At 36.8% G+C, this 144179-nt stretch overlaps 7 protein-coding genes and 1 long non-coding RNA gene across 32 annotated transcripts; 4 read left to right on the top strand and 4 right to left on the bottom strand.

The window, feature by feature from the left end:
- Window positions 1-24432: 24432 nt before the first annotated feature.
- LOC122577996 (rotatin) lies at window positions 24433-34421 on the top strand. Of its 4 annotated transcripts, none has more exons than XM_043749804.1 (29): window positions 24433-25333; window positions 25416-25600; window positions 25737-25910; window positions 25989-26140; window positions 26253-26511; window positions 26599-26757; window positions 26841-26945; window positions 27009-27530; window positions 27610-27830; window positions 27922-28159; window positions 28235-28444; window positions 28535-28741; window positions 28843-29016; window positions 29095-29230; window positions 29293-29517; window positions 29609-29870; window positions 29969-30144; window positions 30220-30462; window positions 30530-30753; window positions 30838-31131; window positions 31216-31456; window positions 31559-31727; window positions 31810-32006; window positions 32082-32815; window positions 32998-33202; window positions 33312-33520; window positions 33589-33729; window positions 33825-33954; window positions 34028-34421. In XM_043749804.1, the coding sequence occupies exons 1-29, from the start codon at window positions 25204-25206 to the stop codon at window positions 34294-34296; spliced, it is 6591 nt and encodes a 2196-aa protein (XP_043605739.1). In that variant the 5' UTR covers window positions 24433-25203; the 3' UTR covers window positions 34297-34421. The 4 variants fall into 4 exon arrangements, with proteins under 4 accessions (XP_043605739.1, XP_043605738.1, XP_043605741.1 ...); XM_043749803.1 differs by having other exon boundaries at window positions 24437-25333; window positions 33309-33520; XM_043749806.1 differs by lacking the exons at window positions 24433-25333; window positions 25416-25600; window positions 25737-25910 and having other exon boundaries at window positions 26005-26140; window positions 26279-26511; window positions 33309-33520.
- A 12350-nt stretch (window positions 34422-46771) lies between these two features.
- LOC122578001 (inositol-trisphosphate 3-kinase homolog) lies at window positions 46772-65942 on the top strand. 5 transcript variants are annotated; one of them, XM_043749827.1, is made up of 6 exons: window positions 46772-47640; window positions 54599-54702; window positions 62914-63198; window positions 64134-64342; window positions 64784-65255; window positions 65404-65942. In XM_043749827.1, exons 3-6 carry the CDS (start codon window positions 63037-63039, stop codon window positions 65608-65610), a joined length of 1050 nt encoding a protein of 349 aa, XP_043605762.1. In that variant the 5' UTR covers window positions 46772-47640; window positions 54599-54702; window positions 62914-63036; the 3' UTR covers window positions 65611-65942. The 5 variants fall into 5 exon arrangements, with proteins under 5 accessions (XP_043605762.1, XP_043605758.1, XP_043605760.1 ...); XM_043749823.1 differs by lacking the exon at window positions 54599-54702; XM_043749825.1 differs by lacking the exon at window positions 54599-54702 and having other exon boundaries at window positions 62898-63198.
- Window positions 65525-70375, bottom strand: LOC122578000 (cell cycle checkpoint protein RAD17). 8 transcript variants are annotated; one of them, XM_043749816.1, is made up of 10 exons: window positions 69465-69576; window positions 68640-68792; window positions 68151-68547; window positions 67914-68070; window positions 67718-67840; window positions 67461-67639; window positions 67314-67400; window positions 67063-67253; window positions 66798-66916; window positions 65525-66669 (listed from the first exon to the last, which is right to left on the bottom strand). In XM_043749816.1, the coding sequence occupies exons 2-10, from the start codon at window positions 68652-68654 to the stop codon at window positions 66555-66557; spliced, it is 1383 nt and encodes a 460-aa protein (XP_043605751.1). In that variant the 5' UTR covers window positions 68655-68792; window positions 69465-69576; the 3' UTR covers window positions 65525-66554. The 8 variants fall into 8 exon arrangements, with proteins under 8 accessions (XP_043605751.1, XP_043605752.1, XP_043605750.1 ...); XM_043749817.1 differs by having other exon boundaries at window positions 69488-69505; XM_043749815.1 differs by having other exon boundaries at window positions 69358-69498.
- On the top strand, window positions 69462-73192 carry LOC122578005 (ribonuclease H1). Of its 6 annotated transcripts, none has more exons than XM_043749836.1 (7): window positions 69462-69585; window positions 71761-71976; window positions 72065-72214; window positions 72279-72387; window positions 72482-72612; window positions 72691-72955; window positions 73043-73192. In XM_043749836.1, the coding sequence occupies exons 2-7, from the start codon at window positions 71870-71872 to the stop codon at window positions 73127-73129; spliced, it is 849 nt and encodes a 282-aa protein (XP_043605771.1). In that variant the 5' UTR covers window positions 69462-69585; window positions 71761-71869; the 3' UTR covers window positions 73130-73192. The 6 variants fall into 6 exon arrangements, with proteins under 6 accessions (XP_043605771.1, XP_043605770.1, XP_043605768.1 ...); XM_043749835.1 differs by lacking the exon at window positions 69462-69585 and adding an exon at window positions 69690-70181; XM_043749833.1 differs by lacking the exon at window positions 69462-69585 and adding an exon at window positions 70343-70476.
- Window positions 73193-73410: 218 nt separating this feature from the next.
- LOC122578010 (mitotic-spindle organizing protein 2-like) lies at window positions 73411-73989 on the bottom strand. Its single transcript, XM_043749842.1, has 2 exons — window positions 73815-73989; window positions 73411-73560 (listed from the first exon to the last, which is right to left on the bottom strand). The coding sequence occupies exons 1-2, from the start codon at window positions 73895-73897 to the stop codon at window positions 73425-73427; spliced, it is 219 nt and encodes a 72-aa protein (XP_043605777.1). The 5' UTR covers window positions 73898-73989; the 3' UTR covers window positions 73411-73424.
- Window positions 73990-74383: 394 nt separating this feature from the next.
- On the bottom strand, window positions 74384-107803 carry LOC122566243. 2 transcript variants are annotated; one of them, XM_043723219.1, is made up of 8 exons: window positions 106783-107803; window positions 78086-78566; window positions 77130-77611; window positions 76762-76955; window positions 76299-76612; window positions 76132-76188; window positions 75866-76045; window positions 74384-75759 (listed from the first exon to the last, which is right to left on the bottom strand). In XM_043723219.1, exons 1-8 carry the CDS (start codon window positions 107736-107738, stop codon window positions 75718-75720), a joined length of 2706 nt encoding a protein of 901 aa, XP_043579154.1. In that variant the 5' UTR covers window positions 107739-107803; the 3' UTR covers window positions 74384-75717. The 2 variants fall into 2 exon arrangements, with proteins under 2 accessions (XP_043579154.1, XP_043579155.1); XM_043723220.1 differs by lacking the exon at window positions 106783-107803 and adding an exon at window positions 90284-92993.
- Window positions 107804-108534: 731 nt separating this feature from the next.
- On the bottom strand, window positions 108535-143747 carry LOC122566242 (protein IFH1-like). 5 transcript variants are annotated; one of them, XR_006316442.1, is made up of 3 exons: window positions 138995-143747; window positions 109152-116397; window positions 108535-108776 (listed from the first exon to the last, which is right to left on the bottom strand). XR_006316442.1 is itself a non-coding variant. In XM_043723218.1 (2 exons), exons 1-2 carry the CDS (start codon window positions 142384-142386, stop codon window positions 116190-116192), a joined length of 3600 nt encoding a protein of 1199 aa, XP_043579153.1. In that variant the 5' UTR covers window positions 142387-143747; the 3' UTR covers window positions 108535-116189. The 5 variants fall into 5 exon arrangements, 1 of the variants encoding a protein (XP_043579153.1); XR_006316444.1 differs by having other exon boundaries at window positions 108535-108702; XR_006316443.1 differs by having other exon boundaries at window positions 109260-116397.
- LOC122566244 lies at window positions 116785-134919 on the top strand. Its single transcript, XR_006316446.1, has 3 exons — window positions 116785-117116; window positions 129824-130131; window positions 132201-134919. It is a non-coding gene; the product is annotated as an uncharacterized LOC122566244 (long non-coding RNA).
- Window positions 143748-144179: the final 432 nt, after the last annotated feature.

Below are 144179 nucleotides of genomic sequence, written 5' to 3'. Positions count from 1 at the left end.
GAAGGAAATTTAGAAAATTAATATCACGAAATTGCACTCTCTGCAATTCAGAAAAATAAAGATATATTTTGCAAGGTATCGTTCGAATACTCAGAAATTCCCCTGGAAGATGGCTTAATCGATCAGTGTGATCAATCAATACTGTTGATAATTGTACAAAACCGAGATAATAATTGAGATAATAACCGTACCAAATAATTGCCAAAGTACTAATCGAAATCGAAACCGAATTGCCTTTATAAAAATACGTATTTGCGTAAATATCCGTTGCCGAGTGATTAGCATTTACGTGAAAGAAGTTTCGCTGTCAGTAGGTGGAAACACGGAGAGCGACGAGGAGTAATCGAGACGAACAATGCGCGCTGGAACGTCGGGAAATACTTGATAGAGATCGTGTGCCAGAAAAGTAGAAAATTGAAACATCCAACTTCGCCTAAATGCTATCTATGTTCGCGAAAGTGTTGACATTTACTACCCGGCTCTCATTGTCAGCGATAACTGTTCTCACGTTTTTGGCAATTTTCCAGTACTCGTTCGCCGGCCAACTCGCTCTTCGCAAATCACTCCGTGGCTAACGTGTTAAATAGTTATGCGAGACAAATTGCTTGGCATAATACGGCTCGTTGTCATTGGAAATGATAACCGAGCGAAGCTGATCCCATTTATTTTCATTTTCCTTTTTCTCTCTGTCTTATTAATCTTTCCAATTTATTTATCCGTTCTTTTCCTACTTCGTTATTATCGTTATTACGATAGAAATCGGCAAAATCATTTGCCTCGTGTATCGATTGAATAAAACGGTAAATGTATCTTTCTTGGCGAAATTTACTGGACATATACACTGCTGGCCATAAATATTGGGATATCAGCTGACGCTTGGCAAAAATTGTGCGCTTCCCACTGACTCCTCTTTCCTAGGTATTTCATTATGAATCTGTCATTTCATTCGTACTACATGGAATCTCCTGGTGTAAAATAGTAAATGAAATAAAATTTGTTAGAATTATTCGATAGACGTGACAGGTAAGTGTGGTAATATATATGGTTGGCAGTGTGTATGCACCTTTCGCAGTCAAAGGGTTAATGCATTAAAGAAGAAAGAAAGTTCAGTGGTCACGAGCACATCGGACACAATTTTCAACGATTCAAAACTGAATAAAGTGGAGAACACTTACCTAAATGGCTTTTCTCATCTACGTTTCCCTCTCGTTCAATTTGCCTTGCATCGCGCAACGCAATGGAAAGAATTTCGTCCCGAGTCGATTACTGCTGCATTGGAATATTCGTAAAATTTGAAAAAATAAAAAAGAAATCGCTGTACAATTTTAATTTCTTTCGGATGGAAAGACCACCCGGCCTCTGGTAACCGAAACAACTCGTCCCGAGTCATCGTGTACCTGGACGATAAACAGAATACGTGAATGAGTTATGAAAAACAGTATTATGTATAGAAGGCGTCGTATAACGCGCCGTGGTGACAGAATTTACATTTACTACACGCGAAGCTGCATCCAACTTTGTACATGAATAATTGAAACGTGTCATGAATCAACTGATTTCAATTTCAAAAACATCCACATCCCGCACGCGGAACTCCAAGTGGACGTTTAAAATGCAACACGCGGAACTATGACGAAAGGGATTAAAGGAAAAACAAAAATAATAGCAACGACGTAGAAAGAAAAAGAGAAGAAACAAAGATGAGAAAGAGGAAGAGGAAGGACACTCAAAGAGAAAACGAAGAACTAAACGGAAATGTGATGTGAGAGTCATGAAATGGCTCTTCTCGCGGAGACTTCCTCAAGAAATTTAGCATTCCCGCCACTCGAAATCGTGCAACGGGAATCGCAATTTTTTTCACAGCCGGCTCCTTTGATTCGGTCGACATTTTCGCGAAACGAATTTCGTTCTGTCAAACGTTAATTACACCGGTCGTCGTACGGGAGTTTCTTTTTTCATTTCCTGTTCGAAATTAGTCGTAAACTGCTTGAAAGCAGCGATCTTACTAATCAAACGATCTCTTAAAGGATGCATCTGTTGATTCATACAAGGTGGACAATGTATAACTGACTGATTCTGATTGCCAGTAACTTTTAAATAAAATAAATAACAACAGCCTTTTCTCAACACAAGTCGTTCCTAATTACCTAATACTTTAGTTTAATGCTTGGAAATTATATAGAAGACATAGTCTAGAGCACGAAATTGCTCGACGAATATTCACTCGACAGAACGACGTTTCGTACAGATCTCAGAATTGTGGACTATGCTCTCGCGAATCTTTTCACGATATTTTCAGATACGCGGACAGCTCGATCACTACCAGATCTGGTTGTAAATTTTAAGGAATCTGTATCGCTGAAATTTCGTTATTAACGCACGAATCGTGCTAATATTTGGCACGTTCTCGACGTAATTTGCGTAAGATCACCGTCATCGACGAATTACCTTGATAAAACTTTTCAACGATATTTCCTCGCTGTTGAAACGTATAACGCCCCATGATTATCTTGCCGTGCACTCATAAAACAATTGCAAAAGCGAAACAAAAGATGATGAATCGTTCCAGATTAGCGAAGCTTCGAAATCAGTCAGTTGCGTATATATTATCCACCCTTTATTTGCGAACAGCGAACGAATTTTTCTCGGTTCAAATAGGAAATACTCTAAAACATGTTCCATGAAACGATACACGAGTTGAGGATATATTTTTGATCGTTTTATCCGATAGAATCGAACAACGATAAACAACGATATACAGAATTGGTACGAATGGACGTTAATTGCTTTAAAAAAAAAAACTCGCAAATCAGGTTGGTTCGAGATGTGAAAATTATACTAGAAAATGAATGTAGAACTAGTAGAAAGCAATTGTAAAGGTAGCAAATAAATGAATTCGTTTGTTTTTAAAACTCGTGACGGGCGATCATAAGATTTACACGGTTGAATATCACGGTTTTATGAACTTTTCCATTTATATTAGTTACACAAGACGGTCGTACTGATAGTTTAACCACATAAATTTCTATTATAAATGAGATATTCTTGTTACTGCAACGTGTACTTAATTAGAACGGAACGTTAATTAATTTTAAGTTACGAAGTAGAAAATCTGTTTATTCGCATGGGAAAATGTTTAATCTAACGTTTGCGTGGAACGAGAAAACGTATATATTTCATCAACAAAAGAGACCTTTTGTAATCGTGTTTCAAGTAATTTTACCAGAATTTCTAACCGCTGTTATATGTATAATCCGACTTTAATTCAAAATTGTGCAGGAGACTGTTGTTTATCGATATATTTCGATGTTTCGCCGCGGATGTAATATTGGCAAATAATTATTTACAATATAGCCCTATGATACGTACGATCACTGCAATCCATGCAGTAGATCCGTGATATATCCATAAAAGAAGTTACAAGACGCACGTGTTAAAAAGATGTATGGAAAATCATTTTCATTTCTTTCTTCCTTGCTGGCGCTTACGTATGCACGTAGGTCTTGATTTCGGTACGGATAACGGCTTTAACTTAGCTCGAAATTCTCTTCAGGCAACTCGTCGAATTTCCATTCGACAACGGAAGCCCGTCAGAACTATGCTTAAAACAGACATAACTCCTGCTTCGATTTCCACCCCGCGGCACGTTTCCCAGGTAGCAACTAGTTTCGCATGATTTGTCCCTTAATTGTCCTTGCGCTACGTTTATTCGTCATTTAAACTTTAAACTGAATGAAACATTTGCAACAATATTCCATGAAAGCAGTCGTTCAGTTGAGCGAATCGAACAAACATGGTTCGAGCGTTCTTGGAATATTCTCAGGGCATCCGGACGTTCGATCTTCGATTCGACCAGCGATCATTTCTGAATCTTACTACAGCGAATCTTACTAAACGTACTATCACTACGGGTTTTTATGTAAATTCTTATTTTTGAAATTGTAGGAATCGTCCTACTTATTACATATTACGACAACCATTATACTTTGAATATTTTATATACTTTTTTGTACCACGTACATACTGTGTAACTTTGCTCTGTCTAATCTCCTACAAATGTATGGAAATCTATAGTTCAGATCAAACGAGCAATCTTCTTTTTTCTTTTCTTTTTCATCGTTTTCTTCTTTCTTAATCAACCTTTGACATGGCACGCACTTTCCAGGGTTATAACATCGTTAGTAACCACTAATGTGAAAGGTGAAAGTAATCAATGGAACAAACGCTTATCTATAGCAGGTAGCAAAGGTCAATATCCTTCGAGAAGACTAGAACTTCCTGCGAAGGTTTCCTTTCTGTATAGTATGTTTAGCGAACTTGGTAAGTCGTGCGATGCTCTCTTCATACTGTAGCTAGAACAGCTGATCAGGTGGTTAGGATTATAGTAATTGATAGACGTTTTGTACGTGCAAATATCGTAGATCGATCAAGAACGTTGTTTCTTTAACGCGAATTTTCGCGATTCACTGGCGGAATCGGTTCCTCTCTCTCTCTCTGTCTCTCTCTGCTATCGTGCTATTGCGAATCTTTTCTCTCCCGGAGATTTTACGTCGGTCGAATTGTCATTTTGTTTGGAGAACACTCGTGCTATGCAAGCCTTGTGAAAGCGGAAAACGGCGCGGTGACGTGACGGTTATTTTTTCGCTAAACCGCAGAGAGGTCCTTTTTGAAACGAATCAAGGACAGCACTTTACGCGCCGGAGCATCCGTGGCGCGAGCACAGTCTCGAAGCACTGTTCCTCTTTGCGAAGATTTAAATGAGAGTGGAGGAGAAAAAAAACAGGAAGAAGGAGAGGATCGTTTGGTCTCCGATGCATTCGCGGTGCGAAATACATCCGTCGTCGACTATCGCTGCAGGCGGAAGCTGCACTTCCTTCCGCGGCGGATATTAAGCTCTAAATATTGCACTTGGAGCTTGTTTCCTCGAAACGCGACGAGTTTCCCTTCAAATATTTATTACGAAGATGTTGGATAGAATCTGTTCCATAAACGGTGTAATAAATTAATCATTTTCTGCACGATAATTTAATAATGAATAATGTCAGGCGATTTTAATCGCGACCGACCATTTACTTTCTCACGTTTCTCCCCAAATTTGTTGGCGTCACGCAAAAGAATTTATCGATTCTGGAAAATCGTAATTTGTAAAATTTCATCCGCACGATGTTGGATGAAAGAAAGTTTATAAAACAAGAAGGACGAAAGGACAATATAATTTTTTCTGTAATAGCGTTTTATTTAATAAGAACAGTAAATACGTGCAACATGTACGACAGAATATATATAGTTGTTATATAATGGAAAATCGTTTAGTACAAAAATTATTAAGATTCATAATGTATCGATTTTAAACTTTCTTTTACGCACCGCTGTATACGTAGAAGAGTATTATGGTATTGGCTTTGCTCTGCACCTCGTCCACGTCCATTCTTTATTACCATTGATCTTTGTTGCCGCTCGTTTATCGTATTTACGTGGATTTTGTAAGCTCAGGTTTTTCGCCAGACAGCGATTCAAAGAAAATTATACTGCAAACAAGCGGAAAACCGACAAGCTTGTTTCGTTTCCTGCGGTTAACCGGTAGATTTGTGTGGCTGACATTTGTAAACATTTTTTAGCGAGCACAATAACCAAATTTCTGCGAAGTCATTTCTACGTTGTATATTTTCGTGATATAGATTTACGGAAATTTAATGGTCAATTGATGGTGAAATTGTCAAAGGAACGCTACAAACTCGTTAATGACATCGATAAATTTTAGTACAAAACGGCGTTTCCGGTAACACTTCCGGCCAATCAGCAAATGACGCATTTAAATGCACCGTATCGCTTATTCGAATCGATTTTCGGGCTGGTAATTTTTCATTCGAACATAAGATATTTATTTAATCGCCTGTAATTATACGCCCCGTTGGCTATTAAACTTTTTACCGAATCGATATGTTTGTTTATCGACAAAATAATATTCCTGCGGGACAAGTGCGATCAAAGTGATAGTATTATTTTGGGGGGGAATTGTTTCTATTCGTTTGTGTAAAAAAAAAAATATAAAAAAGGGGATAATGTCAGTGCTGCATGAAATTCGTTAAAAAGCCGCTTCATGACACAGATCGAAGAAATGAGAAGAAAATGAACTTTCGTAATGCGAAGAAATCACGAAACAAGCAGTAATTGTTTCATGACAGGCGAACGTAAAACGGTGACAGAATCACCGCTGTTTTAATCGTGAAACGTTGTTCGAATTTCGTTTTTCGAAACAACTTTCTTGCCCCATTAAATAGTTTAATGAGAATTCACATCAACGTTTATCGAAGAAAATGCTATGTAGATCCTTTACAAGTGGGTCACTTTAGACGCGCAGTTAATTTTCCACGTCGAAAGGGCAGGAAGTTTTCTTATAAATGATTAAGTCAAAGTCGGATTTAAGCTTTTAATATTTCCATCTAACGTTCCTAACATTTCCTACTTTTGCTACAAAGGCGCTTGAAATTCAATAATTTCAACGTTCATTGACTTCATTGAAACGAACGTAAACTGAGAAAATAAAGCGGTTTATCGGCTGAACGATGTTAAAAACGCTATCAAATATACATACATGCGATTCGTTGGGCCAGTTACACCACGTTAAAAATTTTACGAAGAGCGTGAGAATGGAAATTCATAAACACGATGTTAACAAAGAAGATTAAATAAATAAAACTGGTAAATAGAAGAACTGCGAATAAAATGCTGCGTTTTAGAATCACAAAATTGGCCCTTTCGGAGAAAAATACATAGCCAATCACAAAAGTCTACGTGCGTCTATCGAATTTTGCAAAATTATTTATGCTTATGTATCCATACAATTATTATTAATACTTATGGACTAGGAACTACCTTTCGACGAAATTATATTTTTCTATTCTCAATAAATAATTTTAATTCGAGGAAAATATGAAAAAGTTCTTGTTGATACGTCTGATTTCTCATTTTTATTTTATACATAAACTTTCTTTTCTCAAATATTACAAATCTTATTATTAAGTTGTCCCAAACGTGTCTATTACAACAATGCATCTTTACATAAACATGAAACCTAGTCTCTCAAACGTTGCGGTTCTTATCTCAATAGAACAAAGTGCATCAAACGTAATTCAATAAGATAATATAAAACGAACGATCTTGTGCATCTGTTATTTCCTTATAAAACGAAAGAAACTTTTGGGACAACCTAACACATCGTAAAATGAAAGCGATATTAAAGTGATAAAAATTCAAAGACCACGACATATTTCGTACAATACGAAACCTACTATTTTCATGATTTCATACAGGCATAACAAGTGTACGTAATTTTTGTAACAAAAGTGAAAGCGCATGGATCATTTGAAAAATGTGTAATCGTAATGAATCAATAAAATTCGTAAAGCTAACAGTAAAATTCGTAAGTAAACGGTGTACGTAGACTTTTGTGACCGACTGTATATCTTCGTTAACCATGGCATGGAACAACTAAAACCGAGTACAACGTTGACATTTGCCAGGAGTCACCGTAGAGATCGGCGTCGCGCAATCGAACCAAATGGATATCGATGTGCATTAGTACAGTTCCAGACTAAAATGTCCCTCTGAAACTTTTAATAAGCAGCGTGACGACGACGACGTCGTCGTCGTCGTCGTCGTTGTCGCGTTCCACGGTATCTTCGATTTATTCTCGTCGATTCGATCGATTCTCTTTCGGTACTAATCGGTGAACGGAAAAGGCTGTTCAAACTTTTCTTTCGCGAAACTTTCGACCGGCACGTTTTACTTTGCCTTCAAGATCCTTGTTACATTCTAATCGAATCTGGTCGTTGACTTACGCGAATTGGATAAGAAAATTTCGAAGCGTCCTAACGAACATCTCGCTCGAACGAAGAATTGGAACACAATTGTTGGAGGAAAAATAGGACGAGAAGACGAGATCTCCGAATACTAATCGACGTGCCGCGAAAACGTTCGTTGCGAGTTTATTGTCTGTTTCTAATTAAGTAGGAGAAAGATTATCGATTCGCGACAACGAATTATCGTACTTGAAAACTAACGACACATAAGCTGCAACAAACTCGATTGAATAAAGCAAAGAATCTACGTACGATTAACACGATGCACGAGGTACTTGCATGCAGGTTTCTTATTAACATTTTGTTCGAGGAACAAACGTACTTAAAGTTAATTTCCAAATGAATAAAAGCTAAACGAACGAGGAAACGTATTTTCCACTACGAATTCAAATTCTATCGCTCGTTGATATCTCGAAATTCGTATTAACATCGGAGAAGTTGATCTTCTCGTAGGAGAGATGACTCTACAGATACGACACATTTAACTGGAGAGCAAAATAATGGTGAAATGAGAAATTTTAATTGGAAAGGGAAGCTCTCGTGGAAATAATTAGCCGGTTCGATTATATCCTCGTGGCTCGATCGAAAAACTATATGTCGTTCGGAACGAGGCCGAGTCGAAGTCGAGATCGAAGAAGCTAACGCTTTAAAGGGGACCTCGTAAGGCATTTCGAAAAGTTTTGATAACAACGTGGTAGCCCGATACCGCTGGGATAATCAAATCCATTCGTTCCTTTTCCTCGACAAACTCGCAGAATCGAATCGAACAGAGCGGGTCAAGAAGGGCCCGGTAAGAAGGAAATCGACGCGGGCTCGACTTCGGGGGCACGTACCGCAAATCAAGTCAGACGGAGCGAACGAAACCAAAGACGTTAACGAGCGAAACAGCGAAACCGAAATCCAGTAGCAGTCGAGAGTCGCCGGGTGGTCCGCGAACCTCGTCTCGTTTTTTACTCTCTCGTGGGCTCCCGTTAGTCGTTAAAACGGAATTAACATATCATACTCGCGTGTAGCTGAACTCGATGAACGGTTCAACGATTCTCGATCGCGATTCAGCCGTGATACTTACCACTTTACTCTAACGTCACGCACCGTTATACTCGTCGATCGATAAACGACGTTACCAATGATTTATCAACAATCCGTACTCTGGTGCTTCGTACTCTTCCAGATACACTTCTCACACGAAGAGATCTTCTTTTTTTTTTCTAAGCTTTACTTTACAGAATACAATGGCAAATTTTGCAGATCTTGCTCTTCTGAAACAACTTATCTCGATATTTTATCAGCAGTGAAATTCACGTTGCATACTGATATCAAGTATGCATTGGTATTATCGTACATCGCGCGAATGGTGTGTTCTGCAAGAAAATGCGAATACGCGCAACGCTATGGCAGAGCGTCAAATTAGCTTTGCAAAAAGTCGAAACTCTCAGTGAGAAGCTATGGTAAGTCGAATAGAGATAAATAAAGATAAACAGATTTTTTAGGTGTATTGGACGCGCTTCTTACGTTTCTCCCGAGTCAACGACTTACAGTGACTACAAAAGGTATTGGCATAATTATAGTATTTACCTACATACCGATTAATTCAATCCAAGCGCATTACACGCGTAGAACCTGGCAAGATAACGTTTCATCGGGTAATATAAGACTGTGTGGCAAATTTTCTAGTCACTGTAACTACTAACTGGGACGAATGGAGAGTTACGACGCGTAAGATATTTCATTCGAGTACTACGTATACTACTGCTCTGCTCGTCTCTAAATAATTTCAACGAGACGAGAAATCGATATTCGGTAGAGAAAACTACCCAGAAAATTTGGCGATATTCGCAAACGAGAATAAGCTGAAGCGCGCGAATTTTTTTTAACCGAGTTGCCGGTGAAGTAAACGAAATAAAACTAGTGCATTCTCGTTGAAACGCGATCCTTTCGCCCGTGAACATCGTTTAAAATTAATCGTACAAAGCCGCGAGTGGCTTTCTTCGATGAGATTTCTTTTCCTTTTTTCTCCACGCACGTTTAATCGGCAACGACGATCGACAACGTGGTTGAAACGCTTCGAAGCGTAACGAAGCTTGCCTCTCGAAACGAAGAAAGAGAAGGAACGAGGAAGAGAGAGAGAGAGAGAGCGCGCGAACGAACGAGAACAGTAGAGAATCGTCCGTATAAATGCGAGCGATGTCTCTCGGTGGGAAATTCCCTGGCGTGAAGCGATCGTAAGAAACGTTTCCGCGAGGTTCAAGTTTGCCACGTGCTGCACAACGTTGCTCGGTGAAAACAGGCTTGCGTCGAAGAAAGGGATTTACGGGGTTACGTGTATCGACCGTGACATTTGCATAAAACATACCGTACGATCGCGTCGGCTCTCCAAAAGGATTTCCAACAGATTAAAAGCAATTGGACCTACTCGTATCCAAGCCGTTGCTTCCAATTCATTTTCCTTTCTCTATCTGATTTTCTCTTGGCGGAAAAAAGGTCAAATGGTACGACGGTACAATGTAGCAGGTGATTCATAAACGCACGTCCATAGTTCGCGGCAAGAATCTACGCGTCGAAATAAATAAAATAACGTTATACAACTATACTATTATAAACTGTGTACTTTGCGTTTTCGAGTTGCGGATGATTAAAGGGACCGGTGAGAATGTCGCGTGTTTCAACGTGCGTATTACTGCGCGCTTTAAACGTCGATCGCTAGATTGCGGACTTTTATGAAAACTCGTATCTTTGAGAATATAATTAAAAAAAGTGCATACTCGGTAGAAAATTGTTTTACCTAACAAGCATCGTAGGAAGCATCGTAGTTTGGATATTTTATATAGTGTGCATTCTCCGCGATCCTGCACTTTTAAATTTCCTAGAGATACGTAAAAATTCGCAGTCTCTTGATTACATATACAGAAGCGTGTCTAGACATCGTCTAAAGCATAAACGAACAATATCGTTCGACACGAATTGGCTGGAATTTTATGCAATCGGTATATCGAAATTGTATCTATTATTGCATATCGTTTGTTATATATCAAAATGTGCGTTTTCTTATTTTAATGCGTAGATTCGTCTCCCAAAGTATAGTCATGCGTTTACGAATCGCTCCGTAAAATCCATCACACGTATGTTCGTTGTGCGTGCGTCCGAATTTGTTTGCGCAATATATGTACGCGGTATATTAAAAACGCAGGTTCGTCTATTCACGGCTTGTGATTGGACAAACGCACAATTTCGGTTATTATTTTAACGAGAGAAGATATACATATAGCGTCTGACGATTGTGCTAATACCGATTTTCCAGAGCCATTTTCATGCAAAATTTTCATCAAACGCAGATTGTGCGAAAGTAGTTCCCTTGGGAAGTTACATACTGCTTCCAAGAATCCTTTCATCCTTGGAAGCAGCGGTGAAAGCACGAGCATAACTTCTGCAACATCCTTCCGCGCATCAGCCTCTGTGCTTCAAATACCATTGATCATCTCGAGACAATATTCTTCTAACGCTTCTCGATCCTTCTTCCTTGACGCGTATAATCCTTCAAGTCATTCCAGTCCGGAAGTTTGCTTCAAAGGTTCCCGAATTAAACGCCGAGATGACGTCGTGTTTCAGATGCAAAGTTTCTAACCGAAAATATATTCAAGAGAACGTTTGTTCTGATTGAATGACGAGCTACGGTAACCATATCGCGAGTGTATCCTAACGTTGATCCTCGATAAATTATATACTGACTCGTAATAATTATATTTTTAAAAAAAGCAGCAGTTTAAACCTTCGAGTAAACCCTACGATCGCTTTAGGAAAGAAAATTGATCAAAATGGTAATGGAAAAACGCGACAGGTATACATAGACAGGAAGAGAATTAATTTTGTCGCGTGAAATTAACAAGATTATTCGGAATTGATCGACCATTATGATATTAAATACACGGGTCCTTTGTAGTTTAACGTTCCTAAAGAAATAATTATTCTTAGAGGTTTTAATAATTTTTCAAATAATTTTTCGCGTTAACTTATGTTTCTTTAAGCAAACGTATATGTACGGGAATGTACATATTGAAGTTGGTCCTATCGATAGTAATAATCTTATCCGGGTAACTCGTTTTTCCAAGGTTATCCTACGTCAACAAGAACTTCTCCGCTCTCTCGTTTTCTATGGAAGTGTTCGTGCATCGACGTAGTTACCAAGCGAATTAGAGACGGATACAGTCCCTTCTTTCGTTACAAATTCAAGCAGAGGTTTCTTTCTCGCAGTAACGCGGTTAGAGGCACTTACAGAATTAAATCAATCCTCCTCGATCAAGGCGTAAATCCTTCCTCGAGGTAGCTTCCAACGGAAGGTGTTTCAAGACGGATCTGGATGCTTTTTATCAAGTTGCACGATGCGCTTGAATCGCGGTAATGCCGCCAGCCAGAAGTTCTTCGAGACCCGATGAAAGTGTGTCTCCAACCTTCGCTTCGGGAGTTCTTTCGAGCCGGCAGCTATCTTTCCCTTCTTCCTCGTCTTCGTCCTTGTCATCGTCGTTCTCTTCTCTTCTCTTCTCTTCTCTCTCTTTTCTTCTCTTCTCTTCTCTTCTCTTCTCTTTGTCAGTGTTCAGCGAAAGCTCTGCTGATTTATTTAAAAGACGGTGCTACCGGCGAGATTCTCGCGAAGATGAAGAGAGGAAGAGGGTGAAAGCTTTCCTCGGCCAGAAATATGGTGATGAATTTAAACGGACGTTATTGGAAGTTGCATAATAGTTAGTGGTTGCGGTTGTCGAGCTGTCCACCTATTCTTTACGAAGCAAATTATCTTCGCGCGACTACTTCCAGTTACCTAGAAATAAAATGAAGAATGGGGTAAAAAGGCTGCCTTCGGATAATCGAGTATTCCTATGTAAGGATAAATTTCTGTGAGATTTTTTCTCTCTTTTTTTTTCAATTATGAGCTTATTGTCTCTCCCATCTCGTACCACTTTTATATTGCTCTTTGAAAAACTCTCTATTATTCTTGATAGCATGCACCGGCTTCCATCAATTTTTTAGTCCACTTGCTGCTTGCGTTATTTTAATAAAGGATCATATATGAGAATAAATCCAAATGTGTTTGTTTACCATCGTATATTAAAATTTCTGTCCTACTCATAATTCGCTGATAATTAAGCTTCGACGTGCATGAACATTTTCTTGCACTTGTTCGAATGTCGATAGAGATACAGATAGAATTTGACGAAGCAGTAGAACGATATTTCCGCTATGTTTTAACCGATGTTTCAAAGTAAGTTCAACTTTATGAGAATCTTAACGGTAAAAGTCGGACGCGCGCGAGTGGTTCCAGAGATGTCGAAGGTTGTAAAAAGACACGCGTTTATTATTCGAAATAAAAGTAGATCCATCTTAAAATGTAATAAATATTGCAAGACGAAGAAAACGAAACGCAGAAAACGGAAGAAGCAAGAGAATACGTTCAATTCGTTACAGGTTGATCGTTCCGTTTAATTTATATTGCCCCTAAATAGATTACAAGGAAGTTGAATAAGTTTTCCTGCCAATGAATTAATCTCCTTCCTGTTATCGGAATCGGAGAATTACCTAAATAAAAGGTATTATCGAGAAAATTGGCTCGACAAATTTGTCTAATTACTATGAATGAGAAAAGCATAAAACTTCGACGAAAAGTCAATTGGATATTATTTTCTTTTTTGAAGCAACAGCACGTAAACGTATTCGCGTGGAAGTGTATCTGGACAGCGGTGTAATCGACTCTCGAATAATGTTTCTGTGATCAAAAGATATGAATGACGTATGTACATACACCTTGTTTATCGTGTACACACAACTCCTCCGTTTTGTCTACAAACGGTGTGACGAGACCGAGTGTCGTTGACAGAGTAATGACGAGATATCAAATATTTTACTAAAACGCAAGTAAACTGCTACCAACGCGCAAACACTGGACTATTCATTTTTAAGGCGAATCGATCGAAAGGAAGCTACGAGGCTACGGTATCAGCTTTATGAATTTTCCAAGCCAAACAACTTTCCTCGAAGAAAAGTCAAAACGTTTCCGTTTATACGTCGCCTTTAGATCACTTCAACCTCCTTTGTTTTGCACAATGACAAAACGTTATTACAATGGCAATCTTTCGTTAAATCGCGATGAAACATCAAGTTCCACCGAGCAATCGATTTATTTATTAATAGTCTCTTCGAGGCAAAAGGATATCGCAAACAATTTATCGACAATCCCAAGATAATAGGCCGAAGAGAATCAATAATAAGCCTCGTTTATCGCGATTTAACGGAACCGTAAAAGGAGCGGCAAAAGGATGGGAAAGATCATTCGTTTATCGTAACGAGCGCTGGTTATCCAGCGAAATAATTAAACCGCGAAACGATATGAAAACGCGATATATAAGTTTCCGTGTTTGGTTTGGACGATCGTAAACGAAACGTGGCCATTTAATCGCGATAATTCGAAAGTTCGATGCGCATTGTGAAATTCTCACGAGCACGTTCTTTTCCATTTATTCGAGTGATTTTCAATGGAACATCGATCCATACTAATATTTACAGTTTCGTTGAATATTTTGAACTTTCATTGGAACTTTTATCGATAATTTTATCGATGATCTCTCCTCAAAATTGAAGTGTTCGCCGTCGTGTTATGATTAAACGCAACTGACAAATGTTCGCATCTCGCGACATTTCTATACAGGAAATCGCCGATTTTCCAACAACCGAGACATTATTTTTCCGGATATCGATCGTTATCGATACACCGAGGAGTTTTATGCGCTTATAGAAGATTTGCGGATGCAGAGATGCGCGGAATTCGCGTAACATCGCGAAGATAGATAAAATAACCAAAGCACCGTTTTTAATATCTACTAGATAAAACGATTCTCTATCCAAATTCCCCCCCCCTTTTTTTTTAATTATCCTCGTAAAAATATGAATTTGCGTAAATATATCGGCAGTTTTTTCACTTATCAACGTTTCGTTTCTTCAAGATCCTACGGACCATCTATACTCGCCTGGTAAAGTATTTGATATTGATCCGCAAGGGGCGAGTTAAACGTGTAAATAGAATTAAGACAACTAGATCTTAAATCCTAGTGGTACGTTAAGCAATAAGCCACGCTGGAAACGATACATATCAAGAATTGCCTGTCCGGTGTTCTCAGTGTCGATCCACGACATTACACACCGAACGAAGAATAAGATCGAAGCACAATTTCGAGGCTCGATACCTTTTTTCATTTACGTAGGAAAATAATAACACGAAACGCAGGGAAACGGAATTTTTCGGTTCTTTCGCCACTCGATTTCACTGAATTTTACATCGGAAGATTAGCCTGCGTCTAATCGCTGTCTAATGAATTCTCATTGGGAAATCGTAGTGGAAATATTTTCTTGCGAAATCTAATGCGTACTATAGCTTCGACCGAAGCATCGCTAAACGAAATATATAAATTCAGATATTTGCGATTGCTGATTACGTTTTTATCGCGGTTCGTTATTTAAGGGTTTACTTTTGGCAAACAGAGTATCGCCAAAGCTTGAAATTCCCGTTGTTCCGAATAATTTCTGCAAAATGGCAAACAGATACAAAGTGAATTTTTCACTAGTAACGGCAAATATCGCCCGTAAACGGTATTCTATGCGTAAAATCGGACGAGAGTAGTGGAAAAGTGAATTTTCCACGAAAATGTTCAACTTATATGCGATATATAGAAACAACAAATCAAACCTGTTTTAATCGATTGATTTCGACATGCAAATTCGCTAAAAGTAGTCTGTGTATATAAAAGAAATATCCAGTCGAGAATCATCATAGAGTACATACTGTGGCGAGCAGAAAAGCAAATTTGAAGGCTTATTTTATTGATAATCGTATTACAGTTTTAGAGAACGGAATTCTATTTTGCAAGAGTGAAATGAATAAACATACTATACATATCAAACTAGTTAATCGTTGATAACAATAGTGAAAAGTATCTAGTTCAAAGTTACTAATAGATCTTCGTACGTAAGGTATCATTTCTTAACTTTCTTTTTACCACAGTTGTATAGCTTGAAAGCGAGTCGAAAGTTAGAAGAGTGAATTATCAAAAGCGAAAGTGTAACCGTGGAAACACAGAGTTACACGAAAGCGGACACGTTAGATAATTAGAACTAGGCGAAGATATTTTGTTATTCCAGTAGACTGAAGATAATCCGCGAAATAAAAAGCAGTATTAAAGCGATATTTTCCCCTCCGTTGCACGCGAACCACCCTAATGTGTCGCGTGATTTACGAGCATAATAAGAAGGTTCGTTGACTGGATCAACGATATATGGCAACCGATCGACAAATGTAAAAAGCGTATAAACGATTACGTTAGAAATGCACGAGACGAGCGAAAGAACGGTAAACAGCGGGAAAGCCAAACGTGGAATTTTATTTCTGAAACGGATATACGCTAAATGAAGCTAAGCTCGCGGGAAATGATTGCATCGACGTCGCGAGGAGAGCGAGTTAAAAGCGAGAGGGATAAAGAGAAAGTGGAACGGGGAAGAAGAAAGATGGAAACACAACAATGGGCCATTTTATCGAAAAAGCCGGAGAAAAAGAGCGCCGTGAGGCAATGCCACTTTTGTCCGGCTCGCATTTTCGCTAGGCCCCCCGAGAGACTGGCCTTTGACAGAGCACAAAAGGCTATTGTGCGATGACCCGTTAAAAATCGTTGTCCGCCTAATCGGCCGAAGGTTGATTCGATAAAACGCTAAAGGGCAAGCCGGCGAAATTTGCATCTCGGTACACGCAGCCCGCGGTGCAGTAAATCCGGACCTCGATAAAATTCCCCGTCGACAGTCGACAGTCTCGGCTTCGCTTTTCCGCACTTTCCCCTCCGTTTTCCCACGACCTTTCCTATCGGCTCGATTAATTTCACCACCGCGACAGACCGCAGGGACGATCGCGGCTACAAACGATGTCCCGATTATTTTTATTCATTTGCTTATTTGTTTAGTTCTACGTCGACTTGCCGATTTTCGCGTACCACGAAACGAAGCTCGTTCGAAGTTTTCTTCTTCTTCTCGATATGTGGAATCTTACGCGCATTCTCGCCAATGTTTAAATCCGTTTCGGAGCGAACTTCTATGATTTTTTATTGATTTTGATTTGTTTCAAGGATCAGACAATTATTTAGGAATTATTACGCGGATATTGTCCTGCGCGTTTGAGCTATTTTTAAAGTTGAAATTTAATTCATAGTAACTTCGTTTACATAACAATAATAAGTTTGGTCGTATAATATAAAACAGGCAAGATTTTAAAAGTAGATTTTACATATTACGAATCAGGTAATCGCCTTATTTGACCTAAAGTTAAAGCAGAATAATCTACAGCCTGAGGTAATTTGTCACATCGCTAATACGATTGCTAAACTATGACATGATTGTTCTCAACGTGTAGTTCTTTCAGATAGAGTACATAGATTTTTTCTTTCTACATACATCTGTCAGATCGCGTGCTTGCACGAATAGGAAATTCTGTTCGATCATAATCGTTTGCTTTTAGTATAATTATAATTATATACAATAAATAGCTATAATTATCAGGTTTCGCGCGAAACCGACAGGTGTTCCAATGCTTACGAACGAGAGTGTAGTATCTGCTCTCGCCATCGATGCTGACACGATTAAAAAAGCTGAAACTTCGTAGGGCAATCGTTTCAAAAATGTCCATTCTCGGAGGCGAAGTAGACTTTCAGATCCATGTCGAAGCGAACTCGTGTAATTTGCATTTATTCTGAAGCGCAGAATCGCCGAATCGGTTACGGTACGTCCTTCGGTAAATGAAAGCGTTATAAATAAACGTAAACACACGTTACCGCGATTATTTGCAGTCGTAGCGCGAGTTACGATGAGTCAACGTTTAACGTTTGATCGTCGAAGTTGCGCAATTTTGAGAAACGCTTGAGAAGCTAGGCGATTACTTAGAGACATCGCGCGCTGTTGATATTGGTAGCTCAGCCAAAAGAGCAGATCCTGGTTAAATAACCATAGTAGTGGAAGTTGCTTGGTACCGAGAAAGAGGGTTAATATAATATTTGCCACTCTCATGATTTGTTCAGTAGGAGAGCGTGTAATCAAAGCGGCTAGCCCCGAAGGAAGCAGAAAACGCGCTTCTTTAGTAGAAAAGTTGCTAGGGCACGGTAGATTAAAGAAAATATTTTCCCCCGATCACCCGACTTTGTTATTCTTCGTCGTAGACGATCGAGAAATTGTAGGTAGCGCTTGCAAATTTCCCCAACACGAATACTTTTTCGTAGGATTACGCGCGATATATATTTTCCCTGCGTTTGATGTTTATTCGATCTATTTAGACGCGAGGTCTATGCGACAAGGAAATTCAGTGAAAGTCGAGTGGGCTTATTTCGCGATCGACGATTCCATTAAGCAAGACTGCCCGTACGTAGCTCAGGTATCGAATCTCGAATGAATCGAACCGATTGCCGAAATTCTGGTGGATCGCGTGCGATCGAACCGACTACCTTAGGGCCGTATCAAACTAAACGCTATAGTTCAAAACGAATACATATCATTAGTTCTTAACGAGGCGCGATGTAAGTATAACTGTAACAAAAGAGAACGAGAACAAAAGAGAAACGATAACATTAACAACTAATTTATTACACATTTACCGCATCTTATATACATAATATACATACAAATTGATATATATGTATATATATATTGTATATACAAGATATATGTATTATATATATAATATATATATATTATATTATATATACACGTGCATACAAATCGGTGAATAGGAGATAAGGTTTTGCTAAGACGGTAATCGTATCGACGATCGTATGGATGACGAAATAATAGGAGAGATCGAACGAAAGGCTACACGTAGATCGTGATCGTGACAAAGATCCAGACAGTATTTTAAAATGTCATAGATAGCTTAGTTCTCTACGTATTAATATATCTATTCCTACACATACTTACATCACTCTCACACGTGCACAGCGAGCACAGGAAAAATCGTGTTGCGAAAATCGACGAGAAGAAGGTGGTAGGTTTACCGCTGATCGATTTCTGTCGGCGAGGGAAACGATATTATCCGGAGGCAAAATGGAGACGCGTGCTCGCGCACAAATACACACAAACACTCACACAAGATACAGGCGTACACGCGTACACATAAGGAATATTATATCGTTGTCGATGTCCTAAGATTGTTAAACCGGGAACGCGATCATCGACACCTCGAGATCGCTCGGGTGTCGACGCGTCGTGTTTCCGATCGTGTAATTCACGTTTCAATGATATTTATTATTTTTTATAATAGCGTATACCGTGTATGTGTTTTCTGTCGTGATTACCCACGTTTCTCCTTACCTCGATAGATGTTTAATAACGCGGATAGGAGAAAAAGGAACAACGACGAACGAAGCGAGAAACACGGGGAAGAGAAACGAGGAGGAAAAATAGATCCGGCGCTTTCCATCGCGTCGAATCTCGTTCTTCCACTCTGTACCAAAACGCTCCGTTGAAACGTTGCTCCTTCTCCTATCCCTCCCTCCAGGAGTCTTATTAATTCCCTAATTATTGTGTTGTTACTTGAAAATCATTAGGCCGCGATAACGAACCGCGGGCCCGATTGTTTAACTGCATATATGATCGTCGACCCTGGTCGTTGTCTACGTAACCCTATCGCTGCACGGATGCTTCTTAACCCTTCTTAATCGCCTAAAGAGACAAGCTTTCGCGTCCGACAGAAGGATAAAGCTTCAAAAACAACAAAAAAAAAAAAAAGAAAAAAAAAAGAAGGAAAAGAGTGAAAAAGAAGAAAGCATGAAGCAGTCGACCTTACGATCTTTAGAATACGAAAAAATGAAAAGGAGCAAAAAAATTAAGCATTTTTTAGAGACTTTGAAAGTCGTCGTCCAGAGCGCGTAATTTCGTCGTCGTTTTAAACAAGGTAGAAAAAGTTTCGATGTTCACTAACGTAGTGTTAAGCGATCGTTTTTAAGTGTGTTCTTCCGATTCAATCGTTTAAACTAGCCAGCTCGCGAAGGGTTAAGAAGATCATCGAGCCCTTATCCATGCATTGCAGCGTCGACAAACGAAAACGTTGAGAGGGACGCGTTCGCGTTTCTGTCGGAACGCCAGATCCTTCGAAGCGAATCAAAATTCCGAACAACGTTCGAGGAAATCGAATTTGGAAGTCGTAAGCGGTCGAAACGTTAATACGATGACACGACTCACATCCACGATATCGTCGTTTATGAATATTCGAATAGAACCGTGTCGTTGTTCAAATCGTCTACGCTCATCCTGTGTAGCGCGCTTTATTGCGAATTATAGCGCACCTGTGACGGATGATCGTTAATTACGCGAGAAACGATCTCGTTCATTTTTCAATTATTCCTTTAAATTATTTGCTCTCAAGATCGGCTCCATTACGTTCGTCGTATTTTTATTCCGATCAAATCGGTGATTCAACGATCGTTAAATTTCATCTTTCGTCAAAGTTTCAACGCTGTTAAACGTACATTTCATTCTTTCGAATCAATCGATTTGATATTGTTACGAAGCTTTCCTCGATCGATTTATTATATTTGGTTAACGCAATCGGCGGACACGTTCCGTGCGAAAGGAGAAAACGTTACCGTGGAGGTGCAATCCGTCGAAGTAAAAACAGGCTCGAAATAATTAACGCGTGTCATTATTCGGTACACGATCGTGTGCATCGTCGGAACCACGATGTACATGCATCATCGATGTATTAAACTTCTGTGTACGTATAGTAACAATAAAGTCATTGTTGGCGAAAAACTCGTATAATTTCTACAAGTAGAGTAACCGCGTTGCAAGCGTGAATTTCAGAAATTGTACAGAGGTAAATTTTCACGCGTATCAACGTATCGAAACGTATTAACGATACGATTAGTAAATACGATGAAGGTGTCTAACTGGACGTTCATTTCGAAGAAATTTTATCCCTTCGTTTCGATTGTAATGTGCGTAATTATTCGATGCGTTTGTTACAAGTGACGTGTGTATTAGTTACGTAAAAAGAAGCGACATCGTGCAACAGAAAGCAATAAGTTGTCTTGCGCAGAACGAGCCTGAAGACGTAGTCGTTGACTGATAGTACGTATATAGTTTAAAATAACGAACAAACACGTAGCGCACCTACCGCATCTCCATTGCGTGATTTAATAAACGCGATTTAATAATATTTCGCGATGAATTAAAGATAATTTAAGGAGAAGATGATTAAAGAAATAAGATAGATAAAAGATATGCTACGTTACGTTATCTCGGTATCGATCATCGTTTGTTGCGCACATATAGGAGCACGGTATTGAAATCCTTGTAAACGTTGCCAAAGAGTGTGATTCTTATCATTAAACAATTCGGAAACGCTTGTCTATCGTTCTATTTCAGCTGTTTCAGACGAAACACAGAAACGCGAGTTTCTTTTATCGCTGTCTTTTGATTAATTCCGTGGTTTTGACGGAGGAAATTTGTTGCCAGTCGAATAATCTTTTCTTTTTCTCTCTTTGAACGCGTTTGATTAATGCGTCTTACGGGTGCAATTTATCACGCGAGGTACAACAAAATTTATCAGAAACGTTAGTCTACGATTCCGTGAAATTCATCGCACATCCACGTTCAATGATACGCGTATTATTCGTTCAACAGAATCAGCCCGATCAGCTACGTTTATTTAGATATACGCAACAAGTTCGATTTATTGCTCGCTGGTAATTTCTAACGATTTCTACGCGATTCCACGAACAGATAAATTTAGCGTGAAACTGAGTTCAATAAATATTCGACAGGCGTCTTACATTTTCATCGACTGAAATTAGCTTCGCTCTGCCGATTGTCCAGCCAGCGTTTCACCTCGTTGGCTAACAGTTAATTAATTACAATTATCCGAGGAATACGTTCAATTTATCGTCGATCACGCTTGCTTTACCATCAATCGAAACCAATCGAGCGAAACGCGGATTGCCTTGTGTCGGAACGTCAATCCCAGATCCAAAGAGGATGTATCGCAAGCTTTGAATCTCGGTCGGCCGAATAGGCTGAACGGTCAATTCAAAATAATTCGACGTCTTTTCTCTCGTACTATGAAAACGAGAGCGTAAAAAGCTCGCCGATCTTTACACGCTTTTTCAAATGCACGAAACTGCTTGCGTGTACCGATTAGGTATGTGTACTGTGTACATGTAAACGGTATCAACGAATTAGACCAAAAGTCATTTTTTTACAAAGATCGAATTTATACAACAACAACAACAACAAAAAAAAGAAGAAGAAGAAGAAAGTGACCAAAGTTCAATTACGGTTGCGTTTCTTCGAGCAAGAGCAATGGAGACGCGGTGGAGAGAAGATGCACGTTTCGTTCGACGCGTACCGCCGCAGGAATTTCGAGGAAAACCTTAATACGCAATCCTTAACGAGAAATTAGACATCGATACACGTGTATACTTCGCTGGCGCATCGTCGTGAAACGATGTAATCGATTCACTAGGATTTGATGCAGACGTGCACTCAAAAAAAATACAATCTCACGCCTCAGCTCGTTTCGATTCGATCAATCACCTGTTCCGACGTTTACGAGCTTTACCGTGTCGTCGTATCCTTTGTTATAAGTTTAGCTGGCTCTTAAGTTTCGTGCACTTCTATTGGCATCGAGAAGTTCTCTATATAAAATCGAATTTTCGCAGTTTAACTTCTTTCGTGCCGCCCAACAACGTCAACACGTCGATAGAAATGTTTCTAAACCGATAAAGTATATTTCGCGGTCTGGATGTATACGTATATTTAATCTTTCTTCGATGTACGTTTAAGTTTCTTAATTTAACAGTGATTTAACGTGGTTACTTACGATTTAATACGCCGTTAATGTATCCGGCAAATAATAGCACGATAGTACAGCTCGAGTAAAATCGAGTTAGATTTCGATTGCGTAAAATTTCCATGTCATTGGTACTGGTGATTGCGCGATTCTTTTCTCTGTTTCTTTTCTTGCTCTGCTTATTGCACGGCTGATATACCGACGTATTACTTAGAACAACGGAACTCTGAAAGCAATAAAATTTGTATTCGTTTTATCGATCGCTTGAACTTGTAATGTCCTATTGATTTATGAAATAGCGAACGACCCGGTAGATCATCGATCTCACACATACAGGTGTCCTTAACCGTACTAATATATGCGTACATTTTTGTAATTATTGTATGTATTGCAGCGTAAGAAATCAATTGTAACGATGCAAGCAACGTTAACCGAATCGACAATTTCGAACGAATATATTTTTCCCCTTCTTACTTTTATGCCGCTAATATGATCTTGTGAAAGGTTTGTACTACTCGTATCATAAAAGATATATAATTAAAATTTAATTATTGTGAACTAATATATGTATATATATATATTATGTGATTCTCTCTCTTTTACTTACATTCTGTATATTTAACGTATTATTTGCCAGAATCTTGTAAAGAATGCATCGTTTCTGTAAAAGGAAAAGAAATAAAAGTAAATAAAAGTTCATTTTTATTTTATAAGTTGTAAGTTATATATATATATGTCGCGTGAATTTCAAAGAACTAGATGCATTTTTACCTGTAGAAATTAATTTCGCATAAAACCTGGGAACGTGGTACACGTGTTTGTAGGGAGAAGATAATCCACGATTTTGCTTTAACGTCTTCTCCGTATCAGACACCTGCATAAACTTCTTATCAAAAATGTACAGCGTTTGTTTCACGCGAGAAAACAATTTATATAAGTTGGCGCTAAACCGAGCGACTCGTACGAGCGCCGGATTGAACAGGAGCGTAAAGAAAAACGGAACAAAAGGAAGTTTCGAGACCGAAAAGAGAGAGTGAGACGCTCCCGAGACGATTACCAACGATTCGATGGTTAGTTTTAATCCTTTTTGTACGTTTATATGCAGTTAAATGACGTGTACATAATTATCTAAATCAGTGTTGTGAGATTAATGCGATTGTAATACCTACACACCGACCCCATTAGTGGAAGGCATGTGCTTCGAATTATTATCCTTGAAATTTCGTGAGGTGATTAAAAGGTCCTTTCGAAACGTCGTTGTTGCCTTGATGTCGTCGACTTGAGACAAACCAATTTCCATTATTCCTACTAAGTAATTTCGCATTTAAAAGAAAATGATAAAGTAAGAAGAACTCTTATTCAGGATAAAGAAACTGCGTTTACTTTCGAATCGATGACATTAGGACTATCTTTTTATTAACTTTCTATTAATACCGAATTCCTCCAGTTAATTTTATTCTTATTGCTATCAAAAATGTCTGAAATCTTCCTTTTACCTCTTTCGCCAGTTTCCCGTCTGAAGAACAAAATGAATTACTTTCGATTCTGCTTTCTTTAGTACCATCTATATATTACGTATCCATAGTTTGTAATTGAAAGTCACGAATGGCAATAAACAGGAAATGATTGAACCTGACAGGCATTGTATCGTTACATGTTGAATAAAGGAAAGCAAATAAAGAAATTGGGAAATCTCTAAACAGAAATGAATCAACGATTCATTCTGTAATAAAAAGATACAACAGTGGCGACAATACCGTGAACGAGTTGCTACAGATGCAAAGAAAGAAATTAACAGCATGAGATAAAAAGTCTGTGCTCTGCGAGGTAACAAAAAGATGTTCCTATATTTAGAGTTGAAAAGCTATACGCACAAATTATGTCGCATAAATGTATTATTACGTACATTACTGTCTTTCATCTATATTTGCATGAAACTTTTATGTCAAAATATCACATGTGATTACAGTAACTGTATACATATATCATTTATAGGATATAGTTTGGAGGGGTCTCTTTTCAGGATGCCAAACTCAAAAAATCTCAATGAAGATTCTAAATAGAAACGCCCTTAAGGATATCATGGAACATGGGCTTGCTTCTTCTCTGGTGAAGTTGTATTATATCGTGTTGATACTGCATCAAATTCGATTGAACAAATATTTCGTTGATTTGCGCGTGCGCGGGAAATTTAAATAATAAGGTATATAGATGAGCATACGTTTAAGTTACACTTCAGTTTATCTTCACACTTTCACCTGTAGATGGCACATAATCATAAATGAACTAAAGTCGCATTTCCATTGATACGTTGAAAGCTATAATACAAAATAAACATGAAAGCTTTTAATCGAATATTTCGACAATTTCGTACGTAATAAAAATATAATTTTTATTGCGTTTATATATTACATGAAAATTATAAATTTATACATAGATTTAGATAGAATGTAGCCTTTCATAAAAATGTAGCCAGAGTTACCCATAATGCTCATGATATTTGGCGGTGAAATATTCAAAATAGTTGGAACAGTTAACCTAAAACGTGACAGTTCAATATGTGTTAAGCAGATGTCAAACATGAGCGGAATATCAGCGGCACATGTTAGAAAATTAAGTAAATATAAATACTTTACCAATTTTTTATTATATGGTATAGCAAAGCAAAAGACGGTCAAAAAATTTATCAATCTTTCCAGGTCATAATATCGAGGAAATTCGATTGAGAGCACTGGATAATATTATTTCAAAATACAATCTTGGTTTTGGTTGCGATTGCGATGCTGTAAGAAAAGAATTAATAACAAAGTTATTTAACTGGTTTTCATTTGAAGCCTTCTCAGAAACACAGAAGGTTTTAGATTTATTACTTCGTTTATTAAAGGTACTTAAAAATTTAGTTTCATTCATTCATTAAAACAAACGATAATTGTACTTCTAATAATTTAGAAATGATAATATCTTACAATAAAAATTATATTTAAAAACTTATAATTGCATATTATTATATATTTTGTAAGACAGATGATAGAAGTCACTTAAATACATTTGGTAAATTAAGACTTCAAAATGAACTTCAGGAATTAAGAAGGAAATTAGGTTCAGAATGGTATGAAAAATTAAATGAAATTGAAGAAGCTGTTCTTTGTTCAGATAAGTTACAAACAATATCATCAAACTCAAAAAGTATAAAGGTTCTTATATCTACTTTTAATTTTAACTATATTTGTAAGTATATTGAAAGAAATTTGCCATTCAAATTTGTTTTTAAGGATCCTAGCTGTCCAACATTAGGATTTATCGATTACGACAGGCATAGAACACGTATAAAAGATTATGGATATAATGGAAATAACAAAATACATAGAAAAGAAGATCATAATTTATCTCAAAGTGGGCTTACTACTACCTCTGCTTTGAACAGGTAAATATCCTAAATATGTTTTTCACAGTATGATAATTATATATATGTAATCTTTTTATTTTGTTTTATATGAAATTTCTTATATTTTTTGTCTAATACATATAATTTATAGTACAGTACCATTTGACTTAACATTAGAATGTGGAGATGGAACCCCAATATCTAAAGCTACTGAAGGTGGTATTAAATGGTTAATCATGCCATGGCAACCTTTAGTCACTTCAGATAGAGGTGTCTTAGCAGCAGTTGAAGAAGCCCTAAATAATAGCTCAGATGCAAATCTTATATTACATACATGTCAATTTATAACAAACGTGATGATGCAGGATTTTCCAGCAGAAGTTTTTCTTCAAAGACCAGCAATTGTTTTTGTAAATATTTAAGCTTTTCATTAAAGTGTTATGATATTGTATTGATATTTAATAATTAGTATTTAATAATACAATATTAAATTTCAGATATTACATAATCTTTTAGAATCTAGTGCAAATATCACAAATGCCAATTTTAGAAATATAATACCAATGGTATTGAAAACGCTTCACAAATTAACACGATCTTTAAGACTACGGATCTATTATTATTGTGAACCGTGTATTGCAAATAAAAAACAAAAGGTAAATAAATACAGTTTAAATTTAATACTTAATTATAATACTCGAGTATAGCATGATATATTGATAAAGAATATATTTTTCAGTTATTGGCAGAAAAATTAAGCAATAATGTTTATTCTCCCTCTGAAACAAGAGATAGCCCTGATGGAGGATTTCCAGAAGTTAATTATCAAGCATATCAATCTACTGTAAGTACTTAAATACTTTATAAACATATTTATGTACCTACTAATGTTTTGTATATTATTTAGGGAACAAGCGAAAGAAGTCAAAGTGTATCAGATAACATTGATGATTCTATTTTACAATTACAACAAATGCTTATACCAATCTTTTGCATTGAAACTTTAAAACATGTTATATCTCAATTGAGTATTTCTACTAATTCAACACTTATATTAAGAAGTACTAAATATGTAACAGATGTAATATATGAACTGGTACAAGTACTCATCATAAGCGTCATGCCAAATGTTTGGCTTTGCAATGATGATATTGCTTTAAAAGTAATTGAAGACATGAAAATATTATTTGGCATGCTAGGAGACGTCATAGAATATTTTGGAAATTATAGCACAATAGATGATTTTAGAATAACATATTTGCACCTTATAAGTATTACAATGAAACTTTTAAGCCACATAGTTCCTCTAGAAATAGCGGATGTTATCTTCCCTAAATCACTTAAAACATCAATATGTGTAGCTATAATGGATGCTGCTATTTATTTTTTATACCCAAAACTACACTCTATATTACAAGAATATGGCCGTGTATGTAATTTTTAACTTTTTTTTAACTAATTAAAGAAAATCTAATTAGTCTAATAATTTATTGTTGTACACTTAACAGCAATTTCAAGGTAGCGATGAAATTATATATATTAAAACATTCGACGAAACAAGACTGATAACAAAGTCGATACAAGCAACTATATACATAATAAAAAATACACCTAATTCGTCTCATTCGGAAGTTTTAAAAATGTTGTATGCTTCAAAATTAAGTTTACCTTATCACAAAAATTTTGGTATTATTAAGAAAACTATCGAATTTTTACAAAATATGAATAGGTATATTCTTTTTGTGAATTATATGAATTTGAAAATTTTATCGTTGTTAAAACAACTTAATTATTGCGATATAATTTATTTAACGTTTAAGGTTTTCTCCAAGTAATGAAGACCAAACATTAGCTACAAAATTAATATTAAGTTTATTAGCAAATGCAGACACTGATATACAATATGCCACATATTCTGAATGTCATACTTTAGTTAAAAGTATTTTAGGAGTAGAATATAACAAGGAAAAGTTATCATGGGAAAATCTGGCATTTTTATTTGAATTATCTGTGTTAATTGAAATCATATCCTATGGTGTGACACATGATGACAAAAGGGTAAGATGAAATCTTATGAGTAAATTTGGCTTAAATGATATGCAATCTGCAAACAATTATTTATGTTTTTGTTAGATCAAGGAAATGTCCGAAGAAATATTAGTTTACATATTAAAAGGAAGATTACAGATGGGAGAAAATGGATGGTTAAAATCTCTAGAAGCCATAGTACAAGTATTGCCGTTTTTACAATGTCATGCTCATCCTTCCTCAACCTTGGGTCAATGTGTAACAAAAATCTTTGATCCTGATGTTTCTACTAATATACAATTGCCATATATCGAGGTAATATGTTATAATTTATTATTGGAAAAGTACATTTCTTATATTTGTAAGTCTTAAAATAGTTTGAAAAAATACATGTTTATTTAAAAGGTTTTGAAAGGTAATTTAAGGTTCTTATTTTCGTCGGATGAGGATATTAGATACGAAGCCGTTTGTAGATTGATTTGGCTTCTTGGAAAAGAAAAGGATTCAGTTAAAAAATTACCACGATTATCATCCCTACACGATTTACCTCTTAGCTCACTTTGTATATTTGATCGTCAAAAGGTTTTTAAAAGATCTGAAGGCAGTTATCAGGTTACATATTTTATTACATTTCATACATTTAAAAATTATTCCACGCATTGTAAACTTTATATATGGTCAATACAGGAATAATACAATCAATGTTTTTACAGAGGAGTAATTTATTATCTGTACTTGAAATGCTAAATGAGCCGAATGTCGATCCTAAAATACGTAAATCAGCATTAGTACAAATTAGCGTTATGCTTACAGATTCTTCTTTACACAAGTTATTTATTACTGAAAATGGATTATCATTAATCTTGAACATATTTAACAGTGCTCTAGTAAGATTGTATAATATCTATGCTATATAATTCCTTAAATAGTCTTTCTCATTCTACCTAAATGACATCATTTTTTAGGTTGAAAAAGAATATGTTAATTATCCAGATTCTGTCGTTCCTATAATTACTATACTAAAACTGCTAGCATCCTCTGAATGTTCTATACGTCAAGATCTGTCCATTCGTATTAATGTCTTGTCAAATATAACCAGAAGTAAGTGCAACAAAAAATTCAAAATAAATTTTATTACTATATTACTAAAAAATATTTTTTAGGTCTTTTTCTATTTCCAAATAATGAATGTATTAAAACTGATGGTTCACAACTATTATGTTTATTACTTTATAATGAATACATTATGAGATTGAGTGAAAAATATACAGAAAATTATAATCAACTAAATATTTCTTTGCCTTATATTATTGTATCTAAAATGAAATTACCATTTCTTTGTAAAGCGCATTGGAAAATAAGTAGACATAGACGATCAGATATGTCTGGTAAATTATAGACTTGATTAAACATTTTAAATATATTGATCGTTTATATCTTAAAGATCAATATTATTAGTCTGTAATTCTTATTTTCCAGTTCTTCATGGCAATGACTCACTGGTATTAACATTTATAAGACAATATTGGATATGGGAATGGAATGGTGGTATAAATGTACTTTGGAAACATTTTAATGATCTTCATGATTCTGGTATATCAAAAAAACTAAAAATTCTGGAAAATGAATTTTTAGTCTTACGTTTTAGCTTTCCTCATTATTGCTGTCAACAACAACTGTACAATATACAAAATTCGACTACCCATGATTCAGTTTCATGTGCACTTGATTATCTTACAATGTAATCGCTATTTGCAACACTTTTATAATGACCATTTACGATTTGATTTTTTTGTAAAGAATTGTTTTTAACTCGCTAGTAATTTTTGTTTTCTTTAGGCATATAAAACTTTATAAAATGGAAAAATGTGAGGAAATAAAAGACATAAGCCTATTACCATGGGAACAAACGTTCGAACGGTTTTTACTTTCACAACCCGCAAGTAAAGAGGATTGTGATTTATTTGTTGAAGTTTTAAATTTTCTGCAGTTTTATATTAATATTACAAAAGATGGTAAAATTTAAATAATTAATAGAATTTATGCATCATTTGAAACACAGTGAAAATATTTATATTGTGTTACATTAGGAAAGTATAAATGGACTAATAAAATAATGACAAATATAACTAAATCTCTAACCGAATTATTAAAAAGCTCGGAATTAGATAATCAAAACGTACATCAATCTATATTGAAGTTAGCTGGCACATGTTCAGCCATAGGACAATCAGAAAAATCTACTTTAGAAGACCAAGACGTTTGGCTACACTTTATTGAATTAATTGTCTCCACTTTATGTTTAGGAGACCAACAACATTTTTATAATTTAGGTGAATTTCTTTTTTCCACGATATTATATTTTTATCATTTAAATGAAAATAAATCAATTCTTTACAGCTTACCTTGATTGGTTGTTAACATGTTTAACATATTTAATTGGAAAGTGTCATTGGACAAATTGCAAAAATTTATTAATATCATTAGGAAATACATTAATCGAACTCATTATATCTTTCCATGGTGCTGGAACAATTAGCTTTATGGGCTTATCTATAACCAGAAATTCTATTATATGTCTCAATCATTTGTTATATCAAATGCAAATAAACTTCAATAAAAATGTAAGTATGAATAAAAGTTTAACATAATTAAATATTTCTATTTATAATGATACTATTAACGGTATATGGTATAAATATTACTAGATTTTTGTACAATTTTGGTATGAAGAAGATCGTATGTTGAATTGGTTACCTATGTTGTGGCAAAATCGAGATCCTTTGGTTCGTGCTTCTGCTTTACAATTATTAGCAGGTCTAATGAGTAATCTACATACAGCTTCTCAATTATTGAATTCTATAGCACTGGCACCAAGCGAATTATGTCAGGCATTACTTCAATGCATTATCAGTAGAGAAGAGTCATGCATTGTTAGGGAACAAGCATGTTGTGCACTTAGCAGTTTAATAAAGAATTGCAATTCTATCATTTTTCAATATGTAAGTAAATATTATATCTTTCTATTGCGGTAAAAGTAAATTCTAAATATGATTCTTTATTTGCTATTATACCCACTTATGTAGATGGATTCTTTGAAAGCAAATGCTATTTTAATATATATAGAACAAAACAATACTTATTATGAAATAAGTGTACTATGTTCTAATATTTATATGTCTACTTCTTTGGACTGTGATCATATGAATAATCAAGAGCAAGAAACTGGGAAAGTCCCATCTATTCATAGCATGCAGTCAGGTTGTACATCATTAGTACCACGTGCAATCTCACATCTGTATAATTGTCACGATGAATTACAACCTCGTATGTGTACTTTTTTAATACTTTTTTAACTACTGTTTAAACAGTTGAAAATAATTTATGAATTAAATTGTATGACTGTAAATATTAATTAATATTTTTTAGTTTCTGCCAAGGAATCAACAACTACAGAGATGGACAATCATTTACAATTGGTAGCAACACCATCATTGATATCAGCTGTTTGTAGATTACTAAATAATTTAATACTTATAGGAAAACAAGAAGTTGTTCATCAAATTTATGAACATTCTATTGACAAATATTTAATTGGGTAATTAAATTAGTTATATATATCTATATCTGTATCTGGAAAGATTTTAAGATTTTTCTAATATATACTTCAAATTTTGTAGATGCATCAATGAAATACCTAAAGATGTTGAAAGTAAAAGGAATTTAACACATTATTGTGACATATTGGAAATGTATATCAGCATTTGTACAGTTTTAACAAACTGTATTACAAACAGTAATGAATATTCTCTTGTAGCTAGCTTTTCAGTTGACTCACTTTACATGTTATTTTGCTTTTTAAATGATGATTTATATTGTAAGTTAAAAAAGAACAGATTCATTTGTGTATGTATGCAGTAAGTTTTATATAAATTAAATAATGTTTACGCAGGTAATAACACATCGCAATTGATATCTGTGCGAAATAAACTCTGGACCGAAATTTTCAATTTTATAGCCATACTTTCGTTAACAGAAAATCAACATTTTGAAACAATACAGACCGCTTTAGAATTGCGTGGCCCAGAAGCTGTACTTTCATCTATCTGTGTTGCAATGAAGGATTCTAATCCAGAACTTCGCATCAGTGCTATAGGCTGTCTCGCGTTTCTACTGTCACAAGAAATTGAAAAAGATTCTTCAGGAAAAAGTAGCATCTCATTACAATCAATAATGGATACTCCTTTAACTCGATTGTCAAATGACAATAAAAACAATTTAAAAGAAATTACATCTGATGTTAATACATTTTCTCTACAAAGTACCAATATGCATTTAACAAAATCAAATGGAAATAAAGATCCTCCTTTAATTTCCGAAAAACCAGCAGATTATGAAGTTGAAGGAAACGAAATTGCTATGAGCAGAGAACTTTGTAATATTTTATTGCACTTATTTATAGCTCATAATTATAATCGATCGAAGAAGAATAAGAAATTGAACGAGGACAAGGATTTGATCATAAGCGCACTTACTAATTTGTTATGTGTATCAAACACAGCTAAACAGGTCGCATTGGAAGAAAATTTACCTGACACAACTTTAATGATATTGAAAGAATCGTATGTGAGATTAAATTTACAACCTTTCGAACTTTTCAAAAATCAGATTGACCGTGAAAAGAAGGTAATTAGATAAAGTAGATCTTGAAAAAAGTATTTTATGATTTATATTATTGCTACAGTGATCAGCTGAGAGATTTCTCAATTTCGAAAAAAAAAAAACAAATATTATTCATACGCGTGACGGAATTCCCAACATCGGTCTTAGAGATTGTAACAAAAAGTTTTCCTCGTGTTTTTCTACAGATTCATCCGTTACTACGCGACATGAATGCTATTTTAGTATTATTAATGAATTTCATGTACGGCAGTACAGAAGTTAAAGTAGCTCTAACGAAAGCAGGACTAGCAGATGTATTACACAAACTATGGGCTTGGATTGCATTAAATAAAACAGTTTCAACCACCGCTTTGAAGTTACTAGCAACCTACACTACAAAATGTACTACAGGTATCGTTAAAATTGAAATATACGCTTACTGCTAAATGCTAAATATCAAACGAGTAAAAATTATTTGTTGAATATCTTGTGCTACTTTAATAATTGAATTTTTCAGCAGCGCAATCTTTGACGTTAACGACCATTTTGCCAGGGACAGGACTTAGAAAAACTCCTAATACTCTCGCCCTTATACATGTTATTATACAATTAGTTTGTAAAGAAATAGACAAAGCTGGTCAACTCTTTGATAATCATAAATTACACTTTGCATTTCATGTTTTGCGAAATGCAATACACGTTCATGAATGTAGAGTATCAATTTCAAAGGTAATTTGATATTTTTTGACGGTGTGGATCTCCAAAGCAACGTTTATTTATTAATACAAATTTTGTAGAGTAATCTCCTACAATTTTTTACAAAAATACATCCAATTACCACGAAACGGACAAAACCATGGCCACTCGTTGAATTATATTGCTTAGAGTTCTTAATTGACTTTACTTATTACGAAGAGGGCCAGTTATGTGTACCAAAGGTAAAATGGACTTCTTAACTTATTTCTTTAACTTTTTATTCTTCAATATCTGAAAAATATTTCTTTTCATGCGTGTATACTAATCGTTTCTTCAGGCTGTCGACGGCTTGGATGTTTTGTTACAATTGTCAAAATACTCTTCATCATCTAATAGAATTCTTGCAATTTCCATATTGCGCAATCTCGCGTTTAACATGACCAACCGACCACGATTACTTAGTTCAGGTAAATTAAGATACACAAACTTTCATATCACTTTATATATTTAAACGATTTTAACATAATACGAATATTTTAGTGGATTTTATTAATGTTCTACATGACATATTTAAAAATGGTTCTCTGGTCGAAATTAGAATAGCAGGGTCTATGTTATGGTCTCTAATATCCAATAATCAGAAAGGAAAATTAATTGTACGAAGTGCTGGCTTTTCACAGAGTATACAAGAAGCATTAGGTAGGATTACGCTATTAAATGTAGATGATAAGAAAGAAGAAGAGGACTTATTTAAAATGCTACAATATATATTAAAAATTCTTAGTCCAGTGGATACTAAAGCTGATTAAGATCAGTGATGAGAGAAAATAATTAAATACAAGTAATTGTACATAGGAATTGAAATATTACTTTACATTATGTGAATAATATTTTATTAACGAAATTTGTAATATTTTTTATAGAAATAGCAAGACGGTATATGTAATATGAATTTATAAAATTTTTATACATATTACTATTATAGATATATTTTCATCGATGTATTTTTATGTCTAACAATACGATATTTTGTAACATATTGAATAATAAAAATTATTTAATAAATAAAAAATAATATTGTTCACGAGTTAAATTACTAGGATCACGTACAGCAGTATGCAATATAGATGTTAAATTACAATGGATCCCTCAATTTACGTGAGTCTTCTTTTTACGGGGTAAATTATAACATAATTTACGCGATAGATTTTATGCGCGATCTTAATTTACGCGGTCAGAAAATGCGTTTTCCTAGAAATGTTAAAAGTAACAAGTGTATAGAGTAACTTATTCGGCGATATTGAAACACGTCAATACTGCATGTGATAAAGATAAAAGTACATTACGTTATGCTAGTCATCATATATGTGTACATATCTTTCCTTTTGTACAGACGGACTTTATTTACGCGATTTTCATTCGCGTAAAACGAATCTACATGGAACAGATACTCCGCGTATATTGAGGGACGAGTGTATAAATTAATTGATATGACTTTGTGTAAATCAGGTTATTTCATCCTACAGACAATATCTATTTCTCGAGTTTCATTTGCGCGCTTCCAATGATTGAAGATAATGCGGCTTAATTCCTATGATGATCGCATCTCGTATTATGCGTTAATTAAATAAAATGTGACATTCAGAAGCTAAATAACAGATAAATTGTTAATATTTAGGGAATACTGGAAAATTGCCTACGTTAAAATGAATTTCGTTTGCAAGCATTTAGCCTGATGATCATCGCCAGTATTTCCGAAACGAAGTAACAACGTGAAATTTTGCTCGAAAAAAGAAAGATTTATAACGATAAATATACATTGTTTACTAGAATCCTATTGAGAATCTTAAACTCAAATATATTCCATCAATTACAAAACTTAGATTATTAAGTAATATCTCGGACAGATAGGTGTAACGATCCAATACTCACGCATAAATTATAGTTTTTGCACGTTTGTGCGTCATGGCAAGGAGAAGAAAAGAGAGGATAAGACAACAGGAATAAAAGATCATGTCGACCTTTTCACAAACATCTCCTGTATGATTTAGATTTCAATGCGGAACTGTTACATGCACATAATGTCTTACTTCCGTCTCACGCAGATTGTTCGAAATATAAATACAGGAAATCGCTTACGTAATGCTTAAAAAAAAATTTATCTTCAAAGATAAAAATATTTGAAGTAAAATAAGCTTAAGCAATTAATAAAACATCTGTTTCAAAATGGTACGCGCGTGTCTTAGTTCTTCCTTATGTAGACCGTTAAAAATAAAGATATGAGAAATCGTTTATGCAGTGCTTGAAAAAAGTTAGGTTGAACGCAGAAGTATTTTAAAAGAGATAAATTTAAAGAATTTATAAGACATCTGTTGCAAAAGCGCTTCATGAATGTTGTAACAGCTTAACGGCATCATAGAATAACGATCCTCACCTGTTATATCAGAGAGTAATGCGACGTGGAATAACATCTGAAAATTAATATTTTACGTTGAGAAGTTGACTGATTAATCCGTTCGAAGAAATATCTCGAAAATTCATCGGAAGAACTTACTAATCGATATAACCTCCTCGTGGATGTTACTATGTTACCTCGAAATGTAAGGCGAGGATTGGATAACCAATCGTTAATAATCGAAAAGGTTCAATTCCGCTACTGACTTTCTCTTTCCAAAGCAAATATTTACGGAGGCAAGTTTCTGATATCTTTAGTATCCTAAAAAATAATTAATCCCACGTACGACATTTTAAAAAGCATATTTATTTACATACAGAACGCCTTTCGTTTAGGGCATCAAAATAACAAGCTGAGATTCTCGCAAAATCGTTAGGACATTACATCATATCGTAAACGTTCAACGCGTTTACATCAGACTGTCGTGACTTCGATATACAACGTTTCAAGTACAGGATGGACCGCGATTCACTGTAGAAGCGAGACGATATGAGAAGACTCCGCGGTTTAAAATAAATCAAAATCGTAAAATAAGTTCTTATCGTACGAAGCTTTAATTATAAATATTATTACACAACAAGTATTATTAAAAATATATATTTCAGAAACATGATACTTGGTGCAACGAAGACTTGTAACCGATTACTCGAATTTGTTTCGAACCGTACAACTTCCCACTCCATGCTCTCTTATTACTTTTATTACTACCTTACCCTACTTAAGATTTTTAAACGTCCAGTACGTTAGCTAAACGCGTGTCATATTAACTTTCATATTAACGAAACTCCTATCGTTTAAATAAGAGATCGTAAGTAAAAGTCGTGCGAATTGTTCGACGAACAAACGAGTTCGGATAAATAGAGTTCCAGTATCCTGCACATTGATGAAACGGTCGGTCGGTGATAGAAAAAAAAAGGTAGGCCGTTCCTCCGAAGCTTCGATTGCCATTCGATCGACGGATCATCGATCGATGGATCGTTAATTGGCCATTATTTGGTTGCATGGATTGACCACTTTCTAGGACGTGGAGCTGCCCTCCCCGCGTTCGTTGCACGCACGGAGGAACGGATTTAATGAAAGGTGGTGCTGTGGCGTTCGTGCGCGTTCAGCATTGTGTTCCAGCACGGCCGGTCACGTGACCGTCAAATGGATTTGCGTCAATGGTGACCTCCGCGTTCGCGTATCTGCCGCTCCGCGCCCCGCTGTTCCGCATACCCCATGGGCCTCACCAAGAGACCCGTGGGACCAGCGTGCACGACCGCCAGAGATGAGGTAAGAAAGCGTCTCACAGGACGCTAAAACTGGATAGAAGCGATGGCTGGCAGGCAGCGGCGAGAAAAGAGGATTTTCAACCGGGTGGTATACGCTGAAAGCCGGGAAATAGGAGATTTCGTTGTGAGGGAAGATTAAACGGGATTGGATATTACGGGGAGACGGTGACGCGGAAAATAGGAAGATCGTTGGAATATAGAGAAATTTAGTAGTATGGCGGGAGGAATAAAAGGATCGCGAGAAGCCGGAAAAGCAAGAGGAAAAGAGTGGAATGAGGAAGGAAAAACTTAATAGCGGAAATACAAATTGTTAGAAGGACTTAGAAAGTTAGGTATTGAAGAGGAGCGGAGGGACATGATGGCAATTGAACGTGCGAAACAAAAATAAACGAGAGTAGAAGTAGTAAAGTAGAAGAAATAGAGAGTTGGAAGATTAGAAAAAGCGAAGAAGATTGAAGGGAAACGAATCAGGATAAAACAAGATAACGTTAATTGGAAAAAGTATACAAGTAGCTAGAGGAACCAATTGAGAGGGACCAAGCGAAAGACGTTTAATTTTTCACGAAAGTTGACTGATGGAAACTATCGCAAAACAGCGTTACGTAGACACGAACAGCTAAAATCCTGCTTACTCTATGATCTTACTAGCGTTTCTTTACTTTCTTTTTTTTTTTTTGCTTTTCTATTATTTCGGCCACACACGGAAACGATATATCGTATGGTAGAGTACACACGCGCGCAGCAATGACGCACGAAATTCGTTTGCCAGCAGGCGACAAGATCGCGAATACTCGTATCTGCAGCGATTTTATGGGATCTATCACGTTCTTTCCATTTCTACCACCTTCTTCCTTCGTGAAATTCAAGGTCACGGAATCGCCGCTCAATATCTTCAACACAGATCACCGACGTGATCGTCGTGTTCTATTTTACGTCGTATCGGCACCTACGACGAGAAAACCGGAGAACGTGTCGTTGATCCGCTTGAAACGACTTCCGTTCGATACGCTGCCAACGATTTACAGTATTTTTCCTTTGTTTGGTTAACAATTTTGATCAATGAGAACGCGGAAAGCGTGAATTATCGGAACAAACAGCTTCTATGCTCTGAAAAAGCAAATAACTTCGGTCGAGGACTTTCCTCTGTTTCGAGCGGAGATGAGTGCTCTCCCGTTCTGACGTGAAAAGGCTCGCGCGTGTCAGCTGGCGGAACGGAGTCCGGTTCTTTCGTACTGGCCTCGAGAAAAGCATTGGTCGAAATCGAGCTCTGAGTCGACTCGAGCTTCGTACGAGTATAAGGCGAAACGATCTGCGATTTAACGCTTCATCATCGGGCATTTCTTCTTCATTGGTAAAAAGAGCAATTCGTTATAGTTTAACAAACAGCTGGTACATAACGTTTTTGCTCTAATACAATTACGGTCAACGTTACGGATAATATCGTAACAGACGTAAAAACAATGAGAAATAGGCGATAACAGTTAAATAACACTTGCGTCGACATTTTTAATAAGGCTTCAATCTGATTTCCAGAGTACCAATAAGATTTCAGTCTGATTGAAGATATCTACGTATTTACTACGATAAATAATTGCAGTCGGTCGTCTTGCGAAGTTTAAAGTTATATATTTGCACCGGTTGTATTGTCATGGAATAATAATTTTCCATTACGTCAAACGGTGTCTCTCCTAAGACGATTAAATCTAAATATATTACGTCGAAAGAGGAAACCTAAGGAGTTCTGCACCGCGTGGCAACGAAACTTACCAGCCCGATTTTAAAACTCCAACGGATCAACGAGCCATCGAAATAATCGAGTCGCAAGCTCGCTGAAACATAGCAACGGCCGTATGGCGTATGGACTCGAGAGATTGCTCGATAAGCAGACTTGTCGAAGCACCGAACTACGCACAGGGTTAAATAAGCTTGAAAGTATCTCAAGGTTCCACGATCTATGAAATCTCTACGCGAATTACGCGAACACGGCTTTACATAATGGATCGCAATTGAACTTACAGCGTCGTGCAAAAATCTTCACGTATCCACGTCGCTTATAACGGCAACGAAAACACGCGTTTAGGAAACGTTCTCGCATACTGCCGCATAGAAACGAAGTTATCTTAATGCTACTCGTTTATGGTATTTCCTAATTCATGCATTTTTCAACAATGTCGCAATAGATAGAGTCCTGATGCAGAAGTTGTGACATTTTCTTAAACAAGTCGGTCGAGGAAAGGAAGTAACGAGAATATTAAGATTAAGCGTTCTTTTATTCGTTTCAAACAGCAATTTCCATTCGATCAGATGATTGCTATAAGACTTTTGCACGGTACTGTATCCATGGTATTTGTATCCTGTGCGAGGTACCACGTGAAATGCACGCCAAACTGGTTGCGCCTCTGCCTCTGTCTGATTTGTTCTTATTAAGCTCGATTGATCGATCAAATTGAATTTCAAATAGCTCTTCCTCTCGTGTTTGTGTTATTAATAGAACGTACGAATAAGAAAGCATCTTTCATTGAAGGCCAGCACAATGTCAACGAGTTTTCCTTTGACGCGTTTCACAGAAACTTGAGAAAATGAAATAGAAGGGAACTTGTTGAACGTTCCACGTTTTAATTGAAGCGAAAATGAATTATTTCGATTACTTGTATACTAAAACGTATTTATAGAAAATATACGCGTATACTACCGAACTATCTGATACTCCTACAAAATCTTACACTCGTGGAAAAGGATATCGTTAATATCTCGTGCTGTGCGCTACAAATGTAAGAAGAAAATATCATACGAAAAGACGTTGTAACGTTTGATTGGAACGTCGCAACTGACACGAAGCTTTCGTAATTAACGTGGTTGTTGTATAGATATAAAATACGAAGGATATAGAATACAAAAATTAATGTGAGAGAAAGAAGAGGGAATACCGTATAATCGACAGGATTGACAGGCTATAATCGGACCGCGATACGAAAGATCATATCTATTATGAATGAATGTATGACATTGAGTTTAATTTACGAATGGCAGAAGAAAAAAAGATATTCAGTGGATAAATTGTCTTCGTAACACGATGAGATAGGAGCATAGCGTGATACGATAGCAATGCTTATTTTCATACTCTTCATACATGAACTTTACATGAACGAAGGAGGAATTGAAGATTCATCACGAAACACTTGCGATATAGTAAGAACGATAATGATTAGGAAAAAAAAATTAATTATACGATAACTGGAAGATTAATCGGACAGGATAATTTGTTTCCTTTCTACGTGTTGCTGGCCGGCCGCATGACATTTTTAAATATTTTAATTTCCATGTAACATTCAAATTCACGACTGCGCGAGAAATTGACGAGACGAATAATTTTTTAAAGTCATTCGCGTTAATCGAGCAAGAGAATCGTTCCATTTCGTGGCTGAAATATGTTTTACTTTTTTGTTTTTGACGCTATTACCTGTCCTATGTAGTTCGCTTGGCGCACCTGCATATAATTAAGTTTTCTATCCTATTACAGTTTAGTGTGTTCAATACCGCATTCCTTACCTTGTTGATAAACGCGTAATGAAAGCCATTCAAAGCCACGTTCTCATCGGCTGTGTTTGGAGAATAAAAATTACTTGTCAAAGGAATTCAAACAAACGTAACTGCTACCTACGTGTCACGCTCACTGAATCGTTCGCTTCTCCGTCTATTTGCTAACTGTGAATGATAGATCATATGTGATTAGCAATATAAATAAATTATTGTATTATGTAATCGTTTGTAATTAATCGTGATATATGCGCATTACATTTAACAACGTACATATTACATTATAAGTGCGGATGCTGGAAAGCCAATAAAATACAAATTGTAAAATTATAAAAAATAGGCTCTCTATAGTCGTACTAGAGAAATCATAACAACTATTGATGCCTAATAGGTCCGCTGATATCTCTATTAATAGAAACAGAGGAAAAGGCTGTTTGGAAAAAAGTAAAGATACTTTCTACGCGAGTCGATCAGAAACGATCATGCGATATTAGCAATAGATGACACGTCGAATTAAGAAAAATTCAATCGTAAAAACATACGTACATCGTGTATCACGCGACATTTGTGACGAACAGTACGCACATTTTCAGATAAGACAGAAGGAAGGAATGACAGGAAAGATAATTTATGGTATAGTGATAGCGATTCCTTCTATCGACGATACGTAATTTGTATTCGGTTCAGTTTATTATAAAATTTGTATAATTATAGATTACAATGATATTATGTATCATAAAGTCGAGTTATTATTGAGATTAAAGCAAGCATCTTAAGCTCGATCTGACGCAGCGAATACAGCGAGCTTACGAATAGATATAATATAATGTAACGTAATAAATAGATGTAAATTTGATGTTTGTTTAATACGTCAATGTTGCATAAAGAATGATTTTATGTATCGTTTAGAATTTTAGAATACAACGTGTGATGTTTATTAATTAAACACGAGTGACGAGCTAATGTTAAGAGGATTGCGCGTGAAGTTAAATGAACAAATACGTATATACATGAACGAACAGAATAGAAATTTCGATTATCGATGAGAAAGCATCGATTTGCAATTTGAGAAAAATGTTAAAGATTATAATTTAAGATAAATGTTAAAGGTTGTAATTCGAAATTCGAACGTCTTTCGATTATTCTCAAACAAGCTTTCGTCAGTACTTGTGGAACTTGAATGATTAAATATTCGCCAGACATTTCGTTAGAGATGAGGATCGAAGAGACCTCGTCATCGAGAAACGGATGTAACATCTCGTCGATTTTTACATCCAAATACAAAGTGAGTCATTCTCACGCCACGAATATTTAAAAATTAACAGCATTTGTAAGTATCTACCTTTGACAATTGTAATCGAAGTACGTCAGACGGAATTAGAGCGGAAATATAAACCGATGACCCGGTCGTCGCCATGGGTCGCGAAACGTAAGCATTTACAGACAGTAAAATTATGAGTGAAACTTTTGTCGGATAGAAACTAGTAAAAAGCACCGAATAAAATAGAAATATTCGATAAAATTTTTCCTATGATATCTTATATAACGTACACGTACTTTCATTATTGCGTAAGATGTTTAACGGTGTATGAAATAATTCGGATTTGCTAGATCGATTTGTTAGATCGGAATAATGAAAAATTCCAAAGTCGATTGTACGCGCATCATGGTATGCTTCGATTCCCAGCCATTCTCCATACTTTGTTTGAACAACCCACGCGATAATACTCATCGAAGCGCAAACGATTATTGATTATCCACAGGTAATTTTCCACTAACCGCAGACATTAACGAAAAGGCACGTGGAGAGTGTAGATAACTGTCGAAAACATCTCTCAAGAATTCGTTTTCACAATGACAAGTAAAGAACCACGCTCACCATTTATTGAAACGAAACTCAATATCGAAGATCTGCAATGATCAAAATGATTTGCTGATGTAACAAAAACGATTTGGACGCGGTGGATGTAACATTAAACATATCGAAAAGAGCATGATTACGTTGCAAGTATCGACGTGCAATTTAACTGATACGCTATTAACGATGACTTACTGTAAATGAATAATCCTATTAATCGAATGCAAGCGTTCAGCGAAGTTAGCGTGATTCCTAAAATAAGTGTCTCAGAAGATGATGGAAGAGCGCGGGTGGCATTGTCTTTTTCCGCGAATCGTACGTGAACTACAATGCAGCGACAAATATGGCGTGACTGATCGCATCCATCGTGTCTACTCATCAGTGCACGTTGCGAAAGTCCTTTTCCTGCTTAACCATCGCGATCGTGCCATTGTTTCTAAACATTTGCGATATCCTGTTGCAAGTAAAAACTCTCGACGTCAGTAGAAAATAAATATCGATCGATAAAACTGGGCTTCTCATCGAATCGCAGATAATAATCTATTTCATTAAAAATGTTAATTGATAATCAATTCATAACATATATTCAAAAAATATTCACGAACGGGAAAATGTACGTCAGTTGGAGAGAAATGTGAAATTTCACTCACATATGCAGCGACGGGCAAAAGAAAGTTTATAAAATAAGAAGTATAAAAAGACGCTATAATTTTACAAGATAAATTTATATTTGGATGGAGCGTATTTAATGAATAAACGTAATATATGGCACAGAATAGATCGATATGGTAAAGAATTTGTGGTACAGAAATTACTAAAATTCATAGTGCATCGATTTTAAGCTTTTTCTCATCCGCCACTGTGTATATGCATATTCTTGAAAGATTATTTCTTTTGATTCAGTTTCGTAAGTGGAATGTCCACGTCATATGCCAACATCCGGAAATACGTTCCGAAATCTAAAATATACATTCTAGAAAATCGGTTTATGTGCCATTCGCATGAGTAATAGCGATAGAGAAGCATCGTTTCTATGAAAAAACCAACAGATAAAAACAAAAACCATCTGTGCAACCTAGTTGCTTGACGCGCAAGTATCAATTGACGAGTTCTTTTATACATGTAGAACCTTCCTCACGCGATTTTTTCTAGTCGAGAGCTGACTTGTATATTAATTGAAATATTAGCAAACAATACAGATGCGTAATAATAGCCAAATATACGTCTATACATCCTGAAATATTAATTTTATTCATAGCACGATCGCAATATGTATCAAAATTGAAACACTTTCCTAGCTCTCTCTCTACTATTTTTTAAATAATAGTTTTCGATCTATATTAAATCCAGGAATTTTATATCCACCTTTAGTTTCTAATAACGTCACGCAATCGTTGGTTTTACTATGTCGGCATGAAAAAATGAGTAACTTTCCTTGTGCAGTGAAATACGACAGTGATTCAATCAAGTGGCCAGTTTCCTTTTTCTATTTTTTTTTTTTTTTTAAGGATGTTAGGTAAACACATTAGGTTGTGTATGGAATAGAAATTGTAAAGCAAGCGAACGAGTCTACGTGTTACGGACTTCATTCGCTCCGGAGCAAGCGTTTTCTTTCGATTAAGTTTTGTTTTTTCTCTCATATCGGTATCACTTCAGTCCGATAACCAATTCAAATTTGGCAGGATATCGTAAGTGACGCGCGTCTACTGGATGTGACGTCAAATTCTTTTTTTTTTTTTTTTTTTTTTATCGCACACTGTTATTGCAACTATCTTTAACCGCTGAATTGACACGTCGAATAACACATTGTACCGCTTTCACGTGATTTTCACACGATTGTGGAATGGCTCAGAGATGGTCTTTATCGGCATCGTGTTTAAATGTTATTTTATAACAAAGAAATTATCGTTTGTGTCTTTGAATATAAGACAACGATAGAAATAGATGATACGACCATCGAATAATTTATTAATTATAGATAGTATTCGCAATTTTGAAAAGATCCTATCGACATAGACCTCGGTTCATAGGGTCGGCAGATCGCAAACAGCAACAAACCACTAACGCGAATAGCACAGCTGTACAAATGTGGAATATCTTGTTCCGTATTAATAAATATTGAAACGTTACCTTTGGAAACTATATCGAATACCTAGAGCTACAGTTGCATTCTATCGCACGCACATTAATATGTAATCTAGGTCAATTACGTTTCTAGTATCGCTTAAAGACAAGATTATATGGGTCAATGTGATATACGATTAACGATAAAACATGCCATGATTTCACCCGTCTTGCGTTGATCCTAGTTTTCGAAATTTCACAGTGAATCAGAATAACTCGGACGCCATCGACTTTCACCTCGATAAAATTTTTACGTCAGCAGATCGACTCTTCGGGTAACGCTTAAAGTTTAGAGAACGGCGGAAAATTAAGTTATCGTGGAACGCCTCAAATAACAGATTACGAATCGTATAAAACTTTGACCAAATAAAATGTCACGCGAATAAAGCTTTATCCGCAACGAGTAATCTTAACGCTCGATTTGCAACGAACTTTATCGGATAGCATTGACACAGAGAACATTTTACAATAATATTATGAATTTTGAATGTTTTATATATTCTTGGATATTATGTGTACGCTTGGATTTTTTCCACCTTTACATTTACCATAAAGGCATAAAAATCAGTAGTTTATCTATAACTAAATTAATTAATATGCGTATTTATTTAAGAAAGATAAGTTGATAATTGCGAGAAGATGGTTGTAGTAGACGGTATTATGTCTGGGTAAATTGGTTTGCAATAATATCAAAGATTCTATCTTGTGGTTTAAAATTAACAAAATTTGATTAATCGTATAATCTAAAAAAAAAAAAAAACGTTCGAGTGGGAACGAGTCTGCTAGGATTTTAATAATGATAATTCAAGTCATCGAAAGATACTCGTCACACGCCGTTGAATGATTCATAAATTCTGCTAGCCAATCCTAGACCTTGAATGAACGAAAGAAAAATGCATAGCTACGATATTATGCGATACCGAAGAATTTCAGTGAGAATCATTGTAGAATATCGCGTTTCTTACTTTCTGTAGATAGTTATTTTTAATCATATTACTACAAGCAATGAAGGTAATCATTAATTTTACGATAGTACGAATATACATAGTAACAGTCATCGTTTAATTGCATTATCTTTCTTTCTCCCTGTAACTATTTTAATTGTATTTAATTGTATTAGCGTCGTCGCTGGTAAATTGCATAAATTAGAAAAATATTAGGAAACATAAAAAGGAAAGTTTATTGAAAATATTGCAAAAAATTTACTAGTACTATGTGAAACTGGAGATTTAACAATTGTAGCGAAAAGATAAAATTAATGTAATGCAAATTATTGAAATTTCTAGTTAAAGTTTCTATTGAATGAACACTCTTAAGAAATTAACATAGATAAAGAGACGATTATTTACAACGCGATGATCAATGTCGTTATCTTTCGATTTATTTGCAACCTTGTCACTGTAAGTAGCATCATTGAACTTTTATACGAAGTAAAAACTTTAACCATGTTATCTAAAAAAGATTTAATTTTATCCACATTTTTCGCCATGTCGCCATGAAACTAATTTTAGTAACGAATTTAGTAATTCTTATAATTACTTTAATAATACTAAAACTTTAATAATTCGTTCTTTTAATTTATTAATTCAAAAATATACGTACGTAAGTGTATTGTGTACAACAATAAATTTATGCTTTATTCTCTTGAATTCTGAATTAAAGTATGAGTATTTAAGTATTTGATTGATAAGCGGTTCTTCTTCATTATCTGTTATTTTTCATTTATATAATAAAAATTTACGTTCAAATATAAATCAATTCGGCCGACTATTCGATTCAATAAATGGTGTTACACTATATCTGTCTATTATAAATTTATTGTTGCGATTAAAAAAATACGTTATATAATATTATAGTGATTTTGGAATGGACCCAATCTATGAGAAGGGGCTGTGACCCGAATAATGGCCCTATTCACTGTTCTGACTTTACGTTTATACTTACCTACGTGACATCTGCGCCAGCGAGAATCGGACGCCGACACAAAATGGAGGGGAGAGCGTCGAGACGATAAAACTACATGTAACTCTCTCCGCTGCTCAGTATGCATTGAGAAAGCGAAAAGTAGTGAACGAATTATTACGTTATTTCTCGTATTTATATTTATACGGAAGCAACAGAACGGTTTACTAAGTCGTTGACAAGAATTCGATTCCACCAATCACGATTGTCGTTTTAACTTCCTCTGCAGGGTAGTTTAATCTGTACAGCGCACGCGCAATATCGACAGTTTTGCCTGCACGCTTCTTCAATAGCATTTCAAAGCAACGAAATTGTCACTAAGAAATTATTCACTTTCTGCGAACATAAATCAATTATTGGAAGCAGTATCATCGTAACATCCGGTGTTACGATATTTCAACTTATAAGACGTGCAGACAACGTCAAAGGTGAAGAACTGACATCCATACTTTCAGAGTTAACTTTTACTCGAAGGTACCACGTGAAAGTGGTTTGCTTGTATCATGTGAAAGAAGTACACTCGAAAGAGGCATCTACGAATATTCGCGGGAGTACTAGAAGGACGAGATAATAAGAATAAATTTGTACAAGTGTGAAAAATTATTATATAATTAATTCGAAAATCGCGTTGAAAATTTGAATGGAATAAGTGTCGGAAGCCACGCCTAAAGTAACCGATGCACTCGTGAGCGTCGATTGAGGTTAGCTTGCTTCTAAATGATCATCGCGATTTAAGTGCGTCCGTCGTCCGTGCGTAGCGACTGACGATTTTATTTGTACACACTGTGCGTACGTGTTCCGGAGGAGTGCCAGCTCGAAGAAAGGAATAATGTCAAGCAGTGTTTGCCACGCGCCCCTACCAGCACGAATGGAAGCATTCACCACGAGGCTCTGTCTCCGTGCTGCTGACCAATATGAGCGGCTTCTGCAAGCTCACTTCAACAAGGTACGTCTGTCGAAAGATACAACTTACTTCGATCCATCAATCCACGATGCTAGCACGCCACGAATACCTTCGATAGTCAATCGAAGAACGAGAAACTTCGACGATGCATAGACTGTAGTGTAACTATAGGGTTTCATTATAGGAGATGCTTCGTAGTATGCACACTTTGTGATATAGTGCTTTTTCAAACGTCTAGTACGTTAGAAAAATAATTGGTAGACTATGGATATTTATGCAATTTTATGTTTTTATGACTAACCAAACCCCAATCTAAATAGAAAATTGTTTCACCTACTAAATTTTATAATAAATGCTGTACTTGAAATATCGTTTTATACTTTTGTATATCATATACATTCTGTAGATATTTGGATCCTAAATTTACCAAAAATGCATAAGCACCCACGATCGAATAATTGGTGTGTAAAAATGATATTGGCGATCTGATTGCGTGTTTCCGTTCTTTTCTTTTTTTTTTTTTATCATTCATGTAAAATACATGAATTTAATCGTACACGGATAAACAAGATACTACATACTTGTATATGTAGGAATTGACTCATAATACGATACGATTTGAACAAGTAATCATTGTGAAGCCGTATTTCTTGGTAAAACATTGATCCGTATTCACATGTGACTTCGTTAACGGTAACATTGTTCTGTTTTTCAATTCGCCGTTATATTCCCTTTCACGTTATTTATTCGTACAGCGTCGCTGTGTTTCGTTTAATATTAATTCTGACTTTTGATTAGAAATAAAACAGTCGTTGAAGATGACGAGAAAATTTGGATTTTTTCTTCATCTCCTAAAGAAATGATCGACAATTTGTCAGATAAAAATATACATTCTCTTTTTTACGCTGAATTTGAATCGTGTTATGATTCATATATATTTTATCATTAAGTTACTGGTATTTATCTGGATTAAATTACCATGAAGACCCTGTTTTCAAGTTGACAGTATTTTAATACTAATTTCGTTTACTTTATTTTGATCCAAACGCATAGATATTCTCACTACGGAGCATGATATTTTAATTAATTTCACGATAACCTGCTAACTTTCTTTCCAAAGCAATTGTATGAGATTATTTAACAAGTTATGCCCGGATATGTAGAATATAAATTAAGATTAAATATTTCGAAATATCGTGTACATTAACTCGAATCTAAGCCAAACTCGTGTGGTTTGATGATCCGACCTATGATTCAACGACCCCACTTGAAGATTAAGAAATTGAAAATGAAATGTTTTATTATTAGCCTCTGAATCGAAGACGAAAATGTTTGAATTTTTTTGATATAGATTGTTAATAATAACGGATGTGTACAAGTTTCCAATTATGACTCTTGCGATCGTATACAGTCTCGTGCACCTGTTCAATCGTATATCCGATCGACAAAGTTACGCTTCTGCTAAGAGTAAAATTAAGCTGTGCAAACCGGTCTTGTATTTTTGGTACGTCACTTTTGTTCCTTGCAACTGCAAGTCAAAATTTTGTTACCATCTATATTGTGTCTATTTATTCATTAATAGCGGCTAACGCGATACGAGACCAATTGGCAAAAAGAATTCAAAGGAAACCAAATCGAGCAGACTTTCGAAATTTGAACAGTCGGCCTTCGATGAAGGCAGATGAATAAATTCAAGGCGGTGCTCGATGACAAATTCAAGGATTACTTTATATCTGGAACAGAGAACGTGTTAAACCATTAACTTCGTGCAACTTATTTGATGGTTGCAATTGAAAAAGAAACGATAAAAGTACTCATAAATCAGTACTTTGAATGTGTGAACACCGTAATTCGATGAAACGTTGCTTGCTCGTTTCGTAGTAATCTGTTGTTTTAAAATACTCGTAAACCTTCGATGTATGCATTAAATTCCCAGTGCCCTTACGATTTATTCGGAGTACGTGTGTGACTCATAGCAATATTTCAACTTAAATTGAATATGTTGCTATGTCGAAAAAAAAAAAAAAAAAGAAAGAAAAAAGAAAGAATTCATATCGTTGATACTAGGCGAGAGATACAATTGAAAACAAATTTTTCAGAAAATTACTTCAAAATGAGAAGTTTTAATACTATTGGGACATAAGGAAGGATAATAAATCCATTCGTGTTTATGGTGTAATTCCAAGAAAATATGAGTTATTAGCGAATATGTGATCCGTTACAATTATGAAATTCCTCGTGCTGATAATTATATCGCATATACTACTATACCGTTGCTTATGAAATAAGAAAAAATGCAACGAAAGGAACAATCACACTCGCGAATATAAAATACTTTGAATATCAAGCTTATAAGAGGCATAAATACAATTTGATAACGTGATTCTTTCCAAACGCTTTATACGACGACTAGAATCAGGGTTTCTGAACGCAAAGCAAACATTAGGAACACAAGAGATATTGCATAATCGGTATTATACGAATACTTGTATTAATATATTTTATTTATAATTATATTTTATCTATAATAATATCAATAAATGAACATGAAACATTTGACGGTATAGTTTGCCCAATTTTTCCTGCCCAAATTTTCGAAGTATCGATTATACAAAGAATTCATTGACCCTTCTACGTGAGAAATTCCAATTATTATTCTACATAAAGTAATTTAATTAACTAACTAATGCTAGCATATTTATAAAATTATAAGCTTGCTTTTCTGGTTACACGTTAATTGAACGTATTTGTGCCCGTATACATAAATATGCTATCAGATAATTCCTATAACGTGAAGGATACACTTCGTATAACTTGGTACACACAGAAAGTAGAACAATCCTCATAATTCTCACGTATCTGCAGAATCATTTAGTGGTAATAAAACAAAGGCAGAAACTATATCGTAATTGTAGCATGCAGACTAACAAAATTATCATATATAATCGCGTGTAGATACGTTAATTTTATTCAGTTTTTATCAGTGTGTATGAAAAGTGCAGTTGCACTCAACAACTTAAGAGATACTAAAATATATTTAACGATAAATTTACAATCATTTTACATGACATCAATGATTCATAATTTTCAATTACTTATGCTTCGATATATAACATCATTCCTCGTAAATAGATACATTACTCTGCGAAACAACAAATGGATGGTCTATTTACGTCCTGTAATTGGATGAGAAAAGCTTCTTGTTCTTCGTGAAATCCATTCGATCAAACATAGTAAATTGTTCTTTAAAGCAGAGGAAAATTCGAAAACGACGCTCATTCTGTGTATCGAAACCTCCTTTCCTTTTAATGAAATTTCCATTCTACATTTCCATTCTATATTTCCATTCTACATTTCCATTCCATATTTCCATTCCATATTCCATCCATTATCTATCTATCGATTTAAACGGTGGAAGCATTGCCAGTTCGGTTTTTTTCCACGATGTTTACAAATATAGCGTAATTATTGTAAATTTACCTTTAATCGACGACATTTCCATCGATTACGATTGATCGATGAGACGCGTTTGACGATAACAAAATTATAGTGAAAAAGACGCGTTTGACGATAACAAAATTATAGTGGAAAAGACGCGTGATAGCTTAAAAAAGTAATGCAGTACCAGTCGAAAACTATTATTATAACAGATACATGATTACCGAAAACTATCGAGATTGATCGTTATATTACGAATAAATTGTCTTTATAATCAAAATTCAATGAAAATTTAATATTAGGAGGAATCCGCTCAATTTTGTTTATTGCTCTGCTATTCTTAACTCGCTTTTGTTTTTCTTTTCTTTTCTTTTTTTGCTTTTTTTCGTATAGATCGATAACTTTCACGTGATACGATATGAACGCACCACGAAGAAATCAAGGTGCATATTTTTGCTACGTAATAGACGACGTCAATCAAGGAGAATGTAATAATTCTAATAACCACACAGAACACGAGATATGTACCACGTTCATTAAAATATTCTACATGTTATTCGATCAATTACGTATACACGGTGCGATCAGTTCCAGCTTTCCAAATTTCAAGTTTATTTTTTATCATTTTTACTCCTGTCGCATTCTTCTGCTCATTATCGACCCAATCGTACTTTGTCTAATGTTGAAAAGTATCTCCAAACGCGAGGAAAATATGGAAGAACTGTTATTGGTACATATGATCCTCCGTTGCAATTCTTTTTTCCACTAAAATTGAAATAAGAGTCAAGCGAAGAAATGCAAGCGGATCGTAGCAGAATTAATCACGTTACGATCGACCAAAAATTACCAACTTTCATGAACGATATTTCTTTGCTTCCTATACTCTCAACGGCAACAGTGAGAACAAATACGTAGCAAATTATAATGCAATACGTAATTGAATCACTCTTGCCAAATCGGTCAACTTGGCAAAACAAAAAGCAGAGAAAACCGATCAATTTATATAAGACGAGCAAGTACCTCGGCACTAAAATTTCCAAAAGTGGAATTTAATCATTTTGGCCTGTGAATTGCTCAATTATTATTAACACTATTCAAAAAGATACTATACGTTCGCCAAATGGTATCAGTTTGGTTGCAATCGCACGTGTATTTGTATATGATAAACGCGTTAACAGCCTACTATATCAATTACATAAGTATCGTTACATATATCAGAATTCGACTTTTACGAGCGTTGTATGCGAGCAGAGCGAAAATGTCGAGTCTAAAGACCAATGATCTATCTGGAACACCAGCAGACTATTAAAAAACTAGTTTCATATGGACCACGGGTCACTCGTCTAGCAGGAAGAGAGAATAGCAATGAGGTGAAGGTATCCTTGTAGAAATATCAATGATCTTCTTAGAGAAGCATCGAGAAATATTTTTTTCTCATTTCGATTTGGATCTGAAAATAGATATCGATCTCAGGTAAAGAAAGGAACAATAATAAAGATGATATAGAAGTTAAGAATCATTGGATAAAAGGAGCTCCACGTAAACAGGATCGATAGCTCTCGCCACGACCTTTGTCGCTAAACTATTTATGTTAATCGAGCCATTAATTAGATACGTATAGTGACACGTAGATTGCAGAGTATTTTTAGTACGACCTTATACCATTTGTAGATTTAACTGTTTATAAACACCGTGAATGATGGCGTTCGAGTGATGTTGCGTTTAGACATTTTTATGTGCTAAGGTGGAATGTTTATCGATTACGAAACTGTATACGCGATTGATAAAAGATAAATCTCTGTGAGCCTGCTGCTTTGAAATTGTGCTTCTAATGATACATCGTATCATAATAATCTCGGATATCGTTGGCGAAGGTTCTTCAGAATGATTAAGAAACAGTATATTAACATGGATTTTATTTATCGAACGTGTGTGTGTGTATATATATATATATGTATGTATATATATGTATACATATATACATCAGCTTTTTTATCTACCAGTTCATATTGGCGTTGACAAGAGTTACGATTATGTAGCTTCTTAAATTAATCGTTTATTCTCATCGTACACAGAACATGTGTTATTCCTTTTATCTGAAAATGCCAAGCACGTTGTAACCATAACTTGGTTCAATGAAGGTACTTGAGAACTTAAATCTTAATACCGATTACACAATTCTGGGGAAAAGGTCAATATATCTTGGAATTCGATATTGTAGCATGTAAGTTTCTACAAAGATGTCAAATTTATTCGATATTTCGAGATACCTACATTTATTGTAATAATGCGTCACTGGAGAATATAATATCAGAGTAAACATATAATGTCTGTATAATGATAATAATCAGTATTACCCAGTAAATTAAATTATACTTCGCTTTCCTTTTATATTCCTTAACATGAAACCATTTATACGTGCAGACTGTCAGGAAAATCGTTCAATAGAAATGTATTACCCGCTGTTCAACGATAATTTCCAATATAAAACAAACGAGAAGATGGATTATTCCTCAAGTAATTGAATAAACAGCAAATTAGTACCTTTTCATTGATAAATTATTGTTCTTCTTACAATTTGATTATGTAATACAGTAATATTAATTCAAATCATAATTGCAGAGTGTGAGAAATCGAGACAGATATCTCTCAAAACTTATTTATTACGTAAAAATCATTCGCTATTCTTTCTTATTCTGTTTTTCTTTTTTCAGAAGATGTTTTACCGAATAGTATTTATTACCAAACTTATATTAATATCGTATTAATATAAAATCTATATATTCAGATTTTAAAGATTCAAAGTATAAAAGAAAATTTAATTTCTTCGCTTTACATACATAAGACATAGAATGTACATACAGGCAAATACAAGATACTATATTTAGTTGATGAATTGGAAAACGTCTATTTAGTAACAAATAGCGTGTTGGTGTTATCGTTAAAAAATATAACCGCATGATCGAATGGCTTTCGATTGATGATAGTACATATAAAGTCAGGCTTGATTTATAAATTGTTTTTTTCCTGTGGGGTCACGTTTGTAGGGGATCATTGATCGACATTTTAGAGCCCTCATTTGCTTAAAGCGACAACAAGTAATATACATATACGTATGCATCATGTCATTGACGTCGATCTAGTATTTAATTTCCGCGTCATTTTAATTGAGAAACTGGCTTTTTGTTGTTCTTTATATTTCTTATACTCGTGTTACGACATTTTTTGACCTCGTTTCTGCCTCGCTTCGTTTATCACGTTTATACCTTGTTTTTACCTCTTTTATCATGTTTCTGCCTCGTTTTCATCTTGCTCTTGTCCTGTTTTCCGCTTCGTCTATTCTGAATTTCAAGATTGTTATTTTTCTTCGAACACATTGCAAACATAGTTGTTTGTTTCCTTAATTCGACCACGCAATAGTCTTTCACTGTGAAAGTTGTTACTGGTACTTGAAAAAGTATTAAACAAAAAGAGAAATATCCAAAAATATGCTATTGCTTCAAGATTTTGTTAACGTTAAAATGTAATGTATAATTGTAATAAAGTTTTGATTTCTGTGCAGAATAAAGACAGGACAAAAGTTATAAATATGGAAGTTGAGGAAAGAGAGGAACGGAAGGCACAATATACAATAAAAGCGTTGATACATCACGGAGGAATTTGAATGTATCGTATAAATTAGTTACACTATTCTAGAATTTTATTACTACAGCAGGAAATTTACATACGCTTGAAAAAATTGCATAACGATTGATTGTAATTACTGTTAATCAATGTCATCTATGAAAAAAGAAGATTATTTTCTTCTGACGCAGGGAGAAGTTCCCGAGGACCGTAGCAACCTTTCGTATTTGTGCAATGCACATTTATTTGCATATTATAACGCACGTAATAGCTAGTAGATCCGATAAAAAAAAAAATTTAGGCATAACTATGATGAAAGATTTACGTAGCATAACACAGTACAATAACAACATCGATTTATTAATTTTACGTCATATTTTATCGTCACTATTATCTCAGAAAAAATTGGTTATTAAAAGCGTGATATGCGATTATCTTGAACTCCTAAACAACACATTAACGTCAACCTATTAAAATAAAATCGAGAGGTTTCAAAATGCTTTTTTAGATCACTGTGTCTGTTATTGTTACTTTATGGTTCGACATTAAATAAGATGGAAGTAAAAAAGAAAAAAAGAGTAAAATTTACGATTAACAGCAAATTAAAATATATAGATAATTTAATGGTAATTTTATTGTACGTATTCAAATTTAATAAAGACACACATATGTGTAATATACTCACGTTCGTAACTTATTAGTCTTAAAAAAAGTTAATCCATTTTTTACATGTACACACGTATGTCACAACACATACACGTGTAGCTGTAAGCATAAAACACATGAAACTGCACGTTCCATAGTATTTTAAGTAGGATCAAATTCAATTCGTCCGATTACGTAAAAAGCGTATCGTCTTACTAATTGAGCGTTAAGACTGAATAAGCACTCCGCAAACCGACTTATAACAATTCCTGTCTTTGGTAAAAAATATCCACGATACTAAACGTATTAACGTCGTTTAGCATTTGCCTTGCTTCGTAGACTCTTTTCTTTTCTTTTCTTTTTTTTTTACTTTTCCCATCTTTATCATAGAAGGTGTTTATGTTATTAGTTGCCAGCGTTTTTATAGTAAACGACAAGAATGAGGAAAAAAAGTGGAAAAAACAGATGGTCGGTTTAGACTGAAATACATATTCACGATAATATCTTTTTTGCACTCGTCGGATCGTCTCATCAATTGAAAAAATCAAGTATTCAAGTAACATGATCGAAAACTGGTTTAAAGGAGATTTTAACTAATTTTATAGAAATTTATTATATGGAAAACGAAGAAATAAGTAACGAAGTACTCTCGTATTAATATTTTCTTTGCCTTACGATAAATTTTACAAAATTAAAGTTACAATATCTTTTGGACTAACGAATCTTCGAACACGTTTTTTTCGTAGAACGACGAGAAGCTTCGATGTGTACAAAAAACAGGGAAAATTTCCGTTTCAGAAAAATAGCGCAACTGCAAGATGCATATTCGTTTTTGCCGCTGCGAACAAAATTTTATCGTGCGAACATGTAGCTCGGTTCGAACCATTCATCTGTCACCCCTTTCATTTTTTCCGCATACTGATCGTTTACAAGAAAAACGCTGGGAACAGCTCGAATACCCTGTATGTTATGTTAACCTATGTGCACCTAAACAATACAGTCATTAGCAGCGATTTAATACATTTTTTACCTTAACATTCGAAGGATATGACGTCAGAAAGAAGAAGAATTGATCGTAATGAATATTTTCCATAGGGGTTGTACCAATCTCTTATAGGTGATGTTCAAATTTCATCCAAACGGATGATAATCAACGAGTGGCTGATCTTTATGACTTTTTCACTTACATAAAAATCGATACGAAGGCGACGCAATATAACATCTAGATATACGAACTTGAACTCGATAGATCTTTGAAGACCTACGTTGTAACTCGACGTGTACTATCGCTTAACTCTGCGGTCTAAGTTGGAACTTAAAATCGTTAAATTTATGCAGTCCTAAGCAAAATAATTAAAATTGTTAAAGGCAAAACGAGTAGTTTTCTTCCAGTGTCTTTGAAAAGACATAAATTGTCCAGATCGTTTGTCATAGATCAAAGGTTAACAGGAATTCGGAAACTCGACTCTGTAGTTTTTTGAGAATTATTCCTTCTGCTTTTTTCCCAACCCTGTTGTGCTCTTCTAGTCTATGCGAAATGGATGTGAAACGGATGTCACATTTCAGTAGATATTAAAAAATATACACAGTTCTTAAATGCTTGGTTTTACCATTCAACGTAAGTTTTGTAACTTTTGCGTGTTTCACGTTTCTTATGAATAAAATAATTCAAAGAACAAAGATATCCCTCGTTATTATATTAAAAGTAGAAAAATGTACAATTTTACGTCGCAATAGATAGTATACTATAAGGGTAAGAACACGATGGAATTGACGATAAGCATCCAAATTTTGTTTAATCTAAACCTGAACATTCCTGTACTTATTTCCTAGCAACATTTCTGTAAACGATGTGCAATTTACTAAGATCAGCGGCGCGATATTTCGTGCGCGAAAAGAGGTCGGCGTTCGCGATTCAGTCACGAAGAATAAAAATCAGCAAATAATATAAGGCGCGTGTACGCGATCTTATCCCATTATTTCCAGACAACAATTCGCCTCGCTTTCGCAAAGAAGACAAGCTACGGTTGCACTTTTATCAAATCGTCTTGCTCGTGCATTGACGCACTTGAGCCGAGGTCGTTGCCGCTTTTCTGGTGTATGGTTCGGATGAAAATTTCGCCATCCGTTTTATCGAGGACGACGCAAGCTTCTAAAGAAAAACATCGCGCTTCCGCGATCGTGATGTTTGCGCTGGCGCGCGCACTTCTTTTCCACTATTTCGCCGCGTTATTTGTAACGCTTTGCGAAATAATATAATAATACAGAATAAATAATATTAGTAAAAATAAAAATAAAAAAAAAAATAATAATAATAATAAGAGGATAACCGTGCGTTTCGATATGACGATACAAGTTGCTATGCAGTGACTATAGAAAGCATTGGTACACTATTTTATTTATTATAGCATACACACGCTAATTAATTAGTTTCAAAACATATTAAATTTCGTATCAGTAGTTTAGCTAGTAGCACTTTCGTACGATTCAACAAAATTTCTTCTTATGAAAATGAAATTTTATTTATTAAAAGATAAAAATATGTGCCAATGCTTTCTGCAGCCAGTATATAAGGCCAGCGTAACATAAAATGTTTAGAAATGTAAATTACGAATGAATCCTGTTTTTCCCCTCGGATTCTCTTATCGGGTTGGATATGCAGTGAATCTGGCTTATCTGGTGGCTCCCGTTGTTAAACGTTAAAACTGGAACGGTGCTCGATTGAAACTTATCTGCAACAATGCAATCTGAATACACCAGTGACGTCAATGCTCCGTAAAACACGACTCTACTTACGAAACGAGTTACAAGCTTCTTTTTCCTCGTTCTTGTAACGATATAGCCGAAGGCTAAGGCGTAGGTGCGCGATTTATTGTTCGACACGTTTGTCAAACAAAAGAATACGCTCCTCCTCCTCTTCCATCTTGTTTTCAAGTAAAAAAAAAAAAAAAGAAATATCAATTTTATCGGATCTTTATATTCTACCGTATATATCCTGTTGTAGGAAAATAAAAATCATCAGCCTGGTTTCTTATAACTTCGTATAATTATTCGTAATGCTTCCGAGTAGTGAGTAAGTTCCAAAATCCTCAAAAATCCCTGTCGATTTAATCACCGATATTGATACAGCCATCGATCGATTATACGCGCCGGTACTTTATGCAAAAAAGATAACTTTTATCTTAAAATCTACAGCGATTAACGACACATAGTAAAACACTAAAAATCCATAGTAATTATTCGTTCCATTCTCTACAGAACGGTTGATGATTGAAATTCATCACTGAAAGTATCATGCCGAATTAACATATGTTTATTCGCTCATTAAAATTTTGAATACAATTTGTGTCCTCTTACGTTGACGGATCAGTTTTAGAATTTCGACTATAGATTTTGTTATCGATATCGAACAACGCATAAATGTATCGCAAATGCGATTGAAGATAAAAAAAAAAAGAAAAAAAAAAATAGATCGTAAAACCGAGTTTCCAACGTCATTGCTGTCTACGCGCAGCTTTCGATCTGCCGTTTCATAAACCATTCCTCGAAAGCTGTTTTGCTGGTTATATGTTGACATTTGCACCGAAGACAGCTCGTTATACACGTACATTCCTTACATATTTTATTCCAAGCGTGCCGTGATTACCGGCATCCGATCGATCATGATCGTATATCGAATGTAAATATCCTGAACTCCTCTATCGAGTCTGCGAGTACTCACGATCGGACGATCCAAGCAATTGTGTTTCTTCTACCGTGATTTATAGTCCGTTTATTCCAACTTGTTTCGATTCAACATTCGGATCTAATCAAGTAAAAAAATTTAATTTGCAAATTATCGTTACGTCGTAAGTTTGTATTTATAGCGTTTTGATCGAACAGAGAAATTTAACTTATGAGCCACATAGACACGGTACGTAAAAATATAAAAGAACTGTGGTGAATTTTTATTTCTACGTCGCGTCAAGAACGAGAAAATATACCATTGTGAAATACCGCGCCAATAATAGGATCGAATAACGACAGTTTTATTGTCTGAAACTATCATCGTGTTTGCCATAATCAGTCGTACTGACTCATGACTCTTCAAACGTCTAATTACGTGACACAAACAAAATCTGCCCGAGCAACGATACGTTTCCAACGAGAAAGAAGCTACGTTGTACTGTCGATAAAATTTTCATTTTAAAAACGCCTAGTCCACCTATATTTGAACGCAAATAGTAAAATTACTGGAAATTGTAAGTTAAATTTTACCTCGCATCGCGTTATACACGCGCGTTGCCCTTTGTTCATGCAGACATCTAATATTAAAGAATGGTGTACCTTTCTGCTTTATTCGCAAAATATTCTGCTTTTGTATGGTTATTTATAATCGGTCATCTAACTAGTATTTGATGTAATTCTCATCGTGACAATAATTGTTGCGCCAGCGCAATTCGAATCTCCTTGATTGCCACGTGGTTGTTTACTACGATCAAATATACTGGCCGGTTACGCACAGTGTAACGACCCTCGTATATATTCATTTGAAATGCGAGCAACGCGAATCACGGTGACGAGCTAACGTCAATCGGATGCATTAAATTGTTGCAAATGAAATGGTTAAATTCCTTTCTTCTTTCTTTTTTAACTGATATATATATATATATATATATATATATATATATATCAACGAGCTACAAAAATTTATCTATAGAATTTTGTGTATCTGATTTACCAGAGGAAATAAAAATATACTTTGCAACAGAATTTTTTATGCTTACGTGGCAATATAATTGCCATTAATGCGTTAATGAATTTCTAAGAGAAATATAAAGAATTAAAACATTTATTTCTTCAGATAAAGTTACGTCAGAAGTTACGAAACCTTTCCTTTTCCCAATGTCAGGAGGAAGACCTACAAGGTTTAATATTACATTAAACTCATCATTTGTATGATTTCGTGTAGAGATACAACGGATGCACGTGATCTCTCTGACATTGTATTTTATATTTTTCTTGCTTCTTTTTTCCTAATAAAGGTGAAAGTAAATAAATTGCATTTCAACTTAATATGCGTCTGAATATGTCGAAAAAGTTTGCACGGCTAACGTTTCTACTATAATATTTTCTATCTAAAGCATGTATGTAGATTTCTGCGATTGACCGTGTACAGAAATATACAATTTGTCGTAGAACTTTATAAATGTGTATCAATATCACCGTGTAGTTCTTACTTTATATTTCTTGATCAAAGAACACGTTGAATGTATATATTATCGTCTCAACGTTACGATCGTTCGAACAAACAATCGTTAACTCAGATCAATTCAGAAACAATGTCGATCAATCATTCGATTCGCCACCAATCTCAATCGCTATTGTAATATGGAATCACGTTGGGGAATTGCAAGGTATAATTTTGCCATGTCCTCACGTTCGAACCTTGTCGACTAAATTAAAATGAATGGCGTATCGCGAAATCGAATTCCACGACGAACCACCTGTCCGATCGAAGCACGCTTCTCGTCACGCTATTAACCAGATGTTTTAAACAGCCAGGCTATTTATTCTACGTTGAAAATATTCGACAAAAATACCACTATATCGAACAGATAATACCGTAACTATGTATCGGAATGGTAAACTAAAAATAGAATAACTGGATATATTCCTTATAAATTGATCCATGGGTATCTATCTACGTGTAAGGAGAAAAATCTTCGTCCATATCGCATTTTAACACGTAGTAATCTAACCATTAAACATTTGATCGAAGGAAAGAAAAATCCTTATCAACGCCCTACTGATCGATTTTTCTTGCTGATTTATTAATCATTGTTACAATTACATGCTCGGGTTTTTATCAAATTCCGTGACGAAAGCAAAGATCAAAAGTTCGTCCCTCTTATCCTAAAAACGAAACTTATCAACTTGTATTACCCTTAGGAAAATATAGAATTCCGATAAATTGTTCGACGTTAGATAACGTCAGATTTATCGCAAATTACATACTTAAAGGTCCCTAGAGAAACTCTGTCGATACGAGCGACTTATTCTCGTAACCACGCGTTTCCTTCCATTTTACATTCCATTTACACTCTATCAGCTCTCTACGCGTATATATACATATGTATATATATGTTCCGCGTGTCTAGTTCCGGCTACCAATTTACACGCAATTATCCGAACATTACGCGCGTCGACCGTTCAATTGTTACAATCGCGACTCGCTTGACACTCACAGCGAAAAATACACATGACACGTCTTAATTGGATTATTTATGAATGGCGTTGCGGCAATTAGCACGAGACGCTCGCCACTCGTTAAACTCAATTAACGACACTTACCGATGGATTTCGATTCGTTGCGTGCGCTGGACCACGTGCGGGCATGTGCATTGCGCCTGCTGCACGCTCTCCTTGCTCCTTGCTTCAGTCGCTTTCGATTGACGAACGAAGGATACGTTCGATTTCGTACGAAGAGCAAGGGAAAGAGCAAGGAATGCCACGGAATAGCTTTTATCGAGAAAATTACATCTTAATATTTTAGTCCACTATAATAGAAAAAGGACAACATCCTTACGAGTTTGACTATACCGTTCGTAAAATGAAATTTCAACATTACTTAAAGGTCGTAAAAGAAGAATGATTAACAAAATATTTATTTTACAGTAGACGTTCCTTGTTCCCCTTTCCTTTTTTTTTTATTTTTTTATTATTAGTCAATAATTGTTGTAAACAATACAAACAATAATTGTTGTAAATTGGAAAATCAGGAGAAATGGGCATTCCTCGTTTTTCCCCTCTTCGTATATGAACCGGTGCTTGACTACAAAATGCACGAGTCGCGTAACGATCGCACACTACTTTTATCTTATAGAAAGGAGGTGCGTAAATTTATTTCCGAAATCCATTGGACTTTTGGCCACACGTTTACTACGGTCGTTTTTCGTATATCCAATCGAATATCTATCATTCTGACGTTATGCTGCCGAGGCTCGATATTCTGTTGCTCAGCTCCGTTGAATTTTTCAAATAAATGCCGAATATCTTATTCGTACAGTCACAACAACGACACAGTTTAATCATGTTTTTCATCTTATAAATTCGTTCCTTCCCGAGGGCAGTAAAAAAATATCATTATGTAACAGCTACCTATGCTTTGCAAACGAAATGTTTTATATTTAATGAAAGTGAATAGCATATACGTATACGATATAACGTGAAACTATAATAGTATAATAAATAGTAGATATTTATGCGAATTGTTACTTTAACCTAGGTAGAAAATATCCTTTTAATTGCTAAGTATTATAGCAAGTACTATATTTTGGATATTTGATATATTTTTGTACATTTTCGCAGCTTCGAAATTCTCTATAAATCCATAAAAATCCGTAGTCAGCGGCTAGCGATAATATCCGTATAAATTAATAATTCTCTCGTATCAAACGGTCTATACAGTAGTCGATGTTTAATAATACTTAAGGAAGATAAAATATCTTTGAACTCTGAATGAATACGGAAATTATTAAAGAGATTAATTTCGAAATAACCGAGCAACGATTTCAACTAGAATCGTATCGGCTAGATTAAATTCTTAGTAGATTTTTTTGGTTACAGCCTTCGAGCAAAGAGCAAACGCGGCTGAATCATAATTCGAACCACAAGGAACATCGAAGGCAGAAGGATGCTTCGTCGAGCAGCACTTACAGCGCCTTCCGTCAATGGCGAAGGGGCACTTCTATGGGCTCGAATCGGTCCAACAGTGTTGGATCTAGCTCGACCGGAGCCCTTGCCAAATTGCCTAATGATGCAGCGACCATACAAAAAATGGAACAGTTTCCACTGGTCCTTTCCGATGCCACTATGCCAGAAGAGGATCTTTCGTTGAAGTTTTTAGCGCTGGTATTCATCCTCTCGTTTTATACTTTTTCCTTAATGAACGCTGAAAAATATCGAATCTTTAATAATTGAGAGTAGTCAGTGAAATCGGATTTCTATCGATATTTTCAATAAATTTTAATCTGAAATAAAATATAGAAAAATTTGTACGCGTACGCGTTGGTTATTTCTAACGATCGATCAAAATTATTTACAACATCATTGTTAACAAATATGAAGAATTTAACAAAGGGATAATACAATAGAAAGCTTTCCATTTTAAACGTTATTCCTCCGACATAGTGATTTTCCCTTTGTATGTATTTATTGTTTTATTAACGAACTATACGAAAGTAAAATGTTATTCCTTTATCTGACATTGTTTGTCTTTAGTATTTATCCTAAACGTTATTTTATTCAATTATATTTCACTGTAGAGATAGATACTGTTGTAAGCAAAATGTCTGAAAGCTATGTAACGGGGGGGAACATCGACGTGCAGAAATTCATCCTTGGTAAAGTCTTAATCTAAGAAATAATTAGCACGTTCGAAATACATAAGATAATTATAGAAATAACAACAAGCGACATTTAATTATCCTATCTACTGAAATATATAACTGATATTCGTAAAATTGCAGAAATTCTAAAATGTTGCAACGTAATTTTACAAAATTGCCTTATTGCTACTACTATTTCACTGTGGTTATTACCATTACTACTATTATCATAGCGATACGTTTAAGTTCCATTATCTGTTGAAAAAATATAATAACTAAAGTCCAATTGTAATTTACTTCTACATGTATGCATTATCTATTTTTAAATAGCTGCAAATAAGCAAATTATGAATATAGTTTTATCGTAAATTTTATCATTGCTAAGAACTAATTATATCTGGAATCTAGTTATTAATTGTATGTATATGAAAATTTATACTGTTTATTTTTTTCTTGTAGAACGCCTTGGATTTAACAGCCCCAGCCAGTGACGTCCTGTTGAAGAACAGATTAAAGTCTTGGTTTCAATTATCCGGGCATCCGGATGGTTTCGCTCCCGCTGGGCCTGGAACAGTTTGGAAGAGAAAAACTGGAGGAGTAGAAAATACAGAGAGAATTGTTTACGAAGCCCTTAGCAAAGACAAGGAATTACGGGATTGCATTCCAAGGTAAATAAAATACATAAATTAATAACTACTTAAGTAAAAAGTTTCATTGTCTCAAATATATGATAAATATAGCATATAGTTTTTGTGAAAGAGAATTCCAAATAAGAAGAAAGTCTTCTTACTATTTTTAGAAATGTATATACTAACAATTAAAAGGGATTAAAGCTACTTGAATGTTATCAAACGGTAAGTAAATTATCGTGTAATCTTCTACCAACGAAGCTTAGACCGATTGATATATGTAATTGATAAGCTGTAATGAAATTAAACAATTTTAACATTTTCACACTAAAGAATTTTTTCGACAGGCCGATAAAGTTTCGTCCGATTAGTTATCTCTTAATGTAAATTACTTATAATAGTATATAACGATATAATGATATAACCCTCGAAAAACATTTTATCTGTCTAATTTTAAAACGTTTCATTTTCATGTTTTAGATACTATCGTGAAGTGGAATACAAAGGCGACACGTTCATAGAGCTACAGGATTTACTATTTGGTTTCAACGATCCGCACGTAATGGATATCAAGATGGGCACGAGAACGTTCCTCGAATCGGAAGTGTCGAAGACGACCGCTAGACCGGATCTATATCAAAAGATGATCGCCGTTGATCCAAATGCTCCGACCAAGCAAGAACACGAGCAACGTGCCGTGACTAAATTGCGGTACATGCAGTTCCGTGAGCAACAGAGCTCGACCTGTAGTCACGGATTTAGAATTGAGGCTATGAAATTACCCGGTGGTCCGCCAATCACCGACCTAAAGAAAGTAAAGTCACACCAGGAAGTGCTCGAAACTATGAATCTGTTTCTTGGAACAAGCGAAAACACTCGCGAAAAACTGCTCGCACGGTTGAAAAATCTTCGTTCAAAGATCGAGATGTCTGAATACTTCAAAACTCACGAAGTATGTGTTAATTATACATACGTGATTAAATACTTGGAACGTTAAAACAGTTAAAAAAGAACTGCTTTCTTTTCGTTTTTAAAAAATTTTTTTAACAGAATTTTAGCAGAACAAATAAGAAATACAACGTACATTATTTCTTTTCCAGATAATTGGTAGTAGTATTTTTATGATCTACGACGATGACAAAGTTGGCGTTTGGTTGATCGATTTTGCTAAAACACGAGGATTGCCAAATGGACATAGAGTAACACACAGGAAACCATGGGAACAAGGCAACCACGAAGAAGGCTTTTTATTTGGTCTCGATAATCTTATTTCTACGATAGAAGAAGTGAATCTTCCAAACGCGTAATTCTCGTATAATAACTATTTCATTCGTGAAATCAACTTACATAAATATCCTATACTGGTCTCATCCTAATAACAGCTATCATTATTTTCTTTATTTACTTCAATAAACTAAATAAAAAATGTCCAATTTTCTCTTTGGGAAATTTCCATCGCATACTTTGCAGATATTTTCTGATACGATTGATATATTAAAAACTTTAATACCTATACTTTTGTGTATAATTATCATTGGTCTTTGTAAAGAATTAGAAAAGATGAGACTGCCTATAAAATACAAATTATGTATTTAAATACTTTAAAACAAAACGTTAATACAAGGTATTTGAGGCGGAAGACTGCTTGTTGTTGCATTTTTTCTATGAACTACTTTTAACCGAAAGGAAGTTTGATAAACATCGCTTTACACCATATTTAGTGAGCGTACAAAATTTACATTGATGTACAAATATAGTGTTAACTAAGTATAATCGTTTAGAATAATTATTTATGAAGAAAAGTTAGATTGTAAGGTCTATTTTTTGAATAAAATACTCGCTACGACGAACAATTCTGAGTAACAATCTTATATTAAATTATTTTGTTGTCTAACTGCCAATATTAGTAGAAAGAACATTTATAATAAAGCATTTCGTTTAAGACGTATAAATTACACAAAACGTATTTTTATTGTATTTATCAGTGTAATTGCCGCTAACATTTGTTTTTCTGCGTAAATACTGATTGTTATATATTAGACGATGTTAAGCAAAATAAATAATAGTATGAAATAATATTATTCAACAATATATACAAACATTTCGAAAACTAAGAAATTTCAAACAAATTTGTGTCATTCGATTTCTATTGATATTATATTTTACATTTACACGATTCTAGTAGAAAATAAAGCATAAATAAATATATACGATACATCTTTCTTCATTACAACCTTAATTTCCATGAACTTTATTGAATAATAATCTCCTCGATGTTGGTAATGGGTTGTTCCAATGTACTTTTCGATTTCGAATTGATTATGGAATCGTACCATCGAATTTCGGCAGCTGCTAAACATTTTTGCCTACATAGATAATGTTATATTTATGTATTCATCTATATACATATAATTTATCATATATAATGCTACATACATATATTACAATTACAAGTGCATTAAATATTGTAAGTTTCTATGCTAATTATACTAACGCATCGATTCTATCACTTGGTGGCTTTCTTACAGGATTCCACCCAGAAACGGGTTTTTGGTTCGTTACCATTAAACCTCGGACGCAATAAGATAAAGTAACCTTATTTAAGGTAGGATCCTGAAAATTTTAATATTAATTTTTTTAATTAAGTTCTTATTATAAATTTTTTTACCTAATGTATATATATTTTAATACAGATGTTTTCACTGTGTATGAAACAAAATGTAAAATTTTTTTAATTGAACGATAAATAATAAACGTACTCGCCACTCAGAATTTAAAACATCTGCTATACTTAAAATATTTGTAGAAATATCTACTTCCTCAATATTTCCCATAGTATTCAAATAATTTTCTTGCAGAAAGTTCAAAAATACTGTTGCTTGTGACTGGAAGAAAGCTGCTATTTCATCAGGATCATGTACAAATTTCCAGTTGTTTTCAGTTTGAATTCCTGTAAATTTATTTATTCAGCAAGTCTTTGAATCTTAATGTACACAAAATATCTACTCACTTTTTGGATTAATTACTCGTCCAACACCATGAAGAAGCCCTAAAGTCTCTTCGCGAATATTACATTTATTTTCTCGTTCCTCTGGTACTAATGGTATTATGATGTCATTTAGAAATCAAGCGTATTATTATAATTTATTATATTTACCTTTTAATGAAATGAAAATAAGATTTAACAAAGCATTTCTAATGTCTCCAATGCTATTTGATAATATTTCATCAACTTTATTTTGTGAAACATGTAACATATGCCCAGCAATTGAATTCAAAATCTTAGTTATTCTTTTTAATGCATTTTTCATTGCAGTTTGTGTAACAGAGTTTATACTAAAATATAAAGGTTCTATATCAAATAGCTAGTAAGAAGAACAGATTATGAATACATAATTATATTTAGAAACTTACTTAATTAAATCTATGCCAAATTTTTCTCTTATATTAGGAGAAAATAATGTTTGAAGCAATTTTGAATTTCCTGCTTCTGTACATACAAACACTATAGGTTCCTTTCCAATTTCAAAGTACCTTCTAAAAATTAAACTTTATAATAACTATATTTCAACAAAAAATGGCAAAAGAAAAAATGAATAATCCTAATTACTTCAAAATAGAAAAGAAACTCTCCTTCTCTTCATAAAAGACATTTGGAAAATCTTTTACAAGAAGTAAACGACTAGAATAATTACTTAAAACTGAACTATATCTAGTAGCTCTGATTAAAAATTCTTCAAATCTGTCTCCTTGTCTCATTACTCTGTCTGAATAAAAATTTAGTATTATTTCATCATTTTATTAGATATTACTAATAATTTATTGATTTGAGAAAGAAAGAAATTACTATTTTCATCCATAATTTGATCAATAGGAGTAATCCATTCTGTAATATTGAAACCATTTTCTTTTGCAAGAACCCTTAGAGCTGTTGTTTTCCCACAACCAGATGGACCAGATAAAATTAATATGGCAGGTGTGCCTTTCTTTACTTTATATTGTAACCAATTTAAAATCTCTTGCTGTTTTTGTCTACTAATTACTAATTCAGAAGGGCTTTGTGCGTCACAAGCTTCCAGCAATGCAAACAGGCTATTAGCATTCTTTTTTTTCGGTATTATATCATAACTTCTTGATACTTCTAAAGCGCTACTTTCTAGTACTTGTGAAATGTTACGTTTAATCCCTGGTGTTCTTTTGATAGGTTCGCATTCAAATGACGACATCAACCAACTACTGCTTTTCTAATGATAAACAGAAACATATTTAACATCAGTGAAGAACGTATTTACATTTATACATTAAGAACTAAATGACCCATTCTGTGAAAATATACCTTTGCACTTGCCATAATGTAATGGGCATACAAATTCTTTGTAGCAACAAAATATGTTATTACAATGCAGATTATTATTACAAAAATGTATATCTTTTGTTGTAATTGTAAATGTAAAAATATTTTCCAATTATATCAATTTTTCATAATTGTCTAAAAATAATCATAACTTGATTAATTATACAAAATTTTGTAACATTATCTCATATGTTGAACTATATTATTTCAAATATTTTTTTGTGAACAATGTGAGAACAATGTGCAACAAAGAACGTGTAGATAACTTGGCTCGTGTACAATTATTATTTCAATATACTAAATATATTTATACTTTTTCTTTTACGTCTTTACGCTTAATTAATCCCATCAACTTTTAATTATATCGCAATATTTGATTAATAATTATCTGTTTGTAAAACAAACGACATAAAGATCATGTTATGTTTTTTTTTCACAGCCGATATTTATTTCAAAATTCAAATTGTTACATTAGATATACATATAGAAATTACAACATAAATTTTAAAAAATATATTTCTGTACTAATACTTCAAAAAAATCGATAATATTGTATTTGAATAAATTAATATATTTGTGTTAGAATATTTCGAAATATTTTCAGAAATTATCCAGCCGGTTAAACCCAAAACACTTTTTACAGTAAAGATTGTGACTTTATAAGTTGTTTCCAAATATATATGACACTTTCAGTACGTACGGTATCGATTAAATATCATACATTTCAATGTTTGCACAACAGTTCAAGAAAATACTCAGTAACATAACAATAATATTAAAGGCTTAATTGAGTGTAAGCATAGATACATATAGTTGAGTTCACAGCATACACCGTAGTTCACAGTTTCACAACACGGGTCCATAGCGTGGTTCACAGGCAGATCAGCAAGCAGATCACGGATGCAATGTTAAAAAATTCAGCCAAAAAGTATGTGCTAGAGATGAAAGTCTCTAGCGGCCAACGACCGAATTACATGCACATTTTGTTTCTGGTGCTATTGGTGAGAAAAACGAGAAGAAAAACGCATTCGTATCGACGGCGCGGTACAATGAAGGGTTACCAACGATCGGCAGGGATGAACACGAAATAGCATTCGGACATATCGAGAAATTATGTCAAATTCCAACGATAATCGTAATAGTACCACCTCTTACAAGATTATATTCTCCTGATAGAATATAGATATTCTTCACGAAAAATTTTCTCAAGAACTCGAAAATTATAACTTCGATAGGTTCTTATGTTCCTACATTCTAATTTTTTATATAATTTCATTTCAATTATACCATCTCCTATGCTGTCATGTTCTCGTAATGTAAAGTAGCAAAACCGTTTCAAAGTTTTGGTCAAAATCTCGAAATTCTCAACTTCGACAAATTTCTGAAATATGATGTTAGTTTCAAGAATCGAAGAAATTGTAATACCTTCTGTGCTATCATGTTCTGATATAAAATTATTATTTTTACCAACAAGTTTTGTGCTCGTGGATTTTCTCAAAAAATGATGTCGCTTTTAGTAGTTTCGTAAGTTTCCGAATACCTCTTATACTATTTTATTTTTTTAATACTTACCAATACTTACCAATTTTCTCCAACCCTTTTGTCATATTTTATAACTTATTTCTTAAAGTTATTGGAATTGGAAAGCTCGTTTTCGAATCGCCACTAAGAGCCAAGCGACTACTTTTAGCTACCGATGAGTATACCTATTTGCAATTAGTTAATGTTTCGGCTAAGTTTTGTATACGCACGTTTCTTCCAGCAAAACTGCCGAAGAAAGAAATGTGTATATAATTCGACCGTTTGGACATTGGAGGCGGTAATGCATGGATCGTATTTTTGGTTAAATTCTTGCATGCTCATTGGCGATATCCCTATCCATCTTTGTTTACAATTACGGAAAAAGGTTATATAAATTGTGTTGATACATAATCAATCCTAGAAAATGGAAAAAATGTAGAAGAGTAAGAAATACCAAAATTTACGATAATAATTACAGTAAAGTTAATATAATAAAATAATAATATAACTTTGAGACAAAGAAAAGAACATTTCTATTTGATACATATGTATGTGTATGTATATTGTCTTTACATATAACATAAAAAATGAAGTATCCGATTATTGTTTGTGATTCAAATTTAAATGGTTAAAGATATAATCTATTTATAAGTAGCTTAAACTAATAGTTATATTATAAGTAGTTAAACTAATACCAAATTATCATTATCAATTATAAGTATGATAATTTCGGAATTAATATGGACTTGTTGACTATTCCATTTGGTTTATATTATATGATGTTTATATGTTATAAGTTGTGATTGTGTTTGCACAGATTTACATTTTTACAAACATAATTAAAAAAATGGAATCTACACAAAAATTTATTTTGCCCACTAGATACTATATTTTAATATAAATGTATAAACATCCGCAATCTAGCTATAGCATTATAAACTCTAAAGGCAAAAGAGTATAAGTCAGAATTATTTGTTTCGCAGAAAAATGTATGGTATTTAAAGTAAATAGTAATAAGATTAAATGTTAGATTTTGAATATACTATTAAAATCTCAAGTAAACAAGCGAGAAGGAAATGAAATTAACTTGTATTATAATTAGAAGCATAAGCAAAAGGCAGCAATGTACAATACATTAGCGGAATCTGTTTTTACCAAAATTTGACTTATACTGTCTTTTACCTGTCCATTAGAAAAAGACAGGTCTGGGTACTCGCTAGAGGAAAGTATATATCTAGGCCTCTAGGTGAAGCCAAAACATTATAATGTTTAACAAAAGTTTATAAATAAGTTTATAAAGTTTATATGGCCGTGCATGATCATATACAAATAGGTAGATGCTATATGTACTGTAAATTTTTCGCGCGAAATGCTTTCTCAAGTTAATACAATGTCCACTGGACATTACCCATACTCACTCAGTGGACATTATCCTCTTTGCCTGCAATATATGAATGGTCAGACTTGTGTTATATGATTGCACAATCTTAGATTTTAGTTATTTTTTGTACTTGTTTAAATCTTGTTATATGCTTTATATGATTGTAAGGTATATAATACATACTTTATGGTATTGTTATAGGAATAATTTACTCTGTATATGTGAAATGTGTTTCACTCTAAATGTGTGAAATTTCATAAAATCAGTTAATGTATGAATAGTATTCATCATAAATTAATTGTACAATTAAATGACAATAACCAGATTTGAGTCCTTGGTGACTATATTAAAAAATATGACTTCCAAATATTATTATGCAGTAGCCAAAGGTCGTAAACCTGGAATTTATCATACTTGGTAACAAATTTTTACATTCAGTATGCATTAATACATTGTTTTAAATCTACTTCAAAAAAATTGTATTTCACTGTTTTTATCAAATAAGGCCTGAATGTCATCAACAAGTGCTTCATTTTTCTGGACCTGTATTTAAAAAATTTAAAACAGAAGCAGAAGCACGCGGCTTCATTGAAGAACATGAGAAAGCAAATAAAGAAAATGACGTGAAAGATGCATTACCTATAATTGGTAAAAGGTATAACACAATTTTAACATATTAGTGTACATAGATGAATATATTAATTGGAAAATAATTTTAGACAACGAATACAAAGTGACAAAAGCACAGACTCTGATACCGTACAATCAAGTTCAAAAAAGGTAAAAACGACAGGTTCAACAAAATATGAAAATATATGGATAGATAAAGTAAGTGTAACATAAAATACTTTATATGGAGTTTCACATATAACTTTTATGGATGAATTTTTATATTTATCTCACTGTATTATTAATTTTTTAGGATTTAACTAAAAATTTGATTATGGATAGCGACGGTTTTGTCAATGTATATACAGATGGTGCATGTACTGCAAATGGGAGAAAAAACGCAAAGGCTGGTATAGGTGTTTGGTTTGGTGACAATCATCCTCTGTGTGTTACAATATATCTTTCAGTCATATTTAATGTGTAATTCAATGTACATATCCTGTTTAAAAATGTTAATTGTAGAAATGTATCAGAAGCTGTTGTTGGTCGAGCAACTAACAACAATGCAGAAATTAAGGCTGTAACTGTAGCTGCTAGACAAGCAAGAAAGGCAGGTATTAAAAATTTAAAGATTAATACAGATTCCCAATTTCTTATCAACTGCATAAAGTTTTGGATACATAGCTGGAAAAAAAAGGGATGGGTTACTTCAAATAACACACGTGTTATAAATAAGGATGAACTAATAGAAATGGAAAAAGCTTTAAAACCTCTAAACGTGGTTTGGGTAAGTAATATATGATTATTATATTAGTACTTAATGCCTTAATCTTATATTTTATAGCTCATGAATATTGGTACTTTAATGTTTCAGAATCATGTCAATGGTCATGTTGGAATTTATGGTAATGAAATGGCTGATAAATTGGCTCGGGCAGGATGTTCAAAATATAATATCTAATATTCATATGTAATATTCACAAAATAATCATTAAATATATATTTTTTTAATCAATAACTTAAATATTTACAGTATGTTTACAATTAAATTATACTCTATATTCGTATATCTGTGACTTTGTATGCATTTTAAGATACCTTATATAGAAAATATTTGATTTTAACGAAAAATAATGTAAAATTTTTTGTTAGATTAATGTAAAAATCAAGATATTTGTAACATTATGTAGGTAATAATCAATTATATAAAAATATGTATTGGTTGTATTAAATTGTGTTAAATTATGTTATGTGTATTAATTTGTAGTTACATTAGGTACCCCTTCAATATTATCAACAGCTCGGTTTTCTGTTGGTCGAGGACATATTTGCTTTAAAAGGACGTATATATCCTCTGGAGATATTTGAAGAGTCAATAATTCCAATATGATTCTGAAAGAATAATTTCTTGAAATCACAATAACTTTGACTATTATCAACTAATAAAAATAAGATTTTATTTTTTATATTTATTTATTTTTTACGGCATTAACAAATTTTGCACTTGTTGCGTTTAGATAAATATTACATTTATTATGAAATGTTGACATTTATAGCATATAAGAGCTTATCTATATAGCTATATCTTACTAAAGCTTTCACATACAATCGTATAGGTTATATTTGTATAGTTCATAAATTATTACCGATAAACTCCTGGAACTGCTGAAATCCCTGCTAGTTCGGCCAGTGCTATCAATTCAACTTGATGAGCTTGTGGAAACGTCATTCTATTATTAAAAAAAATCTTATGATACGGAAACAGTTTGCCGCGTAAATCTCTCCTTCTGCACAACGCTGTAGCAGTGTCGCCAATAGCTTTTTTAGTAAATTATGGTAACAGTGATCCAAAATAAATATAAATTAATATTTTATATGAATAATTCATACATTTTATTGCATTTAATTATATAATTTATTATCTGCATTACATACATGTTATTTAATTATATGAAATTTATATATATTTATACAACCATTATTTAAAATTACATAAAATATTTTATAAAAATAAAAGTAATCACTATGAAACTTTAAAGAATAAAGATAGAAAAACAATGAAAAAAACATTGACATTCATGAACTGAGTATTGCAAGAACTAAAAATATGTTAGAGAGATTGAGATTAACCTCGCTATTTTTATTTAAGAAAAGTGGGAAAGTTAATACATTTGCAGCATGCATCTGGTTTAGAGATAGTAAAAATTCATGAAAATATGATTAAAAACTTTATTTTGGTTGCTTTATAATTGGGAAAAATAGATATAAAGTTACGTGTACCTGTAGGAACTTTGGACTACAGATTATGTCTAGGGCAATTGTCGTTTAGGTAACATGCTGATTTAAAAAAAAAAAGAAAAAAGGAGAAAAAATGAACTCAAGACATGTCAAATATGTTACCAACGAACAGTTGCAAAAAGAAAGAAGAAGTATCTTAAATCTACACTAAGACTAACACTTCATTAAATCTAAATTTATACGTTGGTAACAAACGTGATATAAAATATAATGTTCAGTACGCATCGTACGTGCTATTTCTCAAATGAACATCGAAAGATACATGAAAGCTAAAACGTCCGTTTTTACTTTGCATTTTTATCATCAATGCGATATTATTTTAATGTAAAAGAATAGGACGTAGTTAAAAAAGGAAACGAAAAAGGAAAGGAAAATAGAGAAACGAAGCAAAAATGATGAAATTATAAAAACACTCGAATAGTCTACAACTTAAAGTTGTTTAACATATAAAGCTGACCATGAAACGAATCTTACGCATGGCACACGGTTAACCAACCTTTTAAAATTTTACGCTGAACAACCCTGCTAACACGTATAAAATTATGTACAGCATCACGAAATACAGTTTTGTGCTTTCTTCCTCGTTACAAGAACACATACCAGCTAATTCTGGTACCATTTCTTTTTTGTTTTTTTTTGTTTGGAAAAAGTTGAAAATTTTCGACTAGCGTACATTGTACGTCATGCATTGATTAAGGTCTAAAAAAAGTATCTGATATACGAAGTTGTTTATACCCAACATGAATTCCTGTTACGTTAGGATTTCCACAGTTTGTTCTTTGAAAGATACACATTAAATGCTTAATTTAGCAGGGTTAATACTCTCTATTTGTTTCCGTGAAGATTCACGATCGTTTGGAACTGACAACGAATAAAAGCAACGCGGTGATTACAGTGAAGCAACGATCGTCTCAACTTGATTCCTAATTTTTCCTTGTCAAGGTGCCCAAAGTCTTATGCTTTCACTCTTGTAAATACTCATCTTTCATGAAAAGCGCCGTTATCATGGCGATTCCTTTTTTTTTTCTCTTTAAAGAAATAAAACTTATTTTTTACAGATTAAACATGTTTTAGGGTCCTTAAAAATATATACTGTTTTCTCATTGTTTCTCCATTCCTCTTATCGTACTCAAAAGCGTGTTACCGCTCTCGCCTATTTTTGTTTTGACTAGATTCATTCTTAGTTAAAAGGGTATGTAATCTGATACCACGAATAAACGGAAGGTTTAGATTAATATATGCGCTCGTCCCTTAACCAGAACAAACTTCCGAATGTTCGTCCCACGCAGCAACCTGAAATTATTAATTTTATAAATAATCAATGTAATATAATTTGATTATTATATTTCACGCACGATATTTATTAAACATTGCATTTGAGATAAGCTTTAAATCTTACTTGGCATTCACGACTACAATACCACTGATGACCGCAGCCAGCACATACGAACTGTGCTACACGTTCATGACATCCTTGGCATCGTGGCGGACTATCTCTATCCTCTCTAGCATCCCTGCCACCCGAAGAAATACGAGTCTCTCTATCTTCGATTACTGCTGACTCTTCTTCAACATCGTCCTACAAAGAAAAATATTTTTAAAATGTATCTATATATCCCACATTAAATGCATAAATATGTATCCGATATTATAGTGTACACTTACCACATGAGACTGAACTGGAGTGTTGATCACTGGTGTTATCGTTATTTCAGTTCGAGCCTAAAGATATAAAAGTAAATGATATTAGTACCGTTAACATACTAGGCTAATTTGTATATGCAATATGAGTAAAGTTTGATTTATATATATAAAAAAAAAAAATAAAATACCTTGGAAGAAGATAGGAGGTCACTGATAGAAACCGGATTAGAGCCTTGATATGTCTGCAAAAGGTGCTGGGTTGCCGCACTTTGCTGTGGCATGGACGCGGCGGCTGTTGGTGCATTCCTTTCTCTTTCAGGTGCGGTGAGTAATCTAGCTAAAGTAGGTGAAAAAGTAGTAGGTCTTGGAGATTGTGATTTCGTGAGAATTCCATGAAGTAATGAACCGCTCTGTTGAGGTGGAGTATTTTGTGGCGCTGGAGATGGAGCGACGGGGTGAAGCGTCACATCCGGATAATTTTGAGGAGTTTTTACAGGTTCACCTGTAACAATTTTACATGAAAATAATTAATAATTTGCTCGATACTTAACATTTATGAAAGAGTTAAATCAATTTCTAGACTTGGAACCCCAAAATTTTCCTTTAGAATAAGGTCCTTTTTTTTGTACGGCTTTGTACGCAATTACATACCTTGTTGTTGACTTAATTTGGCAAACTGCACAAGCACATCCTTAAAGCTCATAGAATTATTTGGATCAACCGTGTTTGAGTTGCTTTTGCAAGAGTCTGTGCTAGAAGGCCTTGAATCAACGTTGTGACCCGTTTCGACCATAGCTCCACCAGCTCCAAGACCAACATTCACCGAATTTCTCATTCTTCGACCTCTGTAACAGTTCAAGATATTTAATTTTTATAAATCTCACAAACACGAGCAATTTCTATTCCCGGAAACGTAAATCCTTGTGCAAACTTTGTTCAAACATAAAATAGTAGAAATCAATCAATCAAAAGATCTGACAGGTCTTTCTGATTTGCATATTCCGATATTCTATGCTTACCTGCGCGGTACCGTTTCAGGATGCCTGAGTCTGTAATCAGCAATGATAGATCTAACGTCGACTATGGCACCTTGTCGACCTTCGCCGATTTGTCTATTCTCCGGACTAAGCGCTTCTGCCTGTTTCCGGCCATTTTCTCCACTTTGTTTGGGTGGTGTCGATTGGCGTTGCGATGCTTGTTTCGAGCCCTTTTCTCTTTTGAAAGCCGGCGAATCTTGAGAACTTTCTTCAGGTAGATCTTCCTTAGAGCCGAAACTCAATTTTTCTTTGGATACGGGTGTAGTATTACCGCTACTTTCCCATTCAGGACCCAGCGCTAAACTAGCTGGTGGCAATGTGTCCGCTAATTGTCCGTTACCCTCCATAAATCCCATAACTTGTCTTCTTCTCTCAATTCTCAGGTACGCTTCCTCCTTTAACTTTCTCATGCTCAAAATCTCGTTCCACTCCATTTCTTTGGCACGTGCTAACTCGTCTAGGGCCTATTTTGCAAAGAATAAGAACGGAAATAATTAAGTACCCAAAATACCTCTTGGATATCGCGTTATGCTAATATTAGATAACACCTGACATCTCTTGAATCTAATAAATGTAAAACGTCTGACATACGTTGGATATCTGTATATAGTTCCTCCTATTAGAAAGTACTTACTATTCTCTATGTACATATATAATAAATATCAATTTAATATCCTCTACAACAATAATCTAAATATAATTAAATTCGATTTTAACTAATAACTTACGACTAAAATGTGAAACTATATTTGTTCTTTTCTAACAGTTGATATAAATGTAATTGATGTAATTTTGGAATCGTTTGCACATATCAAATAAAATTGAAAGCAACGAAAATTATTTTTGTTCTTCTCTTCTATCAATCGATTCAAATGTATAATTCTGGAATTATTGGAACATATTAAATCTAACGGAAAGCAACGAAAAACAATATTTACCTGAACTTCGGCTCGAAGTTGATCAGCCCTCGCAGCAAGTTCTTCCGCGGTAACTTTTTCACAGCCAACAAGAGACGAGATATACTGTTCCCTCTGTTCAGTACAGAACTTCTTCGGAGTGGAATTCCCATTTGACGACAGCTGTCCATCCGTTGACTTTCTCTTCCTGCTGCCTTCCGTTTCCGATTTCGTGCAACGGGAAACTACGGGTTTCTGTTGCATCGTCTCCGCCGAGGACAGGCTTTTGCTTGCTACTTCCGGTTCCGAATCACAGAGAGGTTCTTTTTTTATCGACGTGGATCGAAGGCATTCGATGGTGGTTGGAGCGGCGGCAGTTTCTTCTGGAAGAGCCGCTCCATTCTGCTGACTTTGAGGAACTTTTGGCGAAGACCTGGACAATTCGTCGTCCCTCGTCTTCTCAGCAGAATCCACCTTCTTCCCATTACCAGCCGCACCTTCCATTGCGTGCATCTTGTTTAAGCTGTAAATAAATGTTTTCTCCCATGAATAAGCATTTCCTCAGCGTCCTTCGAATATTTTATGTCGTTGGCCTTGTACTACTCGCTAAACTCTGTTGTTTAACTATGTATGTATTACTTATATGCGATTCTTCAATTTGTCTTTTCTTTTTTTTTTTTTTTTTTTTGTTAACATTATAACTAATAAGAGAGTATAAGAGATTGCTATAATCGTGACAATGTGACTTGCAGTGTAACACCTTTGATACGATAAATAGTTTATTAAACGACATTTAGATACTAGTTAAGATGAAGTTCTTATTATTTTTTTGACACTTGAAATTGATTACAGTACAGTACTAGGATGTCGTTTATTTGTTGATTAGTAGATAAGTCAGATTAAAAGTATCCGTGATGTAACGATGACATTGATAAACTTGATAAGTCGGTTAAAGCTTACTTTGACCTTGCATAGAAAATAGTTGTCATTGAATCCAAGGACGTCCAATAGAAAACATCTGGTATACATCTATATTATCATTTTCATGATATCTTGCATCGTGCATACAAATCGGCCACGCGTCCGAAGCAACGGTGTAATTAGCCGAGTTGCATAAAGGACTCTTAAGTAAGTGCAACAAATACACTGTCTTCATTGTACTATGAGAACATCAGGGTTTTATTTAAGTTTTATCTAGGTATATCCGATAGATAAACGATATATTATATATTAAAGTAATATTTTTGTTTAATAAGAGTTCTAAATACAATCTCAAAAGCTAAACAACGGTGCGATAACTTTGTCACTTGGCAAAACAGCACAATATTCATTTTAACTCTACAAAACGCTAACAAGTTACACTAGTTGTGGAATAACTAGCGCACAATTATAATTACAATCATTATATAAGCGTAGTTATGTATGCTAGTTAATAGAAATTTCAACTTATCTCCAGACATCAAAAACAAACATATTGTATTACAACATTATATATTACCAGACAATACTATTTTACATGTATATATATATATACGCATATGTATATGTATGTAATATAAAATGCACGAAACACCAATCTTTAGTGCCCTTTAATTAAAACATATTATTTCTTACTTAACATAAATAACCTAGGTACTATATCACGAACAAGTACCTATATTATCATTACTATACGGAAACCTCCTATTCGATTTATTTCTTAAAATCACTGAAAATAAAAATTAAATTTCTCCAGCAGACCACAGAAAATCTGTAACATAAATCTATGAAGTATTTGTTGTAACTGTGCGCCCTCGATCGATATTCGGACGCGGATGAACGAGTGGAAAGTGGGGTTGCTCCCACGACGAAGATGACCCACGGTGGTCTTCGTAACGCGTGCATGGCCGTTCTGCGTTTACCCTCAGCAAGAGGCACGCTTACACGCGCACTAGAATAGAAGGTTGACCACACAGTGGGGTTAACGCTTTCGCGCTTCCTATGCGCTCCACTGCCTGCTTCCAAGAGAGACCGCTCCTCTACAGGAACGTATCTACTCTCTATCATTTACAAATCGATAAGTCCATTTGCAAAAATCTATACTATCAAGCACTCAGAAATTAAAAGTATTTTTAACCATGTTACGATCTCTCAAATTTTGTATTTCCATTTCCTTCTCATTTTAGCAAATAAACAACATTTGTTTATCACAAAATAGTATAATAAGAGATCATGCGTGCCAATAAGACTCGTCTCCATATTTTGGTCAAAATATTTTTTAAGATTAGAAGAATCCAATTGGTCGAAAATGACACAAAGCTGCTGCGATCTTCGAAATCTATGTTTCGAGATCTAGCAAACAAAAAGGATTTGAATGTTTTAAGAAAAAGTTTAACACGAAATTGAAATGAAAAATCATGCACAACGATAAGATCTTTTCCACATTTTCTTCGAACTCCGAATGTGATATGATATGTTAAAAAGAAGCTCTAAAAATTTTTTAAAAACTTTCTGCGCTTAATCTTTTTTTTTGGTATATCTCTGAATAAACTATAATTATTTGGAAAAATTATACATGTGCTGTTTCGTAATTTTCACTGCTATTTATTGTAACTATTCGTGGAGATTTTTAAATACCATAGCAATATATAGAATTAACGATATTCTTTATCGATGATAAGCGGCAAAATGTAGTGAACTATGAACTTCGAAGTATTTTAGTATTATATTTTTATACGATTATTTTTAACATATTAGTATCCCGGATATAGGTGCCACGGGAATATATTATATCAAAATCTTATTAGCTGTAAACATATGTTGTGATTGTTGATGAAGCTAGTAACACGCTGAAAATTTAGGTTACGACCGTAGCTCCGAAGCAAACGAAACAAACAGGTATCAAAAATATAAAAGCTCGCACAAGCCTGGAAGGCTTCGTTCCTAAAGTAGACGATTGTGTATTAAATTATGAATTTAATGATTGGAAAACACGAACAATAAAGTATTTATATCTTCTTAAATACTAATGGGTAAAGCCTCATTAACATGTTGTTGCTATCTAACATAATGTTAGTTCGTCAAAATATGACTGTTGATATTTATATGGAAATGTAGTTGTAAATTTAAATTCGATGAAATAAATTACTTTTTATATTTTTCAGAACTATTCCTGTTTCTTGTTCTAACGGACACTTGAGAAAACGTCTATCATATTAGTCTTGTCCATCAGCTTATCAAATATTACATTTTATTAATATTATTGTTATAAAGGAAGGAAACTTCAAGCAAACTATTCCCCCCGATCACGAAGCAGAAAATACCGTTTTCTTGTAATATCGGTACTCGCGACAAAATAATTTGATCAAATGAAAGCTGTCAAAATGATAAAACAATTAAGGATATTAATTCTACGTTGATACGTTGAATGTCATGCAAATTTTATATATTTTGTCTTGGAAACCGCAATAGATTCAAATATGCCACGACGCAATATGTAATTTTTTCAACATATTTTCTATTTGCACACTTTTCCTTGATAGTCTTATCTAAACTATAATTTCCTAGTCCGTGAAATTTATCTTATTTTAATTATTTAAAAAAATTAAGCACCGTGAGTCGCCGATGACCACCGTACCAACTAACGTGTGAAAAGACGAATTTATGTCAGTTCTATAATACGTTAGAAAAGGTTAGATTAATGAAAAGTAAACATTGTGAAAGAAGAGGAAGTACGAAGTTGCAGAATCGTCCAAAATTCGAGGCTACGCCTGTGTCTGGTTTGGTACGAGAGACGCGGTGCTTGTGTGATCGTTCGTAAGAGGGGAGGAGGTTCAGAGGGGGAGATTGCACGTGAGAGAGGGAGACAAGACGGTAGAAAGAGAGGACAAAAGAGGGGGAAAACGAAGTTCGTTGCACCCACTCGCGTTCACTGCACTTTATAGACGCGGATATAGGTTTCGCGGTACCAATTCTGAAAAGCGAAGTCTTCCTCGAGTCTTCGGGGCTTTCGATCGAAATAAAAGGATTACCGTTAATTCTAATGCGTCTAATCAACTCACTTTACGCTAACTTAGTTGGAATTTCGTCACAGGAGGGAGGAATAATTTTTTATTGCTTGCTACACACGATGAATAGAATAAATCTTCGCACCGACTCCTTTTTAAACAGGTATTTAAACAGGTTTATATAATATAAATTAATTTAAATCATTATTAAATTTTCAAAGAGTAGTTAAACGTTAAAGTTTCCAACTCTGGAAATAATTTTCAAATACATTCCTATTACACGTGCCAGTAAAGTGTTTAAATAATCGCAGGCCAACATATTAAGAACTTTAAAATATAATTTAGGTCGTGATGCTTATTTTACTATTATTCTCTTGTTCGTCCTTTTTTCCAGGTAGAATGTAACAGGTGGTTACTGGTCGTATTGACTTTCGTTTTCAGCATTTGTGCACTCGCCAATAATCAGATACCGTTCACTTTAACAATTACCCATATAAAACGATACCATACATTTCCTAAATATGTTCATATACTTAAAAGAGTGGGAAAAATTCTGTTTACGAATAACAATACTACCGATCTACTGTCAAACGTAAATCTATTAATTTGATTGTTATATGGCATAACTAGAAGAATCTGGATATTCCCCTACTCACTCATAACTAATACTGCATAAGCCTAAAAGATATCAAACAGAGGGAGCTGTGAAATAATATTTGATTAATTTTTTACTCGGAATATCTTGACGAGAATATTTGAAAAAAATCAGCTCCAAGTACCTGCATGATCCATACTGAAACCCGATGTTTTATTTACTTTGTATCAGTACAATGATATTCCATTGTCATGATTACCAACATTAAATTCACCATTTTAAATACTTCTTGGTTAGAAAATGATAACGCAGGAGGGAAACAGGCACCAAATCACGTTACACTGCACTAACTAAAGGATTTGTATTTCGTTCGGGTGTCGTACCTTTCACGCTTTCCTTGGCTTCACGAAACGGTAATAGAGCATAGAGCTGTTTAGCTGTGGCGATAGCGAAAGCGAAGGAGAAAGCGAAACCGGCCGGCAAACCGTAATTGAAATCTTCTGGATGAACGAATAAGCGAATAAAACTGGGAAAAACTGTATCGCCAGAAGACATGAAAAATATAATCATTAGTATTAATTTCAACGTTAATCATGAGGAGCTTATAAAGTAGCGGTACACGTTGTAAAGTCGAACTCGACGTCCTTGTGCAACTCTCACGCAGTAGATTCAAAGGAGAATAACGACAGGATTAATATCGATCGCGTAATCGAGGTCACGGAGAGGTTATTATCGATGCTATGGATTTACGAAAAGTATCGAGGTTAAGGAAACGCTTTTCAAATAAATACACTATCGAAATTAATAGCATACTGCTTGTACTACGAGTTCGATAAGACACGCGATTTTTCAGGAAATACAGGAAATATTTAAAAGAAGAATGTAATATTACTTCACCACGTTTCACAGGGGCAGAATCATGACACAAGAGCAAGATCAAAATTTTCTTTAAATAGCTCCATGCGACTAATATCTTCCCCGAACCAGTATGGTAATGACTGTCACGAATCAAGATGAAACACAAGCTATAACTGGTCCCTATATCGGTCACGAGATAGCAACTTTCACAATTAAGATCTTAAAAAGAAGAAAACAATCGATAGAGTTAGCGTCGTTATTGTCCCGCAGATTGTTTTGCACGAGACAAAATACGAAATTACAAAGGCTCTACGATTCTCACTTAACTGTCAAACTGCTAACTTGCTCGAATTTTACGAAACACATGAAGTCGGTACATAGAATTTATGTTTACCAACATACACGCATAAAATACACCGTACGCAAATCGTTAACCTACGCACGTTAGACGTATATATCGGGAAAGTTGAGCAGCAGATTGTTACATCTTCTCGGAAGTAACCCTCGACATCGAGAGGTGGTTTCCGGAGAATTGGAGCGGCGCGTATCGGCAAAAAAAAGAGCTCTCGCCACGAGAAACCGTTGACACAGGAACCAAGTGGCATAAACACACTTCGTATGCACCGTTCACACTCCACTTGCACTTTTCACCGCTGCCGTTCGCCGGTCTCGGCAAATCCTTTCTTTCTTCGACCCCTCTACCCCCGGAGGTAGCCGGACGTAGTCGATCGGAGCCGATCGTAGCCAATCGGCCGCGCTTCGCGTCTTTGCACCGTGGCGAAACACTCGCCACTTGCCACTCACTCTCGACGCACACCGATGATTCCCTTACAACGGGTAGTAAAACGTTAAAGATCATGAAAGGTCATTCGTCTATCGCGAACAAGCAAAAAGAAAAGAAAGAAAAATGGCAAGCTTCGGACACGACAAAACAAGCGACTCGCGAAACGAGCAAAGATCGAGTATGATTATTGCCGCGGTTGGTAAGCCGGTGACTGTAGTCTCGTAATCCTTTTCATCGCTTTCTCCGAGGCGTAGTTACTTGTCCAAAGGCACTTGCACGTTTCACGGACGAAAGTTCTATGACCGTACCGGCAACCGCTAGCGTGTACACGCAGTTCGGACGCGGAGCCTGTTTTCGCGCATTTACGGTTAGACGAAGGACGTCTAACCGACTATAACTCGCGCGAGTAACGCGAATGCCGTCGTGTACAGAAGTCGAAACGATAAAGACGGATGATCGTAGAAACGTAGAGACATAGCGAGAGAGGAAGAGAGACAACGTGAGGGAGAGAGCGGAGTGCAGCAGGTCGGCCGGCTTAGGTGGGGTTGCCGTGGTTAATGCGGTGGCTCGAGGGGCAGGAGGGGGTGGGCGAGCAGATAGAAGCGCGCGCGTGTGCGTCCGCGCCTAGATTGGGCTAGGTTAGGTTAGGTTAAACGCTTGCCAGGGAACCTTGCAGCGGCGTCCTACTTCTTCTTCGCGAGCGAGCGCGCGCTTTCGTCCTCCGTCTCCTCCTACTGCCCTCTACTACCTCCTCTGTTTTATTCGAGGTTGTTATAGTCCTATTCGAACATCGTCGTTTGCGTGTACGATTAAAACCGCGATATTTTTCCTCAAAATAGAATTTTTCACGCGCACACTTTGTGCAAGCAATGTCGAAGAATAGTTAAATCGAAAAACACTGATATTCCATTGCGATACGATAAAATAACCTATATCGTATCGATGATACGAATACGAGCAAATTTTTAGACTTTACACTCTGAAAGATGCGAACGATTTAAAAAACTACCGGGCAAATTATACTCGTAGTCGTGTTTCTTAGTAATTATAATTATAACGATAATACTAGTTTGTCCGGATTTGTGATGCACATAGGAAATGGAGGTTATATATAACACAAGGAAAAATAAACCGTCTAAAATTGGAAAGTTAGCAACTTTAAGCGCGAAGAAATTTAATCAGTTTTATAATTTACGGCGATGAAAGACCATAAAAACAAATATTGTCGTTTAAAACTGGAAAATAAATTAGAACAATACTGGCACAGGTCGATGTAAGCAACACACGATCTACGGAAAGACACGACGGAAAGGTCGACTTCGCGACGCGAGTGGGGGAAGAATACGAAGAAGGAAACCTCTGCATCGTCGAAGTTGCTATTATTATTGACATCGAATGATTACGAGAGAGAGACTCTTCCGTTTTTTTTTCTCCTTCTGAAACACGTCGGAAAGACTTTCACGGGAGCAAGGAAAATAAAGAAGGAAAAGAACGATTTTGACCTTCGCTTTGTCGCGAAATCGTTCACCGCTTGGTATATTTTAGAGCCTTGCGGTTAGAAGAAACCATAACCAAGGTGGAACGATAAAGCAAAACAATTCGCGTGTAGCCTATTTCGTTTTTCCTCTTGTTTTCTAGGAATTTGATTCATGTATTAGAAAGTAGTAAAACCCAAACAGGTTCTTTACTATAAACACCTCTGCAACACATTTAAGAATATATAAACACAGGATCCCAAATTTTAAACAACGTTATAACAAAACTGCTAAGCTACATAAACACTAATCAGAAACAGATATTTTAAGATGTAGTATTACAGATTTCACAGTCAGATACTTTTAATCTATTCTAAATATATCCACCATAAATTGTATCAGTAAGAGAATCACACGATAAATGCAGCGAAACAATGTTCATAACTAACGTGTTTTTCCCAGTAACTAATGATGGTAACGTGTAACTGATCTCAATAAATTACGAGATATGGTTACGAAATCGGTCGAATTTCTGGAAATTTCAGGGCGACACGATTAATTACGAAATGACAGAAGAGTAAGGAAGAGAAGAAGGAAACCTCTATGTTAGTGAGACTTGTGCTATTGCTATTATTATTATTATTATTATTATTATTATTATTATTATTATTATTATTATCATCATCATCATCATCATTATTATTATTGACATCGAACGGTTACGAGAGAATGTGCTCTCCCGCTCCGCTCGCGTTCCTCTCGACCTAATTCGCGAACGCTGACGATCGGAGGAGCGTTCTCGCCTGCTCGAGGCGTCCCTGAGCGCCAAGGACGTTCTCGGGCGCGTTGGTGAACCACACGCGTTCAGGTTCCTCGAAATATTTCACAGAATCAAGCTAAGCTTGAATCTCTCCTTCTCTTCGAAGGATCTCATCGTTGCCCTTAAACGATCAATGGTCCACCGTCTCCTTTTCGTGACTAATAAGTTGCTATTTTTGGACAAACCAGTAGAAAGCGATAAAAGATAGATAGGACGAATGTGCCAGGAAATTGTTTCGAATGTTCTGCTTTAAATAGAAACCGATGCATATAGAAATAACTAGGAAAAAGATTAAATATACGTAGATAGTTTTGAGCGAGTTTTCCAAGTGAAATTCGTAATGTCGAGCTTGTCGAGAAGTGGAGCGATTTATCGAAACAGTTATCACGAGGCGGTCGTATCGAAAGCGAGACGACTGCTCGAATGTTAGGACATGTTCGACAAGGCTAGGTGCATTTGCCAGAAACGAGCCGGTCGTCTCGTCCCTGACCGCGAAGGCCTTTCTCGAACGTTGCTGCATCGGTCAGAGGTTGAATTAGATTAAGTCAGGTCTAGACTAGTCCAAAGTTCTGTCATCGTTCGACCAATAGCTGGCGTCCGATTTCATTGAATTGTTAGCATTGCATTTCCTTGTTCTTATGCCAATAAATAAAGCAAAAAACAAATTCGGATCGTTCTCCATAGATCTCAGCAATGCGCGATTACGATTGTTGATCGTCGAGTTTTCGAAATACTCAGCGACATTGTATGAAATTGACGACGCTGTACTCCCGACATTTCACTGTTAGGTGTAAAGATTACTCGAACGACGCCGTTACCTTCGCGTAAAAAGCATCCGTTAATTTAATAAAAAACGATCGATTCCTCAAATTCCATCGTCAAGAGGAAAAAATGGCCTCACCGTAGAGGCTGAAAGAAATGGTTGAAACGCGGCGCGAGCGTGCGGGGAGCATGGCGCGTTATCCAATAACGAAATTAAAACGTCACCACTTTCGAACGATAATAAGGCGAGCACGTCTTCGAAAATATCCGAGAAGAGATAACGATCGGCGGACCATTAGCGTTTTGGTCCGTTGAAATTGCAAAATGCAGTACTCGATCCCGGTATTTAATTTAAGAGGATGAACGGTAATAAAAATCGTTTCGCCCGCGTTGGAATTCCCAAAACCAGTCACGTGTTTCATTGGACGACCATGATGCAAATGGTTCTTCGGGGGAACCTTGCACGCTCAAGGATTCGTGGACGAACCGACGAAGATAGCCGTGAAACTCTGCTCGATTCTGCGCCTTTTCCACATAAGATCAGGCGGCGTTCTACGAGAAACGACGATATATCACGAGGTGGAATGACGAAAGGAGGACGGTCGATTCTCGGCCCGAGGTCGCTCGTAGGTCAAACCGCCGTCGCGGAGACGACCCTGGTCGACTGTTTGTGCACCAAAGATGGTTGGGTCGTCGCCGATCGTTTTCTCGTTCCTTCCAGTCGACCGATTTTCGACAGTGTAACATGTGCAATTTCACCGGGTCGTCCTGCGAACGACGCCGATACTTTCCGCCACTCTGTGAACATCGACTGCCCGCATCGATGCCACTCGTGGTTTATGTCAATCATAAAATTATGAAATTTTTATGATAGATTCGTTGCTCAATATCGAAACTCGATAAAATTTGTAAAAAAAAAAAAACAACGCACAGTTACGTACAGTACGAATCGATTCTTGTTTCGGCGTTTTAACGAATTCTATAAAACATTTATTCTTAACCGATATATCTGTTTTATATAATTGTTTATGAAGTTGCGGAGGAATTAGCAAATTAATTACCTAATTAGATTGTGCTGGAACGAAAGAAGTAAGCTGACATTGAGGAGGATAAAATGAATACACGTCCTTGGTGATATCAGATTTGCGAATAGATGTACACTGGATGCGACAAGGTTTAAGGTAAAGTATCGTAGAAAACGTTCTACGAGAGACCTACAAAGTATTTCCACGTATCGTTATTTTGGATCACGACCGAAGCGATAACGATTCTCAGTATCGATAACACTCCGATCGTTGCCTTGTTTTTCAGATCGGAACGCTCTTGCGCGTTCTTCGACTTTTAGATTAACTACTACATCTACCTGCTTAAAAGAGGCAACGAGAATCCGTTAAAACCGCGCAAAAAAAAAAATGCATTTTGTGTGATATTTATCTTCTCGGCGAAGACGAAGATATTAAAAGAAAATAACGAATGCCCGCAAAATGAAATTTGAGCAGATACGCATTATCTGTTTGTAAAAACAGAAGCATTTTTATCAACCGGTCGAGTACAATGTAACGAAAACAGAGAGGTAAAAAGGATCAAAGGTGTAAAAATGTGATCGAACTGGAAGGGATAAGACGTTCAAGAAGAGCTTAAAACGAAGACAGATGTTGAAGAATTATCTGCATTATCTGCACGTGCGTCAGGGAAAAAGATAAAGACGTAGAGTTTCATTGGTCAACACGAACTAGTGGAGACCATATAGAAAGACGTCCAACATCCGTGTTTCTGACGCGTTCTCCAGCTCGTGTCTCGCTTACCTACGCACATTTTGCCGCTCAGCTCGGTATACATCATTACTTACAATGTACTTTTACGTTCATGCTCACAAGCAGATAACGAATCTTATTCGTAACTACGAGCTTCTTCTTAATGGCATCGATTCTTCTTTGTTTTATATATTTTAGACAGATTAAAAATTGTTCGTTGTTCGATTATAAAACTGGTGAAATTAAACATATCGTAATGATCTTAGCCTTGCAATTGTCTTTTGTTAGATGCATTACTTCGACACAAATTCGATCTCGAGTAATTTCCATGATTCGTATTCTCATTCCAGCAGTAACAGGCTTGCAACTGAATCACGTTACCGCAGAAAAATTAACGAGACCTTCCTAACTGTAATCATGTAATAGCTATTTTGTGCACGTAAAAAATTATGTAACTATCTTCGCGCGTATCGTACACCGTTAACTTGAATTTTATCGTTGCGAATCGAAATAAAATTTATATCTAACGCGTGCTGTCATGGAAAAAAATTATCGTAACGTCAAAGGAAACGTAATATCGTCTTCGAATTTAATACGAGTGTCCCTGTTTTGTTAAAAAGTCGAATGCATGACCTTGAAGCGTGACCTTGAAATTAAAGACCCGAAGAAGAAACTCGAAGTGGAAACCCGAAGCATCGAGTTTCTTCGTGATATGTACTATACAGTTTCTGTAGCTCTCATAGACCGAGAGAAAACAGCGAGAGTTACGAGTGATCCGTGATTGTGGATCAATGCGCCGTCGTTCCTACCAGAGGTCGCGCCGAAGGTCTTCTTGGTTGCCGCGCTCTTACTAAACGTCGTAATCACCAATGTTTCCTCTTTCAGCTAGCACGCTAATCTTTATTAACCTCGATTGATTAACTATTTCATTTAAACAACGACGTTTCTGCTTTCGTTAAATAAAAAGCCAGAAACATGGTAACACGAAATCTCGTGTACGATTTCAACAATGTAACGAAGAATATACAGACGATACGAAATACGATAACAATTCGTTACATATAAATAAGGAAGAATAATCGAAGAGACATGAAGAGATATAAACAATATAAGAAAGTAGAATGCCTTATCACTTCCGGTACTAGATTCGTCTTCGAGTTCCTTTATCGAGAACGTAATCGTTGGAACCGAGTGAAAACGACTCACCGTGGCGCGGGTTTGAGTCCGAGGGCAAGCAGTACGTCGATGCCCGCCATCTTTTGCTCTTGGTTCACTTGATTGCCACTCTTGGCACGTTGTTGGTGTTGGTGGTGGTGCTGCTGCTGCCGCCTTTCCGTGGCCGGCTGATGGTGCTGCTGCTTACTGTCAGACAGACCGTTCTTGCCGATCACTTTCTGGCCGGTTAGCATTTTAGCATGGGTGACCTTGAGGAGGGAGCGCTTCGCGTCCTCGACCAGCATCTTGGTGACCGGCTGCACGTTCACCGGCACTCCGATCGTCGGTACGGCACCACGACGCAACCTACTGCGCGCAGGAAGACCAAGCACTATATGCTCCATATCTTTTTCGTAAGAATCGTTGGTAAAATGCAAAGAGCATATACGCGCAGTCTGAATGTTGAACGGTATCTCGCCGTTCGAGAGGGGCACACGACCGCACGCACGCACCCATCGTGAACGCACTTCCGGTATCTGGGGGAATCGATGGTAACGGATACAACGACCGCGGGTTTGACGGTGACTGTTGCGGCACGTAGCCACGGCGCACTGCGGCATCGTAACCTCTTAATCCGTTGTCTCCTTCGTATAAAATGGTTAACGCTCACACGGTGTTTCGCGCACACACGGTGTTTCACGCACGCACACACAGTGTTTCACGCACACTCGACTAACACGCGATAACACCTCTCTACGACATCCTCGATGATAAGGTTGGAAATTCTATCATCGTCCAACATCCATCTTCACAATGTCATGATTTCCAGAACACCAACGTTGCTCTCATAACTCAGGAAACAACACGGAGTACTATTCTTTCACTTTAGAGCGTAAGTGGGCGTTTTGCAGCGATCCTTTGTTTCTGGCGATCGATGTACGCGTCGGTAACCAGAGTCTTCCGGTGCGAACAGATGCGATCCAATCCTCTTCTTCCTGGTGAACGATTCTTGAAATTGTTCCGATAGTTAATCGACGAAGCGTCGTTAACGGCGTGAACTTCGTTTACTTTGGTAGCGAACGCGTGACTAGATGCGTTTTGCCGGATGAGCTGTTTTGTCAGGAATCGGTGACACTTCGATACTCAAAACAGACGCACGTGGGTGTGCATGGATCCACACGAACACTGACAAACGCGGCAAAAATGGAAATGTTCGACGTTCAAATTGTTCGATCGGCTTCTGTTCGATCCTTTGGATGTTCCTTTTTTTTTCTTTTTTTTTTTTTTTTTAAGACACTGCACGTGTGTGGCCCGATAGAGGAAGAATCGTCTCTTTCCTAAAGGACGAGCGTGGCAGGCGGAAAATCTTGACCGATGCCGACGTGATATCGTAGAACGTGAGAAACAAGAGTGAGATGGTCACGCGACGGAAGCACTCTTGCGTACTCTGGATGACCGCGGGAGGTCGAAAGGGCATCGGTACCGCCCTGCGTGCGACGCCCTGCGAACTGTGGCTAGCGACGTAGAAGGGGACCGAAGATCAAAGAGCGAAAGAGAAGAGTAGACAACGAGGAGGCTGGAGGGGGAAAGGGAATACGGACGGCAGAGTACCAAAAAACGATGTGTGCGTAGGCCTCCGAGCAGACGCCTCCACTTCCTCGCGACTCAAATTCAAAACGTCACACGCACACGCGGTCGCGCGCCTCCTATAAATCGACCGTCCACCGCACGAGGGTGGGAGTTGTAAATTGAAGAAAGAGCAACAGCAACACGACGACGATGACGATCGGGGAAACGCGTGTGTACCGCATACGTCTTTTTCCGCAACACGTGCGAGAGACGGGTCCGTGTTGTCGGCGGAAGGTGTCGCCTCGCGTACCTTTCTCCGTTCGTGACGATCAGCGCTGTTTGATCGTGACGTTGATTGGTGGGCGGATCGTCAAGATGGCGACGGATGACGGTGGCTGAACGACGATCGTCGACGAGAGAGCACGAAAATCACCGAACTTGTCAGTATATACGACTCGTGGTAGTCACGAGAGAACACCAAGGGGCAATCGTTGCTGCTGCTGCCGCGTCTTCCTCTGTAACTGACTGAAGAACGGAAGAACGGAAACGCAGACGGTTCCAACTTCTACGAGGATAGTGACACTTTGAAAAATAAATACAGCTACCAATGTGTAACACACGATCGTAACGAAGCACTGAGTATTCCTGGCAGGCACCTTGCTAACTACTGAACGCGCGCTGCTTCTCCTTCAGACTGGCCGATCGGGTCCGGCCGTAGAACAAGAGACAGCCAGTGGCAGCTGCGTGTGCCTCCTCGTGTCTGCGTGAAACCGGTGAACCAATGATCGTGCTCCGATGCCGTCGCGGCAGGGATGACGAGTATTGTGGAGGGGGGACAGGGTTGGAAGGAAGAGAGACCAGGCAGACAGGGAAAAAGAGGGAGGAGGTCACCGCTACCGGCTAGGGTCCTTCAGGGGTTCGCTACCCCTCGAACCACGCGGTCCTCCTTGTCTCTGTTATCCGGTATAACCAACCGCTACCGATCTCCTCTCTCTCCTCGCCGTCCTTCTCGTGCGCTTTGCGACCCTTCTCCTTCAGCCACGATGCGCTTCCTCAACCTGGTCCTCACAGGGGCGTTAGGTTACGCGTACTCTTTTTCTCTTCATCTCCACGAATGGTTCGCTTTCGCTTTGTCTGCGACAACATGCTGAAGAACCCGCTGCTTCCTACCGACGACGACTATTGTCCAATACTGGGCAAACACGCGTTAAGCGTTAAAGAGAATCAGATTTTGCCTTTATGCTTCGTCGACTCGAATTTAGTCTCGGAAGAACACCGTCATCATCGGAAGGAAGAAATATGTCCTCCGCTTTCGTGTCGTAGACGCTTCTTATTGTAGAATCTTGCTTGGGATCACCATGGAAAATTTCGTTTCGTTTCGTTCCGTTACGGAAGGACTCTGCGTCCCATCAGAGTCCTACAGGAGGTCTTCTAAAAATAATCGAAGCGAGGAGTTCGATTACAGTAAAGAGCACTCGCGATGGAATCTTCGATCGAACTCTCCGAATGTGTAATCGCTTCTTCTAATACGTCAGCGCACGTACGAATGTATTCCGAGTACGTTCATTTGTCTTCGAATAGTACACTTTTTCAGAAACGTGAACGGTTGATAAAGTTAAGCTTTTAATTATTCCAACTGTTTAGCGACTATAGCATTCGTAGAAAGTTTCTTGCCGATGAATGAACATTCCTCTGGTAAGACCGTTTCGTCTAAATATATTACGCGTTTAAATAACGCAGAAAAAATATAGTACACACACCTGTATGCTTATTTTTAATTTTACCATAGCAGGTAAAATCAGTTGAAGTAAAAAAAACGCGAGTTTAAGTCCAAAGCGAATAGAAATTGGACAAATCCCTGCAAAGAAAAGAATTCGATAGATTTAACACCTTGGCGAACAAGGTGGTGGAAAGCATAGTTTCGTAGCTCAGCTGTGTATCGTCAATTTCCCGTAACCAGATGTAACCGAAACTTGAAATATCGTAAGAGACTAAGGACATGGAAGTTTCTTTATTAATTTGTAATTCGTTCGCAATGAAAAATCGTGAATCGTTAACACGCAATTTCAAAGCCGATATATTCAAGTTGTGAATACTTTTCAATTCCAGATCGATGTTCTAATCAATGCTGGCGAGCCTTGCCTATATTGTTTCATTTTACGCACTTTGTATCGATATTTCGACGGGATTCTATCGCATATCTGAGAATACAGTAGTATTCCTCTCCTATTGCCGCTAATCAGGTTCTCATGGCATCTTATGTGGCACAAAGGAAGGAGAACTTGACCCCGTTCGATCGCAACCGAACCGAAACTGCACGATCAATAAGTCCGGTTAATTGTGTGGATACAAGAAAATTCCGTGAACCGACCGACCCAGGATCGGCGTCCTCTATCAAATCATCCGAATCGATTTTAATTGTTCGAGCGACCGATGACAAAAAAGGAAACGCGGTCGAAGAACGAAGTTGGAGGAAAGCGTTGCAACAACGATTCTGGGACGTTTCTGTATTTGTTCAAGAAGATCGTGATGCTGGAGGGTCAGCCTCTTGCTTCGAGAAAAAAGCAAGCAAAAAGGGGAAGAGATCTGGCATTGAGCGAGGAATCACCGGGGATGTTGGCACACGACATCCCTCGCCCCTGCAACACCTTAAATGCTTCCAACGCTTCTAGATATTACTTAGAACGTGGCTGTAGCCACGAATAAAATGGAACGACTCGGTTCCTACGTTGACGCGTAAAATCGAAAAACTTGATTTTTCAGCAAATTATTAATGCACATATAAAAAGAAGCTTTCGCTCTATCGGATATTTAGGCATTTTTATATGATAAGGGATGTTTTTTTATGACTTTTAGAAAGCTCTATCCCGATCCGGTTTCGAATGAAGCTAAGTTTAATCATAGATGATGTTAGGTTTCGATGTAAAAGAACTTAAGATGTCAAATAATTTATACGATAATGAAACAATCCTCCTATCAAATCGAAATTCCAAAATAATGCGAAATAAATTTATTGCATGGAAAAAAGAGGCGCATCTCAGTTACTTACAAGTCATTTAATAATCACCGATCGATTAACCTAAATGGATCGATTGAAAGAAGCTTGCAAGAAGATTGCACATAAGCGTGGAATCTAGATTTTCAATATGTATATCATCGCTGATAAGGAACTGGTCTGAGGAGGATTCTCAAGGGCGAGAGAAACAAATTAACAATCTCAGCGATACTAGGTTCACCGCATCGGTCATTTTGGTTCGATAATCAAGACACGCGTACTAGATAACGTACGTTCTTCCGTGTATTAGTGGGATTAATGGCATTCAGTTATATCGCTATAGATGTAGTTCATTCTGCGTACGACAGACAGATTTTCTTCGTTGGATGAAGAACAAGTGCAGATCTATTTCATGGTCATTATCGCGAGTTTTTCTGTCGCGTTAACGTTTCTTTTCGCCGCTTGTAAATCCTTGCTTTCACCCGGAATTAACGAATTTGAATTTTTGAACTTATCGACTCGAGCCAGACGATGATGGTGAAATCAAAGTTATTCGTTGTTATCTTTAGCGCGCAGTAAAAATAATCTCCCGTATTGTCATCAATAACAGAAGGTCTTCGACGAGGCTCGATGTAGACGCTCTAGTTCCAAGACAAACGTTCTCCTGCAACGCAACAGCTTCCCATCGATTCTCGACGAGGATCTTTCCCCTTATGCGATATCGTATAACCAGTGCGACGAACGCGTCGAGGTATCTCCCCCACGTTCCCAATCGTTCTTTCTCCTTCTCGGCAGCGGCTGAACGATTTTCTCGGAACGCTTCTGCGGAAACCGACTACGTCCTGGTACCAGAACCGTGTTCTAACAGAAACATCTTCATGGCGTGGTTCTCTGGAGAGTTTTTGTCTGGATGCGTGACCAGTGCGTTCACTCTTTTGACCGCGTGGAGCCAAAGAGAAGCCATCGAAAAGAGAAGCAGGCACGAAAGCCCAGACTTCGGTGTGGTTCACGCGGTCTCTCAAATAAGGACAGACCGATTTCCGGTGGTCTCGCTCTTCCCTCCGTACCTCCGTGGCAACCTGACCCCACCATCAAACGATCGAGGGTAACCTTTCTCTTTCTTCCTTGTTGTCCCAAGACTCTTCTTTCTTGGTCCAATGCGAAGAGGGAGAGAGAGAGAGAGAGAGAGGGAGGGAGGAAGAGAGACAGAGAGAACGTTGCGCGTCTCGCTTCTTTCCATGACGATACGCAGCCGCTCGTCTCGCTCTGCAACGCGGCTACTAGAGCACGTTTTCGCTTCTTCCTCCGTTGGTCGGCTAGAACGGTCGTTCTTTCTTTCTTCGTCCAATATTAGAAACCAGTAAGTCTGTCCTCGTCTTTGTTCATCTTTGTTGCGTGGATGGTCTTAGCAGGGCAAGCTGTGTGCGGGCGCTCCGCACAGCTGGCACAGGAGGGAAATAAGCCGAGGCGTCTCCAACTTGGGGCCACCAGACACGACCGCCTGGAGAACGACCAAGAAGGATGCGCAGCTGCGACTCCCTTTCGCCGTTTTACACAGCAACTTGGCCGCTACAGGTCGAAAAATCCTCTTCGTGGGACGAAAGAGGACTCGTCTGGCCGTGTGGGTTGCCCACAATCGAGCTACGCGATTTTAACCGCCTTTTCTTTTAATCTGTCCCACCGTTATCTCCTAGAAACGGAAGTATTCCGCGATAGGCCACGTCGTACAACGTCGTCGCTCTGCAACCTCCGTCACTGTTCTCTGCTTGTCTAGCGGCGACTGCGTCCTCGTATCGGCACGTTTACGCGTCAAAATCAATTCTATCGTCGTGTTACGCGATACGAAATCATTTAAACAGACATTGATGGCATAATCACGTATACGCATACTTTTTCTATTAATTATATTTTTCTATTATAATTTTTCTATTTCTAGACCAGTTGCTACGTCTCAATGCTATCAAAATATTCCAAGGTTTTGATTTTTAATTGGAAAACGTTAATGCAAATTGTCGCGTACGGTGTATTGATTAACATTTTGATTTCAAATAACAAAAAGAACAAAATGTCAACGAATTTTGGCGAACGTTTCCATTAAAATTCCCATTGATCGAACTTGACTCGAAATTGCTAGAACATGGACGTCGCCGTCATAACGACGGCAATAATTGCACGACTGTGGGAATGTATAGAGTGTCGCCAGAAACCGTAATCGGAACTTGATGTGACTGGTGCCAACCCATCTTCGAACATGAGTCTGTTAGTATGAACACCGGAGCATGCGTATTCCGATGCATTCACCGAGACGCAGAGGATCGAAAAGTTTCTGCCCGAGGGCGGCTGAGATGGTACCAGCGATCAGTTTCCTACTATCTTTCTATCCTCTGTTTGACAACGTTACTTTAAAATTCGTAAATATAAGGGTTCTATTTTCACAATAATACGAAACACACGTACACCTATATTCTTATATACCTAACCTATATTCTAAACGTGTACATGTTTAATAAGACGTAAATAAACTCTATTTATATCTGTGTGATAATATTGTTTCCAATGATTAGTAATCGACATATTTTCAAACGAACAAATTGTTTGCCAGCGGTCAAGCAATCGGGAAAACAAACACGAGCGAATCAGCCGAGGTGGTATACCGGTGTAGTGACTCATTGGTCAAAGTATTTGCACGCAAGAAAATATATCTGTACGTTACCATAGAAAAATATCACGACATGATCGGTTGATGCGATATGATCCACGGTGACTAGCTTATCGTTGATAAAAAGCTGCGCGTCCGGACGAAGAAAAATTCTTATTGGTTCCGTAACAGAGTTAAATCGAACGTGGTTGGTAGCCACGCGTTAACTCACATTCCTTACGTACGCGTGGTTTCAAGCAGCACGAAGCAAACCGGGCGGGAGAGTGAAATTTACGTTGACCGCGTGGCGAGGCAGAAGCGTCGTCGGCGGTTCACCAACGAGCGTACAAAGAGGCGGAGGGAAAGCAGCGGGAAAAGAAAGCACGCGGCGGTGTGGCGCGGAGCAACGTGCTATATTACATATTTAGCCGGAAACGGTAGAAAGCAAGCTTTGGTGGGCTCACCTGGCTTCTCAAGATTTTTCATCGTTTCTCCAGGTTGCCTCTCGGCTCGTTTTCCAACCACTTTGTCCGCTTATTACGCCTACCTAAGGCATGGTATCTTTGGTACACGGACGCGTTCTAGGTGGTTCACCCCTCTCTCTTAAGGGGCAACCACCCCACTCGCGTGGTTCTTCCTATCTTCGTCTCGCTTTAACACCGGTGTGACTGTGAGGCTCGAGCGAAAGGGAACGAGAGAAGGGGAGACACCCTTCATCCTTGAGGCGGGGTCCCGGCCACCCCGCTGCTAGGTTCGCTAGGATCAATACCCGCCATCCGATCCAAAGTCCAAGCCACCCTCTCTTTGCCTGCGCTGCTTGCCTGTGCCTGCTTGCCTGCCAAAACCTGCCAACTTTGTCTATCCAAGTCTCCGGAGAATTCGAGTGGCTTCCCAAATCCGTCATCACCGAGATGCTTTCGAATCACCGGACGGCCGCTCGAGGCTTCATGGACAGCGCGATTATTCGCTGTGTCACCTTGACAGCATCCGACCAATACATGATCGATCATCGCGTACACACTAGATACGTATAGGCGATTCGTACAGTAAGATTAAAGTAAGAAACGCAGGTGGGAAAATTTCCACGATAATAACGTCGCGGGTATCGAGGAAGTTGGTTTAGATACCGCGTGACGGATCGTTGAAATCTTCCGAATTTACCAGTTCAGAAACTAAGTAACGGGTACCGTTCGTACCATTCGAACGACGTACGTCCATCTTGAGCTTGTTAATTGCGTAATTTTCCAAACTAGACGACTTTAATGGTCGTAGTTGGCAAGAAATTAGAGAATTAAATGCGTCAAGATGCGTTAAACGCATCGAAAGATCACAAGATAAACAGAAACATCCATCAGTTTCTCTTTAAATAACTTCTATATACTTGTTAATCTTCTTTTCCGTCCTTTCGATTTTATCGAATCAGTTAAATCAACATAATCCTCGATTAAATCACCCAGCTGTTACCACAATTGGACATTCGGACTCTCTCGATCGGCATAAGGCAACGCTGCACCTCGACAAGCTCGTGTAGTCTGGAAAAATTTCGCTTATCGATAATTTTTTCAAAATTGATACTTCTCTTGCGATCGTGTCTCGAGTCAAGAAAACACCTTGTGCTAAAATAAAAACCAAGCAGATGCATTGTCGTATGGTCGCGTGGTTAGTAATGTATGAAGTATGACCATCCGATCGGTTGTACCAAGTTATGTTTAATTCATCCTTTCTTTGTCCCCGTTACACCAGGTACAAAGCCGACGTTTCCAATGCACCGGAGAATCGTTTTCGGAATTGGTGAACCGTGCACCAAATTGTTGTATCGTGTATTACTATACACCTCGCGAGACCGCGAAGTTTTCTCTACATCGCCACTTAACAATCTCGATAATTAAATAATTGAGTTTCACGAAATATTTTGAGCAAGTCGCGTGCTGAACATATTTCAGCGAAACGAAAGGCAACTTTCCTTTCTTCTAGTACAAATGGCAAAACCTGTGGTATCGCGTTTCGAAACCCTTACACGATTTAATCTTTGTGTGTATTTAAAGGGGCTACCGCTGCATCAATCTAGTTTCATATTCGAGTTCGACGAGTACTCGTCAAAGAGAATACACAAAAGCGTGCCTGTTGCTTCCACATTAAACCAGTTAACTAAAAATCGTCGAGTTCTATATTCTGTACCATATACGAACCAAACTGCTGGCTGGTTTTTTTACGCCAGTTTGTCGATACGTTAAAAGGTATTTTACATTCCTTTATATCAGACTCATACTTTTTATACTGCTAATCGAACACCAGATAGACATCGATCAATTTTCTACGCAAAAGTCTGTACGCCCAAAGAGATATATTCGGTGATACATCTATTGGATAGATATTCGCTGTTTATGCGTTAAATTATCATGGCAGCAGAAGGTAGACGACTTGAACGATGTACGCGGACGTAAAAAAAGGAAAAATCAAAATAACTCTACTATGAGAAAGACACGGAAGTATAATTGATACCTGCCATCAATCGTGATATCAAAAACAAGAATAAGCGATCGCAGTTGCTATAGCCACGAAGGAAATCAAAATCGTTTCAACGTCGCATCGAAATCGCTCGTCCGAGTACCTCGTCGTTAAAGTCCAAACGGCGAAAACGGCAAGCTACCGATATATAGAAATCCTTCCAATTATTCGAATCGTGATGGCAATGTATCTACGCGCAAAGAAAACCATAAATCCCTCGGTGAAGAAACTCGCGTCTTTTTTTCCAGTCTGGAAGCAAAAGGGTTGAAAGGAAGATCCATCGGTTCGCAGGATGGAGCCCATATAGCGTCTCGTAGCGCGTTAGGAACCTGCTCTTTCTTCCTCTCGTTACTGCTATAAACGCGATAGCGTAACAGGGGTCAGAGCCCGTTTGGAGGGCGGAATTGCGAGGGGGATTTCCAGGAGGGGGATGACCGTGGTGGTGAAACGCACTGGGGTTGGAAGGCACGCCCGAGGGTGGTATTGCACGATGGTAACGGATGGTAACCGACCGGGCTTGGATCACCGGATGACGTCATTGCTGCGTTACCAGGATACCAAAGATCAAAGACCAATGAAAACGTCACCTTCTCCTCACACGAACAACCTCCGAGGTCGAAGTCAACCTAACAATACATTTTTTTCTAATCTCTCTTTTTCCCCGTCTCTCTGACCCTCTACCTTTCTTTCTCTTTACTACACCGTTGAATCATTTCTCGATGCTGACTGTTGTGCTTATGATAATGACGCTTCTGTCTTCGTTATCGATTTCTATCTCGACTGTACGACGACAACAGACAGTCATACGACGACGAGGATATAGCCGAGATTACGTGGCACGACGATCGCTGATATTTTATTTATACCTGTTGTCAGATATCCGAGGCGAAGGATTCGAGGAGACGCGCTCCAAAGAATAATCTATGATAATTATTTCATCCTGCGTTTATTCCGCCTTATTGGATCAAGCGTTCTTAACCTTCGACCTTGGAACAGCTAAGACATTTTTCTGGAATGCAAATGCTCCTTCGGGAACCGGCAGCCATGGTTCACCAGTGATTTATTTCGGTTTTACGAGTGATTATCACGACTGATTTGATGATACCTACGGCGGTATCTTGGATCGATGGCCAGTTTCGATTCTCTATTTTCGTCACGTCGTCGATACGAAATTACGTTTCGACGGCATACGAAAAAGGAAAAAAGAAATAACATATTGCAAACCATTTGCACGAGTAATAAATTTGCATAAGTAACAAATTTGTATTTGTATAATACATTTTTATGACCAACGTATTTCTAAGATTTGGGGAAATGAGATTAGGTGTAATATGTCTCAATTCATTGGAACGAACTTTAACCTTAAAACTAGGCCATTTTATTTATGACGGCTGCCCTAAATTCCGTTTACTTTATCATCTAATACCTACTAATAATTGCAAGGTTCCGCTTGGTCAGAACAAAACGTTATTCATTCTAAATCGCTTGTACATTTCGAAGACAATAGTACGTCTATAATTTGACTATAACGTCTCCACCGGATAATTCTCCTCCGTAAAATTTTCTACACTTGAACGATGCATTTTTACACCGCAAACTTCCACAACCCTATTAGTTGGTCTTTGTATAAAGTTTTAGACAGTTAAACGGACAGAAATTTCAGATTTCTAGCTATTCAAAAACTGTACAGTCTAAGCAGCTTGACTACGACCTTCCTACGCCTGCACAGGTCAAAATTTGGACGGGGTGGCCATTCAACGTTCAAGGTCGACAAAATGTGGCAAAACTACGTAACTTCAATTGTATATAACCTCTGGTACTGTTCAAAGTTTCACGCTTTTGTTAATCCTGCTTTAACCCGAGAATTTTTATTTTATCTATTCATTTCTTGCTCTCGCGTAATATTTGAAGAAAACTTGTAAGACAATTTGTAAGAAAATTTATAAGAAAGTTTGTAAGATTTTAAGATAAATGAATATGAGATCGAAGGAAGAAATCGTATACCAACAAGGATATTCGTTATTACAACTTTAATGTCGATATATAGGATTTTTTTTTAATTGTTATTTAATTGCAAATTTGTCCAGTGGGACATTAGGTAAAATGTTATATCTTAAATATACATAGCATGTGGATGGTTACCCCCAGCGGGGTACCATTTTCGTGTTTGTTAGGTTATATCCTATATATAGGATTGAAATAATAAATCAGAATTATACTTCGAAATTCACTAAAGGCTACCATGTAAATTGGCGAAAATCTGTTTATTGACGATGTTTCTAATAAGTCAGACGTGTAAAAATAATTAAGAACCATATTGTAAATAAGTCTTATTCAGAATATTGTCGGTTCTTTGGACTTTCCGGTTGTAAAATTTTCTTGTATCCATAGGGGAACGGGAGAAGGTCTTATTTCTTCAAGACAAAGCATTTTCAGGGTTTCAAGTACAAAATATTTAAAGTCGCACAAGAACCCTGGATCAGTGAATGTCATATTCCGGTACCTAGTAAATTTTAAGAAAGATCCGTTATACCAATAAAGAAGGGATTTCAATAGCTGAGTAGATTCGTTCGTACTAGCAAAGTACAGACCCTACCACGGATAAGCATAAATTGTTTTCCGTTGTTAAGCTGTCATTGGTACGCTCGCCCGAAGAACCTGGAACAGCTGAGACCACGAACCACCGCTCTGTCTATCAGAAAATAGCAAGAACCAAGAAACGCGTTTCTCATCTGACAGAATATCCTACAGATTATTACGAAACAATTTTAATTAAAGTTTTAATTGTCTCTTCTAAAGGTTGTATATCATGAAATAAAAAAAAAAAAAAAGAAAAGAAAAGAAAAGAAGATCAGAAAACATTTTCACACCAGTTTTATTACCATCGAAACGCCTATAAAGCTTTGAAAATATTTTCAACAAATTATCGTATCCTTCTAAAGAAATTAACGTATGCAAGCAGAAATTCCCTTGCTTTAAGGATGAACGTTGTTTGATCACCTAAATAATTCCTAGTGCTATTCTCTAGCAGCCGAGGTACTCGAAATAGCAACCATTTTTCTCCGTGAAAATTTGCGTTCACCTTTCAGCCTAACGAGACACGTCCGCCCTCCGGTGCACCGTCATAAAGGAACAATGCGCAAGAGCGTGGTTGAAAGAGGGCGAGGGTTCGCATGCTCTCGCCTCCAGAAAACCGCGTGTTCCAAGTTGGTACGGTCGAGGTAGCGGCACACGGTCACCAAAAATACCCACGAAGGATACGCAATATCCGTGAGCGTGCGGTGGCACGGGATCGCGGGCGTATGTACGCAAGCGTACATACGCCTACGTTAAGAGAGGAACGCACGCATACGCTCGCACACCGATAAGGAAGTGCGTCAGTGGATGATTGGAAAGACGGAGTAAAGCGAGACACAGCGAACGAAAGAGTGCGTGCATGTCGACGCAGTCGCAAGGATCGTCGTCAGCCGACATCTGGCCGTGCGGTCCTTCGCCCGAGGGACCGAGGGACAAAGAAGACCTTCCCCTTTTCTTAGGGGCCTTGGGCTGGATTATATCGCGGTCTCTCGCTCGCACGCACACCACCGTCTATCTGGTACCAGAGTAGCCCGGAGTGGTGGCTCGACGCCGCTGGTCTGCAGGCAGGCACACGTAACGACCCCACCGGTACCGTTTCTATGGTACCGTTCGCAGGGATTAACGCCCCTCCCGCTCGTAGACCGTTCCACTTCCATCCGGGCTGCGGGGTGAGACCAGCCTTGGCCTGGGACCAGACACCAAGGTACGCGTTCTTTCCAACCGATAGACAAGCAAACGGTCTCTGCATGTAGTTAATGCAACGCGATTCGCTGCCAGACACGTCACGTTTTTAATCACCGTCTATCGTGTATTCGAGGGACGAGATGTCGTTCAAGGTCACGCTTTGGTACACGCAGGGTAAACCAGTTACGATTCGAATCGATTTCGATATTTCGATATATGGATATAAAGGGAACGGAAAGAGAAAGAAGGAGAATAGCTCAGGTAGTTTTTATGTCCTTGAACGAACTTTAGAGTCGATTCTAAGGTCGGGGCTAATGTTTAGCTTTCCTGCTGGAGGACTTTGGGCTTATAACGGGAATATTTTTCAATAACGTAGAGAAGAGAATGGTAGGAAAGCAATAAATGTTCTTTCTAAATAGCGTTATTTTGTTAACTGCTTTTGTAAATTATTTCGGTAATAAACAATAACTGTATATTAGAGGGAACAATGTCGATATCGTCCTTGCAACGACGATTATTCTTGTATAGAATAAATCCTGGTAGCGACCATCGGACCGGCAACCAAGAGGATATAAAAGCTTTTGCAAAGGTGAAAGTTGCTTTGCAGCTGTTTGAAAAGCTTTTATAAAAGTTCCTTGTCGTAACTCGAAACAAACTTGTTTCGGTAATTATGAAAAGTTGTGATTTCATTCCTTCCATGAAAACATCCGACGCTTACGTTAACTATTGCGTTATTCGTTGGATAAAACGAAACTTCAAAAGGAAACTTGATCATTCAGGAAATTATTCAAGCGGAATTGGATAATAGTGTAAATATGCGTTTCATTTTCAATTGTTTGCAGGAGAGTAAGACAGAGGAAAATAAAATATTATGGAGAATTTTCTTTTGTATTTCCTCTACGTTTGGAAACGTAAAATTATTATATTTCTTTCCCCACGTACGTACAGCATTAATATGCATACCTAGAGGAGATCATAAATTGATCTACTACCCTTACCGAGCAACATCGATAACGTTACCGTAAGAGTTGTAAATAGAAATGGTAGCGCAGAAGATTGTCATCACTGGTGTTATGACCTTCGTATTAGACTCGTTTAATCTTTATGTAACGCAACTAACTCATACATCCATGACAGATCGCGTAATTTAATAAATTCCATGTTTCTTAAAAATCTGATTGCTCGTATAAACTTCCTTTTGCCTCGCGATAAGAGTTAATATAACTATTATACGTTTCTCGTTGACGTAGTTACATGTTACTACCATGTTCGTTGATATTTCTTAACGAAAAAACGAAACCGATGTAGGTAGTATGCTCGTATGATAAATATACAAGCTTTAAAATCCAGATATCGAATATTTAGATACGATAGATACGATTACAAATTTCCAGTTACATTTATTTATCGATTGTACTGATAGTTCTACGTAGCAAAAGTTGGTTTCTTCCATCTCTAAGAGAATACGTATATGAAAGCTTTAGTTTCTACATAGTTTTCAAAGTTTCATAGCTAATTTGAAACTTTCAAACTTTTTTCGAAAGCTAATTTCAGTCATTTCATATAATGTGCCAAGTATTACATGCGCCATTTAGAAAAAATGTCCGGTCGATAAGCGAAATACGAAGAGGTGGTTCATGCTCCACCGCGAGATTTCCGAGTAACCAATCAATTCGAGGAAGTACAATTCCGAGCGCAAGGGGTTAACGACCAAACTCGATCGTCACTCTTTTCGTGTGTTTCTTGTTGCAACGATACGAAATATTCGAAGACCTATCGGTATTATCTCACGCGTAAATTGCACCGCGTATTAGTAAATAGCGAATATTAGTAAGTATTAGTAAATATTTTTGAGTAAGAAAGAATAAGCAACGTAATTATGCGTTAAAAACTCGATTTAAGTATATAAAGCAATTCCAAATGAAAAGAAAAAGACAAAGGGGAGAGATTGTTTGTTCTACATAGGAGGTAAGCGAGAAAAGAAGGAGAAAGCGGCAGAACAGTCATCCTGTTATCGACACTACCGCGTTGCTTATCGTTCTACGGTCAATATTTCTTTCCCCGTTTTTTTTCTCTTTCTCTTTCCCACTTCTCCGATTCCACATCGTTAGCGCGCGTTTGCGCGCTCGTCAATGCTTCTCTTATCCCGACTTTATCGGCCGATAACGCCAATCTTGGACAGCATCGGCGATTACGGCGAAAAAAGGAAGTAGAGCGACGCTGTGGAAGCGCTTTCCGCCGATCGAATTTGTCGGTGGCGAGTGAGCGGCCGTTCTCCATGCCGGAGAACGTGCACGGTAACGACCGCAACCTCGTTACAAAGACGATTCTACGCGCGGTGTCTCGATTCCTCATTGCGATGTGTTCCTTTCGAAATACACGCGTGCATATATACGCGCGCGCACGCTTCTTCGTGCCATTGCGGACCAGCGAAATAACGTCATGAACCAAACGATTTTGTAATTGGAACGTTGATCAGCATCCGACGACATTGAGCGACGACGACGTCCGATGGAATTTGATAACGCGAACCGTAATGACGTCCGTGTAATGAAAACGTACGTTTCGAAATAGGGAAACAACAATCTTTAACTACTGATAATGATCGTTCAGAGAAGACGTTATCGTTTCATTTGATAGATTTCTTCTTCTTTTAAAGTAAGGTAAAATAGACGGAACTAAATAAGAAAAGACTTTAGTTGTTTGACTATCCTGATATTTTATAGAAAAATAAATTAGAAAAAAAATTGTGCGTCTCTTCTTTATCAATCGATAAACCCGGATCTTTCAAAAATTGAATTTATACAGCTGAATTTGTAAAGCTGATGAAATCACGAAATTTTTTAATAATTTTATACAAAATTTTTGTTGGGCAATCTCATTCAATCGAAAATATTACATCTATTTAATTTACCCTATCATAGATCAACGACAATAAATCACTTTTTTTCGCAAAATGTAATAAAAATGTAGTGAGAATCTTTATTTTGAATTAATATCTAAGATTTCCTATTCTAAATAATTTCTTAAAGTATGAATTAATGTTATAAAAAATAGAATGCTTAAAATTTTACTCACCATTTGATACTTTTTTTGATGATGTTGCTAACAATTCTCTGAGATTTTCTACTAGGTAAATTAAGAACATCGTTACTTTTCTTCTTTCTGGTTCTCTTCTCTTTTACATTCTTCTTCTCTTGTTGAGTATCATTAATAGGCGTCTCTTCTTCGTCTCCAACTAATTCTTCGGCTTTAGCAGAATTCTGAACCCATTCTGCTACATGAACCTCAACCTTTTGATCAGTCGATAATGCAGATTCTGCTCTGAGTTCTTCTTCATTGATAAGTTCACTAACAGTTGTAGGAGGACCTACTATTCCAACTTCCATATGTTCAATTTCCATAGATTGCTTAGTATCAGAATTTCTCCTAGATGATACAGATTCGTTTATTATAAGAACATCTGTATCATCGTTTGTAGTTTCTACTACATCTTCTTTCTTTGACTCTCTGTCTGTCGGTTCTTTAGTTTCTTCATTAACACTTTTATTTTCTTGCTTCAAATTTTTAGGTTCCGTAGCAAATTGTCGGACTTCTGTTGAACCTAAATTTTCATGTACTACTTTTAATATTTCATTTAATGTCTCTTCTTCTTCAGAAATAGTATTTTTAATATCTTTAACTTTTAAAGACGAATTTTCTACTTGTTTAGGGTTCTCCTCGTTATCCATTTCTTTTAGTCTCGCATTCATTGTTACATCTTCTTTCGTGTGTTTCTCATTTTCAAACATAGTATTTTCAATGTTATTAGAGTTTTCTGAATCTAAACTAGATTCTTGTTTTTTGACATCAATGACAGCTACTACTTTCAAATCGTTCTCATAAGAATCGTTTAGCTCCGATTCATTTTTATTAGAAACTTCCTGCTTCTCTTTATCCTCCACTTTTTTCATGGATGTTGTAGGATCATTTAATACTTCCTCCTTATCTACAACTTTTATCAAATCCATGTCTTCTATTTTACTCTCTGCCATTTTTTATATTAGTTGCTTTTAGAGATTCATTTGAAATATTCGAATATGTATAAATATTTAAATAATGATGAATTTTTTAGATATATCAAATTCACTGTTATCATGTTACCATATGAGCATATATCGACAAATTGAATTATGAAGTCTTCCCTTCCAGTAATATATTATCCATTTGTGTGTTTCATTTTTATTCTGTAAAAAATATAATACATCAATTAATTATAACAAATACTTTAATTAAATAAATTACAAATAATTTACATTTTATATTTTACGAATAACTTTCTCATAACTTCTTCTATCGACCGATGGTCGGTAAAAGCGATTCCTCAAATGAAAATTTACTTTAAAATTTGAGGTTAGAAACGTATAGTATCGTTGAAAACATTGTATCATAAACGTGTAAAGAAACTGCACGATATCAGCGTATTTAGAATATGGATACTCTATCGATATTTAATTATCTCCAGTTTTAGCTCGTGTTTTGTAATGACGCAAAAGTTTTGAATATTGAGCTATGGTAACATTGAACTTTGTAGTAATTAATCACTGGTGTTTAAGCAAATCTTATTCTGCATAAATGATGTCTCGATATCTATGTCACCATTTCTACTTGCAGAAACGAAATTTTCCGCCAATTTCACGAACGTAAAAATTATAGATTACATCAAAATATTATAGCTTACACAAAGAAAACTGTAGTTTATTTATATGCCATCTTTATCTTGTTTTGCCAACGAAGACTTAGTATTTTGCGTAAAGTTATAAGAGTTGTATCTCAGATATTACAAATTACCTTCTGTTATATGTTTTCCACTTTATGCCGATGAATCCACTTGATATTCACAATATGAAATGCACTTTAGAATAAATCGTGACATTTGTTTGACTCGAAAGTTACTTAATGACACTATCGAGGTATAACATTATTGGGCGACACGTTCATAACCTCACTTATTTCCTCCTTGACAATACGATTACGATAGTGAGCCGAAAATGCACAGGAATGAAAGAATGGCGATCTCGATAAATGGAAATCTCGAATACATGTAATCAATTAGGGAAGAGTAAATAGAGAAGGCACATAAAATACTGCACACTAAAAAGAGTATAAAGTCACAGGGACGTGTCAGTCAACCCTGTTGTATGTATGTCTTTTTCCGTCCTTCTCTCTCTGTTTCAAAGGGTACTCTTATTTTTACATTATGGCTGACGGTCACGAAAACAATCCAACGAAGACAATATACTAATATTACTTAAAAAGAAGTTTTCACGGTACCGAAGTAAAATGAGAACACGACCCCGTGGTACGTAAGGCTAGTGACCTCTACCTCTTTGAAGTATGCGTTTATGTGTGCATGCATGTATTTCTGTGCGTACGTATAGTAAACCGACGTGCATAGTCTGATTTACCTAGTATTATACGCGTGTTGAACATCTACGACTCAAATACTTATACGCGATTGTATTTTCTGTTCGAAAGAACATCACGACATTGTTTAAGCCAACCATCGTACATACTGGTGTATTTGCGTCGCATTATGTAGCATTTCGTGCCGACTGCATCTTCGCGGATTTTTTTGTTCCGACCAATCAAACGCGTTTACACGTTTCTTTGACAGCGACGCCTTCCGTGGAACGTGAACACGATATTAAATTGTCACAGGACTCGATTCAAGTTAACGATACAATTTTCGTACAAAAAACACCGCAAACGATTCACACCGCAGAAAAATTCTACGTACTCGCGGCACACTATACTCGGACTATTTTTCGTTTGCGACCAAGCCGCGCGCGCGTGTTCCCAACAAAATGGCCGTTCTACGATATAGTGTATATTCTTGTCATTCGCATTTTTTTGCTTTACACTTTTTTCTTTTATATTTAAATATCGTTGTTATTTGTAAACGTATTATAGCGAATACTGGGAAGCATTTTTGAAAATTTACCATTTAATCTATATTGAAACTAAAAACAATTTAAGAGACTAGATAATCAATCTCTCCATAACACGTGTGATAGTGGCGCCAATTTTAAATCTGATAAGATAGAATGCTTGTATGCACTTTGCTTTAGGAACTTTAATTTCAAAAGTTAGTCTTATTTATTAGAAAAATATTATTTCAAAGCCGAAAAGTCATTCTAAATTATTATTAATCTTATTTGTTAAAGTTATTTTATTCGCCCCGTTATTGTGAAATTATAAAAATACGTCGAAGACATATTTCAACAGATTACGAACATTCATTGTAAAATATATTGCTAGTTTTCATCGATACTGTATTTATTAAAATTTTTATAATATCTGCTTTTATCATATATATGTATCTTTTCCTAGCTATGTATGTTCCAATACCTTTCATCGTTTTCTCTATTTAACTTATCTTGATATATAAATAGTTTCTTCGAAATATAGTTCATAAATATATTCATGCATTCATTAAAATGTTAAGACTAAATTTTGCAAAATCATTTTACATGTTTTACATATAGTTACGTAAAAGGGATATTGTTATTTAAGCATTTCTGATATTTATAGATAAAAAGAGATGGTACGTTTTCCATTAAAAATAAGTTAATACTTATTACTTGGTCAACTTGGCCAATTTGAATTGGAAATATGTATATAAATAATGTCTAGTTGCAAGTGAAACAAATTTTATTTTTAGTAACAAATTATATTGTTACCTTTTGATATTATATTATTGACAAATATAGCAAAAATGCATATTTTTATCATATATATAGGTAGAAGGATTATGTGGATATATTTTCAAGTAACGTAAAAGATATTGTATTGGTCTTGTATATTTACAGGTTATTTATGATTTATAATCAATAATGTCGTACAATATATATATCAACAAAATAATATTTTAGTCGTTCTTATAAAGCTAATAAAATCTAAAGGCTAAACAGTCAAGGTTGATCTAAAAGTTGGCTTCTCTCTGTACCACGAACCTTTCGTTCATGGTTACCATCGTGTTTGCTACCTAACAATAAATAAACAAACAAGTATAAATCTATACATTCCACGTGCCACGTGGTAGTGAGGGTAGTGGTGATAATTAGTATCGTAAACCACGATCGCAGTAAACACGATGTCGAGCAGTCTCGTTTCAGTCTCAATCTAAATGCTTTTTAATTACAATTAGGCTGTCGATTTTTCTATATTTTTGGGAAATTTGAAGTTTCAAGAATGCACACAATGCACATAATACGCAAAACCAAAAAATAATCAAATTGTATTTGTCGCGATATTCAGTAGATAAAAGAAATCTCCAGTCCAGATTCGACCTTTTAAATTATAGTCACAAAAATACGAATTTGCATAAATCACCGCACTCTAATTATAATAGTTTGAATAGAAATATTCCAGATAGTTTTACATGATAGGGAATAAAGATCTTCCACGTATAGTTTGAGAAGTTTTCGATCTTCGAGAGTTTCTAATTTCCATTAGAAAAAATACTTTTACGAAAGCTAAGAACGAAATATTTTTCAACTAAAAAGTACAAACGTCGATAGGTTCTTTAGAAATGAAATTATCTTCCATTTTATTTTCCTCCTGCAATAAAATATCTATCAGATTTTATCTGAATTCGGATAGGATCGATTAACCTAATTTTCAAAAATTAAACTAATTTTCATTCGCCGAGACTAAGTTGCACGCGATAAATAAAAAAATATTCGTAAATCTTTTGAAAGATATTCATTAAATATACGTTACATTTACTGGGTAATCGAATCGTTTCGATGCTTTCGCGAAGAAATAACTATGTATTGCACATTTTGTCGAGTATGTTCTTTGCAAACTCGTTAAGAATCTAACATACATATAACATATTGAATTATTTAACACGCTCGTTTGACTTTGCGTGATATAGCACATTTTCCTTATCCATAAATGGTGGAAAGTAAGATTAGCAAAACAGAATAATGTACGGCAACCTGTTAACTGCAGATCGGGAACATGTAATAATCGGACATCGAATGCATCATCTATTTTGGATACGTTCATTAATAGTATACAATTCCGTTTATGGAACCTTGTCCCGTGGAAATGTCGGCTTTTCCTCTTGTTATTCCAATCGCAGTAGAGTTATTCGAATTCGTTTCGACAATGATCGACATTCTCGGTGTTTGCCGTTTTTGATATTTGCGAACTCTCTCGCGGACTCTAACGGTTCAATGATATATCATTCGCGCGTTTGATTTGTTTTTTCATTTTTCATTTTTAATTAACGTTATCATTATCTGCGAAACGGATGCGAAATAATTTCTTACGAGTTCAGACGAAATATTAACACAGCGTTACAAATGTAGAACGTTCGAATGTTGTATAATTTCTGTTTAAACGGATTTGAATAATTTCATTATAGCGAATACACCTTGTCAGGTTCAAGGCAAAGCAGAAGTGACGTAGTGGCAATCGATTTTTACTATAGATATATACTCGCTGCTTATACCGTACATTACGATAGCTTAAATTACAAATTATAATCCTAATTTTGATATTCGTCCTCTGTATAAGAGAGCAATTTGATTCGGTACAGTAATTAGATAATTTTGTTGAAGTATAGTCGTGTACACATTATGCTTTATAATATCGCACGTTAAATTGTCGTTTAACGTGCCACAATTTGCCCTGTTAGCATTTTATCTGAAATATCGTAAAAAAAAAAAAAAAGTAACAAATTCGCAGGTACCATTGTGCCAAAGTTTGCTTAGTTAATATTTCATCCGACTACCACCGAGGTAAATTATTATCATTTTATGGCTACTCTCTGAGGTATAATCAGAAAATATATCGTATATTCTACTGGATTATAGATCGCAAAGCGTCGACAAATACCGAGAAATATTTAAGGGGTCGTTTTTCGTGCATGCATAGGTACACTCAATCGCGGATATTTTATTACACGATACATTTGCGTGCCCTATGTGTACGTTATGTAAAATATTTTCTCTACCTAAATCATCTACCTATATACGCTTCTTTCGTGCTTTTCGTTCACCGAAATACATTATCGTTTCCCTTTTTAACTATCGAATAGCACCTGTTTCCGTCATTTCAGACGCGCATACTTAGTCATTTCTTTCCTTTTCCTTATAATTTTTTGATACCTAGTCGCGATTGTAAATAACGTGTTAAACGGCTTAACGTCTTGTTTGTGGAGTCGAGTTTACACACAGAAGTAAAACAAACAAACCATATACACGTACGAACGTTAATTCTTTCGAGCAAAATATGATTATACTTCGAGATAACAACGTAGTCGATAATTACAGGTACTTGCAATCTGTACGAAGAGATGATTTGCTCGCAGGAACACAAGATATTCGTAGAAGATCTACACTATAATGCTTCAACTTGAAACTTTTAACGCGAAAAATAGGAAAGCGTTGGATACATATTTATTAAATGACAATTAGGTAAGATATGTTTCCGCGTTTAGTTCGTTAATACGATGCGAGATTGTATCTCCTTTTAATGTTCGTAGGTAATGAATGATCTTTTTGTTTTTTTTTTTTTTTTTTTACTTCTATCATGGTCGGATTCAACTCGTTTCTATTCGCAATTTGAGTCTCATAAATTTCAATGTTAGTCTATTATCGATTTATAAATATATTTTGTGACCAAGAAATAGTAAATAGGATTATAATTATCGGTCCCTTAAAGAACAATCATATTCTGTCGCTAATTGATCACACAGATTTCTATGACTAACAATGTCTCATGTTTGTGTTCACTCGATCAATATTCATTATCCTTCGTCTTTTCATCTTCCACTTTAACGGTATTTAATTTATGCGTAAATAAATTGTTATCAAGAATATTCCAACGAACTAGTTCACGGGACAATTTAAACCTTAACGGATGTAGGCTATAAAAAATTGATTTGACCTAATTAGTTGCAGCTATATTAAGTTCTTCGTGGCCAGCGATACGAAAGCACTGGCTTTATTGATTTTTAAGACCGATACTTTCGAAATGATCCCCTTCTTCATCCGTTATCTTCGTGTTTTAAATAAATATGCATGCTGCACGAATTAATACCTCTCGATCGATTCTTCGCTCAAATTCTTTCGTAATATTCCTGTTTGCATAGCCAAGATTATCTATGCGGCATATTAATGCCTCTCATTAATTTGCATAAATGCTAGCGGCAAGATCAACATGTTTTACTTGTTGCATGTAAATTCGACTTAGATACAGGATGAAAACGTTCGTTCGTATCGTATTAGTGTCTCCGTTGATAGGATCGTGAGAAGAGTTCACGATCGCCGTGACGATCCATGCGAAATGATCGAATTAAAAACTATTGCACGTTTCGTCGCTTATGCATATCTTATGTATTATCGCCTACTGCTTTGCTCGGAAAAATAGTCATTTATAGTACGAAATAATTACAACAATGGTCGAGTAACAACAATATCAAAATCAACCGTCGAATCAGTGAAAAACAGCGAAACGAAACGTAGAACATAATTTCGGGCGAAACCATTCACCAGATACAGTTCAGTAACCCTCTATAACGTCGTATGATATTCAAGTTACATAGCTATATACATATACGTACATAGGTATCTATGTATCTAGCGTCTTATTTTATTTACTCGTCGAGATATCATATTATATCGTCGTTCTCATTGCACCGCCATCAAATAATTGATTCATTGTTTGCTATTAATTCCGAATTCTCAGTTCAAGATGGGACGCTATAATTTTTCTGCCAATATACATGCGTATTATAGATCGTAAATTTTCGATTAATTATAGAGGGTGAAAGACGATTTTCGCGTAGATTACATAATCGTTAGGTTGGTTTCGACGACAAAATATAATTCTGGCTATGTAACGATGTTTCTCACGCGGTGATTAACCGATTAAAATGTTAAAACAATAACCAATGTCATTGTCACCGACTCGTTGACTAATTAGGCGATTAATAAGTCAAATGAGAATTTAAATTAAACAATGTTCGAACGTAGCCGTAATATTTAAATCGCACGAGTAAGAGGGTTATGCGAATGAACGTGAAATTATTCGAAACGAAACAACGATCTCACTGTGTTTTAAAGACAACGCGTATCTTTATACAGCTTTGCCTATAGATACGTATCGTACAGTTCCATCAGAATTCTACGAAATTACATTCATTTATGATACATTGCACTTATTCCTTACACATCACGATAAACACGCGAATTTTATTTACATTCTGTTCCCGATATTCACGCTCGTATTTCTATTAGAATTTTAATATTCTATCGCTCAGCGGTTAAATATCTTTTGCTATTCGCTACAATGGATCGATCTATTTCTTCTAAAGGAACGAACGAGTCATATAAACGTTTTACTATTTTACGACGACAGAAATCAAGCCTTCGAGCCCAATCCGATACTGCAAATCGAAAAGCGTTATCCATCTTTCGTAAAGGGGAATCACAAAGAGCAATCTGTCGCATGTCAGGTGAGTGACAGTTTGTAACAAGCAAATTTCTCTCTTAAGAATTAACGAAACAAATTCGAAGGTATCTACGATATGAAAACTTTCGTTTCGTCACGGCGTTCGCGTATTGCACTGTTGCTCTGGTTACTACGTACTCGTCCGTCTAAAGTACGATGAACTTAAAAGAAGTATCATTGACGAGAGAACTTGTATTTTCTACCGCGTTTCGTGCGTTTAAAAGCTGTTACTCCCTCCCTCGCGCGTCGATCAACGAAATTGTACTTTCAAATATTAACAAGAACGAACGTTCTATAAATAACAGAAGAATCGTCAATTATTGCGTGCAGATTGTAGAAAAAATATTTTCCGTCGCCTACGATCGGCCGACGAAGTGACGAATCTTCGCGACGGACGGAAAAGTTCTCTACGAAACGAAATTCTATTGACACGACTCGACACGACCAACGCAATTAACAACTACCATAGGAATATACCGGTCGAAGTGAATCTGAAACAAGCATTGCGTTTCTATCGTTAAATGAAAGAAGGAGGGTGTTTCGGCAGAAAGAATCGAAAACTCCACGAAAACGATCACACACGCAAAAGGTCTCTACAAACGGACTCACGACAGAGAGGGAGAGATAGAGAAAGGCTCTCTATGGAGAGGAAATCACGATGAGTGCAGCGGCTCTCTGACGCGATACAAAGGAAATCTGTGCAGCAATGATGATCAAAGCGAAGGTTTTTGAAGAAGAGTATCACGGTGAATAGGTTGACGAGGATGTTCAACGTCTGTAGGAACGCCGATCGGCCACGTGGAACCTTCTTCCTGTATTTCCGTGTGGGTTTGATGGATCTTCTTCTTCTTCTCTGGCTCGATTTTCGCGAACCGCTTAAGGGATCTCGCGGATGCGCTTCTTTGCTAGCGAGAAGATTCCTCTCTTTTCTTTTACTAGGACTATTCGACTTGCGGTCAGGGTCAAGGTCACAGTGGTCAGGACGCTAAAGTAGTCCTATGCCAGGAGGGGTGTTGATGTTGGTGCTGGTGCTGATGTTGTTGCTGGTGCTGGTGATTGTGGTGTTGATGTTGACTCTGACGTTGCTGTTGATTCTGATTCTGTTGCTGATGATTGTGATGTTGGTGCTGATGCTGATGCTGTGGTTGCTGCTGGTATTGTTGTTGCTGTTGCGGCCTCTTCTGGCTGTGAACCAAAAACAGGACGCACGATTACTTTCACAATGTCGAGTGAATTCTTGCATGGGTATTCGCGACACGTGGGCGTTTGATGACCGTGATTTGACTTGCGACTATTTACCGGCAATGAGCTATGTATGCGCCAGTCCGAGCGAAAATACCGTTTTAATTGCGTAATGTTACGAAAACTGGTCGTAGGCGGTTACTTTATGATTGTTACTTCTTTTTCTGCCTCGTGTAATACGTGCTTCGATGACAATAAAAATGTAGACACAACTTTTTTTTTTCTGCGGAACAGAGAGTAATCGACTTACAGTAACTTGGTAGGCTGTAAACAGTTTTTAATATAAATCGTTCGATGTTTGAACGATAGCGGTAATTCGTAGATCGACGATCAAGGCGTAAAGTCGTTTAAAAATCATTCTGGAATATTTTCATATCATAGGTTACATCGTAGATACGTATAAAAATAATAAAAATGCAGTTGTTGTATGAACGGTTGACGCATATGATCTAGTCATTAAAATGCAACGGACAAAAAGTTAGTCGACTGGTCTTGACGTACGAAGATACTCTGATAAATTATGAAAAACATGGTTCTTTTACATAATTCATTATGACCGCTCCATTCATTATGTAGAGGATACAAGACTGTCGTCGGTGGATATAGAACACATCAAGTATTATAGAGGATTGACGTTATGTCGGCGAATGAAGATTAAATTGGTAAATATTATTCGTAAATATAACATAATTCGTAAATAAAATGAAAAGTAGAATAAGGAAAAGTGCAAAATTATCTTCTTGCTGTAGGTATAATGTATTAGTCATTATGTAACTGATTAAAAAAACGAAACATCGGTATACGATAGGCGAAGTTCAACATCGATCTAAGTCTAAATGTCATTACATAACTTATCTTTTTGCTGCTAATTATTCATTTATTGACCACTTTGACAGACGTTGCAAATGTCGTTTCTAATTCCAATGATTTTTTTTTTGGAAAAGATACTTCGCAATTTGTTCCTACTAGAATGTCAAAGTGTTATCAAATCTCAGGCGAATTAGAAACTTGGATTGTGCGTAAATGTACTTTGTACTTCTATAGGTGTACCTCGTTTGAAGAAGTGAAAGGAGCACTAAATACCATAAAGATACGGGCTTGAGTTATCGATGATTAATAATATGGTTACGTGTCAGAAAAATTCATCCATCGTATTAGCCTCGTTCAGTACTAAGTAACAAATGTTGTTAGCGCATTATCGTCTAATCGATGTACTTGCAAAAAGTCCAGCCGCAGAGCGTTCGATTGTGCAAGATCGTTCTCCTCGATTTTTCCCAACTACACTTTGGAAGGATAGCTTTTCGAAGAAGGTTCAATTGCCAGAGTCACGATATTTTTATGCCAATGATAATTTCCAATAATTTATCCTTTTCTCCTACACGTCTCTATCGACCTATTATTAAATTTCTTTTTCCAACTTATTAAATTTCTCGAGCTGTAACAAAACATTCGCCTGGTGCTTCTAAATGTGCAACACGTTCTTTCGTAATACGCAATCACCGGTAACTTGCACGTATTATGTGACAGACAGAACTCTCGGACGAAACAATTCTAGTAAAGTATAGTCTGGAGGCGAATCTCCGCAACAAATAGTCACGTCGCGTGTAGAAAATGTCGAATACAGCGGAGCGTGACTGTAAGCGTGTAAGCACATTTTTTTTCATCGACCCTGAACGAATTCTACTGTAACAGCTTCTATTATCACGGCCATTGCTCGAGCCCGCGTACGATGGATCGTGTGAAGCACGAACTTGTAAAATTATCGATGCATGAGCACATACAGCGCGTCGATACAGGAGAAGGTTTCAAGGTTTAAACAATAAAAATGTCTTGAAAGATTTTGGGCACGTATAACGATCCATACATTTGAATAAAATTATTCGGAGAAAATAATCTTTCCTGGCTGCTAGTAGGCTAAAGCTTAGACTAAAGGCTAGTAGCTAGAGCTATTCTTGTGCAATAGAAAATCGGCATATTATCTTATAAATCTCTTAGATTTCTTTAACGCGTAAGAGAGATTTAAAAGACTTCTTTGTAAACGATGGCTAGAGACCGAATGTTTAGGCAAATTCATATAGTTTCAATTGATAGATGTAATTATAAAATGAAATCCAGGCCAGAAAGTTGCTTTTACTTATCAAGTATTACACATTTCTGCTTTTATATATTCTCACGTTAAAAAAAAAAAAAAAAAAAAATCTGCAAAATGTCTAAGCGTGTTAAATAGCACGACGATTGTCTTTTTACATTCGAAAGTTGATACTATAAAAAAGAAGTATTCGAAACATTGACCTGAAATTTATATATGGTAATGCACCGTGAAACTTTTGCATATATTCATCGCGTTAAAATTTCAAATGACACACATTTTTTATAGCAAACGGAACTTTAGTTGTGGGGCAATTTACGAGGTCATAAAAAGCATATAACCTTCGGCTATATGATAAAAACAATAATGGCACGTTATTATTATAAGAGCAAATACATCATTCTAAATGCATTTTTTCAAATTAAACATGTAATTTCTACAAGTTATTGTTATTGCGTTTATCAATATGCGCATTTGCGATTTCTGATTGACAGTGGAAAAATTTTATGTTTTCTTAAATTTACGTCCGTCCAGAAACATCGTATAGTACAAGTTTGACATTATGTAATCTCGAGTGAGGTTGGTTATAAAATGATGTATTATTAAGAAAAGGTCATGCTTTTTTGATTGCACGGTTTCACTATGTTGAACTACACGCCAAGTGAAATATCACGTTATATACGCAAGCCGATGATTAAATAAGTACGAAGTTTATGCCCTAATAAAATTACAAATTGTTGCGATAAAATTTCAGATTGCTCATTCTCCAGTTTCATATCGTTCCTAAAAATGTATATTTACAACGTTCCATACGATATACATACTTGATATAATTATCTTACGAGAAAGTCGTGATATCCTACTTTCTCGAGCCGAACGTGAGAATTTTTTCGAATTCACGTTCGTCATTCACAATAATACACATTTATAGATACAAATAAGCCACACGTATCATAACAATACGCATAACAAGCAGAGATTTCATTGAACGAACGTTTTTTATCGTATTACTTTGCATCGGTTAACAAGGATGGCAGACGTGAATGTATTTGTACGTTTTTGTAACCTTTGAAGAAGTTTATATCAAAGCATTATGCGTTATCGATTTCAAGCATCATCGCGACAAATCTGAATCACATTGCATTAATGGCCATTTCAGATATTTATTAGCAATTAATACTGTTACTTTCAATAGGCATATTCTAGAGACAAAACAGCTCGCAAATCGTGCCTATATCTTCATGCTTAATTCATATACATATATGAATGAAATCATATTTTTATCACTTTAAATTGCGCAGATAAAAGTTATAACTTAAATAATTTCAAGCGTTCGTTATTATCTTATCTTGTAATACGTAGATAATATATGTAAATAAAAATTGCGACATATGCAAAAATGTATTGCCCTATGCAAAGAATATGTCAGATATCTAATGGACGCGCTGTCTGTTCTCCTCTTAAATAAATACATTTGCATAAATATCTGCCGCTTCACGGTGACATTTAAGACGTTAAAAGTTTCACCGATTAAGATATATGTACTAACATATCAGAAAAACACGATTTTAATTTTCAATGTTATAGCTCTGGTTATGGAAGCTCTCTATTTTCCGATAACATTCGTTCTACGAATAGTAACGAAGAATAATTATCCGAATTAACCCTTTGGCAGACCGTCGACCCTGAATAATTCAATTAAAATGAAAAGGAAAACGAAGCCGGTGTCTACGCTTACGTTTACCAACGTCATAAAACGACGATGAAAGACTGGAACGGTCCCGGAATGCACGTCGTTGGATTTAACATTCGATACACGAGACGATGAGTCGGAAACGCGCACGTTATAACAATAATACCCGGTCAGGCTTCACAAGGGCCATAATATCGACGAAAGCGAGATTATTTCGGCGAGACGTAATTCCATCGAAATGCAAATTAACCCGCCGGCACTGCAATAGCCGATAATTACATCGGTCGACGATTTGAAGGTTTCAACTGCTATTTTCTTCCTTCTTCTTTTTTATTCGCATGGCCCTTTTATTTGTTTCCACCGTATATCGTACATCGCGAGACAGGAATTCATTCGGATAGCAATTAAACCTGTTCGTCCTTTTTTCCGGTACTAAACCACTGATTTTGTTATCCCGTCGAACGTTTCGTTCCTGTTAATCGAATTACGTATTTTGCACATCGCGAGACGGAGGTGTCGCGTCCAGCGAAGAAAATAACGTAACGAGCGAGAATCGAGCGCTTTTTTCCCATGAGATCATGCTCGACATCAGTTTTAATTGAAACAAGGACAAGGTTTCATCGCAATTTCTCGAGTTTCGCGTGGAATAACACGCTGAGATTCGTCGTATTAACGAATAATTAAAGAGAAACTTGCTGCAGTAACCGATTGTCAAACGTACGGTGAATAACTTTTTTCAAATTGAACCAAACAACCAGTTCTTTCTTTCTTTTTTCCTTTTTTTTTTTTTTTTTTTTTTTTTGAGAAGTTGGTAGAATTACTTTGCTAGACGACGTGTAAAAAAGTACTACTTTTTGTATGTGTGCCTGTAATAAACATTTAAACAACGCATTTTGAAGATTCGTGCCAGGCATGTACATGCCGAAAATTTTATAAAGATCAGGTTGGTGCAGAAACAAGCGATTTCAACGAAATTTTCAACATGTATATAACCGGCATAAATCTTCAAAACATGTCAATGGAATAAATTTTCACTACAGGCGCAGATAAAGAAAGTTATAAAAAGTGACCTTCGCCATTTTATTCGCGATTACGACTAACTGCTATTTTTCCAAAACGTTTTTTACACGTCATCTAGTACAGTAATCCTTTTATCTTCTTAAGAAGAATTTTAAGAAAGTTATGCCAGTTTGAAGAGTGTCAGTATATTTACGGTAGTCTATCGTCTGTATCTACTCCTCGTTGGTTCGATTTATTCATGTGACGACGTATTAGATTAGAGATACTAATTTGGTACTGATTAGAGGCAATGACGTTTGCTGCTGATTTATTAATTGAACCGTTCGCTCGCAAAACTGGTTAACTGCATAAGATAAAAAGGAAATTAACAAAAATTGTATAACATAAGCATCAAATGGTTTGACGCTAAATTTTGAGTAATTTCCAAAAGTGTAATTAACCGTTTTCGCCTGTGAACGAATCAATTTCTACAGTCCATTAATATTCATTATATTACGAATTATTCTTAACGAGCATTAATTATTGTTTAATACAAACAGAGATTTAAGAACGATACATATTGATAGCATTATAAATATGAATATCTGGCAAGTTGATTAACTTTAGATTTTCCAGATATCGAAATAGTTTCGATAGTATTACGAAAACAGCTACTGTAAAATAATAAAGGGCGGAAGATGTTAAAATTGTTAAGCTTTTAATATTCGTTGGTAGAGTCGAAGGTTTCTTAGATAATTTGAACAATGCGGGTTCGACATACTATCACGTAATATAAAACATCTAGAAATATGTTTAAATGCATCGGAGACCATTTTATGTTTATGATAACGCGAACATAAAATTATTTCACTTCTGGCAAGAACGATAACGTGAATATTCGACACGCTGCCTTAAAACTAAAGATATTTTTTAGGTCAACACCGAATGACGCAATAATTTTTGACGTATCTTTTTACGTAACATGTGTATAATCTGGTAATATTTAGTACCTGATTAAACAAAATTATGTCTAACGATTACTCATGAATTATATACCAGAATCCTTAAGTAATTCTTATACGTATCCGAATAAAGGTATCGTTCAGTTTTAAAATCGTTCTTTTTGTAACACTCGGCTGTTACGGATCCTACGGATTGCTACTAATTAACGAGCATATTCATTTTAAAAGTATCTTTTCACGTATAGCAACGTTAAAGCCTTGTCTTGTACGAACAAATACGGGATTCTACTCGCTATAGGAAATGCGAATACGAATCCTATGGATCGGTATTAATTAACTAACGGGAAGAATTTTGCATCTCTGGCAGCGAATCTTCCGAATGAAAAATATCTTTTCACGTATAGCACAAAGCATCTTCCCTTATTCGGCAAAATACGGGATATTATTCGCTATAGCTTTAATCGGAAAGTTTTAATTAGATCAGAATTATCGTCGAAACCAAATAAGATTATACGCGATAATTAAATTTCCTTAGATGCAGACTTAAGGTTAAGTCACGTTATTCTTGGTTCCAGAAATCTCATTAGCTTTAGACCGTCTAACTCTAGGCCTAAGCCGCGATAGATATACGATACTACGACATAGTACGGTTAAATTATTGATGGTGGGCGACCGTTGAGACGTCGGCGTTTTTGCTTCATCGAAAACCAGATAACACAGTTCGAAAAGTTCTCTATGTTCGAGGCATATTTCATGTACACAATTCCCGTAAAGTTTCAAGGATCACGAAACCTTTCGATTATGTATCGGGGCTGTTACCTTAAGCATCCTAATTGACTTAAAGTACAGGTTGCATGCAAATTGCATGTAAAAAGCGTATAAAGCCAGAAACGGTACGGCATAAAGTAAGAGCTTGTGCACTGCCTACCGACCGAAGATCGTCCGGTTTGGGAAACATAACGACGAATTACCCTCGATGTTGCTTAACCACGCGCCGCTCACGCTTGTCTCGCCACTCGTAACGAGTTTATAAAGCAACTAGATTTCTCGTTCCGAATGTGCTGCAAATGGAAGACGGAGTAACACGCAGAGTTCCATTACGTGTCACACGTGTGAAATATGTGCACGGTCGGTGATCAAATGAATTATCGTCTTTTTTTCTTTCCAACGAATTATCAGCTTATTGTCTCCTCCGCTTCGTACTTGCTTTTATATCGCTCTTTAGACAGCTCTGTATTATTTTTAGACTGCGAAGTTTTATGTATTTGTGAGACATTTTAAGATGCACATAATAGCCAAAGATACATGAAATATTCAATGTACGGTATGGACTGCGAAGTTTCAGGCATTTGTGAGACTTCTTAAGATGCACATAATAGCCAAAGATACATGAAATATTCAAAGTATGGTATTTGTTACGATGTTTGATAGGTAAAACAAATTTCTGTTTCTAGATTTAGTTCATATTCAAGCATATTCGTAAAAACAAGAATTTCCACATGCTCAAGAAGTACCGCACGCTCTAATTATTTCCGATGGCTTGAGACGGTCTTCGTCAGTCTTTTGGTGCGTTTGCTGGTTACATTATTTTAAGAAAACGGATATCTAAATAAATCAAAATGTTTTTCCTTCGTCGTGTATTAGAATTTGCTCGTGTGCTCGCAATTGCTTCGCGATTAGTTAAGCTTCAACAGCTTCTAAAACTCTGCTTGTCTTCTTTATCGAACCGTAGTTCATTGAACTAAAACTTTGTAACTTCGTGAAATAACTTTATAAAATCATTTGAAAAGCTATATCATTTTACCGCTTGATATTAGATCACAGGCGATTACAATAGCGTGTCTATTGTGAATTACATAGATGCATGCTGTTTTATATCGTAATACGATGTCTCAAGATAGGTAGCCTGTCCGACTAATTATAACCCTAACAGCTGCAAAAAAGCTTCGCAACGAACGTATCGACCTTTCTTCAAATCGAGCGCAACGATAATAATTTATGCAATCGTGTACACTATGATTCGAAACGCAAGTACAACCCGTATTCCCACCCTTTTTTCCGTTTCGATCGAGTATGTCAGTTGCAAAGTACGTATAATGAATTCTCGATCGAAGGATCGTCAGAATTCAGGGCGTTTTTGTCCTCGATCTCGAAGACTCCCTGTCGAGAGATTCGCTCGAAGAGAACTCGCCATCATAGAGATGTGCTCGTCGATATTTCTCCTGGACTTCTTGGTGGCTCGTTGGGGTTTCGATGAATCAACGATCAGCCGATACTCATATTCGGTCGACTTTGAAGTGTCTGCTTTTTTTTCAAACGAGCATGGAAACGGCGGAAATAAAAAAGTTGTTCCGACAACTCTGTGTAAATGTATTTCGTTCGTATGATTTATTCTTTGCCTCGCGTGTTATTTAATTCCGCAACTGTAGCGCATGATTTATTCCACTATTTAACTTTTTACTCGACTTCGATACGCCACGTTCAAGATGCAGTTAATTTCTTAGAATGCCGATGAAGACGTACATACCTCTTCAGCATTTTGGGTCAAGTATCGTTCGGTACCGGCTGATTAGTACACGATATACGTGTATGTATAAATGGGGAAACTCAAAATTGCGTCATTTTGTAATCATTAGTTATAAACTTGATGGATCGTATTAAAAAGATAAGTTAGAGAAATATGTGATTTCGAATGTTCCTAATCGAAGGCGCTGTAGCTGTAGAAAAGATCGGTTCCATCTATAATTGTCAGCGATTTAAGTAATTAAAAAGGAAAGACGTTCGAGAAGTTGAATAAAATTGCAATGGCAAATTTTAAAGAGGAACGTGTTACGTGCATGCGTGATATTCGCGAATAACAGGAAGAAATTAGATTATGCTGCGTTTATAGCATAATCGCTCAGTTTACATCGCTCATGCTTTTCCGAAGCTCATGCATATTCATAAAGGAAGCGAAATACAAGATCGCTCGCAGCAACTCAATCACTGAACGAGCACGACTAAATGAAAAATACACGTAATTATATTTAAGCTGTCGAAGCTGCTGTTACTTGGCACTTATAACATCATTTAGCACCTCGTATTAATCTTCCTCTGATCTATCAACGTATCCGAAGTACATTACGTTCGCGCAATTACCTCGAACTAAGTAATTGTATTACTTAAGTCTATCATTTCGGTTTCTTTTTTTCCACGGTTATCTCTTTTTTTGTCAGGTGAGATGGAAAAATAACGAGTATACTTTATTAACTGTCATCGAACGATGAGTTTTACGATCGAAGCATTCGTCGTTATTCGATTAAATGCGCTTCTCGTAAATGCGATAACATCAACCGTAATCTGCTTTGAAAACGTTTTCACATGATTTACGAACGTCAATTATGCGAAATAGGGAAAGAGTTTTTATCAAGCCTTAACTAAAAATAGCAAAGTCGTTGGCTATCGAATCGAAAATCGAACGATGACTGTATTAAGCGGAATAATAAATTGCAATGTCGAAAGAAGCGGTGGTCACGGCGGAAAATTAAAGAGCAGACCGCTGTGAATTCGAATACCTTTTGCTCAGCAGCTATGACTTTTCTGACAGCTAAAATGAGGAAATAACTGGTAAGCATTATTAACTGACGCCAAATGACAAGCTTTATGATCGAAGCGTTATTCGTTATTCGCTATACTCGTCCCTTAAATTATTAAATACGACAGTAACGATTGTAGCAATCGATTCGCGAACGCCAATTATGTACATGAAACAGGAAAAGAATTTTATCACATGCCAATTAAAAATAACATAATCCTTGTTTTGTGTTTCAACGAGAACGATGACCTTATTTACGGACTGATGCGAATTGCAATATCGAAAAACTCGCCGGAAACGGTGGTAAATTAAAGAACAGACCACTGTGAATCCATAGCCGACGACACTTAGGAATAAAAGTGCCATCGTAAAAAAGGAGTGTTTCCTTAGTTTCGCGTGGGTGAAAATTTTTGAGTGCCGCGCTACTACGCCCGTCAGACGTACGGCCGTTAGTAGTAGCTCGAAGAGTACCGGTACTCCGGTCGTAACGACTCTTCGAAACGTGGAGGATCGATCGAGGTGCCGGTGGTCCGCACGTGCGCAGAACATCGCTCCTCTCTCCCTTTTTCGCTTCTAGATTTTCCCTTTCTCCCCTTATTACTTTCCTTTTCTCTATCTTTATCACAATTCTCATTCCCCCTTGTTTTCCATCTTGCACTTTTTCATTTTCTCTTCTTTATCATTCTCCTAGTTTCATTTACCCTCTGCCTCTCGTTTTTCCACTATCCCCCCATGTCATTACCTATTCCCTTTCACGCTGTCTCTTTCGTTCTCTGTCGCTCTCCTTTTACCGCGTTCTACATCGCATCAAGGTAAATCCACCCTCTGCTCGCCTCCACGTATATCACCACCCACGCATCTACGTGTACGTAGTAGTGGTACGCGCGTGCAAACGTGCACGCAACTGCGTGTGCGTGTAGAAAATTTAATGCACGAGCCGGTCTGGTTACGCGTATATGCGTACGTGCTACGTACAACCAGCTAGCGATGGGATCAAGCGTGACTTAAATTTTATCGACGTCATCCGGCCACTTTTGCTCTGTGATCAACTACACGCGTGCATTTACATGTATTTACCTTACGAATGTACATACACGTGCGCACAAGTATTATTAATAGCAGTCCATAAGTATTATTAAATACACCTACTCGTTGCATTTGTTCAAAAACTTCGGTAAGTTCTTTAACTTTGACGCGTTCACAGCCGCATAAATTTTGTATATCTTGCCCTTGGGAATATAATACATATACTGTATAAATCGTAATATTTAATTTTTGCAAGATACATATCGTATTTACTGAAAAATTCAGTAATTCATTTGCTATTAAGTTACGTTATGTGCTTAAATTACATTAATCATACGTTAGTTATACATTAATCGTGTCACTTACATTATTCATTTCACTTAATTTAGTCAATTGTTTCATGTTATATGCTACGTATGACGCGAATGAAATAAAGGATTCATCATAAAATAACTAGAAAATAAAAGCAGCCAAGAGCATACGATTTTTACGAAATAACATCGGGTGTCGTAATACTTACGGCCGGCAGTGCACTCATCTACATAGTTGACGCACATTACGCTGAGACGCGTATGTACAAAGGCAGCTACTAAATGTTTTCACTGTGCCACGCTCGCAAATGCATAATATGCCGCGAACGCGAAATCGAATAACTCACGCGACACGTCTTTGCGCACGTGTCATCCGTTCGTCGACCCTCTTCCTGGAATACACGCGTGTACGCTTCTTTTTACGTCTGATTTTGATAGAGAAAAAAAGAGCGAGAGACTAAAATCCCCCTCGGGGTTGATGACGTTGGATGGTGGCCGCACCACAGTACAGGCATTTGTATTTTCCAAATCATTTGACCTTCGCACGCACACGTGTCTCTCGTGGACATTGAACCTTCTCGCTAGGTACTCCTGTCGTCCAGATATCATCGCGATAAGAGAATTTCATGGATTTTACAAATGTTTTCGTCCGAACATCCGCAAGAAGGTCTTGCTTGAAAAATTATTTGCGAGTTTCGCGAGTAACGAATCGATATTTGCACGAATGCATCGACATTTTATGGGGTTGTTAACGTAGTTGATACGCGACGTAATAGCAGTGGCGAGAGAAAAATGATACTATAGCGATGTGCCGTATAAATTGAAAGAATAAAAAAAACAAGGAACTAAAGCTGATTTCTCCAATTTGGCGAGTTTTCAATTTTAGAAATTCTATTATGAAGAAAGTTGTTGAAAAATTTGACACGGTAGAAGAACGGAACAATGACATAAATAATGAATTACAAATTTTTCTGAAAATAACAAGTAACTAACGGACTCGTTTCTCGTCAAAAGAGAGGGATACCGAGCGCGAAAAGCTTTATCAAATAAAACATCAAATGAATTCCATTCTTTATAAATTATAATAGAAGCGAAGTATACGATGCGTGAACGCAACACTATTAACGTAATTGGTGTAAAGGCATCTGTCGTTTCTGCTTCATAAAATGTAACACAATAGACTGTCAGAGTAATTAAGTTTTGTATCTAGAGCCTGAAGAATGGAACTAACATGATTAATAAAAATTTATATACCTCGTATTTCATATCATAAAATCGCAATATTTAGTTTCGATATACCAGTGACCCCGTTTAAATAAATGGTTATCCAGGTATTAAAAAAAAAAAAAGAAAGAAACGAAATACGATTTAATTTTTATTAATTTAACCTTCATTGCCTTACTCAGCATTTAAAACACGTAGTTTTCATATCATTTTGTATTTTTCTTATTTTTTCTCAATGCAAAGCATCCTAATGTTAAAAGCACGATTCAAGTTGTGTCGCGCAAACAGCCATTTATTCTTGAAGAATTTAAGATCGTTGTTACGTAACATTTTCTTGTACGAAAATAAATAGATTCGCGCAACCGTGACTTCGCATAAATTTACGAATTTTTCGCGCGTTTGTACGAATGAATCGACAATGCCGAGCGAATATCCGTTGTTTCGTTTTATACGTGTCACGAACGAAAGGGAGGAAACATTCGTGAAAAGGGAGCCACGTGGCGATACTAGTGACACGTGCTTTGTTCGAACGTGGTCGTTTCTCGACCTTCATACCAATGTGTCAGAAGTGAAACAGGTCCAAAATTAACTTGATTCGTGTTATTCATGAATTCACGGCGATATTTCTTAAACAAACATCTTAAACGCTTATTTACTAGGCATTCCAGAATACTTCTACCGTGTTTGCTATGTTGCTTTGTATTTTTCAGAGTACATATTTCGTTTGTTAGCTTCTTAACATTATTTTTACGGCTGAGAAAATACTTTACATTACTTTAAAAACGTCATTTCTTTCGTAATTTCAAGCCTGCCGTTTGAACCTAAAGATATTTTCTCTCGTATCTCCTATCGTCATAATATCGCGAAAATTAAAAATCTATTTCAACGTTTTCCATCCATAATAATCCCTTTGCCGTAGAATGCTTATACTTTGTCATTGGGCTGCAACATTATTTTTGCTTTTAGCAAATACCGAACAAACATTAGCGAAATGAAAATTTCCTGCCAGCATGAAAATATAAAGTGACGAATAGAGAGGTGAAAATGAATGGATGGAAATACGAGAGAAATTTCGCTGTATCTCATAACGATACGATCAAATTTCATTTCAAACACGAAACTTTACGATTACTATACGTTCCCTATCCCGTAGAATGTATATCTCCGATATAAAATAATATGAAATATAAAGTTTTACTCTGCCAGAGATAAAGTCGCTTTATCATTTTTCAAAGTGTACAATTCCAATATTTAATTCAATACTTTTGTCTTCGACGTGATATATTTCATGCAGGTTTTTATAATTAATATCTTTCGTTGATATACAACTTTTAGAAATAAATCGTAATGAGTATTCGCGAAGCTGCTTCGATAGAATATGAAATTACTTGAGTAATGACTTAGGTCGATGCCAAGGGATTGTAATAAAACAATGCACGCACGCGCGTGTAATTTCTAGATCGATAAATGTTCTTGAACGGTATATTACAGGTATTTAAAACCTGAGAAGTGGATTGGAGCATTGACCAGGGTCTATGAACTGAACGTGCAGAGCAGAATCCACCCACCTAACTGCAGGAACACATTGTCTATACAGCTAGTATATCATACGAACATCGATCCGTGAGAGCGGTCTCATGGCTCCCAGCAAAGTACAAATCTCTACGCCCTAAAACGACTGCCACGTGTTACACTGTGTTCTGTTTTTCCTCAGCCCTCTGTCGCTACAAATACCACGAAATTTAATCACATTCGAGGGATTAATCGATCGGATTAATTCGAGGCAATCGTGTAAACAGGTAGCGTAAACAAAAATTGATAAACTCGTGGATATCTCTGTAAATTGTACGTGCCAATTACATGTAACCATCTTGCTTGGAATATCAAAAGTAGAAAATTAAATTCGAGTAATTTCACGAAGATTTAAAACGAAAAGTTACATATGCGTACAGACTGTGGTGCTACTTTGCAACTTTCCCATCTTCAGTCGCTTATTTACAATTGTTTGAGGAAATATCAGTTAGAGATGTCGGTTAGATCTTTACAAATAAAACAAAAAAAATGAAAGAAAAAAGAAAAAATAACAGAAATTAATCACATCGGAAGTTGCTATCGACCAGTCGTTAGAATTTTCTAGAGCCGCTTTACTCATTCTTCGCGGCAAGTATATTCCTGAGAACATCGATAATAATAAAACCACTCGAACGGTTGCAGCGGTTTAACGATAATGTAAAAGAATTAAGATCGAAGCTCGAACGGGGCGGATAAATTCATAATTTCTTAAAGCGGCCTAAGTGGCGGTTCCAGAAATAGATTCGAGCGTCCTGAATGCCAATGGCGTAATTAAAACTAGATCGTGCACTTTCTTGCGACCACTGACCGAGATTCGCGTTCACAGTCGCCCGCACCTTCTGTAATTCGAGTGTCTTCTTGTAATCCTCGTATGCTTTTAAACCAACTTCAGGTGTCCCCGCCCTCTGCTGTCCTCGAGTCAGGTATCTCGAGTATCGACAAGTATCTCACGTATCTTGCGTAACTCGAGTATCATCTCGCTTCTCTTTGTAGGGTACGCTTTGCCCAGTAGTACACGCTGCCCGCTCAAGTAGTCCAGACAGCATTGCTACCAGCATTGCGTGCAACGCTTCACGCCTGTACTCCAGTTTTACTTACGTTCATGCAACGGTCACCTTGAAATTTTTTCCTAATCCGATTCGTAGAAGTAGCCGAGTTACGGGAAATTATGTGACTTACTCAATCCGAGATAAAAATGATGAGAAACGCGGTTCTAAAAGGTATATTATCAAGAATACGAGATTTTTTTTAAAATAAAATTAAGTAATAATAGAGGAGATAAAGATAAAAAACGCTTCTAGCAGCGTAAAGGTTTTCTTTCGATCGAATTATCGGCAGGTGTTTGTAAATTTTGCCATTGCCAATAAATTATAAATAGTTGAACTCATTTTTGGAATTACGCTTATTATGTGTATATTATGCGAAAGCTTTGCAAGTTATCCTTTTCCGATAAAGTCATTCGAGCAGGCTATTTCTCAAATATAACAAACTCTTGGTTGCTACTATGTAATATGCTTGCCATATATTAGCATATTTTTTCCAACGTGTAATTAAAATTGAAATGCGAATGATGTATGTATTTACCTTGCTAAGATTATCGTACTTTACTACATGCGCAATATTCAGAGATAGTCAATGGAAAGACTATGTTTTCAAACGATAAAGAACTATTTTACATACTATTCAAGTAACTACCTTATGATTAGCATTCAAGAACGACTGCAAGCTGGTTTATGAAAACTCGATATTACGTAAATTCTTCTATCTGTGAGACATTCGTCGTTTTAACTTTATCGTCCTGCTTTCGCTCTTTCACTATTTATTTGCATTTTACCTTGCACAATGCCAGGGTCATCTGACAAAATTATACATTATTTTAATCGGGCGGTATTCATATTTAATTGATCCGGTTCCCGATATATTCGAACCATGAATTTTCTAAGAGACGTAATTCAATTACAAGGACAGCAAAGAACGTTGAATTTCATCGATCGAGAAAGCACGAGACGTTTTCGAACCGATTCCTCCGAAGCGGCTATGTCGCTCGTACTCATCGATCCGTTTCTAAAGGGGCGTTCACATCGGTGATTTGAACGAGCAGAAACGGAGCACCGAACAAGTCGTTCTACCGCCTTCTACCTCTAAGACCGGCATAAAGCAGGCAGACTGTGCATTTTTATGAAAATTCATATATTTGAGAAGATAATAAAAAAAGTAGAAGCTCGATAGAAAATTGTTTTACCTACTTAATAATATAAAAAGCGCTATACTTTGGGTATTTTATATATCTTTCCAGATCACGCGCGTTCTGCGCAACTTCCCGCTTCCAAACTTCCAATAAATTCAGAAAAATCTGCAATCCAGAGATGCCCTGATCAGGATTACCGCGAATGTTTATAAAGCCCGTATTTTACGAGCGTTATTAGCAACCAGGATGGTACGAATTGCGGCGACTGTCGGTGGTTTTACCGTAAATATAGAGGGAGGCGAAGGACAGCCAAAAGAGAAAAGATGGAGGAGACAAAGAGAGGAAAAGAAAGAGGAAGCGCGCTACGAAATGGTGGAGGGAAAGAAAACCAATTAGAAATATAAGAAAAAAAGTGAAAAACTCGGTGGAAAGGGATCGAATAAGAGGTGGGGAAACGAAGGGTTGAAAAAGAAGAATTTCAAGAGGCACGGATAAACGGAGAAGGAGAGAACCAGAGGACGGAGAAAAACAAGAGACGAATATAGAGATCGAGATGTGGAGAAAGATAGAGACAAGTTCCTACTATCCTTCTCGTTTTATCCCTCTCCTCTGCCTCCTGAACCCCGTGGCAGAAACGTGGGCGTGGACGTAGGCGAGGTAAGCCTTCAGGGCCGGCGAACATCGACCGATCCAACTGGACGCATCGTAAATCGTGACCAGCCTCGTGATTCTCCAACAACAATGATAGACACATCCATATACGACTTTTTAGTGGACAATTTTCGAACGTTGCGTCGGTCGAATCGAGAAAAAAGAACACGACCCTGTCAACATTAGGAGAAGCAGCGAATTGCATAATTAAGGTAGCTTTTAGGAAACGAAGTAGTACAAGTCAGTGCTTTGGGCGTGTAATTTTGGCTTAACGTATCTCTTCGATTTACAAGGAATCGTCGTCTGAATATCGATATTCGAGATGCATAATTCTATTTAATAGACTTGAACGATGTTAATTGTATTTTTTTCTTTTTTTCAATCATCGATCTGTATAATTTCATCGATCTAACGAAATACAAAGAAATAAACGCGATTCCAGCAAAAGTTATTTCTCATTACAAACGGAAAGAAAGCAAAACTAATTGACGAGCAAATATCGAAGATAAATCAAAGAGACGCGAATTAAACGAGATAAGTAATGTAAAAAAAAGAAGAAATTAAGAGAAAAGTGATCAATTATCTGGCAGGAATACGTCAGTAATAGAGAAAATCCCGCGAAAATGTAATCGAAAGACATTGATAATTTGCCACTCGATTGCGACCGGGGAAAAAAAAAGTGACGGACGTTTTTATCGGTAATGCGTTTTAAACGATGCAAGAACGAGGCGAGGTAAAACGCAAATCGAGCTATCCACGATCAGTGGCGTCGAAAAAACAAGCGTTCCTGGTGTCTAGGCACCGGAGAATGCCAAACACCAGCAAAACGTTAAAACGAGCTTTGATTTTAATTTCCTGCATTCTCCCTCGTTGTTGGCCCGCGGCTTTCGAATTCCCGTTCGTACGATCGATGAACGTTCGTGTCGTCACATGAGAACCCTCCTTTAATACCTCTCCCTCTCATTAAAGCCGTCCGCTCAACGCACGCGGAGAGTAGCATCCTAATGCTATTTACACAAGTGCTCCGCCGGAGCGAAAGGGCGTTCGAAACTGTTCCTCCGCGTTGTGACGCCGTGCCAGCGTGTTACAATAAAATATCCATTTGCTTTGAGCCGTATCTAACCGCCGTTAACTGCAAAACGTATATTCGATTCGACGGGCTTAACGTCTCTTTAGTCTCGTACACGCGAACCCGTGTTTCGTTAGCTCATAATCAGATGTACACCGACGATTCGATGGCTCGGACAAGATAAGTGGAATTAAGTTTGATCGTTCGAGTCATCGAGAAATTCGGCTTGTTCGCATCGTCCGATAATAAACAGGAGAAGTATGAGCGGGTCGAAACGTTCGAGTAAAGTCCGATCGTTCGAATCGCTGGGGAATTCGAATTGTTCATGAAAATATGGAAAAATTGAAGTATAAATTAAAGTTGAGGAGCCAAGTGATTTCACTCGAATTAGCTGCGCTGCTTTTTTTTTTAAACCCAACCTCGCTTACGAATCGACGCAGAAAAAGATAAAGATATTTATAGCATAACATCGGATGATATTACGGAGACATATTTAAATTTATTTTTATACATTACTAAAAAAATAGGCAATGCACGCCAATATGCATATCTATGCAAAACACGACCCATTCGTTATTGACAGATATTAAATAATGTTTTTATATTTGAAAACTGTTTTTTTTAATACGTTACTTAACCTTGCTCCAACAGCATTCAGGTTTGATGATAATTACAGTTGTAATTATAACCTTCACGGTTATTAAATCGATTAACTAATTGTACATGTGATGGTGAATTGCAACGATTTAAAGAAAGATGTACATGCGATTTGTTAAAATTGCGCAGTATTTGTACATCTGATATATCATGCGTATATGTTAATTTCCCCTCGATATAAACCGATTACGTTGAAGAGAGCTGTTCGATTTTAATACGATAACTACGTTCGACTTTTTGCATGAAACAAGATTTCCATATCAAATTAATTAATTAGTAACTAATACAAAGATGTTATTTCGCACTGATATCCTTGGTTATTTATTTCTTACGTAGTATTTGAATCTCAAGTAAAAGTTTCTGCCAGCCATGAATCCTATTATTATCCCGACAATGAAGGTAATTTTAATGAGTACGTTATAATAGGAAGTAACGGAAACAATGGGAAGAATCGAGAGAGGTAATGACTTGTACGAATAACGACGTTTCTATAGAAATAAAATAAGAACTTGGAAGCTGGAAAATTATTTTCGTTAAACTTTCATTAACGTTCTGGCCGCTACGCGATTGCTTTCATAAAGAACCAAACACGCAGCGTTCTATTATTTCTCAAGCGTATTTAAGAAGAAACCATATTAATCTTTCGTTTAAAGTTGATTATTCTTTTTCGCAACGATTAATAATTCGCATTTCTACGTATATCGTATAAATACTTTCCAACGTACACGTTTTCGTAAGATCAGCGAAACATATAAATTTCAAGTAATCGCGGTGAAACCGATCTATGAGCGAAAGGAATATACTGAAATAGTTCGAGATCCCAAGGTTTAACCCGATACTATTTTACTTCGAGAAAAACACAATAGGTACGTCACAGATATCTTTATCAATCCTTCGAGGCAGGACCGAAGACTATGAATTTGAAATATCTGCTTGCGCAACAGTTTCGTCGCAAAACGTAGACAAGGAGCGTAGGACAAAACTCGGAGCCACGACCCACTTTCGTGCCCTGCCAATTGCCGATCGTGGAACACACAGTCCTAATTAGAGAAGTCTCGATCACCAATTAGAAGCCACGTGTTACAAGATCGACCAACAGAATTCGACCACCTCGTGAGAAAATCGCTGTCCAGCTGGAAAAACGTTTCTCAATGCGTCTATCCAACGATTTCGTTTTTTCGTTCGTTTTCTTTACGATAATCTTCTATCATTGATCGTTCTATTCCAAACATTCGAAATCGTCCTCGGTGAAAATTCATATGGCAGACGTTCAACAACGAATAAATTATGACAGACCGAGTGTTAGATTCATGTTGGTCTCGATATTCTCGCTAAGATTAAATGCTAGAAAGTTCAGGAATTCGGACTCTTCGTCTTGGAACGAATGTTCTAATCTAAGTGATCGAATGACTCCCCTTCACCAATTATTCCGGAATTCTAACCTAAATCGCGCAAATTCTCTCACACGCTTGTGAAAACGTGGATCGAATAAGAAAAAAGAAAAAATTATTTTTCGCGACGCCAATTTCCACGCGGCAAGTATTTTTCGCCACTAATCCCATTCTCGGTTTTATACAGCCGTGAATGTTATTTACGCGTCATAAATAAATGAAATTACCCCGTGTCAAACTAGTTTTAGTTTTAGTCTCTTGCTATTTCTTCCTGTCAGGATGAAAAAGTTATGTGACAAGTATCGGATAAAAGCAACTTCCAAAGAAATTTTACAGTTTATAAATGTTTCATTGCTAGCGATAAAATAGATTTAACTCTTCGAAAGTGAGAATTTCACGACTCGAAGGCGGTCCACGCTTTCTTCCCGGCAAATATAAATATTCCGCAGTAACAAATTGAAATATAAGGAATCTACAGAATTGTTTAGTGAAAATCATTTCAAATACGACTTCGAATTCATATAATATTCGCCGGAGAATTTACTATTACCACTACACGTTTATTCTTTTATCGCGCCTCTACTTTGTTTGTATTCTTTTTATATTCCATTATTTTATTCCCTCGTAAATAACCAGAAGCTTTCTCAAATCTGCTTGATTCAATTACAAAAGTAAAATTGGAACATCAGGCAGATCCGCCTCAATTTCCAAACGCAAAGAAAGTATAACAGAAGTAGAGATTATGCACAATTCGTGCATAATTTACTAGAGAAAGAGAGAGAGAGAGAGAGAGTATGATCGCATCATAGACAGCGTTAAGATGTAATCTAAACTCGAGATTTTTATGATATTTACAAGAAGCGTGGAAGCAAATCGTGGAACCTTGTCGAATGTTGTTAATTGGTAGCAAGAGGAAGCGCATCGATCATGCTCGCGTCTCTCTACGTAGGAGGTAGCGCAGCAGTTTACCACGTTCGATCTCGTTTAAATATTTAACGGCGGTCATGTATGCACGTCGATCGGCTCGTTATAACCGGACTGACAGACCGGAGGTGGAGCCTGCGAGATACAGTCGCTATCGTTCGCTCGGTATTAAAATGCAAATGATCGCACTATCACCGATCCGTTCTTAGTATCAGTGTGTTACCTCCGTCGTCGCGGACTCGCAAAATACCCTGACTCCATCTCCTTTCCCGTTCTGTATGCATAAAGTATCGTCGTACACCGCACACCGTACACCTTTCCACGTATCGATACGTATAGAAATTTAATTGTCCAACCACGATTACCATTAAGTACATAGATCGAAATTTAATTGTTCTCGGAGCAATAGCCATCAAACGACCCGAGTGAACTATAGGATGGAACAGTGAAAGTGACAAGGGCAAGATGCTGTTACGTTAAACGCTTCGATAGTTGCTCCTTTATGACCCGTTTCGTTGATTAATATAGTCCACTTACCAACGCCAAACGGCGAAAAACTGATCGGTACCAGTTATGCGAATATTAATTAATTTTCTCCAGCTATAGGACAGTCGCGATAACATATTACGATATGTAATACGTAATATAAAAAAGAATTCTTCCAAGTTCATTAGAACCTACTACCGTTAATTGAATAATACTTGAGATTGCAAGATGTTGATGGTTAATTATTGATTTACCACGACACGCTCTCTCGACCGGCGTTGGTGTTAAAACTTCTATATAATACAAGATATTCAATAAATCGATTATTAATGAAAGTGCTTTCGGAGCTAGCTACTGGTTGGGTAATTGTGAATTCCGATGTCGCGTGGTATGCATGTTAAGTACATTTAATAGGTGTAATTTAATAATTTGCAATGATTAGGTCGAACCTTGTTACCTACGTCAGTAAATACAGGTAAAGACGGGATAAAGAAGGATAAAATACGATATTTAAACAGGCTCGTACCGGACGAGATTTTCGACGAAATAAAATTTGAATCTAGATGACGATCTTTTAACGCACGAATTGAAAAGAATATGAATAATATTCGTCGATAATCGACGATCTTTAGAAAGATCTATTTCTATGGCAAATTGTTGTTTAAAAAACAAAAAAGTACTTTTATTCGTTCTTTAACTCGTACTTTAATCGCAAAAATTCACTTTAACGAACAATGCGTTTGCATCGATAACAACGGCGGCTCCAATTTCTTTTTTTTCGCTGGCAACATCGCGTCTGCGAGTTTGATTCTACATCTAAATGCAGATTGAAGTTGCAGTGAGAGGTTAATCCGTGGATTCTCAATTTTATATGCTTTTCGTGATGTTTCTTTTTTCTTTTTTACCCTTTCGTCCGCCTCTCTTTCGCATTAATTACAGTCGACGTCATAGAGACCAGACGGTGTTTCATTCCAACGTGTTTCACGTGATATTTCCCTCTCCTCGTGCAAAAGATAAATAAGTTATAACCATGGATAATTATCTTTATCGAAGAAATAACATCTGACGGATAAAAGAGATCTAGTTGAAAAGCGATTCATCGGAGAACACGTAAGACAATGAACAACCGTTCCTATATTCTGTCTCAGTGAAATGGTTACCCGCATCTATACGGCTGTTACAAGCGTACGTTTGCCACGAGTAAAATGTTCCAATGCGGTTACATTTCATGCAGTCATTGGTCAAAAGACGCGTACTATCACAGAGAACCTTAGGACAAAGCGTTTGGCAAAATAAAAGTGACGGATGCCGTTTCACTGCTCCGGGGTACGGGTTAATGCCTCTGGCGTACGAATGTTCTTTCCCGTTCGAGTTGGATAAAATAAACGACACTTCGTGATAATAGGATGCGCTTCAATTTCTTGCTACGAAACACTTTCTTATTAAGTCCCTTATCTATTCTATTTTAATGTCATATACATAAGTTATGTAAATGGACACTTGCGTCACCTGATTGAATTATTTCTTATTCTATGCCGTGGCTAATTATATATCACTGAGCGTCGAGCAAATTCTTCCGATCGAACGAGCAAATATCTCGTATTCCCTGAGTAACTAAACGTAAGACTAATCTTTAATATAGAGATGTTCATATTCGCGTTAAAATCATGCTCCTCGTATTTTCTATATTGAATGAAATAAAGTATTAAACGAGTAAGAATTACCTGCCGAACAGAGGATGCCAAAGTTGCGACTCTTCGGGCGAATTGGCCGTGGAGCTGACTTCCGGTTCCTGTTTAAGTAATCCGCTCCGTACCCTGAGCAACGGGAGGTAAGTGGTGGTTCTTCGACCACTGGAAAGATCGATCGGTGCCGGCATTAGCGTGCCGATTGGTTTGCAGCTGAGCTTGGGTCTCGTTTGCAACGCGTTTTTCGTTCCGTTGCTCGCGTGACCGGATCCTCTGTTAGTGCCGTTGTTGATTCTTGGATGCGACTGTCGTGACCTGCAGACCGGACCCTCGCCGTGATCGAGGACGTGCTGAAGATGAGCCAAGGATATCACCAATAAATCTGGATCCCTAAGGAGATCCGGCCTGGTTAACGCTTCTGGCAGTCTTAGTTCTGGCCTGGAGGCCAACAATTTCGGAATTTCAGTGGCCGGAGCCGCTGCCAGACCCGGCAAATAGTCTCTCGGTACCAGAAGCGGATCGGGTATCAGATGTCCGGACGTCTCGATCAATTCTCTAAGCTGACTAGCAGGATCCAAAAGGTTGTCGGTGCTACTGGACGTGGCGCAAGCCTCCTCCATGGCGTGCATTCGATGCTTTGCAGATGATTTTTGATAGGAACTCGATTGGTTCTTTTGCCTACCGACCGACCATTCGGCGGACATTGGTCTCTTGGGTGTGGCTCGATCTGTCACGAAGTACGTACTATGGATATCACCGCTGGACATTGGTCTACCAGAGTTCCTCATCTCCTGAGTGTGAACGTTCAATCGTTCCTGAAAGCTTCTGTTACCTTTCCTGTTTACGCTACTTCTCTCCATGTCCTTCGGATCGGCACGTATAGTAAGATGATCGCTGGGTATTTGATCGCAGCGATTCGAGATCTCTTTCTGCTTCTCGTAATCTCTGACCTCCAGCTGATTCGGCGACGACAAAATACCTTTCAAAGTTAGATCGTTCTTCGCGTCTTCCGAACAGGATACCGAACAAGGGGGACTAGGTAGCAATCTCTCGAGATACGCGGAAGAGGGTCTCCTGGAAGCCGGGGAACATGGAATTCCACTCGGCTGCGGTGAGACAACGGTGCCACGTGTCCGAAGCTCCTCGAGGACTTGCTCGTCGAAATGTTCTACATCCTGATACTTGCATTTAGCTTGAGCCTCGCTGTTTCTGCTCGAGCTGATCCAATGAGCCTGATTTTTCGTATTCTCCAGAGGAGTCTTCCGATCTTCCGAGTTTCCTATGTTCTGCCGGTGGAAGTAATCGGACTCGTAAGCTAGCGAGTCGGCGGCTTTCTGTCGTCTAAGATCTTCCAATACTTGCGAATCGCAATCGTCTTCGTCCTCCTCCAAGTCTCTCTCGTTGTCGTCTTCCTCGTGAGGAAATCCGCCCGTCTTCGACTCGCCCGAGTAAGCCTCGTTCTTGGGGAAATTCACGGTACTTTCCGGGGACTCGACGCGCGCTTTCGTACTCGGAGAAGTCGAATGATTCGCGATTATTTGAGAATTTCGATATCGGTAACTAGGTATGATAATGGACAAACCGGGAAGATTCTTCGGAGAAGTCGTGGTTCCTTGCGTTTCCGTTGCAGAATCCGTGTTCTTCAACAATCTTTCGACGCATTCCGCTTGAGAATCGGGCGATCGACTCGACGACGACGACGACGCTTTCGACGCTGGTCTCGTCAACGATATAGCTATATTTTTCGTTATTTCCGGAGTGTGAGTCCTGGTAATAGAAACCGAAAGACCGGGTGTATTTCTCAGCGCATTCAAAATCTTCGAGCTATCGTTATAATCTATTTTCACTGGTTCACCGGGTTCGTCGGGTCGCTCGTCTTCCGCTTCCAATTGCACGCCGTCGACAGAAATCATACTTTGCCATTTAGAATGAGAATTCGTTCTACACTTTGATCTATTTCCAAGGCCACCGTCCGCTTCGGCAATCTTGCACGATTTCGAGTCCGAACTGTTGTTCTTTATAGAAACGATGATGACATCGTTCTTCGTTTCGGGCTTCTTCTCTTCTTCGTTTTCGTAGTTGGCGAATATCTTCTCTTCGTGGATCTGTATTTTATCGCCGGCGAGATTGTCGTTCGTTTTAACGATATCTTCCAGCTGTTGATAGCTAGAAATCGCTTCGTTTCTCGATTGTTCTTTAACCTTACCCGATAATTCCGTGAGAACCGCTGCGTTAAAGTCTTTGATTTTACTCTCACTGGGTTTATTATGAAGATTCTCGTTGAGAACCTCGTACGTTTTCGTCGAGTCGACGGGCAAATCAGCACTAGGCGTATCGGTAGCTAGAACCGGCGAGGCCGTGACATCGATCATGTTCAATATGTCCTGAATGCCTGCCTTGTTCACGTGTTTTCTTTTTTCATTATCCACTGCTGGCTTCTCTTCGCCGGCGATAACATCATCCTCGCCCTGCCCCTTCTCGTCTTTTCCCCGTCTTTGAAGGACATTCTGATGAACGCCTTGAGGCAATTGAGAAAAATGTAGTTGTTCCAGTACTACTCGCGGTTGGAACAACTTATCTTTCTGCAGTCTTTCGAGATTGTTCCTTCCGTTGCAGCTCGACGCATCTTTCTCGAACTTATTTCCCTCCTTTATCTCGTTTTCGTTCGCGTCTTCTTCATCGTCGTCCTCTTGCTCCTCGTCTTCATCCTCCTCCTCCTCCTCCTCCTCCTCTTCCTCCTCCTCGTCTTCCTCCTCGTCCTCCTCCTCTTCTTCTTCGTCCTCCTCTTCTACGTCCTCCTCGTCGTCGTCATCATTGTCGGAACATGGTACTCTTTGTCGTTCCTCGTCCCAATTTTCTTTGATCTTTGCGTTATTCCGCATTTCGTCCAGAGGAAATCCGTAATCACGTCGATGTTTGCTCTTTCTACTAACCTCATCGTAACTTCTCTTTTTTCCAACATCGACCTTGCCGACCAAACCGTTGGTCCGCCCGTTGGCTAGCTCGTTCGCGCAGATATGTCGAAGATTGAGCGTCGTATGCCCTGTCTGATTGTTGATGTCTTTTTCTTCGTTTGTGTCGGACGTATTCGAAGAGTTTGCGCTGCTCGTCTTCTGGGAGGTAACTCCCAAGGCAGTCGAGTACATGTTGGACGCCGTTCTTGGTATCGAACGCCATCCTTGCGCCGTCTTCGTCAACTTGATACGATTCCTTTTGTCGTAGTCCTCGCATCTTACCTCGACGATTCTTTGCTCTCGCTGCGAGGCCCAGAGAAAGATCGGATTCACCTTCGGCCGTTTCTCTTCCGGTTCATCCGAGGACCGTTCTTGCCGAATCTGTTTCTGATGCTTTTGATGATGGTGATGGTGATGATGATGATGACGTCTTTGTCGACGGGGCGCTGTGCCCCGTGCAGGGGCCCCGCTCATCACTCCATCCAACGAGCGGTTATTACTCTGCCACCCGTCCACCGAGACGACTTCTTCTGACAACCGCTCCTCTTCTTTCAATCGCGTTAAGTAACTTCTCGGCCCGCCGATCAACCAGAACGTGCTATCTAAAAGTAACTCTTAAAATATTCACTGTACATCGATATTTCTACATCAGTCGGCTGGCAAAGGATAGTTTTTTTATTCGCGATTACATCGCCCGATCGCTCGCTAAGCATACACTGTGATAACCTTATACTATGCAGCTCCATCGACTAAGTGATTAAGCGGTATCATGGGTGGCTCGGATTCACCCTGATCAAGTTCGACTCACCCTGAAGTCAATTTCTCACCGTCCATTAACAAACAAGACAATTTCAAGCAAGCAACGATCGATCTTAAGGGCATTGACATTGTTGACCTAGCACTTCCGCGAACAAGATGCACCGGACACATAGGCCACGCTCTTGTCTTCCTCGACGTTTCCGTTGCCAGTGTTCGACCGCTTAATTTTATTCGCTTCTTCTCCGTTCTTTTTGTTGTACGTTTCACGACAGCGAAAACTTTCCGCCAGTTTTGATCCACACCGCACGTCGAACCGAAGATTCACGGCTACACCGCCGATTACTATTATCAAAGATAAAAACACGACGATATCGCGAAGGTGTCGAATCCACCGATGCCGGAGGTCGTCGACGTTCACCCGGCTATCGAACCGCGATATAGAGCAGGGCGAGCGAGAGCAAAGGATCAGCGAGCTCGTCGATTTTCATCGAGGTATCTACAACGTCGATTTGCATCGAGCTTGCGGCGTCGACTCCGTCGAGCTTACGGCTGGCAGCACTGAGTATGTTCGACCCATCGAGCTTCTCTTCAACTATTCGCTTCTCTCTTTCCACCGGCGTTATTCTCTCTATCTCTCTCTCTCCCTCTCTCTCTCTGCCTCCCTCCCCCTCTCTCTCTCTTTCTCTCTGTGGCTGCTTACACGGTGGTTGCGCCGGCCTTGTCGCACCCTAAATCTCTCTCCTCGAAATTCTTTAATCCTTTCCACTGTCCCGACTTCGCGACTTCAAGGTCCGTTTCCAACAAGCGCGTTCTCTTCCTTTCAGCTTTCTTCACGGGGTTTCTGCACGCATTCCTACAACGACACCTTTATCCTTGACCATGCACGAATCGTCGACGATGAAATCGTGGCTGACGAACAATTGTCATCGATGACATAACACTCAGAAGATTTATCCACCGGTTACATGTCGTTACGCGCGGAGTCACTGTCTGGGAGCTACTGTCGGTACCTCCTCGTTGCCTTCCACTTCGTCGCCGCCGCCCCCGCTCCACGGAATCGCGAGCCAGGACCGGATCTATCCGTGATGCCCTTGTCTTATTTCCTTCGTTTCTCCTCTTTCGTTTGCTTCCTTAAAAACAATTATTTCTACTTTTTTACGATTTACGCTTTAAGTCGTCGAAACTTATGAGTTCTATGGGAGAACTTTGAAAATACGGATCGTTGGAAGATTCGGTGAAAATAATCTGTTTGGCTACTTCTGAACGATGCGATAGATCTTATAACTCTAATGTTGGCTATTTTTGTCTATGTCAGTTACTTTGGTGCACCGAAAACTAATTGAAATTTTAGATTTGGATAAAGTCGTTGATGAGAAATACGAAATTCAGTACGATACGTCCTGATGTTTTTATGTCATACCGTACGATTAAATTAAAAATAGTGCTATAATAATGTAAGCCAGTAATAAGTTTCATCCAATTTGTTTCTTTTTTCTTTGGTATCGTCA

This window comes from Bombus pyrosoma, linkage group LG3, assembly GCF_014825855.1.
Source record: "Bombus pyrosoma isolate SC7728 linkage group LG3, ASM1482585v1, whole genome shotgun sequence".
NCBI lineage: Eukaryota > Metazoa > Arthropoda > Insecta > Hymenoptera > Apidae > Bombus > Bombus pyrosoma.
The sequence above is the reverse complement of the archived record's forward strand: the minus strand, read 5'-3'. Positions and strand labels throughout refer to the sequence as shown.

Excerpts from the sequence above, each read along its gene's own strand:
- LOC122566242 (XM_043723218.1), bottom strand. The coding sequence starts at position 142,386 with ATGAGCGGGGCCCCTGCACGGGGCACAGCGCCCCGTCGACAAAGACGT. Across the intron at positions 116,398-138,994 it reads TGGCATCCTCTGTTCGGCAG|CCAGAAGAGGCCGCAACAGC; the intron begins GTAATTCTTACT and ends TTTGGTTCACAG.
- LOC122578001 (XM_043749823.1), top strand. The coding sequence starts at position 47,524 with ATGTCAAGCAGTGTTTGCCACGCGCCCCTACCAGCACGAATGGAAGCA. Across the intron at positions 63,199-64,133 it reads CGTTGAAGTTTTTAGCGCTG|AACGCCTTGGATTTAACAGC; the intron begins GTATTCATCCTC and ends TTTTTCTTGTAG. Across the intron at positions 65,256-65,403 it reads AATACTTCAAAACTCACGAA|ATAATTGGTAGTAGTATTTT; the intron begins GTATGTGTTAAT and ends TTTCTTTTCCAG.
- LOC122577996 (XM_043749803.1), top strand. The coding sequence starts at position 25,204 with ATGCTCATGATATTTGGCGGTGAAATATTCAAAATAGTTGGAACAGTT. Across the intron at positions 28,160-28,234 it reads TGACACATGATGACAAAAGG|ATCAAGGAAATGTCCGAAGA; the intron begins GTAAGATGAAAT and ends TGTTTTTGTTAG. Across the intron at positions 31,457-31,558 it reads TCACGATGAATTACAACCTC|TTTCTGCCAAGGAATCAACA; the intron begins GTATGTGTACTT and ends AATATTTTTTAG.
- LOC122578005 (XM_043749836.1), top strand. The coding sequence starts at position 71,870 with ATGACAATAACCAGATTTGAGTCCTTGGTGACTATATTAAAAAATATG. Across the intron at positions 72,388-72,481 it reads AAAATATATGGATAGATAAA|GATTTAACTAAAAATTTGAT; the intron begins GTAAGTGTAACA and ends TTAATTTTTTAG. Across the intron at positions 72,956-73,042 it reads AACCTCTAAACGTGGTTTGG|AATCATGTCAATGGTCATGT; the intron begins GTAAGTAATATA and ends TTAATGTTTCAG.
- LOC122578010 (XM_043749842.1), bottom strand. The coding sequence starts at position 73,897 with ATGACGTTTCCACAAGCTCATCAAGTTGAATTGATAGCACTGGCCGAA. Across the intron at positions 73,561-73,814 it reads GCAGTTCCAGGAGTTTATCG|AATCATATTGGAATTATTGA; the intron begins GTAATAATTTAT and ends TTATTCTTTCAG.
- LOC122566243 (XM_043723219.1), bottom strand. The coding sequence starts at position 107,738 with ATGGCAGAGAGTAAAATAGAAGACATGGATTTGATAAAAGTTGTAGAT. Across the intron at positions 76,613-76,761 it reads CAAATTAAGTCAACAACAAG|GTGAACCTGTAAAAACTCCT; the intron begins GTATGTAATTGC and ends AAATTGTTACAG. Across the intron at positions 76,046-76,131 it reads CTCCAGTTCAGTCTCATGTG|GACGATGTTGAAGAAGAGTC; the intron begins GTAAGTGTACAC and ends TTTTCTTTGTAG.
- LOC122578000 (XM_043749814.1), bottom strand. The coding sequence starts at position 69,520 with ATGGACCCGTGTTGTGAAACTGTGAACTACGGT. Across the intron at positions 68,071-68,150 it reads TCAAATTATGGATGAAAATA|ACAGAGTAATGAGACAAGGA; the intron begins GTAATTTCTTTC and ends ATTTTTATTCAG. Across the intron at positions 66,670-66,797 it reads CCAAGTGATAGAATCGATGC|GCAAAAATGTTTAGCAGCTG; the intron begins GTTAGTATAATT and ends TTATCTATGTAG.